At 42.7% G+C, this 140,726-nt stretch overlaps 2 protein-coding genes across 2 annotated transcripts; both read right to left on the reverse strand.

Annotated features, from left to right (window-relative positions):
* Window positions 1-2,095: 2,095 nt before the first annotated feature.
* ZNRF2 (zinc and ring finger 2) lies at window positions 2,096-57,396 on the reverse strand. The gene is made up of 5 exons (XM_058030556.1): window positions 56,922-57,396; window positions 25,895-25,990; window positions 6,013-6,118; window positions 5,221-5,298; window positions 2,096-4,103 (listed from the first exon to the last, which is right to left on the reverse strand). Exons 1-4 carry the CDS (start codon window positions 57,394-57,396, stop codon window positions 5,241-5,243), a joined length of 735 nt encoding a protein of 244 aa, XP_057886539.1. The 3' UTR covers window positions 2,096-4,103; window positions 5,221-5,240.
* Window positions 57,397-108,994: 51,598 nt separating this feature from the next.
* MTURN (maturin, neural progenitor differentiation regulator homolog) lies at window positions 108,995-130,096 on the reverse strand. Its single transcript, XM_058045189.1, has 3 exons — window positions 129,919-130,096; window positions 123,982-124,104; window positions 108,995-117,784 (listed from the first exon to the last, which is right to left on the reverse strand). The coding sequence occupies exons 1-3, from the start codon at window positions 130,078-130,080 to the stop codon at window positions 117,674-117,676; spliced, it is 396 nt and encodes a 131-aa protein (XP_057901172.1). The 5' UTR covers window positions 130,081-130,096; the 3' UTR covers window positions 108,995-117,673.
* Between the last annotated feature and the right edge of the window lie 10,630 nt (window positions 130,097-140,726).

Consider the following 140,726-nt stretch of genomic DNA (forward strand, 5'->3'; position numbering starts at 1 on the left):
TAGCACTTCTGCACTCCCAGGTGTGTGGTAGTCTCTCAGCAGGAAAATCCCAACAGCACAGCAGAATTAGTACCAAATTTGCACACAAATACTCCTTCAATACAGGAAAACGGCTAAAAGCCACAAGAAACTCAGAGAGATCACTGTCTGCATCAAAAGCAACATTTTGCCACCATTTGCAAAGAGAGATAGTAACATCCAAGTGCCAAGTCCCTTGCTTTTGGTGGAACACGGAAGAAATGGAGCAAGTTTCCAAAGCCCTCACATAGAAAAGGCAGAGCACTAAAAGCATTCTCCAGCACATCTCGCATATTAGACATATCCCTCCATAAACACCAAAGATCCACATTTTTCAATAAAAATTATCTTTCCCATATTTGCTGAGATTTCAGTTTCCTGGGAGTCTGTTGTACCAGCTCTCCAGCCTTTCAGCAAAGCTTAATTAAAAACCCAGTGCTCCTAAAATTAAGATGTAGGATAAATGGATAAATCTTGAGATTCAGTCATAAACCCCCTTTACATCATAAGAGGAGAAGCAGGGAAAAAAAACCAAGGTCACAAGTATCCACCCACATTTTTGTACATACACTACATGTTTTCCCTTCCAAAATACCCCAGTACACTTCCCCTTGATTATGACAGCTAACCTGACTACAAATAAGACCATCTGTTTTTGGCTTTATCCCTCCCAAAATTAAAATACCAATAATTTGTGGTGTGCTTCATATTTTTGCTTTTACATCCTGCTCAACTCATTGCTGAATGTACACACTGCAGGAAAATGAGCTACCTCCTTCCAAAGGGAAGCCTTATTATAGATATACTGACTTGTAAGTGCCAGGACAAAGAGTGCCCTGTGCTGACAGCAGTCTTGACTCCCTTGTTATTGTATGGGGTATGGTTAAATACAAACCAACTCACAGCCACCTCCACTATGAACTTCAAAACACGAGCTGCTACTGAAGAGACATGGGTATGTTACAAGTTCAGAAAAATCGCACATTTCAAGACAGTGTCAAATCTACTCTTCCCCTGCTGGCAAGCAGCATGTTTATGGCAGACCTGAGTATGGGAATTATTTCACACCTTTACATATTTAGGGAAGATATAGGCCAGATGACAGAAAATACTCTGAAAAGCACAGAATTGGCAATCTCAAGATATTTACAGGCAAAGAAGCATATCACACCGAAATTGAAGTTATTGCTTCTTGTGGACAAGTGTGGTGTTCCTTGTTTGAGACACAGGACTTGTTTGGTGTTTATTTTTCCCTTCTGAAGCACAATGAGTTGACACCCCTGTGAGGACATTTTCAAAATGAAGGTGTTGTCTGTGACTAGAGCTGTGCCTACAGCATGGTCATCACCAGCTGATGGTGACAGAAAGCATACCTAGGTGAGTTTCCACTGGTGTTTTCAAGCATCACTCTCATGCTTCCAGGGTCATTCCAGGCTTGGTCTATCTTACAGGTTTTGATACAAGAAAACCTCCCATTGTCTTTCAGAAGAGATTTATGGATACCAAGAACATCAAACTAAAGCTGACCTTGTATCAGTTCCTCAAATAATCTAGGGAACTGCTGCTCTACTGTGCTGATGGAAGCAGCCATGGACTCTTGCCTGCAAAAGCTTCACCAGTGCAATAGCTAGTGACCTGCTTTTCCAACACTGTTCCTAAACATGGGACAACAGTCCCAACTGCTGGGCCTTTAAATCAGCTACTTCCATCTGAATACAGAAGATGAAGGGTTTTGAGGAAACAGTAAGTGAACTAGAAGTATGAACTACCAAAACTGAGCTCAAGTTGTACACAGATTTATGTTTCTTGTATTTACGTACTTAACCCTCAAGCCAAAGACTATCTATGACCTCAGAGCACAGGACATCAAAACACCGACCTACCCCCTTTACATGGCTACAGGTGAGTTTCTGCAGGCATGAAGCCAACAGTAAACATTAAATCAATGCAAATGGAAAAGTTTTACTTTCAGAAGATATCAGGAGTTTAAAACATTGGGAAAATGGGCCTGCAGGCAACACCACTATTTGAGTATCACAGGTGCTGTAGTTCCACATCCCCTCCCTCCCTCCCCCAAGATAATACAAGGCAACACAAATATTCTCGTCAAAAAAGGACTCTGTACAGGGAATGACTGTACATTTGATGTGACTACAGAATCGAATGTGTGACAAAATGATTCTGCTCCCACTGAAAAAGAGAACTCAACAGGGCCTCATAGCTTACAGGTTCAGCTGAAACCAGTGATGCAAGCCCAAAAGTATAGAAACTGCACTGGCAATTATGACAATTATCTAGTTTGGACTCCTTTAGATTTGCAGCGTAACAAAGGCATTTTACAGAGCAACATTCAGGAGAAAATGTTATCCAGGGAAGAACTGCTATTCAAGCAAGATGGGAGAGTTTAAGAACATGAACTGCACTTCTTCTCCAGATAGCGGTAGTTGCTCCTGTTCTTTGCCCTTTTTGATATAAATCACAGCAGCAACAGAGAGAAATGTGTACTTAAACAAAACAAACAAACAAAACAAAAAAAACCAGAATCCAACCAGAATTATTTATGTACAAGAAAAAGTCTGAAGTGTTGTGCAACTTATTGTAGCCATTGAAACTCACTAAGAATACTGTTGCTAATAAATATTCATAAACTCTTCCCTGTGTTGTGAAATTCAGAAACTACTACAATTAATTCTCGATATAAAAAGTATGCTTCTAAACCCTGATATCTGTTCCAGTTCATTGTCTTTAAAAAAAAAAAATCCATTTTAACTGTGATACTTTGTGGGAACTAATACATATCCACAGTTTTACTTGGTGTATCCACCCAGAGACAACCTGTGTTTTGTGGAGCTCTGGTATACCAATACAATACAGTAAAATAATAATAAATTAAACAAATGCAGATGAATTAAAAAAAAAAAAAAAAGAAAGATAGAAAAAAACCCAAACTAAACGAAAATCCACACTGTCAAATGGTGGTCTCCACACGAAGACACCAAGGGTTTAGATGCAATGTACTACAGATCCTGCGACCAAAAAACACATTCAAACAAGGAAACATGAACTTGCGCATGTTCGAAAAATAAACACAAATCCCACCTCGATGTAATCTCGCCCATGCCTATAAAAACCTCTCCCCATGCCCACACTTGCAGTTATTCATTTACACCTCAGGAGGCAGCCTGGAGATGAGAGTAGTACAATAAAATAATTACCTGAAACATCTTTAAAAAAATACCCGTTAAACAAATTACCTTAACTGGCAGCACTTAAAATTGGTAATTCATTTCTTTTTCCTATTTTAAAAAAAGTTGCATAGCTGTAAGATTTTGCTTTGCTGCATTTCTTTCTGTCATTTTGACTCATGAGCAATAAAAGAGACGTTTTAGTTACTTAAATAGCAATACAATGTGCAGATTTCAACAATCTCTATAGCTTGATCAATATAAATTAGTTACCTGTCTTGGTTTTACTCTTTGGACTGCATTGTGACAAAGGTTTAGTTACAAAACTTTGAAATACAGTATTCCTACACAGAGCGGGTTATGTTTTCTGTTCTTGAAAAAAGTGAAGAACGTAAAACAGGGTGTGAATTCAGTAAATTAAGGTCACACTGTTAGATTTTATTTAGTTTGCCATGTACTGTTCTTCAGCCAACGAGAAGGTGAAAACGTTCCCACTTTGATCTGGGGCCGTTCCCCTGCGAGGGTCTCAGAGAGCACATATCAAACGTCTCCACTCCCACTGGAGGCAGTAGGAAACATGTCCAATAACTCGCTTCTTCACAGAACCAGAAGTTGGGCTGAAATTTGGAACTTTGGCCTTCGATACAAAACAGTGTCAGTAATGTCTCTGGGGAGTCGATTGTTACAGGATGTGCAGCATTTTCAAAATCCCTGTGTGTCCTTTGCATGAGTGTTTGGTATACTGAGCACTACTGTCAAGTAACGGTGTCTGCAATGCTTTCTCCGTGTCACTGTCCATCTTTGCCTTTTTCAGCCACAAAGAACTAAGTCTCAAGCCAGGCACGCTGTGTTCAGCAAGAGAACCTCACATCTCCTATGTTTTCTGATCAGTGGAAGCAGCTGTTGGAAAAGCAGAGGAGAAAATACTATTATTTCAGTACAGAAACCATTCAAACAGCATGAGCACAACAACTGAGTTTTCCTCCCCTTTTTTCCTAAGTCTCCAGTTATCACCATCCCTGCTGTGGAAAAAGCAAATAGAATTTAACATGAGGCTGGACAGCCATGAGCATGTACAGAGACACAGGTGTTCATGAACAGCATGCAGCCTTCTGCCACAACCAGAGACTGGGGGCAATATAGGAAATGTGTTTGGTTATTAATTTTGGCTGACACTGCCGTGAGATCAAAACAATTATCTCAGTAGCAGGATATCTTCCTTGCGGTTTTCTTTGCTAGCCCTACAACACAGACACATGAAGCAACATGAAAGAAATGCACAAATAAATGCTAGTCATGAATACTTCTGATTTTTCAAAAAATTTCCTTCAGAACAACAAAACCAAACTCTCAGCTAACAGATAGGATTTCAGATATCTCTATTTCTCTAAGAATTGTGATTGTTGGTGTGCTTTGCAATGCTTAGGGGCAATTATTTAATATAACTTAAAGTTTCTGGGTCAGTCAACTAAAGAATAAATCTTTAAACTTTTAACACAGATTGCAGATCTGCAACCATTAACACAAAACATAAGCTGGAAAAATGCAAACTTCTGTGAAATGGGATAGAAACATGTCAACATTTTTCATTTATTTATATGCTTTAAACATTCTGGAATGCATTAACATTAAGGTAGTTTTGAAAATACCTAGTTTCAACCTTTTCATATGATTCCAAAAGACTTCTGTCAGAAATACGTGCCAGTACTCACAGAACAATCCAAAATGACTTGTAATTGTATAATTTTAATTTTGTTTCATTTCTGTGGAAAAATCCTCTTAGAAAGTTAATGCTAAAGGTTTCTTGACACTGACTTGCCACTTTCCAGTACTAAAACTGCAAAGACCACGCCATGCAAGGATGAAGAAACCTTCTGCCTATATTGCAATATACATCAATTCTTATTGATTAATATTGTCATTCTGAGACACAGTAGTAAATTCACAATTAAAAAGAAATAGTACAGTGATTTCAGGTAGTCAAGATATTTATTGTTGGAACATAAATAAACATTACCTAAAAATATGAGTCTTGTCTTAATCTGATGGATGCTCAGGGCAAGATCTATTTACTTCAAACCATTCATCTATGCAGCTGTTGGATACATGACAAAAATGAGAACAATTGACATGAATACAAGTAATATTTAGCAGTAGGATATGAATATAAATTGGTTTCTCCATTTCAATGACTAGTAGAATTTTATATTATACAAAGAAGTATATGCATATACACACATCACTGGAAAAATTAATAACCCCAAACCACAGTAATACTTGGGTATTAAACAGTGTTGAAAACCTAAATTTCTTAAGTGTTAAAATTTTCTAAGGAAACATTTTACAAATTACAGACTTCATACACAGGTTAATTAGCTACTAACATCATCTTGCTTGTATCATTCACTGACATTTTACTTTCTGTAAAGTACAGACACTTATGAAAAAACAATATGAAAGAGGTTAAAAAACCAATTCCCCCCCTCTCTGCCCAAGTCTATTAGCATTTGACCAAACTTAAGCCCACATGACTTAACTCCTCAGCCATGATACACATTCCTTCCTCATCCAGGTGATTTTCCAAGAATGAGGAGTTTGTAGCAGGGAAAATGAACTTCAAATGCATTTGGTATAGATGCAGAAAGATGTAATTTAAAAAACAACTTTAAGACTGCTACTGCTGTTTCTTTGTTATTTTTAAATGCAAAAAAGCAACTAAGTTTAAGCACATCTTTAAGCACCCCTTAAGAAGAGTTACCATAAATGCAATCTTGTGAGTTTTACATCCATTCCAGTAAGGAATACTTGCCCTTTATGATATATGCAGAGGCAAGGCAGCCGTGCTATAGTATCTCCTTGCTGCAGCTCTTCCAGGCATATTGCACACTCCCCAGCGTCTTTACTCAGCACATCCTCTGGGGAAAGAGCACAAAGTGAAAGGGTTAAGAATTAGACTACTACAAGCAAAATGTTCTTTATTCAGAACATCATGGACAGCCATAGAAGAAGGTATTTTTTGTCCTGCAGAAAGGCAAGGATCAGTGACACACCAACTGACTGAAGATTCATTATGAGAACCCATGCTCAGTTTTCAACTTGGAAGTTGAGTTCAAGCCTGAATGTAACATTTCTCTGACAAGGCACTGTAGGTAAACAACTAGGTAAAGCTCTTCCTAGCTTCTAAACACTTAGCCTGTCATTTGATTTTTCTACTCTCCTACTCATCTCTCTTGTATACATCTGGCTTTCTTCCACCAGCCTTGCTGGTAACTCATATTTCACACCTTCAACTTCTTCTCACCACGCTAGCATGTTCTACATCCCATCCACCTTTTTCTCAGTGTAAAGTATGAAACTGCCAACTGTAGGAATGTGAGATTTCCATGAAGGAAAGGTCACTGCTGTATAGCTCCAATGAGTCCTGGAGACTGAATTTTTTGCAGCATTACCAAGTCTGAGAAAAAAGGAGGAAAAAGTAAATTACTAGGAATGCAGAAGAGTTGGCTTTCACTAAGAAGTTTCTGGGAAAACATATTATTTTTAATAAAAACCTTCTCTCTTGGACACTTCTCTTAGCCAGAATGTGGGATGCACAATTCAGTCATAGCACAAACAGAAGATCACAAGGCCCTGTTTGCCAGATGCAGATTAGAAATCCCTGTTAGACACAACCTCACACTCCACAGGGCACTCCCAACAAGAGACCACATAGCAACCAAACTGGCAGATCAGAAAGGTGCACACTTGGCAAAGTAAGTCCACATGTTCAAGTTTCCATGGTTTCAAGAGAAAAGCTTCCTCTTCATTGCTAAAAGGCACCTCTAGTGATTGCTTATGGATAGTACCTTTTGCAGCTATGACTGAGAAACCAGCAGATCTGTGCTGTTCTCTCCTGTGGCTCCATCACCACTGGCATTCCAAATACAGAGAATGACAGACTACTAGAAAGCTACCATGGCAGCAAGAAAGTAAAAGGAAATTAGGTCTACATTGTTTCCATTAAATGACAGTCAGTTGTCTTGCAGGTGCTTGAGGTTCTAAAGCAGTGCTTATTTCAGTCTCCACTACATTCATTGGTTATTCTAAAAATCCTGTATAATGCCACGTGCGTAGCACCATGATGGAGATGTGAAAAATATCTTGCATGAAGTGAACTATTATAAAGAAAACAATTCAAAACAAAAATATAAACAATATACATCCACCACAACAAAGAAAATTTTAAAATGTATTTTAGGCACAGTAAACGCCTGTTGTTCAATCAGAAACTATAAGCTTCTCAGAAGATTAGAAATACTAGGGAGACAATGTAATTTAAAACAATAGAAAATATTTTAGCAACTCTTACCTGTCAACTTGCCCAGAAGAGGGTGCTAAGGATAAATACTTCCTTGAGGTTGGATTTTGGTATTTGATTGCTTGGGGTTTTTTAATACAAAGGTATTCTAATGTCTGACCAGGAGGCAAAATACTCTCCAGACATTGTCTGGCTACAGAGATATCAATCTTTGTCTGATGCTGTCAGACTTCATCCTCCTAGACCACCTCTTTGCAAAACTTTACAAGAACTCCGCTGAGCAGTTCTCTTCTCACAGTTAGGTTGTAGGAAGCAGCACCATTAATAATTCAAGCATGTATCATACATACAGAGCATACCTAATAAAAGTAACTTTTTCCACAGAGTCCCTTTATCAGATCAGCAGCTGCTACCCAAACCAAAATGGGACTAAGATACCTCTAGTGAATTAAATCCCAGTCTCACTCCCTCAAGCACTCTCAAGAGGGAAGCATTTAGTCAAGTTTTGATAAGAGAAATTGAAAAGCTGTCTGATAAAAACACAGTTTATAAAAGAAAGCATTCCTGTGAACAGCTTTCCCATCGTTCTCCATTGTACATGTCTGGCTTATCCTGCACTCCCCAGACTGCACAATGCTTGGGTCTGAACTCCCACTGAGCAATTTAACAAGGTTCTGCACCTTTTGGCTAACATTAGGGCGTGATGCCAATTCAAACATTTGTACCTCCCACCAGCCCTGGCGTAAGTGTCTGACACTCCTTTTATTTTCCCTCCAGTACTCCTGTACTCTCCCTCTTGCCAGTACTGGCCCTCCTGCACAAGTCCCTGGCAAACAGCGTGCTGCCCTCCCTGGCTTCACCCCAGGCTTTCCAACTGGGACGAGGCACCAGGCACACACTGGGCTCTGCCCAGTCAGGCAGGGGGAGCTGCTGCTGGCACAGACCAGACTCAGAAACGCGGTGCAGCTCTGCCATCCCTGCAGGAGAGGCTGCGTTAACAGGTCTCCATGCTCCTCTTCCTCCGGAATAAGAATAATGAGGAATCAGCATTCCCTACTTGTGCAAACCTCATGAATCCTACCTAAGGCTCTTGTGCATAAAATACTGAGTGCAAAAAAACAACTGCTCTAAATGCCCATGTGTAACTTGCACATTAACATACTCCAAACCCATATAATTAAGCTTATAGTTAATTACACACATAGAGTGATGACAGCAAAACCAATCCTTCACAGACTTATGACACCTTAGATTTGACTACCTTTTGACCATTTTAGGTGATTTGGATCATCAATCTCATACAAAGAAAATGGAATGAATAATCCAGTTAGACCTGGATCTGGTCAGAATTTGTTCTACACTCTCCTACACCAACATACTGGCTTGTATCAGATGCAAGTCAGTTTAAGGGCCATTTAACAATGACTTAAACATACCTGTTACAGAAAAATCTGTATATCATTTTGCACAGAACTACTGCAGTCTGAAGAGGTTTTTTGTTTTCACCTTTTTCCTGCAGCAGAGTGATTCAGCAGATACATTTTATTTGAAAAATTTTCCCTTAAAAAACCCAAACCAACAACAAAACACACAAACCAAAAGAAGGAGTAGCTTAAAACTTCATCAATTTTATGATTAGAACATTTATATCAGTGTATTACCTAAATTAAAGTGGGAAGAGGAAATAAGCCACATTTTTCCATTTCACCCACATGTGGGGACATAGACAAATACCACACCCCCACACCCAAGTGCACTGCCCTCATAGGAGGTAAACACTCCTCCACCTTCCTAGCTACTTGAGCGAGTACTCACTAGCCAAAGACTGGTGTTAAGGATGAAATCTTGCAAAAGAGCATGGTATTTCCCTCCTGAGTCTGCTCAAATACTTCTTCCTCTTCTCCTCTATCCCTGGTTACTACTGTTTTAACTTTGGGTTGTCAGTAATTTTTCCTCCTAAGCTTCTGCTTTCATCTTGACTGAAAAATAAATTCTGTGGCATTTCTGCATTTATAGCAAAATAGGTAGTAGAGGGTTTAAAAACAGGCATTCTGGCAATTTTGCACATACTTTAGCATTTAAAAACTTTTCTTAGAACTTCTGAAAAGGCATCTAATAATTATGGAAGCCACTACCTCAGCCATGATTAGGATTATAGGCAATATCTGTGATTAAAGTGTCTTTAAACTGAGGACTGCAAAAGTGTATGCACTGCATACCTTCTGGATAAGGTAATTAAAATCTGTGTTGATGCTTTTTGTTTTGCCTTTTAAAACACAGGCAGATATAGCCCTAGGCTCAAGAAACTTGAAGTCACAAATCATGGAGATGTCAATATATTTTGGGAGCTATCACTTTACAGCTGCAGTATTTTACTTCACTCTGGGCATTCACTGGAAACAGAACACTAAGTTAGAAACACCTTGACCCAATTCAGATTGACAATTTTTGAAAATGTCTGTATTTTTTCTAAAATTTAAAACCTTAAACATCTATGGAAGCTGCCATCACAAGTAGCTTACTAGTGAAGGACACCACAAAGATCAACCCTTTCAGGAACACTGAAACTGAATTGAAACATACCTTTTGAACAGCATTGACACTAAAATTGGTTAAACATCAGCCATTAAAAATATTGATGAAACTTTATTAAATAGTACATATTACCATGTATCTGTTTTGAAGCTGATGACTAAAAACTGTCCTAGTAAGGTACTAGAGACTGTCTCTGCTTGCTTTTAAATGGAGTATGCAGAGCTCTAGACATCTAGAAACCAATATACTTGTTCACATGTAGACCTTGAATTCATCCATATTGCAAAATTTACAATTTTGCTGATATCACAAGGAGTCAAGGAGGACCTACACATTTCTACAGGTACCTTACTATTCAGCAGCCAGGAAGCATGTGTGTATGTGATTACACACTTATTAAATGTTGCTGACTTAATTTACTAAATCTTTATGGCTTCTGTCACATCTGTTTTACTCCCTCTCCATTTCTTTCTGGCTGTTTCTTACTATGCTTTCCTCCTCTTCACACTCATTTTCCTTAAAATGTGTTCTCTCTAGACCTGGATTATCTACCACTCCTCCTGCCCTCCATCATCTCATTCCATTTTCTGCTGAAAATCAGGCACTGGAGGAAGGAGGAAGAGAGAAATATTTTAAACTATCTGATACAAATAATATGGACAGCCTTCTTATAGGGGGTTAATGTCCTTGGGAGAAGTAGACACTGGAATGGAAGGAAAACTACTATGCATAGGAAGTGCTTTTCTCATGGAGCTCAGTGACTGAGCTTTGCAAACTGGTACTGACTGCAAGCAAAACCTGTCCTTCCCAGTGCACCCTAAGCGCTAGGAGAGCCAGCAGTTCTTTGACATTACAGCTGGTTTTTAGTATTCTGACTGCCACAAGAGGAATACTCTTGATTCTCTAGGGATCATTCTTGGATGATCAGGTCAGCCAAGGTTTTGCTGCTCAAAAGTTGAGGCAGAAAGGCACTCTGAAGGAAAGATGATTCTTAAGTGCTCAGAGCTCCCAACAGAAGGAGGAACATAATTCAGTTGTCACTGCTTATGCTTATTTTGCCACTCAGCTTTCACAGCTGCAGGGTCAGTCAGCAGATTGAGCAAGGCAGAGCTGAAGCCATTAGCTCAGTTCACCTATGAAGATTGTGCTTTCACAGCCAGAAGTAGAAATTCACTACCCTCAGCACGGTAGTGAAGAAGCAGTGGATTTCTAACTAGAAAGATTTCTCTTTGCTCTAGTATAAGCCACCTCCTCTGGATCGAACTTAAAATGGAAGATATTTAACATCCAATATTTTAACTTGTACCACAGCTAAGCAGTCTTCAGGATTCACAACACTACAAAGTTGAGCATGTCAATAACTTAAATCCAAATTCCCTTCTATGCTGCTGAAAAAAACCAAATACCCTTGTGCTAATAAAACAAGCACAGGTGGTAACTTTTTGTGCATACAATCACCCCAAACAGCACTGCATGACTCATATGGTAATACCTAGAACTTAAGCAAGCCACAAATACCTTCCCAGCCACAATATACAAGAACTAAACCTCTCCAAAGCAAGCTAACAAGCTGCAACAAACGTGACCCTTCATCACATACTGACAAAGTGCTTGATGAATTGCTGCGTTGGGCGGTGTGGTGATGTTTTTCAGCACCTCACTCTTCAGCCCTTGCAACACTGCAGCCCTTTACAATCTCCTACTCAAAGTCCAAGTGTTATCCTTGTTTTCCCCATCCCTCTCACGTTGCTCAGTGTTGGTCCAGGACTGAGATAGCTATGTACAAACAGATATCCATCATGAAAGACTTCCTGCACACACATTGTCTATAGTCTTTGGTGCTCCCTCTTCTTAAAACACAAAAGTAAAGAGGAGGGAACTTGCAAAACAAAGGGAAAGTCACACCACAAGAAAAATATTTGCAGAATTAGGCCTAAGTGGCAATACTTGTGTAGCAACACCAGGCTGAGATAGAAGGAGATGGCTACAGAAGTGTCATTGTTTCTTAGCTAACCCACATTTGAAGAACTGGATTTAAATTTTTGTGGGACATTGTGAGTTTAGTAAATTCTGAGAAATAGCTAGATGCTTCCTGTTCAGACAGATAACAATCAGGTCTATGGTAGAGAAAAACACTTCTGGTGAGATAAAGATAAAACTGAAACAGTAGTGACAGAAATACATTTAAGCGAGCACGAGTAAAAAAGTCGGTGTTGAGTAGTCATAGTTTACCTAAACAGAATTGTATCCAGGTAGCTAATTAATACAGAAGGCAGAAGGATTTGCATGCTGAAGAAAACTGAGTTCTTCAGTAGAGAGATTTAGCTTCAGTGACAAGGGAAACCCAGCTGGAGCTATATGATACAGGGTGCCAGTACAAGTTATGGTTCAATAAAACCCAAAATTTAAATCCCAAGTATAAATAACACAGGTTTGATACAATATCCAATTAAGGTATCTTGCTTGCAGACAAAGTCAAGTTTGCACCTCAGGGCTCCCACTGAAAAGTTACACTTTGCAAAAAAAGGCCAAGCAGTCAGAGAAATAAAGCTCCTCACTTCCAAGCATCCACATCACACAGAATCACAGAAATTCAAGGCTGGAAGAGACCTATAAGATCCACATCCATTCCTGTGCTGTTGTTATCAGTGTACCAGCTTTCACAGTCCAATTTTACACTGCTGACAGAGAGTGTTGGGGTGAAATAGGTATTCATACTAGATAAATTCTATTAGCCCAACTGGCCATGAAATGTCTTGTCCTCCCATCTTGAGACTTACTGCTAGTGACTATGCCTTTCCATAGTGATTCAAGATTTGCTCTCAATACAATTATCTGATTTACTCTAAAACTTCTGCTTCAGTCTTTCCAATGTCTGTTTAATCAGTCTGCCTGCAGTTTAAGATGCCTTTGGAAATTAAATAATCTCAAGATAGCTAAATAACTTTCTCCTGTTGCACTGACTACTAAAGATAAATTCTATTCATCACATTTGTAAGTACTAGGTCTTAAAATTGCCAAATTTTAGTTTAGGTATCAGCCAAAGAGCTGCACCTGTTCATAACTGAACCACAAATAAACAGTCTTGTCCTCCAGAACATGACGTAAAAAGACTTTTTGCCAGCCTTATCCGTCTTGTACTAAGTCACTTCAAGTGAGCTGACATATATTTGTTTTTTGGATGACCCAAGGGGTACATAATTCTTGAAGTATCTTCCTTGGCATGATGTATTTTGTCCTGAGGCTTACTCCTCTCCTATCAGAAGCAATCTCCTATTGCTTCTGGGGGACAATACTTTAAATCTTGTCTTCTCAGAAGGTGATTGAGTGAAAAATTCTTGAATGCAGCCATAGCAAACTTGTGCCCCATGTGAAATCTCACCATGAACGGTGCACCCTAGCACATGCTGCCTGAAACAAAGCAGCAGCACATGGAATAAGGAAGCTGCCTTCAGGCTGTTTTCTTGGGTTTTCACCAGTATTACATGACCTCTCAGGTTATCTGAGTGTTAATCTTGAATGTCAGGAGTTAAAAGCAGCATGTAAAGGGGCAAACCCACAAGAAACAAAACAGCAGCAAAACAAGATACCTTAGGAAACAGTGTAAAGAAAGGATCACTCGGGGAATACATCCTCCTTGGCTCCATCGGGGAAGAAGAATGATTTACACTTCTCAAGGCTGAGTTTACCATCAAAAAGGATCTTGCACCACAAGTATGCTACAAAAGGAGGAGTGGTTGATTAAATGGCCAGAGGCAACCAGATTGTATTGCTGACAGAGTCTGCTGCATTTAAAGAGGATCCTTTCTTCCAGGGAGCTGGAGATAGAATGGAGCTGGGATGAAAGTAACTTACAGAAGCAGGCAAGAAAGAATAGAAGTGCGGGATCCATACATGCAGATCTTTTATCATTTTTGTTTGTTCAGGAGTAAAACAAAGCAAAATATTTAAATGCTGCTTATGCATACCCAGCAATCTATATCAGTACCAAGAAACTGCTATGACAGATGAAAAATGAACTTAGGTCTATTGAAAACTTGGGACTGCAGGCCAGAAATTCAGTACAAAGGTGGGTGAACTATACAGTTTCTGTTTAAGCAACAGGCAGGGTTACCATGCAGGGTACACTCAAGAAAAATGAGAGACTTGAATTCCAGCTTGCCTTGCATAGCAGATAACTTCTTTACCAAAGGTAAAAAAACACCAAAACCGAAACCCAAAAAACCATAAACCCAAACACACCAAAACAAACCCCAATCACTCAACCAATTAACCAAAACAAAAAAACAACAAACAAAACAAACCAAAAAAACCCAAAAAAAACCCAAAAAAACCAAAACCCAACCCCACCAAGGCATTTAACCCCAAGAATATTTATCTATATAAGGTTCTTCTGGTAGTAAATCACTTGAGTATCTGAGTTAATGATTTCATGAAGAAAAGCTACCACTGTGGTCACGTGAAGGGTGAAGAATTCCTTCCAAATACGGCGCAGAAACAGGTCTATTCCCACAACTTTACAGTCAGAAGGAATATTTCACTCAGATGCTGTAAGTCTGTTAAAATGAGCAACTTTTGCAAATCAAGACTGGATGCTATCACAAACAATGTTCTTAAAAACTTAGCAGGTAAGGCAGAGCACGGATGTGGGAGAGGAAACAACAAAAGATGACGGTCTGATCAAGCTGAAGGAAAAATCTAAGTTGGATAAGATCTCGCAAGTGCAGGATGTTGATGTGGCAGTTCTAAAAGATCCCCACTGAGTTTGGGAAATCCCTTTTGCTTGGTCAGCTTCTTTTATCCCCAATGTAACAGAAGATCTAAAAGATTGGAGAGAAAAGTTTTCCAAATGGCGAATCTTCAGTCGTCACCATCACTGAAATTACAGCCAGAAGCCAGAGAAATTGCATTGCAAAGATTTTCAAATAAGATGTTTCATTCTTCATGGTCTGCAATGAACTAGGAGTGTGATGGGGACACACTGACCTAATGAAATGCATGAGAACTCTCACATGACAGATAAAACAAGCACATTAGAAAGTGTCACAGAAGGAAAGGGTAGGGCAGGAACAACAGAGGTAGAGAAAGGGAATGAAGAGAAGCAGCTCAGATGAAGTTATCTATCCTATTAGTCTGGGCAATATGGGTTACTTTAATAGTGACTTGTTTTGAAGTTGGATGAAGGATTTGATTCCATGTTTTGCTCACTTTGTCCTTCTTCAGGTTCCTATTCCAGGCTTCCTGCAGGTGCCCTAAGCACAATAGGTTTTGCCAAATCTTTTTTCCAGTCTTTTAACATTGGCCAAGTAACTGACTCATTGCAAGCAGAGGAGTTTGGTTTGATCTGATGCAAAATGAGTGCACAGGGAGATGGCATGAAAGATGAAACTATGAGCCTAAGGTAAAACAGGAGGGGGGGAGAAAAAGCAGGTGTGTGTGACTAAGACACTATACTTAGGGAAGATAGGATGCATTACCAAGCAACAGACAATGAAAACACTGGTGCCAACACCCAGTGTGCATGAAGTCTGGCTTATTAACCCCAGTGCCAGGTGCTAGGCCTAGAAGGTACTTTTCCCAGCAGGCTCCAGATCAGCCTTCTCCAGATTAACACAACTTTTGGTGTTAATACGCATACACGGGACAAGGATATAAATCACTGCATAATTTTTACTTGTCTGTCTTTTCTGTTTGCAGCAGACAGACTCCTTTTTACAAGCTATTCCTATTTTAAATGCAATTATCCTTGTGATATAGATGGAATGCAAAACATGTCTGAATGCAAAGGTTCTGATAACATCAGATATTGAGTCAGAGTTTTCAAAATTATCTCAGTTTTTCTACTCTACACGAACCCATTAGCCAGTATTCTAATTTATTGCAGCAAGAATAGAGATACAGTATTTCTGGTGCTAACAGGTACCTACAGGTTATTACTATCCCAGTGAGATACTGAGTATGTAGGTATTGAATTGCAAGAGGATGAAAAAAAAACCCAAACAAAAACCAAAATCAAAACAAAACCAAAAAAAAAACCCCAAAAAAGCCAAACCATCAATAGACCTTCCTTTAAATTTTAAAGTGACTAAGTGAAATTAAAAAAAAGCACAATTCCAACAGTACTCAGTAATCATGACAATTCACAAACAACAACACAAAAAGGTTAGTATGGAAGATGTGTTTAAAAAACCAAACGTCCCCAAAGACACTTCTCCAGTATTTGTTCCAAGTTACATGCCCATAATCTGGCTGTGTATTTCTACAGCCATTTAAAGTTTTATTCTTCTCCTTGTTTTTTTTTCAATTTAGATGTTTCCAAAACTATTGAACATCATTATGACAATTTCAGCTAATAAAGCCATAGATTAAAATAGACTTCCTTGGAACTGGGAGAAGAAAAAAAAAGGTAAGTGTTAACCAAACAATTCCTTCCACCACCTCTTCATTCCAAACAAATAAACATTATTTATGGGCTAAAAATTAATAGTAAATACTACATTCTTGCTTAGCTACACAGGGGCCATCAAATACCTAACAATACACATCAATAGTACCTAATTAAACTTCACACAAGGAAGGAGGGCATGAGGAATGTGGTCAAAATTATGAAAATCTGATAATAGTTTAAATTACAGATAAACTGGTAGTGCAGTGTTAAAATGGAAGTTGATGTTTTTATGAGGAAGTTTTAACAACGTTTCATGAGTGTTAATATAATTCAGCACTAAACACCAGTGAAGTTTCTCATGTTTCAGCTGTGTGTTAGAACTTGGGGTTATTTCTGAAACTGAGCAAATCTATAGCCACGTGAGACAAAGTCATGCAAACTTTGGGGAGCAAAGAGGCTCCCCCAGGGAGGACAGAATAGGCAAGTCTGGTATTTTGTACCTATGTCAGTAGGTGTTTTACATCTTGTTCTAGAATCACTGGATTTTGTTAAAAATACTAGAAACTAGAGTAGAAACTAGAAGCTGGTAATCTTTCCCCAGTGTAAGCAGTGATAAGAATCCCCAGTTTAGAAGTGAGAGTACTCTATCACACTAGCAGTGTTCTCACCCAGCTTGCTTCTGAAGAGTTTGCCTTGTTTTATCACTGGAATCCCCTACAAAAGCTGGATTGACTTCTTTTGTGCATTGAAAGGCTGAGTCTGCAGCTCAGAAGCACAGGACTATTTAAGTAATCAAAGGGCAGCAGGTTTTAAAGCAAGATTTTAATCTGAAGAAAAAAAATAAAATACAAATGACAGTTCAGGCAGTAGTTTCTAATTGATCTGCCCTTGGGGCAGTTTCTGAGCCAGAAGGAGTAGCTTATTCTTTCATACTTCTTTAGAGGGGGGGAGAAAGTCCTGATCTGCAAATAATCTGTATTAGTTCCTACAAAACTGAGAAATTTAGGGAAAGAAATATCATGAGATTCCTACATAGATCAGTGAGATGTACTCTGGTATTTATTTTTTAAGACCTAATGATTTCCAAGAGTATTATTTCAAAATCCAGCACATGAAATCCATTTTCTATGATTAAAAAAAGGATATTTTCAAGGTTTGTCTCCACAGGGCAACTAAAAAAAAGAAAAAAAAAAAAGAAAAAAAAAAGAAAAAAAGAAAAAGACTGCTGCTAGCAAATGAGTAAAATCTCAAGGTTTTAGAGGTATCAGCTTTAAAGACTGCAGATTTACCACAGAAAGCCAGCAAAGCTCGGAGCGTTATTTCCCCTGGAGCTGAGTTCGCAGCAGTCACAAGACTGCAGCAGTTGCAGACGCGATTTATGACATCCTCTGAATGACCTCTCCAGCTAAAGACTGATTAAGTGCGAGCCATGGGAGGGAGCTCCGTCTGCCCGCATCACATGGTGCGCACTCACGGCACAGCACGGCACGGCACAGCACATCGCGGCACGGCACGGCACGGCACAGCACATCGCGGCACGGCACGGCGGGCAGAGCTGTCCCCGGCCCGGCGCTGCCATTATGTAAGGGAGCGCAGCACACGGCAGCGCCTGGCCGTTCCCTCCCCGCGGCACCCGCACACGTTCCCCGGCTCACAGGTGTGGCTGTCATTTTCTAGGACAAGAATTGTCCTTTGACTTCAGCAGCGCTGTCAGTGCAACAGCGGTGTCTGGGGTTAAGGAGCGGCATATGAGCAAAATAAATAACTTGAGCTATTCAGCACATGAATGATCCCATTTTCTCTGTTTCTTCCAGAAACAAGTGGGCTTGTTCTATAGCTGTCAAAAGCTTTACTGTATTTATCCACAATATTCCCATGGTACAGGTATGCATTTAAAGGCAGGCAATTCCAGTGTATTGAGAAAAAAATGTTGTCCTGCTCTCAAGAACTGAATTAACTATGAGGTGACATTGAAGCTATTTTGCCATGGCTTTGCCACAGGAAGTTCAGTCTAGCAGATTTAGGCCTGGCTGAAGGAAAAGTGTGCGGAAAATATTTCTCCCCAAAGGTTTGTTAGAAGAGTAAGTCACATGCACAACAAATCAGAGAAAAGTGTAAGATATTAATAGGTGTGATCTCTGCAGTGTGTCCTTCTCAGCAGGATCAAAGCATATCCACTTTAGTTCATTACAGTAGAAAGAAAATCCAGCATGATCTACTGAGCATCTCCAACCTGAACCATGAAAGTGAGCTGTCATAGCTTCTTTACAAATCTATATCCCACATTTCTCTTGCATGCAAAGTAAAACAAGAAGCAATATTGATACTTCAGCCACCACCACTACATCTCCATGAGTGTATCTTGCAGAGATAAATGGGGCAGTCTGCAATTCTGGGAATTGCTGCTCCAGACATTCAAAGTACTTCCCTGTCAGTTACACTGTGTTCCCATTTGATGAGCTTTCTTCACAGCCACACCAATACAAACACACAGCTTACTTTTCTGGCTCCATAGCAAAGGGTTGACAGTTTGTGGGTGTGGAGGAAAGATAAGAGACTGCAGCTTCTAAAAGTGCTGCAACTCCACACTGTAAGAGACTGGCCCAGTTCATCCAGTGACTGAGGCTGGAATGGGGTCACTGAAGCAGGTCCCACCTCCTCCCTTTAGGCAGGCACAGGTTGCACAAGTTGAACTGCAGTGTGGTCTTATTTAGTGACATTCATCAGCATTACTCTTCGAGATGAACTACCTCCCTTCCCAACAAACTTGAAATGTAACAGGCTGCTTTTGCAGTGATGCTCTTCTGTGAGGCACCAAAAACTGCTGAAGGAGAGGTTTGGGATGGTGGGAAGGAAATACAGCTTTATTGAACAAAGGGAGGAAGAAATTAAGTTTGCCACTGTTCCTCTTGGCAGTCTGGTTTGAATAAGTAGCTATCTTTGGCTTAGACTGGTGAACATCAGTAAAAGCCTGCTCTTGTCCAAACATTATCAACAATTCTTAAAGGGAGAAAGTACAAACCAGTCAATATATTTTAATCAAACATTACTTTAAACATAATTGCTCTTCTCTCCTCAAATCTAACAATGATTTGCAAGACAAGTTATGAGAAGTCTGGGCCAGTATTATATTAATTCACAGAAGAACATCTGTGCAAATGTCTGAGATGAAAATTTTATTTACTATAATAATGTTCTACTGTCACCACTTTAAAAAAATCTCAAAGTTCAACAGTTTTTTATATTTTCAAGAACTACTGAAGAAAACAGTTTTAAAGCATTGGGGAAACTGAATGAACCTCCTACATAATCTGGAGGATGTTCACGAGAACACAAGATCAAAAGAAAGAGTAAATAGCACTATTTTAACTGCAAGCACGGGGGTAAGTGTCATTTTACATGTTCTGTTAAACTACCTTTTAAACTATGCTCTTCTGCCTCCCCAGCATCCCTGAGGACAGAGCACAGAACCACCTAGGGCAGAGTAAGAAACTAGAAACTTTTAGCCAGGAATCTTGTTAAACTTTAAAAATTACAGAATCAATAAATTCTATGAAGAATTTTACACCTTGGATAAAGTGGAATGAAATAACTGATCTGCCTTAGCATTATTTTGTACTGCTCCGCTAAAAGTCTAGTCCTATTAAAGGATGAGGACAAGGAGGAAGGCTTAAGCTTTTCCAGGCAGACTGGCAAGATGCCCTTTTGCAAGGTCTTTCAAGGTATGATCTCAGGAACTGTGGCAGAGAAATTAACTTGAAGTTAATAATCCTTTTCATTCCAGAAGTTTTGAGGGCAGCAGTCAAAACAGCTGAGAGCATCAGCCCTGCTGAATACTCTCCCTTGGTGCACAGAAGTGACCAAGCAAATCAAGTCACTGCAGTGGGCAGGACTACCAGAATCATGCATTTTGGTGCTTCAAACATTAGGTTAAGGTGCACTATTTTTCTTTCCTTCTATCCAGCAATATGAACTCAACAAGTTCTGGCATAATTATCTTGTCCCAAAGATGCTGAAACAGGCAGCAATCAACAAAGGTTGTAACTTTAATTTACCTAAAAATTAGGTCAGCCCCATTCACAAAGAATGTTTCCAAAATATTTTTATTTCATCCTTTAGGTGACTCATGCCAGTATCCAAGTCTCTGCTTTTGATCAAAATGCATGTTATGGCCATAATTTCAAAGCTGACAACTCCTCTAGAAGGATTATTGCTTACACAGATCCCAGCTCAAGATTCTGCTCACATGCAGGCCTCAGCATATGGCAGCCCCAGCAAGAAATGCTTTTCTCTCAAGACAAAACTTGACCCAACACCTCAAACCAATTTAGAACAAAAATCAGTGTGTTTAAATCACAACAAAACCCTGCTTTGCATGGTTGCTCATCTGAATCAATTGCACTGTTGTGGCCCAAGTCAGTTTGAGATCAGCTCAGCTGGTCAGAGCACGGTGCTAATAACACCAAGGTGTGGGCTCCATCCCTGTGTGGTTCATCCACTTAGGAGTTGGACTCAATGATCCAACTGTGTGTACCTTCCAACTCAGAATATCCTGTGATTTTGTGAATTTGGTTAGACAGCATGGGAACATTCCACTATTTGTGCCTGGTGATGTAAACACCCCAGAAAATAAAGTACATTGCCAGAGAGGAAGAGCACATTGAGTTCCACTCCTGTTTTTCCTTCTGGTACACATACTTTAATTTTTAATATTCTGTCTATAACAGTTTTCCACATAGTAATTCTCCATTTCAAAGAAATTGGATAAACTCTTAATATAAAATCATATCTGTAATCCCTGCTATCTGTGATGTCATATCTCCAGCTGTTTTTTAATGACAGGTCCAAAAAATTCACTTATTGTAACTTAAATAGAAAAATTACAAAGTCCCTCCTTCAAGTAAGGAAAAAACCTTCAGCAGTTCATGCACTGGATGTCTTAACATTGTTCCTCTCTGAATTACACTAGTGAAAGCTTTTCCCCTTAAAATGAACCTGAGTAAATATGCTGGCCAATAGTCAGACCCACTGCCACATGTGAATTAAATGCAGAGTAGTCTGAGCAAGAGCAGCACTGATGTCAAAGCAGAAGCACCCCTGAGCGAGCAGCTTTGAGGAGATCAGCTCAGAAAGTTTCCAGTAGAACACCATTCCAACAGAAAGTGCTGACTTGATGAAACCCAAAATATTCCACAGGAATGTGCTAATTCAATCAAAACTTTTGAAAGAGGACGGGCCAGCTCGCCAGGCCAGCCAAGCAGCCTAGTGAGCTGACTGGCTCTCCCCAGCCCTGCAGGGTCACTGGCTGCCCCATCTGGCCAGCTGCCACGCTGCTGTCCCTGCCCTCTGAGGGGCCCTCGAGTCATAATGAAACTAATGGAGTCTTACAAAGTGTGCTGAGAAACAACACAAGAATTTAAAAATGAAAACCAGAATTATTTCAGAATCAAGTGCAGGGTTTCAGCAGAAGGTACTGGGTATGTTTGTTGCAAAGCATCTCAAGTCATGAGTCTCTCTTGTGTCTCCTCAACTTTTTATAGAACATCTTCCAGTGAAAAAAGCTGTATTAATATTGCAACAACTCAATAATTATATTCAAAATCTAAACTTTACCAGGCACCTGTAATCATCAGCAGGGAGTTCAAGGTAAGTTGCTTCCAAAGCACTGAGGAAATTTACATAAATGCCGGTATCTGACCAAAACATGGGGCTACAATTTAAGCAAAACCTTTCACAGAGCAGTCCCTAAGAGGGCTCCCTGCTTGTCACCATGACAAATTTGAACAAGATGGTGCAAGGAGCCTCATTTAACACTCTGGAGAAGCTCAAAGGATTAGGTATGGCTACACAATATTTTAGCAGTCTTTAAAAAAAAAAAAAAAACCAAAAAAAAAAAAAAAAAAACCCCCACAAGCCCTGTCAACTAGCAAGTAACCCACTTTCTTCAAAAACTGATTTTTGGCAACCTGTGGTTAGCCAGTGCATGGGACCTACTCTGGCTTCTCAACAACTCAGCAAGCATTTGCTAACTGCTAGGAAAGGTTTTTGAAGACAACATCACCAAGCAGCATGATATTTTCTGCACAATACCATTAATTTAACCAGCTTTTGTATAAAGATGCCTGGATATTGGTTCATGTGTGAACACCACAAGTAGTTTAAGGAATGTGGAACAAAGTTCCACAGAAAAAAAGAAAGAGCTCTTTTAAAATGCCTAATTCAGTCAGCAATGGGATCTCTGTCACAGACAAGTCACATGATTTTGAAAGAATAAGGCTAATAAAATGTACTGATATATTTATATGAAAATCAGCACAACTTCCAGCATAGAACTGAGACAATTTTGTGACCACTCTTTCAGAAAACACATGTAAATCAGACAGCTGCCCAAGTTTGCAGTTCACTGACCCTTTCAACTGCCAAATGCAATGCACAAAGGTAGCTCAGAAAGCAATTAGAGATTGGCTGGGAGGACTCATTAATTTATTTAAACTTCAAATCACAGCTAAGCAGTCTTGTAACATTTTTCTGGGGGAGACGGTATGCCTCAGACTCATTTAAAAAGAAAGGTTTGGCTTCTCAGAATGACAAAATACATGCAATTTGCTCCCTGGTGTTTCTTAGAAATAACTAATACATTTACAGTACCATGAGGAAAGACATCTAGAACAGAACTAGACATAAGCACAGTTCAATCCAACTGCTCAATCTCTAAATACTTCTGCATCTGCAAAGTCTAAGTCTCTCTTCAACTCCTTGCAACACAAAACTAAGAGCTAAAAGAAGGTGAGGAGAAAAAAAAAAGGAAGAAAAAAAGATATTTTCCCTTCTAGTGATAATAGGACTGGGAAATATCAGTGACCAACAGAGGCAAATGATGCCTGCTTGGCTCTATTCTAGTATATATGGCATGAGGCCAAGATAACAATGAGAAAGTAAAGCATAAAGAGATGCCTTCTATTTTGGAAGAAGGTATCAAAAGTTGACAGCAGCATCTTTTCTTCTCTCAAACAAAACTTGAGATGCCTTTGGCCTATGGCAAAAAGGCCGATTCATCACTGATCTCATGATGACAAACAGCAAAACAGACAAGAAAAAAATGCATGCATATAGACATTCATATGCAGGTCTGGGCCTGAAATCATGGCAGCATTAAGTTACCAACCTGCTAGTTAATTTTTTTCATTAGCCCCATTAAAGGGACCACAACTATAACACAAAGGAACAACTGAGCACTGCACAACTGAGAAGCCATTTCCTCAATTTCTTCATGCTGCAGTAATTTAAATAGCCAGCTACAGGCTATAATTTCACCTTTAGTCCCTGACTCCAGGAACTAACCAACTGGAGCCACAAGGATCAATGCACACTTCTCTGAAGTGTGCATGAAAATGAGACCATACTTCTACATATCTCTTTCAAACCAGCTTACCTAATTTGATAGTTTCCTTATTTCACACTTACATAACCATTTCCTAGAATCAGTTTCTGAGGCTCACTGTACAGCAGACACTCCTAAGGCAAGAGATGACAAGCTGCTGTTAACTCCTATTGCATTGCCCACAACCACATTTGTCATGCTGCAGATTATCCAGTGTCTTCAGCTGCCATTCACAGGTTTTTCTTCTGCTCATCTGTTGAGTTAAAAAACTGTGCAAAGGTAACAAAATGGCCCAAAGGGGCACCAACCAGTAGTGTGTAAGCTGAAACAATGCAAGATGAAAAAAGGAGTCTGAATAAGAATATATCACCACTGTGATTCAAACAAACATCATAAATGATACTGAGAGGTTACATTATACAATTACCATATCTTCAAACAAAAGTTAGTCAGCTGAGTGCACTCATATGTACATGTAGGAAGCAGCAGGGGAAAAGGATTTCAGTCAAATTTGTGCACCCCCCATCAGGTGGATTAGTGCCAGAGCTTGTTCTCTGCCAGTCTGCCTCCTCCTGCTCCACCCTAACTGATCTCAAGTGCATTTTCCTGCCCTGACTGGGGTGACTAGTGTGCTTCTCTTCTCTCCAATGTCCAACATCTCTCAGTACACACCTTATCTTGGAAAATGCTCAGACCTGAATTTAAGAAGGAAAAATAAAGAGGAAAAAAAAGCACTCTTTGTTAGATGAAGTCAACCTTCTCAAATACATTTGTAGTAACACCGGGAGAAAAAAGAAATATTTACTTTTCCTAAGTACTGTGCTTTCAAATGGATTTCACTACTCTAAGCATATGATTTCAAATTATTTTTGCAGTTAAGAGCCAATAGTTTTGGATAGCATTATGGTATCCAAAAAATAAGATGGGCCCAACCATTCTTCAAGACTTGTTTCAATAAAATGGTCCAGTGTAGAATACCCTAACAGCAAGGTACCTGGAGGGTCAAAGAGCCCGTGACACTGCAGGTTATTTAGTTAGTAAATAACCTGTGTTGGAAGGGATGTCTGGTGGTCTTCTGGTCCAGCCCCTCACTCAAAGCATGGCCAAGTTAGACTAAATTGCTCAAGGATGGAGGTTGCACAACCTCTTCAAGTGCCTTGACCCCTCTCATTATGTGACATTTCTACTTAACACTGAATCAGATTTTTCCCTGATGTAACTTGTGAGCACCAACTTTCAGCTTCTTGCTGTTCACCTGCAAAAAAAGCCCAGCTCCCTCTCCTCTCCACAATTTCTTTCTAACGGCATCCTATTCTGACATCTGATGACTGGTGAACAGTAATCTCATTGAAGATGCACTGTAAGATTTTCTGCCAAAGCAGGCACTAAAATTTCACTAAGACTTTTTAATTCCTTGTTTCCTCAAGCCTTTTTTTGTGCTTGCCGTAGAACTGAGTGTCAGCCTAAGCCACAGTGATAGAAAAGTTTGATCTCAGCGGCAAAAATCCTGTTTGCCTTGCATTAAAGCTTGCCTAGGAGGAGAGCTTAGTAGTAGTAGTAGATTCATTTAATATTGGTCAGTTTGATTAAAATAACAAAAACATATAGCCAGTCTTCATGAAGTATCACATAGGGAATCAAGTGAAAAAGGAGAAGTTCTTTAGTTCCTCCCAGAAAATGTAATTTTCTTGAATAATGTGCAAATGCACAGCATGTCAAGTAACAGTCCTTAATAAAGTCCCCAGGAGACTCACTTGACCCACCTCACTACCTGATGTCATTAAATGAAAGGAGGTGTAAACTACACACATCTCCACTGGACAATAAACACACACTGACCAGTAGTCAAAAAATGGAATAAACACATTCAAATAATTTTATATTTGCAGGACACAGGACAAATTATATTGGCATGCAGTATACAAAGACCAAGTTCTTCGGAATTAATTAGAAAACAAACTACAAGCAAAAAAACCACCTAATTAATGAGTCCACCAAACCAGTTACCAGAATATCTTATTAAGTAAAGGACTATTATCACACCAATGTGTAAAATGAATAAATAATTAGTCAGCTTACTTCTTTCTTACCATTGTAGGTAATCCTTGGTTTTGTCAAACACATCACAAGATGTAAATCCATTTCGTCAGAAGATACAAATTTTGAACATACAGGGCACTTGAATCCTATGGAAAATAAAAATATGTAAGTGTGAGCATACTCAACCATGTAGCAAATATATAAAAATAAAGAAAAAAGAAATCTTGGGGGCTTTTCAGTTTTGCCCTGACATTTCTTACATAAATAAGATTCCCTTGATTTCAAAAGATCTCAAAATGGACCATTGTTTCTGGAAATCATTTTGTTGACAATTGCAAACATTGTTAGCACCTCTGGAACACTAATTTAACAACTTAACAGTTTAGGGCAGGAGCAAGAGAATCACATGACTTCACTAAAACAAATTACAAATGTGTAGAGGATAGAGCCATCAAAATTTGAACTTGGGCAGGAATCCTGAATCAACATGTTCATTTTTACTGGGAATTGTACTGAAACTTCAACCAAGGATCTTGGTTTTACATCTTGTCATACAAGCTGCAGCATCTTTTACCTGGAAAAATATTAAGTCAGGGGTGTTGCCTCACCTACTGAATCACTAAAACTTCCTGTAGCACTGAATTCGTTTGACTGTTCTCATCCTAGCCAAACATAACCTTGTTTAGCTTTTGAGGTCACCGCCTCAGGCAACATGGGGTAAAGAATAATTAAGACACTCTGGATTGTGATGCAACTGCATCACAGCCTATGACAAAAGTGCTTAATACCTAAATTTATGTCACTGCCAAAGACAGCCATCTTGCAGTTAAAGGACAAGATCAGGTGGACAACTTTTACAATCCACAGAAGAGCCTGATTGATTCTGATCTGCTGAATAATTAACACACAAGTGAGAGACAAAAAAACCACCAGCAGGGATCTCGATGCATAGTAGCTGTTCAGGAGTGTACCTACAGACAGATTGTCCAATAGGACAACATTCAGCAAAAATATCAAATCTACATCCACCCTCAGCACAAAGGCACAACTTTCTCTCTGATGCTGTGAAGAGTAATGGTGCAGGCCTGTATAAAAGGTCACTGCACCTTCCACCAGCATTCCCATCTGGGCCTGCTCCCACATGTTTTAGTTTGCTGCCTCTTGCTTCTGTACTTCTAACCTTGGGAGTCCACAATAAATCGAGTCAGTCAAGGATGACAAGCAACTTGATGCTGCACTTTCAAATAACTGATGCCTGAGAATTTTCATCTTTACTGTTAATTATTATCCAGATGTAGATCAAGCAACTAACCTGAAGCATTAGCACTTGATACAAGTACTGCACTTTCCTTATCAAGAAAATTATGTATCTCTTATGGGCAGCTCATAGGAAGCAAGTCAAAGGACAGCTAGTAACAACCATAAGGAACTCAGGGCAGCAGCTGAATTTGTGCTAGAAACCACTTCCTGAGATAAAGTACAGTTCTGCTTCTTCCAGTTTTCAATTTTAGTCATATCTATTTCTTTGTGTCAATCTTACACTTCAGTTTGATCACTGCTCTTCTCTTCTTGATTTTATTCCTCCTCCCTCAACCCACATTTTTACAAACAACAGATCAATAAGCATAGCACAGCCAAATATGTATTTTGGAAAAGAACAGCTGAAAGCATTCGTTTACTCGCTGAAAGCTTTATCAGTGACCTTTCAGCCACTGTGCAGCCTCCTTCACACAGGTGTCCTGGGTGACTTCATGATGCTGAATTGTATCCCCATCTGTCTGTTTAGTCCAGAAATAAGTTTTGCACCTTTAAGACTGGTTCAGACAGCAAAGAGGGGTAGAGAAGAAGCACAGAGTTTGTTTTCAGATACTGCACTCACTCCTCCACATTCCTGCTCCTGGACTGTGTTGTCTGCAGAACAGACAGTGAGAGAGAGCTCTCCTGTGCTTTTAGTTAGTTTTTGGCTAGCTGAGGCAGTGAAGTTCCCTGGACTGTGTCGTTTAGTTTTTTCTTCTTGGAACTGTTCAAACATACTCTGGACTGAAGAACCCAGAAAAACACCAGGAGCTCACTCACACCTGTGGCCCACCAGGCCCAGGACACTGCCGGAGAGACTGGTAACAGACTGGGTGAGCTGAGCTACAGCCCACAAAGAGGACTTTCTGAATTTATTATCTCTTCAGAGGAGCAAGAGGTTTTTTTGCTTTAGTATTGTTTGTTTTTTGTGCTGGTGAACACTTGGCTTGTTAAATAAATAGGGTGTTTTCCACTTTTCTCCAAGGAAATGTTTTCCCAAACCAGTTAGGGGAGAGGCTGCTTGAATTTGCTTTCTAGAAGAACCCCTTCAGAGGTTTTCTCTCAAGTTTGCCCTAAACCAGGACAGCAGGCTACACCTCAACATGATGAAAATAAAAATTACTAACTCAGTCTTCCAAACACCCAAGCCCACCACCCATTACTGTTCTGTTAAAAGTTTCTTCAAAAACTGACCCAGGGTAAATTTTCTCTCAATCTTTATCGCCCTACTGCTGCTGATTGCTAGGTTTTGACTAGATTTAAGACCCAAGCATTATTCTCATTTATAACCTTCTGTAAGGCATAATTGACAACACAGTTTGATGTGAAAAAGCCTCAAACTTCCTTATACACTTCAGACCAAGTCCTGCTGCGACAGAAGGGGGTGTTTGCATTACAGCAAGTTGACTTTTATTTTCATGGCTAGTTAAGCACTGAGACAGTCATTAACAAATTCTCTCTGCTTTCTGGACAGAACTCTTCTAGCTTATTCCCTAGAGTCATGAGCACATGTAATTGGGAGCAACAGGGAGCAGGGACAGCCACCAACAGGTCCTTAGAACTATTGTTAAAGTTAACAGTGTTAAGAAGGTACGTATCCCAGGAATTCTTGAAGGAAATATTTTAATCCAAATAAAGTACTGGGGAGAGCTTGAGTGAATAATAATGATAATTTAATAATAATACTGCTTTAATTTAAACCATGCTTCAAGATGGACAGCAGTGAAAAATATTTCAGGTTATCCTCCCCCAGAGTATTCAGATGAATATGCTTTTACCACCATGCACCTGCCCTTATACCTAGTAAATAATTTGTGTTCTAGCAATATAGTAAGTATTTTAACAATACATTTTGTTGTGGCTTGCCCTGTGTCAGAGGGGATGTGAAGGTAATGGGTAAACAACTACAAATATACTGACACAGCAAGTCAGGGATACCTGGCTGTTGTAGCTTTATTCAGTGTGCAGAAATGAAGAACCCGAAGAACAGAGCACATCACACTTAACTAAGATCCAAGGAACAACTCAGCTGACCGAAATAAAAGGTGTGTTTGTGAAAAATATGGTTTTCCAGTGACCACAGTCAGCTGTATGCCAGAGACTTGCATAATAGCAGAAAAAGAGCCTTGGGCTCACAGCACTTGCTGAAACATTCTTTAAACACAAGTGAAATCTGATTTCTCATGCCTTTACAATGTTGAGCTGCAATCCAGCTCCTGGATTTAGCCATCTTCCCCAAGAGATGCATAGCGTAAGTTTTGTGCGAAGGAAATTACCATCTCCAACTCCTTTTGGTAACCCCAAAGAACAATTACTTTGACTACAGACAAAATATTTACTTTAGTCTAACTGTATTTGAAAAATATGAATAAGCAAACAACATACACTGTCCACGAGCCAGTTGAAGGTCCTTTAAAAGCTCATCTTTTTCTTCCTTTCCTCAAATCAGAGGGCAATACCTTCAAATCAGCATGACCCAGTTTACAATTAAGTACTGGGAAAGAACAAAGACTCTATTGTACCCCTGCCCAGCAGGATAACAACATTTATAGCCCATGTTTGTTTTTACTGTCTTCTCAAGGAACAATTCCAATAACTTAAAGAATATTTCACATGACTTTAACAATCAGCAATGGGTCAGAAATAACTTGCTCTCTACATGACTTGTTTTACTGGGTTTTGTAGAGAATTCACAGACATTTGGACAAAAAAATGGAAGCAGTTATCAGATGAGGTAGCATCACATGAAGTGTCTTTCAAAAACCTATGAAACTCAATCAACTACTTTCTCACCCTCTTTACAAGGGCAGCACAACAGATAACATACAGTTCTAGGTAAAATCCAGCTCTTAGGAAGGTGTTGATTTCAGAGCATCCCTTATTTTTGTCCCAGATAACAACTATCACCTTTGCATCAGCGTTATCACTGTCAGCACATCACTGCAAAGTCCTTCCTTCTCCCTCAGTAGAGAGCTCGGGCCGTGACACACCCTAAATCCACTGACCATCTCTCACCCCATTCCCTACATACAGAAGTACAGCACTAAAGAACTGAGCACCAAAACCGAGCAAGCACACATACCTCTAGCTGACTTTTGCAACTGCATCCTTAGGAGGGCAAATTCTTACAAGCTCCCACCATCTAGTTTCACAACCCTAAGTACAACACTGAAAGTAACACATTACTTAAAACAAAACCAAAATCCTGGGAAAAAAATAACAATTACAAGAAACAGAGGCAGAACAGAAAGTTGCAGTACAGCTACTAAAAAAATCCCAAGGTGACAGAGAAAATCTGAAATAACTAAACCTACTTAAGTATCAGGACATAGCAGAGGTGAATTCTGTCTCATTCTCTCTTTAATTTATCACTTTCTTCAAGCTCTGCCATCTTTTGCATGTGAACCTCCAGTTAGCTAAGAAATCCCATATTCTCAGACATCAATCTACCAAACTCACACTTTTCCTCTCTGGCAGACTTGGGAATTACCCACAGGGACAGGTTGATGGGTGGCCACTCACTCCATCAGCACCAATTTCAAGCTCTTAGCGATGCCTTACTGTGTTTGCCTTGCTGTGCAAACATCAGGCTGCTTATGTTTCACATCAATGCACAGCAGAGCAAACATAAACACCCAACGAAAAACAAACTCTCGGACTGCTAAGACTTTTAGAAAATCATGCTGGCACTTATTCTGGAATATCTACTTTGTGGAACAGAAAAAAAAACCACAAAACTGCTAAGAGCTTCCAGAAAACACAGGGCAGAGTGTCACAGAATTGCACATAAAGAAACATATTAGACTTGCACAGAAGAGTGGATGATCCTTTCAGACAAATATTAAACAGTTGTAGAAAGAAGTAAGCACAAATAAAACCTGCACCAACACAAAAGACTGAATGAGCCTGATCAGAGTAACTTTTCAGCAGAAAACATCAACTGGAACACTGCCAAAGCCAAACTAAAAGCAGAATGGGAGCAGCTGCTCTTTTAAAGTATGCAGCCTATTACTATTTTAAGTCTTTGTATCCTTGTGTTTTCAAATAAGATGGATAAATCTACCTTGTTTTGCAGTTAAAGAAGTCGTAAGAGAAATCCTTGCATCCACACACTTTTTCTAAAGTGTATTTGAGAATAAGAAGCCTGACAAATGTTACTTACATATTCACACACGTTCTTTGGTACTTCAAAAAAGAAGTATAGACAATCTGGAAACATAACATCCAGTAAATTTGATGTGTGAGGGTGGTATGCAAAATCACTATCATACAAAGAAAGCCTGCATAATAATGCTAAAAAGGAAACAATACAACACAAAAAAGAGTTGATTACTTCTTATGTGTTCAGTAGACATGGAGAACAGTCAGTAACTCTGCTCAGTATAAAACACACATAGACACTGGGAAGTGTGCACCCTTTATCTTTTCCCCCTAGTCTGAAAACAAACAGGTTACTCTGATGTTTCCTCACAGGCCTTGATGCCAAAACCTTTTATTGCTCTTCTTGTCCTCTCTCCAATCTTACCATCGTGCACTGCCAAGAACTGGGCAGAGATTTCGGGCTAAGACTTCATAAGTTCTAAGCAGAAATTAATACTTCCCTATTACACTGTTCCATTACAGTAGGTGTTAGTATATATAGATCTATTTATACACAGTGATATCTCTTTTATGAGTGTATATATAGGTAGGTACATTTTAAACAAACCAACAGGTGATTGGCTCATTCCTCTCATGTCTCACAACAACCCCTAAATCTTCAGCAAAACCATTGCTAGCCAGGTCCATTTTTATATACAGTGCTATATTTCTGCTCACATTTATTAACTCTTATCTGTCTTTTTTTAATCCATTATTGGCACTTTTAAAACTTGTTAAAAAATTATGAATGCAATTTTTTCCCTCCATAATGCTTATAAGTTTAGCATTTTAGTTTTTTCAAGTGCCCAGCCTCCAAAAAAGAAATTGACTGAAAACAAACCCAAAGCAGACCACTATGACATTTCATTTGAATTATTTTCCTAAAGCAGATGTATGATCTTTTTTCCCCAACTATTTCAGCATTCATCTACTTTTTCACCTAGACCAAATTCTCTAAGTTGACTTATAAGAATATACATCAAAATAGCATAAATATTTTCAAGTCAAAGCATAACGCCTCTGCTTATTCCACTTCTTCCTTTTTCTGTTCAACTGTGTAGAAGACTGTGAAGTAAAATTTTAAGGACAGCAGAAAAATAAATGGAAATCATTCAGCTTCTCAGTGAAGTAACAGTCCTGGTCAAGATAAAATTCTATTACTCCCTTCTTCTGTAAACTAATTTGTAAAACTTGAAGTAGTTTAAAAAAAAAAAATCAAAAAAAGCTGTCCAGTAAAGGCCACATGGTTACAGAATTCTCTCTTCTCCTCAGACAGCTGAAATGGAAAAAGAGAATGAGTAATTCTGTAAACAGAAAACCACGAAGCTTTGTGCACTAAAGCATATTGCTTTAACACAGCTGAGATCTTGCCTGGCAAGTTTACCCTAGCCATCAAAGAATATGAAAATTATTTCACACTAAATTCAAGAACAAAGAACTAACATTTTTTAAAGTCTTTAAGTTAGAAAGCAAAAGAAAAAAGAGCATTAGCAATTGCCAGGGAACCTTCTACAAGAAAATTTCTAGGTGCTGTAGCTGGCAATAGAAATGGCTACTCAGAGAAAGTTTGACATTTTATGGACTTAAGTTTTTTGTTAAGAAAATGTCTCAGTGAAAAAATCACACCTAGTTCTCCACCTTTCATCCTTCCTTCTGTTGTCAATTGTCTAAGCCAGGAGAACACAGCACCACCTGGAAAGACTTCTGGAGGTGAAAAGAAATAAAGAAATACTCCCGTCACTTTGGGAGATAATATGAAATCAAACAGAAATAAGGAACACAGTACAAACATTCTAAGCTCTGTCTCTTCTAGAAAACAGTAAGAACAAATAAGCACTTAATGATTTCAGGTTCATAATCTAGTGGGGTTTTCTTCCCCACTTTTGTGCCATAACACTGAAGTAAACAAATGTGTGAATTCCTTGAGGGAAACAAGGGATTTTCTCTTGTGTTTTCTGATTTAAATGTCTCACAGCACTCAGTGGGAAAGGGGGATATATATAAAGTGGGGAATAAAAACAAATCTGAACTATTTTAATTTAGGAGTCCACAGAATAATAAGAAACTATATGTTTGGATAATACTTTATGTTCTAAGCAAAAAGTTATGAAAGACAAAATTTTATTACAAACTTCTTCAGCTCCCTTCATCTTGGTAAGTGGGAAAGTTAGATCTTCAGTAGCAATCACTGAAAAATAATGCAGTACAGAATGAAGAAGATCAATTGAATAAGACATTTTCTGACTCACAAACAAAGCCTTTATCAACTACACAATTCAGGTGTCTAATGCCAATGTAAAATTATCATGTAATGATGATTATAATTGACAGCTGCACAGTTTTAGAAACTGAATGAACACAACCATTAAGACAGGAAAAAAAAAGTGCCCAATTTTAATATATCTTGCAAACTAGAAGATGAAATTACAGGCAGACCTGTTGAAAGCTTGATATTAACTTTAAACAGAACAACAAGAACAGCTGTTATTAGAGGAACAGCCTTTTAAGAGTGACATTTCAGATCGATGCAAGCACCCAACAAAGGGAGAAAGACAAGACCTTTTTGGCTCCACCTGTTTTGTGGGGTCAGTGTTATCCCCCCAGTCCCATCATCCATAGGGATCTGTGGTCAAGCTAAAGGAGAGACTGCTCAAGTCTCTGCCATCCAAAGTCCTACAGTACCTGCACTTTCAAACTGACAAGCACATCAACAGGAACAGTTCTTCAAGTGACTTGTAAGCCATTTATTCACTCTTCAACTAACTACTTAATTACCTGCATTTGAAACACTCACATCCTGCCCATCACAGATCCACACCACAAGTCTCTCAATGGATCTGAAGTATTTGAAGACTGACAAGTGTGAATATAAACTCTGGTTGGGAGCAAGCTTTGGTTTTCATATAAAAAAGGCTCCACCCACACCCTAAACCCAGAAGATTTTAGCTTTTGGCTTACAACCCTCGAGAAGCACATTTTCAACTAGCAACCAAAAAACTCCCCTTAACAATGAGACTTTTCCCAGAGGAATATTTTTCACTTCCATTGTATGTTCCCAAGGGAGGGTGAAGGGGAGAGAACCCAAGGAAACACACTTCTCTTTTTCATGTAGGTGCGATGACTCCCTTCAAAATCCAACTCAAGGACAAGAAAGGAAATACACTTTTCTTCTCTCTCCATCATCAGATCTTTTGCAAGCAGAGACAGGAGCAAGGTCCCCCTCTAGCCTCACCAGCAGGGTAGCATAAGGAGTAAGGGAAGAAAATAAGCCTATCACCATTTCAGAGGCTTCTCTACACAAGTGGAGCTACTTGCCACTCCGGTGAAAACATTGTGGAGCTGAGATGTTGTCTGAATATGAAGTTCAGCCAGGGTGGACACGTTTTTGAGCCTATCTTCTTCAGAAAGCAACTAGCCAGAAAGCCCAATCAATGGTTCAGTGCACAAATATATTTTATTTACACTCAGCAGGCAAGATCATCCTGCCGACATTCGTCTAGCTCAATTGTGATGACAAACAACCCACTGCAGGCCAGCTTGGAAGTCTGAAAACTTTTAAGCAAATGAAATGCCTGAAAACTCTTACTTCAGAGATACTCCATATTCCCATTGCTTTTTGCTTCTTAACTCACCGACCTCAGTTCAAAGAGGAAAAATTCTCTTTCTCCTGAACCTATACACTTAGTTTTTTCTTTCTTCTTGAATTTTGCTACTCCCTCAATTTTCTCTTACTGCCTGGAGCAACATTTTTCTCAAACACCTGAAAAAGGTCTTTCCACTCATAATTTCACAACACAAGTGGAGGAAGACAGACAGGTCAACTGTGTTCTGTTGTCAGAACGCACTGCTTGGGCAACTGAGTAATTTGGCAAATCAACTACAAAATTTTAAGTGCAGGGAACCAGTTTGTCTACACTCCCCTGCCCTACTTCACACTGTCAATAAAGATACTACATTCAAAAACATACCAGGGTTAAAGAAAATTTTCCATTAGAAACCACATAATTGAAAAGGGAGTGTAGGAAGAGCTGCTCCAAGATCAGAAGAATCAAGCCCTAGTTTTTCAAAATGCACAGGTGTAAATATCTTCCAAACTTGTACTGTATAGCACAACAAATCTGATCAAAATTACATGAAGCACGACAACAAGAGAGGAGAGGGTGGCTATACCATGCTGAGAATATATTTAATGATAGCTAAAAGGGAAGAGGAATGATGTGAAAATGGCTGAATAATGGTTGACAAGGATGACTAAACCGAACACGTGAAACAGAGCATCTTGTTGGACGCAGAGAAGTCTTCTGAGCAAACTGGCCAAAATGCATACGAGGTCTCACGAAAAAAAGAAATGGGAGAGACAAAGTAAACACTGCACTTGAAACGCAGCAGACAGGAACAAAGGAGCAAGCCCCAGGAGAAGGCAGCATCTTGGAAGACAGCACAGATAATGATGCTGCTTGAAAGCATGCAGAAGACAAAGTCTCTCGGAGAATCTGAACTATTATTCTACTACACAAACAAGGCGATAATGGAGACCTGAGAAAGCACAGCATTTACAGACAATTAGTCTGTTGTCTACAAAGTTTTTACCAAAGTAAGTGAGGGTAAAAAAAAAAGAAAAAGAGGTCCTCACTAAGGCAAAACTTTGTAAAGTCTGATTTAGTCGAAATACTTACCAATAACCTACTTGTTCCTGCAGAAATAGAGGTAGCAGTGACAAAAACAAAAAAAAGGGGAAAACCAATCAATGACAAAAAAGTCAGAGTACAAAATAAAAAGATTACATCTGGGAAGAATATATGTAAGTAAAATGTTAAATTATTATGTGGAATGTTCCCAGGAATTTATATATTAATTCTAAACAGAATAATGATTCATTTTTTGACAGCAGCATTAAATTATATACCAAAAGTACTTATTATTACATTTATTACTCAGTATAACAGGAAAATTTTACCTATTACAGTTTCAAGAAAGCCAGGAACAAAGGTTTCAAAGCATATTGTTTTCTTGTGCTTTTCATCTATTCTTTCATCACACAACAATAATTTTTATTACTTAAGCACGACAGTAGATTTTCTTGTATCATTATACACTGTATTTTCCCCCTTTATCTCTCCACAATAGCAGTCCTCCATAGATGACATCATTTATCAATTCAGCAGGGAAATATCTAACCAATGCACTCATCTACTTTCATTCACTTAAACTGGTGAGAGTTGAGTAAGGAGGGCTAGTTGGTTGGTTATTTGAATTTGCTGGGGGGAGGTTGTTCAGGGTTTTGGGGATGGTTTTTTGTGGTTTTTGTTCATTTGGCTTGATTTTTTTCCAGAGTAGGAGTACGGCTCATGAATAAAAACAGAACTTATTAGAAAAGTCTGGCTTAAAAATACCATTCATTGTCAGAACAAAGGAATTTTCTTTAAGGATTAACTTTTTATCTAAAAGCATGGACATTCTCTGCTTATCATAAAGCAGCCTTTTGTTTTTAAATGGAAAATTCACGCTAAGAGAAGTTCACTCTACATTGACCCATTTATTCTTACAACTTGGAAAATATTTATCTTAATGTATGGACTATTGGCCAGACTAGGGTGTTGGATCATAATACACCAGACATTTAAGATAATTAAAGAGAATATTATAAAATATAGAGACGTCCAAGGGGTGGTAACAAAATGTTAAGTTCAAAAGTGTACACTGGAATGAGACCATTAAATTCCTCAGTATTAACATAATTTAAGCGTTTAACATAAGCAGCATACAAATTTTGGGAAAATGTATTTTGGGAAAATATGCTGCATTACATCTATGTAATGCAACCACTAGTTTTGCAAAAGTTCCTATGTCCAAGACAGAACCTTTTAAGAGCATTTGAGAATGTAGCATTGTGAAGAAAGCATCTAAAATGCCTAGTAAGAGGAACAGTAAAGAAGATGCATTATTAGTTCAGAAAAAGACAGAACTGAAGTCAAAAAGATATAACCCCCTCAAGTATTTATTGTCAGTAAAAAGTGAAGAAAAGCTATTGAGCTGCATGCTTTAAATAGCTCAATGAGAGATTTGTCCATATTTAGTCTTTTACCTCTATTATGACAGTACACAGCATGCATAACATATTCTACAAAATCTTTAAGAACATCCATAAATCCCAAACCAACCAAACTTTCAAATGATATGTTACACCACTGCTACCACAGTAACTAAGGCAGAAAATGTAATTCTTGCTTCTTCCCAGCTAAGACAACACCATTTGAACAAACTGTTCCTATTTTCTGTATCACTCTCATTTAAATATCTCTGGTAAGGAATGCTACTCAGCATTTCCTTTTTTTTTTTTTTTTTTTTGCTGTTTACAACTGCTGCATTGGTCTAACAGTCAAACTGTTGAGAAAGTTGGTTAGTTACCCATTTTAAATATCTGCATGCAGAAGAGAAACATCTTGTTTACATTAACCAGATCATGCTAATAAGATGCACATATGCATGCATACACACACACAGAGCATAGACTCTAGATTTTAACAGGGATCTGCAGTTGGAAATAATAGATTGAATGACACTTTGACCTTTCAGCAATTTGAAAAAATGACACAGTAACTCAAATGTTTTTACTGATCTAATTACACCTTTCACTTAGGGTGTTACATGTTTTCATTGCTTTACTCATCCATAAGGTTACTAAAGGTAAAAGAACCTACACCTGCTTAAGAGGTATGGGGTTTTTCTTCAGTGTTCAGAGAAAATCATGACCTGTCCTTTGATATACATAAGCAATACTCATTAAAAAAAAGCAGACACTGTCTTGAGTTTGAAAACTGAGATAGCATTAAACTGCAACATGCTAATGAATTCTACTTTAAAAAGAAAGGTTGTTGAGGTTTGTGTTTTTTGTTTTGTTGTGTTTGCTCTTTCTTATGAGTGACTAAGGAGCAATCACAGTTAGTATTTTTGTTTCAGGAGCGTCTGTATGAGATCAGAATCACAGCATGGCAAGTGTTAAAAATATGTTTGTTCACAAATATGTATTAGTCTCTCCTCCAGAGAGCTTACACTCCAAAATAGACAAGAACAAGCAATGGTTACAATGGGAGCAATGTCTCCATTTTATACTTGAGAAAGGCAGTAAGAAACTAGCCCTGCCTTACACAGAAAGTCAAACAAGTCTCCCAAGTCCCTAGCTGTCAGCTTTTATAAAAATGCCTATTTGGCCACAATGACATTGAGACAAAGATCACGGAAAAAGTAAATCAGTGACATAAATTTGCTCTGCCTTCTATGTAGCAATGCCATCTTAACCAGCATCTTACCTAATGAGCTAGCCAGGCCCTACCACAGGGTCCCTAAATCCAGCGACTGCATAGTTTAAATATAAATAATAAAATGCTCATTGAAAAAAAAAATTATGTTTTGAAAGAATTAAAAAGCTCTTTAGAACAGTTCTTGATTGCAGCATAAAAAAATGCCTGAATTTGAGCCTGCACTCCTAGCTTATTTTCACATTTATCCCTTCACCTTCCTTTTCTGCTGTATTAGCCAACTTGGAGATTAAGAAGATCAAAACAGAAGCCAGAGGGGAAAGGCCAATAAGGGGCATCTGAAGAAACCCTTCCACAACATAACTCCAAACAGTTAAAAAAAAACCCCATGGTACAAGAGACAAGTAAATGAAAGATGTGCCCAAAATGTGTACTGTACGCATACTTTACCAGCAAGGAACTTACTTTTAGAAAAAAAGCCTTCCATAATACACATCAAATAGCCCAACACCTGGGATTTAATTCTCTTCAGAGAGGCACTCAAATTATTTTTTAGTGTCTCTCACACATTAGGACAGCTAAAGCCCTGAGGTAGACTACTTAGGACAACTACTACCCAAATGTCAAACTAATTAGAGACACAGATTTGTATCTGTTTTCCCATAGAAGCCTTTCATTCTAGGTTGAAATTTTTAACTTTCCAAAATAGTCTGTGAAGGAAACAATAGTTCTCAAAAGGCACTTTAACTTAATCAAACTATTGCCCAAGTAAGAAAGATTTCACACTGTTAAGTGTTCAGGCACTGAATTATCACATTGTTAATTCTAACACTTAACATAATTTATAGGCACTTTTCTTTTTCAAATTAAATTTTCTCCTTTATCTAAGAGGAGCACTAGTACCTGTTTCAGTAGACAGGAGATGTACTTTCAATGTCTTATGAAATAAAATCTCCATGATAGTCTTGAAATATAATTCTCTCATACTTAAACTGTTTCCAGTTTTCTAAAAGGCTTTCTTATTCTGGATTTTAGGAGAGGTCAAAATAGCTGTTTCCCACATGGACACAACTTTAATTCCACTCCTTTCATTGTGGAAGAAGCCCTCAGAAGGCAAGAAGTCCACTTCACAGTGGTTAGTGTAAGAGCAGCTGTGATAAATTTCACAGTACAGCCACACACAGAATAGTGAGATTAAGCCAGGATGTAAGTCACGAGCTCTGGTGAAAAGACAGACTTGTTCCAGTTCTTCCACAGCAAATTCTATCTGTATTCAAGGCTTCTGAGAAGTCATAGGCATGTAAAGGACAGCCTCTACCTCCAGGCTTTGTGGGTTTATCAAGTAACTTTTTTTAAAACTTGCCTTTAACTACCACTTTTGGGAACACTTACTAAAAGCTCCTAAGGGAAGCTGGCATTCCTGCCAGTCACCACAAAACCTCTCTAGAGGAGCTCTTGCCATACCTGTCTTTTACAGCAGTTGTATGAAATCAGAGGTCAGTAAACCAAGAGATGTGCCACTAAGGGAAACCCATTTTTATTGAACTTTTCCCTTGAAACGTAGCAATACTCAATATGATTCCTGGCTTTGGGCAGTGCAAATGCCATTTAAACCATTAATCTCGTGTCTCTTCTTTCCAGAACTGTGCAGACATTGTACAATTTATTCTATTAATTCTGCAACCTACAATAGCAGTTTCTGGTCTGGAAGATATCTCTGCAGGGTATGCCACAGAAAACTAACATCTCTCTAATCCTCCAGGGAGTTTCTCCTGCTCCAGGTTGCAAAATGAGTGAATGCTGAATTTGTTCTGTGAACAGAAGACTGGTACACTCTCTGTCAGGTACTTTGCCGAGAACATAATGGGACAGACTGAAATTCTGCTCCTGGTGTAAAAGTGGTGCTTAGTTAAAACTGCATCAGAATTATCCAGAAGCTGGCCTAAGAGGAAAAAATAGATGCAGTTGGAAGGGTTATGTCATATATATGAAAATAGAATTCTTTTATACATGAGAATACATTTTTGGGTAGAAGTCAAAACCAAGAAAATTGCCCTACTTTGGTATTGTGTAAATAGGACAGTATTTATTGATATCAGAGATGTTCAAAAACAACGGTGCAAATTAAAATCTTAATTAAGGAAGGATGTTCACAGCACTGAACATCTACACAATAACTTCCAAAATAAAAATTCATTTACCAGGTGTCTACCTGCAATAAAATTCACATGGGTTGCATTAAATCTTGAGACAGACTGATCTTGCTACACTGTCACCTAGTTACTCTAGAGCCATACAGTGACAGCTTCAAGGGGAAGCAGGTGATCTAGCCTCAGAAAAACAAAACCGAATGTGAGTCAATTCCCCATATTACTAATCTACAACACAGGTGGGATTATAACTCCTGCAGTACCCCGTTGTTCTTGGCCTGGCCAGGTTTGTCATGAAGTTGGGGGCAGTGCTTTCCACAAAATAAAACAGCTTCTGGAATCAGTTCCAAATATTAAAAGAATTATACAGCATTCTAATCTATTAGTATTCTGGCAAGAACAAGCGAACACAAATCAGAGTCTTTAAAACCAATTTAGACAAAAATCCTGATCTCAAATGGATTAATATGGACAGCAACAAAGATGCCTTATTTTTCATAGGCTAATGGCTTGTACACAAGCAATTTACAAAAGATACAGGAACATCTTCTAAAGTGCCAGTTATGACAACTTGTATTATCAACTCCTATTCCCTCAGGGACAGTTTTACAGAAAGAAACTGAAAATTAATCAAGGAGAGGAAAACCCTTACAAAACTACTAGCTTGTCTTGCACAGGCTAATCTGTTAAAAAAGGTTTGAAATTTATTTAACCTAAATGTACATGGTGGGTTCCATCCCCAAGCAAGCAAACACAAACAGTATTTAATTCACTGTCCAATCTCTGTATGTTTCTGTAACTATTCAGGGGGAAAAACTGTTCCTATAGCAAACGTAAGAAATCAGAATACCAGGGAAAGAAATTCCAGAATGCAACTTCAGTAAAACATCAGGACTTATAAATAAAATCATGTTATATATCATGTCTCAAATGAAGCAGGATTAAGAGGGGAAAAAAATAACATTGAAAGGTAGAATGCAGCCCTGGAAATCACCCAACAACTTGTCACTGTTCCCAGATATATGGCAGGGGCCCAACCTAAACAACCTAACCCTAACCCAACCTAAACAAAGCAAAGCTACCCATAACTTGGGGACAACAAGTGATTTAGAAATACATATTTTCCAAGACACTAATAAAACTCTAGTATTAATTTTGTTTAGTGATGGATTTCTATTTTACATTTAGAAAATACACTCCAACAATTGAAATAGCAAAACAAGTTTATTTTCTTTTCTTCTTGAAATTCACCTTATTTCTTCCATTAGGGAGTACAAGAAATGCATGTGGGTTCCTTTTTTGTTTGTTTAGTAGCAAACCAAATAAAGCTGCCAATGTTCTTATAGAACCTGCTTGAATGATATAGCAGTATACCAAAAGGTCTTCAGCATAAAAAGAAATTCATATTTATTACAGATTTCCACCCCTAAGGCAAATCCTGCAAGACACTGCTAAAAAGATGACAGCAAGTAGGGAAAAAAAGCACATACTGCCTTAAATAAACTGCACTTAACAATATTTTAAAAAAGTATTCAAACCACACAGCTCTCTGCAGCAGGGTCATAAAAAGAAAGAAAAAAAGGTCACAAAAGTATTTACAAAACTTGTTTTCACACAGGAATCAAAGTATTACTGTGTTTTCCATCTGGGCTTTGAAAGCCATTAAGTGAAATTAATTATTCACATTTTGTTCTTTTTCTTCCAAACACAAGATAGATCTTGTCTTGTTACCTCAGCAATACTGAATACAAAGCTATCCCTTTTCAAAAGTAAATATTTCATAATACCACCTTGTAGATTTTATCTTCTTGTCAAGAAAAACTAATATTATTTCTAAAGGTTAATCTTTCAGTGAGCCTCCTACAGCTCAAGGCATCTTTCTAAAACTAACTCAAAACATATCAGAGGTTTCTCCAGGTTAAGTTCAAATACTTCATTTCTCTCTTTTTAAACACTGGTGTCACAGAGCATTAAACAGCATGAGAACAGCAAGGATCTGCATAATTTGCTTTTTCTTTTCCACTTCCACATACTGTGAGGAACCAAGCAGGGAAGTCCAGTTGAAACCACAAGCCTAACAAAACTTTCAGCATAAAATGAGAACTAGATCCAGAAAGTCCTTTAACCACGTGAAAAACAAACAACAGAGATGAAACTAAGAACAAGGAAGTTGCTGGTTTAGCAGTGTGTGACAAGAAACCTATTTTATAAGATAAAAGTGAACAAGTAGATAAAAAAAATAATAACTGCAGGCTGGTGAGTCAAACTTGGAAAGAACGACTAAGAGCCTTCCAGGGAGGTGTACCCGGTCTACCCTTGAGGCTGTCAAAGCTGCTTTCTGCACCACAGGGCACTGGGGCAAATGAGGGTCTGTCAGGAACTCTTGCTCTTTTCAGTGGGATTGCGTGGCCGAGCTACAACGCAGTGGGCCGAGGGGCAGGTACAGCTCCTGGGCTGTGCTTCCCCCACGGGCTCCAGGAGCCCCCATGCCCAGCTATAACGCTGTGGGCCCAGGGGCAGGTACAGCTCCTGGGCTGTGCTGTGGTTCCCCCGTGGGCTCCAGGAGGCCCCAGGCCCAGCCCGGAGCTGTGGGCCGAGGGGCAGGTACAGCTCCTGTGCTGTGGTTCCCCAGAGGGCTCCAGGAGCCCCCATGCCCAGCTATAACGCTGTGGGCCGAGGGGCAGGTACAGCTCCTGGGCTGTGCTGTGGTTCCCCAGCAGGCTCCAGGAGCCCCCATGCCCAGCTATAACGCTGTGGGCTGAGGGCAGGTACAGCTCCTGTGCTGTGCTGTGGTTCTCCAGCAGGCTCCAGGAGCCCCCATGCCCAGTGTGGAGCTGTGGGCCGAGGGCAGGTACAGCTCCTGTGCTGTGGTTCCCCAGAGGGCTCCAGGAGCCCCCATGCCCAGCCATAACGCTGTGGGCCGAGGGGCAGGTACAGCTCCTGTGCTGTGCTGTGGTTCCCCGGCGGGCTCCAGGAGCCCCCATGCCCAGCTATAACGCTGTGGGCCGAGGGCAGGTACAGCTCCTGTGCTGTGGTTCCCCGGCGGGCTCCAGGAGCCCCCATGCCCAGCCCGGAGCTGTGGGCCGAGGGCAGGTACAGCTCCTGTGCTGTGCTGTGGTTCCCCGGCGGGCTCCAGGAGCTCCCATGCCCAGCCATAACGCTGTGGGCCGAGGGCAGGTACAGCTCCTGTGCTGTGCTGTGGTTCCCCGGCGGGCTCCAGGAGGCCCCATGCCCAGCCCGGAGCTGTGGGCCCAGGGGCAGGTACAGCTCCTGTGCTGTGCTGTGGTTCCCCGGCGGGCTCCAGGAGCCCCCAGCCCCGCAGCACCCGAGGGGAGCGGCCGCGGCTCCGCCTGCGCTGTCCAGGGCGCGGGTGCTGAACGGGCCTGCCCGGGAGGGACCCGCCTGGGGCAATGCCTTCTGCTCTCCCTGGCCTCCACACAGCGCCTATTAACCCCAAACAATTTATATCCTGATTACCGGTCTTCTGGTAATCCTGTTATTAAGTGCAGTTAGCCAAATACCACAAGAATGACACGAACGTATTAATACATGAGGTCTGTCTTCTGCAGCCGGGCCAGGATCAAGCCCTTTAAGTTGTTACTCAGGCTGAGATTCACGGCTTAAAGGCAGAAAGATAAAAACTTTAGTTTGTGTACCAGGATGCTGAGGTATATGCAAGTGTAAGAAAAACCCTGAAATTCTCCTCTATTTATACACTACGAGCGCCAATTTGTATAAACAGTCACAATGGCACTTTCATCTGTGTTATGGAAACAGGTTTTTTACAGCCCAAACAGCTGCTTTCAGTGTTAAAGAGAAATTGCTGCTGGCTTTCTTGTTTATACAAGAAGCAGCAGCTTCAAGTTTACTAGCTAACACAAACAGTAACACCAGATAATTCTACACACAAGCCTGTTTTCAATGAATTCTCTTATCAATCCTCCTGAATCTCACCAGGCAGGCAGCCACTGACAGAAACAAACAATCTATGTTTTTAGAGACAGTTACTTTATTGTTAAATGTTGTCTTCTTCATTACCACCCTGGTCCTTATTTGTCAGACACACCTAGCAAATTAGAGCTTTCTACAAGCCTAATTCAAAGTAAGAGGCAATAAAAATCGAGAGGGACTAAGTGCAATAAATGTCCTTTCAGTTACATTTCAAGGCTATATGCATCATTGAAATTGTAGCTAATAGCCAGCAAGAGTCAAGTACAACTAGAAAGGAAAAAAAGAGCCTTTCATGATTGTAATGAGAAAAGAACTATCTGCTAAAAAAATGCATCAATTGCAAATTTCTGCATTCAAAATGGGAAATCAGTTGCAAAACATTAGGAGTAATTTGCTTATTAGGAATTTTTCCAACAAATTAGTAAAATTAGTTGTCAAAATAAAATACCAGAGAAATTAATTTCTTAGTGGAAAAACATCTAAGAAAGAATAAAATAATCTGCTTAGAATGGGTTAAACTCAGCTGATCCCATATTCCAGTGCTGGTAGGAACCCCAATGTCTCCTCATGTACTATGAACATCAGAGAGACTTCAGCCCACACATCACTCATTAGCATTAAATCTGTCCTTACAAGCTCTTTTGCATAAAGTTTAGCTTATTGCATGCATAACCTAAATATCATAATGAAAAATTCTAAATTAATAATTATTTTTCAAAACATACAGTGAGAAAGGAAAAAGCAATGTTTAAGTATTGCTTACAACAACAACTGAAATAGCTGGCAAAGTAACTTTCCTCTATACTTAGGTCTCTGTGTACAAGTATTTGCAGTGATATTTGTAATCCTCAGTCAGAGGGTTCAATTGCCATGGGATTCACTGACTTGCAGGGTCAGGAAAGCACCATTAAAATTTACCTGCAATTGATGAGTTCCTGCAGAGGGCTACAAATGTAACAATTTAAGAACATGAGTACTGAGACTGCAGAAAGAGCTCCTTCCCCTTCAGCAGAGGAAGAAATCCTTGTCAGTTAAAATGACAATTTCTGACAAATGGGATTATGCCCTTCAAGGTAGATTTGTGAGCAAACAAGAAGTTCTGCAGAAGCAAGACTCACTGACTGCAGTAAAGCTGTCCTCAAACTGTTTCAGCTGTACCAATAGCTTAAACACATTGTACCCAGTACATTTATCATCATTGCCTGAAGGAGTATGAAGCTTAGTATGTCAGAGAGACCAGGAGGGAAAATAAAAGAAAAATAAGGTCCTATCTTGAGGCTTTTCTTCCTTTCCTATTTCTATCTGAAATTTCACATGTCTGAAATCAAATTACAAGTGTGTAATTTTGTATATTTACAAATCCTTAAGGCATAAACAGAAAACCAATAGGATTAGAATTTAATATGCTGACATTTAAATTCCAGGCTATATTGCCTTGTGCTAGATGTACAGCCTATTTACATGGTTAGCTCTTTGAGGAAACAAGTTTAATCAGTTTTAACTCATATGTGCTTCAAAACACTGCCAACAAAAAGCAAAATCTACATCACAATTTTCAAGTTTGGGGAAACGCAAGTTAGAAAAATTTGAATTCAAGGAAAAACCTACGGTATCTATGAATAGATACCCTAAAATAAATAATTTAATCAAAATGGCCTCTTCTCTTTGATACAGAACTAATTATCTATTTCAGTAGGTTTCTCTTCAGTGTTATTCCTCCATTAACAGTACTGATATAAATTGCTAGATAAAATTAGGACATTAAAGTTAAAATCCAAATTATACATAATACCCTATATTATGTCTTTTAAGAAAAACAAAGAAACAAGCCCTAAACTTAAACACTGATATTCTTTTTAAATGTGAGTATTTTTAAGATCCCACTAAGTCAGTATTTCTGCATATTTATTTTTGTTTTCAGTGGCACTACAGTTGCTAATAAAGGTGTTGCAAGTAAGATGACTCATCCACACAGAAAACAGCAAAAGTGCCGGGAAAAGGAAGAAAAAAGGAGAGGTTCTCAGTAAGTGACACAGAGCTTTAGTGTCACAGGACCATAGTGTAAGAGACTGGAAGACAACAGTATCAGTATCCATATCCCTGCATCCCAATTCCCTCTAAGTAAGAATGCAACAAACACCACCATTCCATAGAGACCTTTCCTTCTCTCTTGCTTACAAGTTTGGCAGCCTTGCCAGATGATTTCTTTTGAGGCTAACATTTCCTGGGGTGCTTAAATTCTTCACTCATTTTAATTCTGCATCTTTGTGAATAGTGCTGGGACAGCAACACGTTGAATACAAACGTTTGTTTTTAAACATATTTCAAAGAATGCTTGCATGTAATAGCTAACAAACTTTTAGGCTGCCAGGGGACATAGCCATTTAACAGCCCAGAGATAGGGCAAATCCATGATGGAACAATGATGAAAAACAGGAGTCCCTAGAAGTGCATCTTAATAAAGTATTTTACAGCACTTTGAAAAATACAAGGGTATTGGCAAGCTGTAGTTCTGACCACTGGCTAAACAATTCTTATAAAAACTTGTTAAATATTTGCCCTTTTAACTTGTTTGTTTAAGCATCAGAGCAAAAGATTTCAAGGACCCTTGTTGTGGTTCTTGCTTTTAGAATAATAAACATTAATTTCTGCTATTTCTTTTAACTCCTGGCAAAAATTATACCCTGAATAGTTTTATCAATGCTAAGTATGCCTTGCCTTATATTTGTTGTAACATGGTAGCCTTTCCCTGCAACTTGCTTAATGGCTAGCCAATCCCTAAAAGAGAATCAACAATGACCAGAATTTAAGAATTAGAATGCTTTTGACAACCACTCCATGACCACATAAATCTGTGTGGATAGGAACAATCTCAACATTGCTGTCAATCCAAGCTCTCTTCAGAGAGTTTAATTCCAGCTCACTTTTCACAAATTAATGGATTTCCCCAACATATTAAATGGTTTAATGTCAAGAAATTACATGATCCAAGCTTACAATGCTTTCAAACATTTCTTGTAAACAAAGCTTTAAAGCAAAACACACAATCATTAACTATATGTAAAAGGTTGCACACCTCTAGAGAAGTCACATGCACCAGCCCAACCCACTAGGAGGAACTTTTGCCCTCCAGCTCCAAATGTGTTCATCATTTGAACTTCATCAAATGAATATACTCTGACTTCATCAGCTGAACACAATTGTGTGCTTTGTGACTGCAGAGGCCAAGTGGAGGCACAAAGGGAATAACCTGGACTGAACACATCATCCATTCCCGCCCCTGCACAATATAAAACACATTATTTGCATTAGCTTTCTTATCCCTTTGTTTGCAGCAAAACTAGCCCCACATTTCCAAGGAACATTTCCTCCACTCCCTAGTTCTATGCTGTCACTGGATCTCAGTCTTATCAAGTGCATGAAAACCAGTTTATTTTGGTACACGGTTTATTATTCTAGCAATGGCATTTGTATTTCCTCCAAACCAGAAGCTATTTCAGTACTGTATTTTATTTCAATAACATTTTTAGCACTTCATTTTTTTTACATCTATGGTTATGAAGAAGCTCAGTATCATGTGTCTTTGAAAATGTTATCACTTAAAAACACACAAACGCACAGATATGGCACATTGGGATATAAACCAATCCAACAGCCAAGCTATAGCAAATATGCATTACTCTTCAATTAATTTTAACTGTATTTCAGACCTCAAAAAGCAAGGCAATGCCTCTGAACTTGTCATCTGGTATTTTAATATTAGATATCTAGTATGCAAATGTTAGGACAGCTGAATTAGATATTCAAAGAGTGTTTCTTTGATAGCATGCAGCCCATTTCCATATGTGAATTTCATGGTGTTTTCATTCATGTGCTGTTTTAGTAGATCATTTCTCTTCAGCCAGCAACAGCTTTATGGCACTGCTGCATGGGCAAACCAGGTATTTTATTTCTTTTCACAGCACTTTAAAAATATATAAATAGTTTTACAATTATGCTTTATTATTTTGGAATTGTAATTTGTTAATAGATTGCTAGAGGTTTGATAAAAAAAAAAGTCATCTTTACTCTGCTTTGTACTTAGGCAACCCACCTACTTGCCATTCATTGAGTAATACTCCCAGTATAAAAATAAAACAAGTATCTATCCAAACTGATCTGACTGCCTCTAACAACTACACCCACATGGCTAAGAGAGTGAAAAAACCCTAAAACTCATAAACCAGCTCTAATCTACAACTGAGTTTGAAAAAATATCACAGCATTGAAAAATCAGAAGGAAAGTTGCGTAGCTAACCCTGTTTTTGGGCACCTCAAGCCTGAACTCAGCCACACACCTTTTAGAAAACTTCATCACAATCAGCTCTGAAGATGAACCATCATTATCCAATCTAAGATACTATAGGAGACCTGAGCCACTCATACACATGCAAAGTATGCCTTCCAATATTCAGAACACAGGGCTGTGATTTTAAACTCATTCTTCCCGAACGACAGACACAAGGAAATGGACAGCAAATTCTCAAGTCTGGCATCTAGGCTACTTCAGTCATCCTTGCTGATGTAGTCAAGACACTGGGAAGAAAGAGAACTGCCTCATAGTGAAAGCAAAGCAGTTAAATGACCACAGAAAACCACATTTTATTACTGTCATTGTTCTTTACGATCTGGAGATTGTCCACCATTGTTCCTCTGACATTTATTTAATTGACGATGCTCTGATCTATTTGGTAGTGGCCACAGCATTTTCTTAAGGGAAGTAAGATTCTTTTTTCCCAAACTGGAACTTTTATCCATGTTGACACTGAAGAATAAAGGAGTGATACTCTTCATTCTACAATATGTAAAACTTCTGATAGCTGCAGGAAATCAAGATTCAAAGTAACATAATTTTTCAGCGGACTATCTAAGATTCTTGATAGCATGACAATCTAGTTTGTAAGTTTTCTGAAAGACTATCACCAGATTGGTCTGGATTTCATTATAAAAAAAAAAAATAAGATTCTCAAAACACTGCTTATGTGTTCAGGCAATCTGCAGAAAGCACCTCTGAGCAGACTTTTGCTGTATATGGAAAACTTCACATCTGTTAGTGCATGCTATGAGAGTTTTTATTTTAGCAATACAGAACAACTACATTCAGGTTATTCTCAGTACAACTAAGGAAGAACCCATCCTTCAATTTTGTGTCAAATTCAACACTCAAAGTCAAATGCATCTGTATTTTAAGAGGACATGGGATCCTTCCCTTTCTGCATTGAGTCCTATAAGTGCCCTAACTATATTTTAACTCAAGAAATTGTACATATATCTATACTTCAGGGGAAAGAAATTCCAGGAGAGTCATAACTAAGTTTCATTTTTTTTACCAGAGAATAACCCTTATGGAATATGCTAGCATTGGTATAAAAAAGCCTGTAATTTACTAGTATTGACAGTATCCTCAAGTAACCTCCCATACCTAAAAAGTCCACCTTCAACTTTTAAAACCATAATGAAAACGCAGTATAAATCAGTCTGACGTAAGGACTAATTATGAGAACCCAACTAGGAAGTGTTTTGGAATACCACTAGTTTTAAAAGCCATTTACAGTTAAAATGTTACTAAATAATTGCTTTATATAAATGACACTTTGTATGGAAAGCCAAACAAATCCTAACAGCTCGCTTCTCCTTGCCATTATTCTTAGGTGAATTTATTATAAGTTACTAGAAGACACGCAAAGTGCATGCCAGATGAGAACTCTGTATTTATAGCACACTAAGTCAGTCAGCAAACAGAATCTACTAAAAATATCCCTGATGGTATGCAGCACACCCACCCTTTGGGGACTGTGCACAGGCTGTGGTGGTCTGATTTTGAGACAGAGCAGACTAGCAAGAAAACACCCAGCTAGGTCAGCTCCTCAAGACAACAGAGGGGTAACAGTCAAATCCCACACAGCACTCTTGTGTGTTCTGTCTGGCAGGCAGTCAGACACCTCGAGCCCTAGGAGATTTTCCTGCATGCTTCCTGATCTCTCCAGGTCAGTACTATTCAATTTCCATGCAGAAAATAGAAGCACGTCCAGAGTGAAAGGAAGAATCAGCCTCATTTGTTCTATGGCTTGCCCTCCCATTTTTGAAAGCACCAGGGATTTGAAGCCTACCAAACAACACAGGTCAAAAGCCTCTGGGTGCACACAGAGACATCCTCATGAAAGGCACCATGATCATTTACAAGGGAAAGGTGGTCTTGGGAACATAGGCACTTGTTTAGGAAATATCTATCCAGATATCAGACAGCAAAAAATACTCTCCTAGATGTTTAAGATAGGCATTTCTGGTTTTACTCAGGTAGTTGCAGTTTTACACAAATTGTTTTCTTTTGATTGGAAAGATGCATGTCTTTAAAGATGCTCCAAAATAGAAACTCAGAGCACTCAAGGATTTCTCACTTTCTTTTCATGGGTTAAACATCTGCAAGAACAACATGCTCCATTACCACAGTAAATGAACACAATCTGTTGAAATGACCATACACCTCTCCTGAAACTAATTAAGCCATTAATGGGCAGTAGACACTGCAGAAAAATCTTGAAAGTAATATAAAATTGGTTGCACGCAAATAGCAAGGCAAACCTACCCCAAAATTTTCACAACTTTATTCAAAACTTAAAAGTTTCCTGCAAGGCTAAGAGAGCAATTCAAGAACGTTTGCATGATGAAGTTTTCCATGAGCAGCTGGCAAGAACAGGGGAGGAGAACTTACCCAAACAGATGCATAGGCAACGTGTTTTAAAAATAGTTTTGAGCTTCTAGCAGTGACAAAAGGCTTTATGAGACAAAGAAATTACTTGGGAGGTTGTTGGAGACTAGCCTGCAATTATATGACAGAACATGAGGAGAGACACTGTCAGAATATCAGGCTTGCATAGGTATTCAGAAGACATTAAATAAGAGGAAGGCCTTTGTTTGAACTGGCACTGCAAAGGTTCAATCAGGTATTATCACTACCTTGATAGCCAAAAGAAATATTTATATATGCCATTACAATTAGACTGTTTCCCCTATTTACATTTCTCCCACAAATGCAGTGCTGCCATTTTTTATTATTTATCTTCTCCTAAAACCTTCTGTTGACCAAGCAGGAAGAGGGGAACAAAGGAAAAAATAAAAGCACTCCAAAAAAAAAGAGCCTTTCAAAGATCCCCTATCACTCATCTCAGCCTTTACTTCACTGCCCCAAGCTACTCATCATCACAGAGACCTGTTTCCAACTGAAGGAAATGAAAGATGACTCCCAGAGACTTCATGAGTGCCATCAGAAGACTCAAACAGTTCTTCTTTTAGCTCACTTTGTCCAAACACTTAACATTTGAGACTACAAGCACTTTCTTGACTGAGCTGGAGCAGGTGGCTGGTGGTGTTGGACTTTTTGCTACTTTTTTTTGTGCTTGACTAAGGAGGGTTTACACCTTTGCTGCCAAACCAGGAGCTGTGTATTGCCCACTGAATGCACACAGGAACAGAGCAGCCCAACTAAACACTGGAACAGTGAGACTGCAAAGGGACTGGATTCTTCAAACTCATCAGAACAGACCTTCTAAAGCTCATTATCAATAGACTTATCCTTGGACTGCTCTCCTAGCACAATGGATTTTTCAATCTGTGTTTTGGTAAAGGGGATGCTAATGCATTTACAAAATCCCCCATGTCTTCAGAGACTGCAAAAGTGTTCTTTGGAGTCAACTCAATGATATAGCTGAACATCTCTACTCCTTACCCCCACCAGCCCAACAGCCCTGCTCCAAGACACACTCCCCAACCTTTCTCCCAATTCAGGGGCAAAGACCTCAGAGTGCCCTTTAGCTTGCAAAATGGGAGCAGCATTAGGTCTGAAGTGTTTCAGAGTGTCATAATTTCTCAAAGCAATAGTACTTGTGCCATACGGGAAGAGAAGTGACCAAAAGACAGTTGAACCTCAAAAATACATCCAAATGTATCGTATAACTAAACAGATCTGATGGGAAACAAAACAAGATGTAGCCTTCTAGACAGTTTGACAGACATCTAAAAAACTCTTCTGAAAATTCACATCATTCTTCTACTGTTATCTGCTTCCCACAATGCAACTAGGAATTTAGGTTATAATCTGAGGGTTTCATAAACTTTCATTTATAGAATGAAGAATTCATTCATTACTTGTACTATTATCACAAATAGATGCTACTATAATAGATGCTACTTGTACTATTATCACAAATAGATGGTTCTATAATATACCTACAAGGTTCTACCCATGTTATGTACATTCAGTAGCTAGTGATAAATCCTGTACTGTAGAGCACTTAATAAAAGAAGTCTGATCATTATTTGGCTTAAGAAGAACATAACAAACTTTCTTCTCCTAATAGAGTTGAACAGATGCAACCTTATCTCCAAATCATTATTCCAAATCTTGACATAGGCATGAAGGCTGTTAACAGCTGTATCTGACAACACTATATATTTAAAAATCTATCTGTAAAAACATGATATAAAATTGTATATGACCATATAGAACACAAACTGAGATTCTGTATAATACTTGAACAGTCTTTGCTCAATCATCTTGAAAGAAGAACTGATGTGAAAATTTTAAAAACTCGATATGTTTGAGTTTCTGTTATCTTCAGCTGAATTTTAATATATTACCCCCTAAGAGACTCTTAATGACAGAACAAAAGAAAAAACAGTTCAAAGGCATTGTTGTCTTACAACAACATTCCCAAATTTGAACACCAGAAGGATACTTATACTAGGTGTTTTTGCCAAGAATTCTCCCAGTTATGACCACCCAGAAACAGGAACATAAACATGAAGAGCATTCTAAGGAGCTGTCAACACTTGAAGTGATGGAAGTAACACATCAGCAGTTATCCAAAGCAAAGGCCATCCCAAAAGTCCATTTTTAGCTGAACCAATTGCATCACTGACAAAAACAAGCTACATTGTAACTACAGTGGTAGCTTTGCTGCAGTACTGAGGAGTATGTAATCTCTAAAAACACAGTGGGAAAACTAATGTGAATCTGGCCCCATGGTCCTCCTCAGGGCCAACTCTTCTACACATAACAGAAGGTAAGAATATTTACTTTGGGGCTGGAGGAGAGGGGAAGTCCCATTCACTGAGGAACAGAGCAGGGAAACTACTGGTCAAAACTCCCGATAAGTGTTATCACCTTAAAGGAAGCTGGAACTTGGCGCTGTGTTGCAAGAAAGCTCTTGAATGTCACGCACAGGTTTGGCCTCTCTGGGAGTGCCCTAAGATCTTATGGAATTTGGGTCTCACTCTACTTAACGCCCTAAGCCTACTTCAGGCACGCTCAGAGCACAAAGTTAAACACACACACATATATATGTACTTTTGTGAGACCAAGGCACTGATTGTTGAGTGAACTGAACTCCCCCTGAGATGAGACCAGGCTACACAGCAGCATTTACTCCACTGTATGTTGTTCACAAAAGTGCCTTAGCCTGAGGTCAAATGGGAACAGGAGACCTTCACAGCCAGGAAAGGCTGTTACTGCCACAGCTCCCACTAAAGGAACACAGGCAGTCACTGAACATACTCGCCAGTACATTAACGTAACCTTTGTATTCTCATTTAAATGGTGTAGTAACAAGCTTAGTATAGATTTAAGCACGTTACATCAGGGGGTTAATATTTATACATTACTTCAGCATGCAAAACAGCTCAGTAAAAGTGACAATAGAGTGTAATTCACTAATGGCAAATTAATTACAGTAATTTAACAAATGCAACACCCACGTGGCACTGACTGACAAAGCCAAGCAGTATTCCTAAAAACAGATAGGTGGAGATTTGGTTCAACTTACAGAAGGTATTATTGTTCTTCTTGTTTTATTTTAATTTTCACAGAGTTGCTATGCTAATCCTCACAATTAATTTTGGCAGTTTTCAGGTTAAAAAGAAATAATTCAGCTAATTTGGAAGTTACAAAACAAGGGAGGGGACTTCAAGCATGCTCAAGATACACAAGATAAATGCCAGATACCACACCTAGACAAGCTTGAGCTAGTTACCATCAGGACAAAAACAATGCTTCAAGTTATTCTGCAGAATGCTGATGCTATTAATGTATGATCTCCAGTTGGGCTACTTTTTCTAACCATGTAGTTATTACAAAGAATCAAGAAAACACAAAAGCATGCAACTAGAAAAAGATGGCAGCACTGAGTGAGATGTGGAGTAATGTATCATCAACATCACAAAATATTTAAATTGAAAGAAAGAATAATGCCTAAAAGTGAGGCCTTCTTCACAGGTGTTGCAGTATTATGATTAAGCAGTTATTCATCCCATTAAGACACACTGTCTTTATGTAGTCACAAGACATTATGAATCTATTTGCTTCTTCACTAAAAATCTTACTGTATCTTGAAACTTGCCAGTTATACTCCTAACATATGGCAGTCCTTATTCATTAGTGAGTAGATGAAGACAGCGTACCCCTCCTGGCACTCCTCCTGCACTGGTAAAAGCAACAAGCTTTGCATCACTCCAAGGACAAAAATACAGTGTAGTACAGCAATTAAAGAATGAGTACATGCCATAGAAAAGTAAGATCACATTCAGAGTTATTCTGAAGAGACCTTCCTGCATCTGAATACAGATTCCAAGGTTAACCCTCATCACTTCGTTTACGCTTAATTCACTCCCTTCTGGCACCAAAGCAATTTGCAGGACAGTGTCTAAGCACTGAAGAGGAAAAAAAAGTTTCACCTTTGAACAACAACTGGCTACACATTCTAATGATTCCCTTGTGCTTAGCATGAGCTGTACAGTACTCCATGACAGCACATCCTTTCATCACTACGAAAAACACATGCACCTTCTTCCCCCTCAAGGTACTTTGGTGGTGTAATGAGCATCCTTGTAACCTTGTAAAGCAATCCTGTCTACCAGCTCGGTACTATGAGAAGTTATGTTTTCTTTCTTAGAAGAAAATATTATTTTACTGTAATAAGAGTTTGACAGCTTTTGTTAATGTTCAACTACTGGGACGAGGCAGTTTTAGATATAGGAAGTAACAGCTATGCTGACTTGAGGTCACCAAGCCAGAAGCAGCAGGCCATGTGACAGAAACCTCGTGTACCCTGCGAGGGTCAGGCTGCACACAGCTCTGCTTCGGCTAAAAGCTGGGTGAATCACAGAAAACGAGAAAGCCGACCTCCTACAAATGGTATTCACAAATGGATTAATAAGAATAAAGAAATGCAGAAATTTTACATTAGCCTCTTCTTTTATCCCCTAAAAAAACACCTTTGGGTATTAAGTTTGTATAGGTATATATATTTATATTTATAAATATATATATGTGTGTATTAAAAATGTCAGTTGAAGAATACATCCAATAAACAAATTTGATCGTTGTTTGACCTATATGAACAGCCTTAGCATGAGCAGTACTTAAGGGAGCCAGCAACTCTGAACGCAGCTGGCAACGAACAAGATGATTTCCAACTTCAAGGCAAAAAATACAGGCAGTAAAACCCCATCCTATACAGCCCAATTAATCTCGGTAGCGCAAGACAGACAAAAAAACCTGCAACGTGCTCCACGTTTACTGTGCTTCTCCAAGGGCCTCAGCTCCCTGGTTATTTTAGAGTGTAGCCGAGTGTTCCTCCTGCCTCAGGAGCACATGTGCCCATCCTCAAGGCTACAGGGTGCCAGTGCTGCAAGCCCGGACTCCAGCGGCACGGACAGCTAGCCGCCTCTGCTCACCTCTTAGGGGGTGCACCAACAAAGAAACTTACTTTAACTTCTCTTTTTCTGTACCGACTTTCTGAACAGAGAACTTAGAAAGAAGAACAAGCATCAGCCACACATTAATCAGTGCCTAAAGAGGGGTTTGGTCCGATTTTAGAATAAACGGCGGAGACACATGATCCAATTAAATTCTAATTATGTAAGTAGTAGGCAAGAGTATTTACACAGGCACTGATTACAGCTATTAGAGTCTAAAGTCGCCGGCCAGAGAGGCTCCGCTTCCTCCCCGCCGCCGGGCTCGTTTCATTTTTAACCTCCCCGTTCACAGCTCTCCTTACAAACAATAGGAGACACCGGCCGAGAGCCCCGTCTCCAAACCGGGACGCCACCTTGGAGTGATGATTCACTATCCGTCCCACCTCGGAGCCGGGGAAAGACCCTGCACACCCCATCCCACCGCCCGCAACCCCGGCCCCGCAGTGCCGGGCCAGGCAGCCAAACCCTCCCGCCCCGGCAGTGCCCCTTACCTCCGAACAGGTGCGGCGAGAGGTGCGCGGGCAGCGAGCCGATCACCAGCCGGGGCCCGCCGGAGGAGCCGCCGCCGCCGCCGCCCCCCGCGGGCCGCTCCCGGCCGCCCTCCTCCGGGGTGCTGCTGACCGAGTCCTGCGAGCCGTAGGGGCCGCTGCTGTGGGGGATGTTGAAGGCGGACTGCGCCGCCCGGGCCCCGGAGGCCGTGGCCCCCCCTAAGGACCTGCTCCGGGGTGCCGACCCCGCGGCACTCCCCGCCGCCGCCGCTCCTCCGGCCGCCGCGGCCGCCGCGCCGCCGGGAGCGGCGTGAGGCGCCGCCGCCAGGTGCGAGTAGCGCCCGCCGCCGCCTGCCGAGCGCCCGCCGGTCCCGTTAGCGCCGCCGCTGCTGCTGCTGCTCGAGGAAGGCAGATCCCCGCCCGAGTACGCCCGGGTGCGGCCATTGGCGGCGGTGGGGCTGCTCTGCTTCGCGCCCATGGTCCCGCCGCCGCCCGGCGCTGCCCGGTGCCCTTCGCCGCCGCCGCCTTCCCCGCGGCGCCCGGGAGTGGTGGCAGTCCGGCCCCGGCGGGGGCGATCCGAGGCGCGGGTCGCGCCGGGGAGGGGGGAGAGGGAGCGTCGGGGGAGGGGGACGGGTCGCTCGGTGGGTCGGTGTGGAGAGGGGAGAGCCGCCCGCCGGGATCCGGCTCAGCTGGCGGCCCCGGCGCGGCCGCTGCTGGCGGGTCTGGGGCGCCACCATGAGCTGCTCGGGACGGTGCTGGCTCCCGCCGCGCGGCCGCTCGGTCCCGCCGCCGCTGCTGCTGCTGCTGTGCCCGCCGCCGCCGCGACCGCCACCGCCATCCTCCTCCTCCTCCTCGTCCGCCGCCGCTGAGCCCTGTGCGGGGCACCGGCGGCAGCAGCGCCGCCGAGGCCGCTCGCTCACCCGCGGCGCGCCGTGCCCGTGCCGAGGAGGCGGGAGGGGGCGGTCGCCCCGGCGCAGCCGCTCCTCTACCGTGTCGCCATGCTGGGGGCGGCACCAGCGGGCGGGATGGGGAGCGGTTACGGCGGGCGGGGGCCGCCGCCTCGGCTCCCCCCCCGCGCCCAGCGGGAGACCGGCCCCCGGCGGCGGCGGCGGCGGCGCAACGGGCCGGGCCCGGCGGCTCGCCCCGCCTCCCGCGCCGCTCCTCCCGCAAGGTGCGGGACAGCGCCAGGTGAGGCCCGCGTGGCCTCGGGCCGCCCTCGCCTCGGCAGGAGGGACCGTGCCCGCGACGGGGCCGCCGGCGGGACGCAGCACGCACACACACGCGAGGAAAGCTCGCTGTGCGCTCGCCCGCAGCCGCGTCCCGCGGGCCGCCCGGGCAGCAGAGCAGAGCCGGACCGCCGCTGGCGGAAGGCGAGCGGCCCCGAGTCCGCGCTCCGCCCGAGCCCCGGCAGGTGAAGGAGGGGAGCGGCCCGGCGGGCGGGCAGGGCCCGGTGGCGGAGCGGCGGTGCCCTCCTGTGCCCTCCTGTGCCCTCCTGCCGCGCCGCCGCCGCTCGGTTCTCCGGCACTGCGGCTCCAGCAAACGCCCGGATGCCCGACCTCGGCGGCTGGGGCGGCTCCCGGCCGCCCGGCTGGGCCGCGGCTCGGCGGGACAGCGGGGAAAGAAAGGGCCGCGTCCCCGCCTTGGGAGCCCTCCCGGGTCGGCCACTTCCGACCCTGACCGCTGGCTGCGAGTCTGTGTCCTCCGAGAACCTGGATGTACCAGGAGACACATGGACATACCGGGAAGCAGGACTAGAAGGACGAAAATCTCTGACATCTTTGGTTCACAGGTGATACAGGAAAATCCTGTATACCTCAGTCACTCACTCAAAGTCACGTTTTTTTTACACAGGGATTAACTAAGCTCTAAATTTTATCCCAGTGAATAATACCTGTGTGGATAGCAGGCTCAGTTTGATCATAACAAAACATTCAGAGACATAAAACTGTTTTGTACCTTGTTTGATACTGAGTGTCACATACATTGAATTTATATAAACTTGATTCCTACAGTTGGTCATCTGAGGAAAACTGCTTGTTTCATGGATTTTTGTCTGCTCTAAAATAGACTGTGTCACCATGAAGCAGTGCATCAGGACTCTCCATCATAATGTCTCAGTAGGGATTCCATCTACATTCCTTCCTATGTCACAGTGGCACAGTATCCAAGCTATGTTATAATTAATACTATAAAACTGATCCAAACCTTAATTAAAATACAAAGTATTATGAAGCATTACATTTACACTTGTGGCATCTTTGGTGCTCCTTCTCAGATGTGAAAGGCCTCCTGTTCCACCTCCTTTTGCCATGACTCTTACAACTGCATGTGGCATCACATTCTGGCATCACTGCAGCTCACAGCTGGGTCTGCGAGAAGAGGTGCCATGGTTGGGGGTGGCACAGGAGGGTACTAGCCCTAACATCCTTGCAACACCACTTTTCTGGATGGCTGAGACACTCTGTGAATACTCTGAACCCCGTTTAGAGAATGCTGGTGTAAACTGTTTGCCCATTTCAGCGAGAGGCAGTGATTCCACAGCTGTCTCATGAAGAGTCTTTTGTGTGCTGGGTGCTGGGCAGACAGCTGGGGTCGATAATCTGCCGTCCCAAGCTATGTCATCCCCACTTGTGAATTATAAGCTGCAGTCTCTGCTGGCAGTGGTAGATACTCCAAAGTAGATCAATCATGAGCACTTTCTAGTTCAATTCCCTGCAGAAGGAAAACCGGTGTGGATATGCTGTCTGCTCTGCCACCACTGGTTACTTTTTAAATCCTTGTCCAGCTTTGGCCAAATCTCTCAGAGACATTAACAGTATAGAAAATAAGTGGTTATGTAGAAAACAGAGATTCTAATGTTCCCACAGAAAGGAAAGCTACTGTAGGAATTCCTATCCTGCTAGATTCCAGGAATCTGCTTGGGCAAAGGATGTTGCAAACATGACTCATAATTTCTGCTGCTCACAGAATGCCTGTGGCATGTTGAGCCCTATTGGAGCAGGGTTGCAGGGAGCATGCTCAGAGTTTTATGGAGTTTTTAAAATTTCCACTACTGAGTGTTAGTAGAGCTGCTCAGCTGCTAAAATAAACAGCACTTTGAAAAATAGCACATTGCTACACAGTATCACAGCACTTTCTGTAGTTTTTTTTACAGTGGATTTAAGAATTGAGCAGGTATTAAATACAGATCATATTTGACTGTGAATAATATTTTATTCAATTTAGGATTAAATTATGAGGCCTGTGGTGGAAAAAAAGCCCTACAAAAAAGACATCCAGTTACTCAGTCTTACAGTCAGAAAGTTACATTTAACAGCATAGGATATTTCACGGAAAAGAAATCACAACAACAGGACAGCCTGTGTTCCCTTCTCAGAGACCATGATTGCTCCCAGTGCAATGTGATTTCCTTTTTTTCTTTTTTCTTTTTTGGTAGGCTTCAGTTTTTGTTTTGCATCTAGGACATATTTGCAGCTCTCTCACTATCAAGTGTGAGACTAAACACAGCACATCTCTCAAATAACACATCTTCAGGAAAAAAAGCATGCCACGCCTTTGAGCCAGTTTTCTCCCCTCAATTCTTCCTGGTCTCTCTGAAAAAATGAATAGAAATTTTTCTAGATATGAAAATTTGCTTTATATAAGCAACAGTACAGTTAGGTTTCCAAGCTAACATTTCTTCTAACAAATGTCTATTAGCTGTCTAGTCTTGTAGAGGCAAGTATCTGGCGCTGTAACCTACTCCCATTTGTTCATTACTACACTCCAGAAGTAGCTTGCATAAAAACTTTGTAAATTACAAAAGAAAGTCACTAGTGATGAGAGGAAGCATTGCAGAGAGAAAGTAGAATATCCTGCTGCTGACCGTACTTCTATAGATTTCAAGAACTCAGTGGAAAAGCAGATAGTTATACAAAAATTAACTTCTGTAGGTCCATATGGGTGAATGCTGCTTTTGTTCCTGTAGAAACATACCTAGGAAATCATAGTCATACTTAAATAAGCACTATTTGTTCCTTGTCCAGGATAGTGGGAAAAAACTGGTTTAGACAGGCAAATATCCTCACTGTTCTTTGTTATAAGCTGCATACCTCCTGCTCAGTTCTGGTTGCACCACTTTGTCTATCAGCACGTGAAAGTAATGAACTTGATTCTTGACCAGTTTCCTTGAACATACCAGGTGACAGGTGTGCCCTAAGCATACAAAATTAGGTGCAAATTCATAATATTGCACATTTTGGAAAATGTGTACTGATAAATGGAACAGGGGCCTGCATTTTGCTTGACAGTGAGCTATGCAGACAGATAATTTCCCCTCTCCCCTCCTGCCCCCTTCTTTGATGGCTTTTAAAGGGACACTGAAACAAGGATTTAAGCAAGGTTTCATTACTGACAGAAGCATCTGACCCTGAACTAATAAAGCCAGACAGAGTTTCATTCTGCTCAGAGCCAATCAGACACTCTATTATAAAGGAGAAAGACTTGAAAAGTAATGGCATACCCTCATAACATACAGCTTAATTTTATAATAACTAGTATGGGCTGCTAAAACCTTCTAAAAAGGTTTAGCCAACTAGATTTTCTGAGCAGGTACCAGGCTAGAACTGCACATTGTGATTGGAAGAGGTCAGTGCAGTTTTTATATTACTGTGTGTTTCATCTGTTTGAAAGAAATAGCTCTGCAAACCACTTCTGCACAGATAACTGAAAATAGAGACTTCTGATGTGTTCAGTTGCTCATATGGAAAGCAAAATAGAGCTGTTTTGTATTCCTGAAATAAGACTTGTAAAATGTACATGCCTTACATCTGCAGCTAGAGTAGGCCATCCAGCAGATGAGATGTTTCATGTTCACATCTGTCTACTGAGGGAAATAGGTCCCATATAATCCCTCTCAGTGTGACTACACACAATACATAAAGCTGTTGTAGGAATCCCTTTAGGTAGATTTTGGTGTCAGTGATGCTCCAGCTGGTGTCTGGTGTTTTAATAGATGCAGGAGACCCCATTATCCAGATTTGGACTTTTATTTGCATTAAATAACTCTTTACACATATTGATGTTAATCATAGGAAGATTTGGGCTCATGCTTGCACTGACACATGAAAAACAGTTCTGCAACATGTTGAGATCAATCTTCATGGAATAAAAAGACCAAGCTGCTTGTCAAACTCAAGGTTCGATTTCTAAAATTGTTTTGTAAATGTGTGGTGATGCTCACAAGGGTAAGGAGGTTCACCCTTGCTTTATAAAAATTCTGTTTAAAGCCTTCTATCTTTTGTTTGAAGTTTATGCTTTTCTGAAGTTTCTATCACACTGCAAACAATTTTGTTTGTATTGTGCTGTATTTTGTACTCTAGAGTTGCCCATAGAGAAAACTGATGTGCACAAAGAAGATAACTTAATCTTGAAAATAAAGTGACATTTTGGCTGAGCTTATTGATTGACCATTTTGTACAGGAAGAAATACTTGGAAATAACATACTTGACAAAATGGCAATTTGTGCTGTGCACTTCATTACCACATGCTGTAAAGCAGTACTTTAGGAAATATACTTCAGTTCAAGATTTCTCATAGGAAATTCACCCTAATAATTACTATGCTGTCCTACACTCACAGTTGTATTATCATAGCCACTGAGTACATATGTAGGTAACCAGAGGCAATACCAAATGCTATTCATATGAATTTACCTTTTTGGTACGTGATCAGGCCAGTATTGTTACTGGTTGTGCCATAAACTGTGTTAGTTTTACTTGTTGGTGGGGTTTTTGTTGTTATCAGCTTGGCATTTATCACCTCTCTGTGTAGTTTCCTGATCTTTCATGCAGTTACAGCCCCACCCCCAACCCTCATTTTTTTACATGCTTAAGAAACAACAGAAGACAAATAGCTGCTTAGGCTATGGGCATTTCCACACCGGAGGAATCTGCACCATTTCCTCAATGAAGTGACATGGGTGCGTGTTTATGTGGGCAAGGCATGATGCACACATCTGTGGGCATGCCAGTCCGGGGTAGGAAGCTGACATCTAAAGGTGCCATCCAGCTCATTTCTCTGTTTCTGTGACTTCCGAGAGGGGGCGGAGGACAAACTAACCGATGGGAAGCGTGTTTACTCTCTCTTGTTTTCAGATCTCCTGTCAGTACCCATCAATGCCAGCTGAGCGTGCATTTGGGAGTTGGGGGAGGAGAATTGATCACCTTAAACTCCCTTTACTTGGGCAGGGGAAAATAATGTAGTGTTTCGAGGTATACGCCTGAATTACACTAGTTTGTTTTTCTATGCAGGGTGGGACCACAAAATCCTTCTGCACCTAAAGAAAGAGGCAGCTGGCTTAACAGAGAGCTTTATCTAGAGCAGTTCATGATGGTTAATAATAAGGAAGACACTTCAAGTCCTGACACAGCGAGAATTGCACAGGTAAATCAGTCTTCAGAAGCTGATTGCAGGCAAAGCTCCTTTACAGGATACATCTTTCATTATTGATACTAATTCTTTGAATGCCAGACATCTAGAGAAAGGGGTAAGTATATGGAAAACAGTATTACAGAAAAATAACAGCGAAAATGTAGGAATGAGAGCAGGTGGTAAAGCCACGTGATATTAGATTTGCCAAGTACAATCTGTATTCTCTCAGGTTCTCTATTATCTACCAAATATTACCTTAACTTCTCAGAGCCCAGAAGAAAAAATGCCTTTGTCCTTATTTTTTGCACAGTATTTGCTAATATTTTATATAAATTATTAATTGATATTCTACTTGCAGTCTACTACTGATAAGCCTAATAATGAGAAACAAAAACACATAGGAATGTTAAGCACAGCTGTCACATGTGGGCAGTCACATGTGTCACAGTGACTTTGTGCAGCAGGAGTCACAGGGACAGCAACAACCATCAAGTCCAATAAAAGCTAGGCATACCAATACATGTATCAGGATAATGCTTCATTAGCTGATGCTCAGTGAAGAACACAAAGGCATGCGAGTGGATTTTTCTGAAGGCTGGATCACAGCTACAGCAGTACTGGGTCAGGAGGATGTCAGAGAGCTCGGTGCTCTCTGCCAGAAACGTTTTCTGCCCCGGCTCCTGTGCATCACGCCTGCTGGAACCAAGCAGGAGGGTGGTGTAAAAGGCTCCATCTGCCGTGTTGGCTCACATCCACTCCACAGAAGCCAAAACCCATGAATGTAAGAGATGAGAAATCAGAATTGTGAACCCACTTCCTCCTCTCTCTGCTTTGCCTTTCCCCAGTTTGTACTTCCCCATGAGCAAGAGGAGCTGTGTCTTGTTCTAGATTGCTGCTTGCAAAATGAGGAGTCAGGGTTCATCCACCTTCCTCAGCCTTGCCATAACAACATAGGGAATGACGGACTTAAATTTCTTAAAGAAGCAAAATGTTTTCCAAAGAGTGGTAGAAACCAGTAATTTCATCACTTCAGAAAGCCAACATACACTTCCTGGCTGCTTGTTCTGCCCCAAGCTGGTTTCAGTTCAATATTCAGAAAATGCCAGGCAAATAGTAAATCAAGTGCAAGTTAGAACAGTCCTTGTAACTGCCTGGTGTAGCAAAACACTTCCAGATGATGCAGTATCTTTCTAGGCAGTAGGAAAGCAAAGACTCAGTAGGCTCTTGCTTGAGATGAGTACTCTTAGTTGCAGGATTAACCATCCCCATGGACCACCTGTGCAATGCTTTCTTAGCAGGGTCAAAATTATCAAGATAATTCAGAACCATTTATTTTTCTTTATTATTTTCCAAACAAAGCTATTCCTCTGGACTCATGGTAATGCCTCTTTAACTCAGTCATGATATGATCACAATTTAGATAGGATCCTTTTACAGCTATATTAATCCCAGTCAAGGACAGAAAGCAGTTCTACACTTTCCACATGGAGTTTAAACAGCAAAAAAAGACCTGTTTTGTAGAAAGCATATAATGAGACTGGAGAGGCTTGGATTCATTCTGGATAGCAATTATTCCTCTGTTGTTAAAGAAAACTTACAGAGCAGTCTGGTATTGCAAGTCCACACTGACATCTAGTGCTGAAAAAATTGCACTAGCCAGTGAGAAAACAAAGAAGGAAAAAGGGGTTGGGTTAGGAATGAAAAATCTAAAAATACAGCAAAGCATCCCTTTTTTGAAAATGCCTGGCTGTTGGTGGGTCTGTTCTGGGTGCAGGAGCTGCTCTGTCTCCATGAACTTGGGTGCTGAGGGGGAATCCCTTGGGGAAATGCATGGGATACTGACAGACAACATAGCAAGCCCTGGCTGTTCTGGAAAACTGTTCTTGTGGACAGGAGCAATCTTGAGTTGTGACATACTTTAAGTTTGTTTTGTAGCCACTGCTACTGTAGGACTTGGTGCAGATCAGCATAACTGATAGAGAACTGCTGCCAGTGGCCCAGTAATCTTGATGTTATAAACAAAGACTTCACAAGATTTAAATGTTCTCACCTTCCAACCTGAGAAGAGAATTTCCTGGTACTTTGGAAAGATTCCCTCTCTAAGCTGTTTCTAGGGAAGAGGGGCCTTTATTTTTATTTTTCAGTGGCTTTTAGTTCTTGATGTTCTCTTACCTCCCACTTCAATACGAAACGTTCTCATCATTTTTATGCACACACAAAAGTTTGCACTTTACAATATTTGACTGTGCCTTTAAGGGCAAATAAAGATTGTAAAACAAAATATTTGTGATTTTTTAATTGTAATTTCTACCTTCCAAGGGGAAGTAAAAAGTAATAATAATATACAGAATAATGAATGTTTTTCAGTGTCTTAGCTGCCAACACAGCTCCTTCCCTGTCACCAGGGAAATGGTGAGATTAAAACCATGTGCTCTGTGTGCTTTAGAAGTGAAATATGCATGTCAGTGTTGTATAAATCATCAAAGGAGACGAGCAAAAGGACAGATCCAAAGCCACCAAGATCAATGGACTTTTTTTCCCCCATTAAATCCCATGAGCTCTGGATCAGGTCCTGGCGGATGTCAGAGCTCTGCCAACCCCACAGAGAAACTGTAGTCCAAATGCTGGTGTGCTGTTTGGCAAGGCACAGCTGTGAGGTTGGCAGATGTATCCTTCATGGAGAGAATCCTGGTGTTGATGAGCAGGATTTCACAGTGGGACCCAGCACAGGGGAGTTCTTGTTTCTCTGCATGGAGGCAAAGCAGGGTCTGCCCTTCCAGCAGTTGCTGTGTGTGAGAGCATCCTGTTCCTTCAGGCACACACTGGGGCACACCAGCGAGCTGCATCTCCTGGTACTGCCTGGGGAGCAGCTCTTTCCTCCTCCTCCTGCACAGCACAGCAAGCAACAACTGGCAGGATTTAGCCCTCACTGCCTTGCCAGTATGAAAGCCTCAGAAGAAAATGTGGCTTTTATCCTGTACATAGCACCCTTCCTCCCATTATAATCAGAATCAGCCCAGGTGCTCAGACATAATTTCTTCTGTCAGTTTTTTGCAATTTTTTATTTTTTCTGGGAAATAATGATACAGAAGTAACCATGTTGTCACATCTAGGCTGCATTTTTTTTTTTTTTTTTTTGCCCCTGTATCTTGTAATCAACAACAGTATGCAGATTTTAGAAATGTTTTCAGACTTTTGTGTCTGGGCTGGACAGATTGGGATGTGCATGGAGGATTGGCAGACCCAATTAGACAGTAAATAGTGTAAGTAGCTGTCAGAAAATAAGGCTAAAGCAGGAGAAAGCATGTGGCATCTCTCACTAGATAAGCTAGAATGATTGACATATTCAGTCAGAAACAGTCATTTTCTGATTTAATGGGGGCTTAAGACAAATTGTCTTGCAGCTGAGACCATGCAAATCAATCATTAAAATGTCAGGTTGGAGTCCGATGTCAGTTAAAATTCCCTCAATATCAGTAGAATTGCACCAAATTTATCCATCCAAATTTATAGTGTGTGAAAATTGACCCATAATTATTATTAGGAGCAAAAGCATGCAAAACTGTATCACGTCTGGAATTTTCTTGAAATAAAAAGTAATAGAATAGTAAAGCAAAAAATGTATAATAGCCTAGAGTAGAAAAGAAAAACAAGGAAAAAGAACAGGAACAGGAAGAGGTAAAGGAAAAGGAGAGGAAGGGGACAATGGAAATAGGAAAGAAAAAAGGGAAAGAGAATGAAAGACTGAAAGAAATGCCAAGAAAGGAATGCAGCAAATGTCCCTGAGGAAATTGAAAAACATGGGAAAAAATTCCAAATGTATATTAATAACATTGAATTAAATCACTTCAGCATTACTGTCATCATGTCATGTTCATATTCATATTCATTCTTTCCCTTTTTGCTCCTGAGAAAAGCCAAAGGAAACCCATGAAATCTGGTGGCAGCAATTCATTCAAGAAGGTGCCACTATCATTTTAAAGGTGACTAGTTTGCAAAGCATATTTGGTGCAGTGATTGAGCATCCAGTACAAACACAGTCAGCTGACATGAGTTCCTAAGCCTTTAGGAACATTCAGAGTGTGTGGAAATCAATGTTTTTTCAGTGTGGTACTAGGCAATAACAGATCCATTCCCAGCTGAGAGCGCTGGCTTGCTTTGTGCAGAGCACGATCTGTTTGAATTTCAAATATCTGGGGGGAGACAGCGAGTTAGGTGGAATTGTAATAATTTAGTATTTGGTGCTTAACATTAAATTCTCTACTTGGTCCTTTGCCTTCTGTTTAGGAGTGGGGTTCAGTGAAGGGAGCACTCCTGTTCATACAAACAGGGTGACTTGGGTGGGGCTACACCCACAGCCCAGGTCACAGAGCCTCCATGGGGCCTCCAGTGACTCAGGACTTCCACAAGTCCCAGTCTGGGGTGAAATTACAACTTTTGTAAAGTAGTAGGTTGGTTCTACAAGCAGTAGCTGCCCAGCAGACAGGAATGACAGAGTTTTGGCAGTGTGCAGACCATGCAGCAGCGGATCAAGCTGGGGTGGCTGACACGAGTACCAACCTTGCCTCATCATGCTGCCCTTATCTCAGAGGCTGCCATCCTTGCCTGGAGCTGACAGAAGGATACAGACAGCTTGACGTGTTAGAGGAAAGCAAAAAATATGTCAGTCAGGAGCAGAGACAGCTCAGGAGCAGCTGTGTGACCCACCACCACCCTCCCTGCAAGGCTGGGAGAAGGGCTGGGACAGCCCTGCTTTAATCCATTGCCACACACAAGTTAATATCCCAATTCTTTGGAATTTGGCCATGAACAGCTTCTAATTCAAGCTGGCTGCCCTCAGCAACAAAGAAAAATGTAAATGCACAGTGACACTTAAGCAGTGTGGTGTATTAGACAGGGACTACAGAGGAAAAGAATGCTTTAGAAAATACAGTAAAACCCCTAGAACTGAGGAAGCTCAGGAGCATTTTTTAGCTCCTTCATTATAATTGGAGTAATTCTCCTTGCCTTTATCTGAAAATGGTTCTTTCCAGAATCCTTTCAGACTTCAGACTTCATTTAAAATCATATTTAATGATCTGATAGTTTGCTCTGTCTGACAGTATTACAGAGCAGGTTTCAACAGCTGTAACCCACCTGAACTGATGTGCCTCTACAAATAGTGCTCAAACCAGGGCTTTGGTTCAGGTCCCGATTTGCAGTGGAGGCTGAAGGAGAAATGTTAATGCAATTCCATTATTATGAAGGGCATTTTGCAAAGGGAAGAGAAAAAGTCAAACTGAATAAGGATGAGCTTAAGGATAAGGATGCTAAAAATTATTTAAAATACATTGTTTAATCAAAACTTATTTACATGAAGGATATCTTCCCAGTGGAAGAAAACTGGAAAGACAGTTTATTTTCCCAGAAGAAAAGGAACAAAGGGAAAGAGGGTACAATGCTTAAAGAGCAGCAGCATAGGTCAGAAGAAAACTTGCCCTTGTTTTTCAGCTATCTGGCTTAATTATTTGGGCAACTTATAAGTCAGTCTAGTCTCTAGCTGATTCTGTTCCTCCCTTTGTACTCCCTACCTCTTTATCATTTTGTCAGGATAAAGCACATTACAAATTGCAAGGAGCTCAAACAGTAAGTAAAAGCATGTTAATAAGCACGCAAGGTCAATATATTTTTTAGTATATCCTTGTGATAAGAAGAGCTTTGGAAAGACAGAACTTTTAGGGAACTCATGGGTATCCAGTTTATGCAAATCCCAGTCACAAAAAACCCATGTCATTAATGCTCACCTGCTAAGAAGAGCCATGGAGCACAGAACATGCAATAAATATTTCTGCAAAAATACCTTGTAAGTTCATATACAGCAGGATATCTCTGAAGAAATAAGTCAGAGAAATACATTGTCATGTAGAGATTGTAGCAGCCTAAGAAGCCACTTTTGAATTCACCTGGTGATTTATAGATATGTACTAGGGGAAAATATACCTCTACTAGGGGAAAATATATAATTTTTTTTTTCTGATCAGCAGCTGACATAAACCAAATGTATTTACTGTCAGTGCTGCACAATTAATCAAAAAATCCCAGAAATCAAATGGTACAGAACCTAATGGTTTTTGCTAATATTGCTGTATGGTACATATTAGGGCTTTCTCAGGTAAGAAATTAATTTTTATTCAAAAGTCTTGTGGGCATCAAAACAGAGGTAATGAGACCAGAATTAGCTGAGAGTCCAGAGGCAAATGGGTTGGGGAGGTCTATATAGAACAGTTACTTAATAAACAGTAGGTGAAAACTCATGAGAAAGGAGGAGGATGCCAAATGGAAACGGCTTTGCCTGTTGCCTGAATAGTCTTTTACCCCATTTTAGAGAGGCGGGGTGAAACATTGTCAAGGCTGATCTGTCCCACAGGCAGGCAGTAAAGAATTTGGTCAGTCTCATTATTAGTTCACCAACTGAGCTGACTGCCAATTCAGACCACTGGTGGAAGATTAATTATCATCCTTGTTTTCATTAAAAACTGCTGTTCCTTGGTGGTTTATCACTTCAGTTTTTAAGGCCTTTCTGTGTGTGGTTTGGTCACAGAGGCAGCAGAGCTAGATTGATTTAGAAACAGATCTAACCAGACTGGTGCTGAAATTGTGGTTAAACTAGCCTGACATACTTCTTCACCTCTTTCTGTAACACACATGCTAAAAAACCTGTCCTTGTATTTACCAGAATTAAACATAACTGGAATTACATCAATAGTCTTCACAGAAAAATCTCACTAAGATGCCTCTTTGACAGGCATATGATTAATCTGGAATCTCTAATGAGACTACAGCCATGGCTCACATCCAAGCTGCAGGTCAATTGATCAACATTTGCAAGAAATCCTGAATTAGATTCCAAATTTAGTTTTTCACAGAGCTCAGAAGATCTTTTCCCTATCCTCCTCTTCCAGACTGGGGATATGCCAGTCTCCCAGTTCTATTGGTTAATAAAGATCTGAAAGCATAGCTGTTACTGAGAGGCTTATATGTGTTTCACATACCAGCAAATATGCCTGAAAAGTGAGAACCTGAAAGGACATCAAGCAGATTTCTGTAGACAGTATTGCCTTATGCTGGTTTTCAAAGAAACATGGTGGATTTTAAGGGTTTTTTCCCCTCCATAAATCCCATAAATCAAAGAGGTTATAGAAAGGGTGATTTGTTCCTCTTCTTCTCCACAGCAGACTGTGCTTTTGAAGGCCTTTCAGAGTACTTGCTAAAAAAAGGGCTTATTACCTACCTGTTCAGGTCTTTAGAGGGCAAGAATATATTATTTTGGCAGGTGTAATTATATGGTTACAAATCCAGCATGCTGTGTGGCTGTTGGTGTAGGTAGGCACTATAAAATGCTTCCAGAAAAATCTTTTGATAGTGGCAAGAAAAGAGCTGGAATTGATGAACCAGTTTTTCCCAAGCCACATTGTGCAGCTCTAGCCCCTCAGGATCTGAATGCACTCTGGGTCTAATTCAAGTGAGCAGCAGACCCAGCCAGAGCCTGTGCAGCCTCACTGCAGGGCTGCATTTTCATGCCATCCCCCATCTCCATCCTAGTGCCTTCAGTGAGACAGGAGGGCAGGAAAACAGAGGTGGAAGAACTGCACAAGCACTTTGGTTATCATTTGTGTTTGGTGTCAGAGCTGCTGTGGGTGTATCCCACAGCTCTCAGCCTTATACTAACCAAGTATGTTAGTATTTGTTTCCAATGAGTCTCAGGCCATGACTGGAAAACCCTCATTTTAAAGGGTTTTCTTGCAAAATGGTGCTCCCTGTGTTGCCACTGTGACTGTTGACAGCAGAGGGATTTAGGGTTCTAACCCAGCCTAGTGTAGTGCAAAGGAAACACTTGGATGAGCTGGTGTGTATTTGTTGTCACATTTGGGCATGGCATCCAGCTAGGGCCCTGAGTGAATCCTCAGGGATCACAGAATCACAGAATATGCAGAGTTGGAAGGAACCCACAAGGATCACCAAATCCAACTCCTGTCCCCACACACGACACCCTAGCAGTCCCACCATGTCCCTGACAGTGTTGTCCAAGCACTCTTTGATCTCTGGCAGGCCTGGGGACATGACCACTGCCCTGGGGAGTCTGTCCCAGTGTCCAAGCACCCTCTGGAGTGGTTGTGCCCTCAGTACTGACACCATTTCTCCTGGCAGTACAAAGTTATCAACATCTGGCTGTGATGGTCCCTTAGCTGTATGAGGGGGTTGACCCCAAAGGCACACATGGCTCTTCCCACTCTGATCTGTTTTCTGCAAACCTGTAAGGGCAGTTGGAGGGTTACAGGCTTTGCCTCAATATCTTCTTCCTCCTGAAAGCCCTTGTCCAGAAATGCTGGATTTAAACAGCCCAGGCAAGGAGCTCCCCAGTTTCTGGACTATGGACAGCTCTTTAATTAATCCCATTTATGACCTGACCTCTCTTTGCTGTCAGATCTGTTTTCACTTTTTATTTCCTCCCAAACATGACCCTGATATTTACAATTTCAGAAGTGTAAGTTTAAGTAACTTCAGGAAATTTAGAGATTAGCAGTCTTGATGGAGAAGTGTGTAACTTCCAGCAGAGAGGGAACATATCCCAAATGGCCTGAGGAAATCAATCTCTTTCTTCCTTACAATTCCTTGTCTTGACCGTATGACCATATCTCATGTTCATCCAGGAGTGTGTTCTCACCAGGCAATAGCTTTTTTTCTATATGGTGTTACCATTCACACATCAATAAAGCTACAGAATTAATATATTCATATAAAAGAGACTTTTCACAGTGTTCCTTATATACTATTTTCACTAAGCACAAGGTCAGATTATGTTTCACCAACAGCAATTTAAAGCCAGGCTTGGTTTTTGGTTCTTGAACACACGAGTTACCCAGCATTTCCCTCTCCTACCTAAAGCAAATTTTGATGATTGAGTCTCTTCTTGCTTGACACAAACCTCCAAACACCATTTATGTGGGACGAGTGGCCTCTGAGCCAGACGCACACAGATGTCTCATACACGGATGTCTCATCTTTCAACATTTAGCCTGGACCAGGGCAGCAGACACACCGGGAATCATCTCCTCTCCTCATTTGTCTTCTTGTCACGGCTTGCTGAGAGGTTCCTACCCAGACAGGTCCCCCATGCCCCAGGCAGTGCCCCTATCTCAAGAGATATCTATGAGCCATTTGCAGATCCAGAGCGAATCTGTGTTATCCTATATGGATATGCCTTATCCAGCCTACCCAGGATGAATTTTAACCGGAGCATAAGCGCAGTGTAATCATTGTTTTGTGTGCTATTTACGCATGGTTTAGACAGATACCGCCCTCTGCATCGCTGGGGTGTTGCTTCATTTGTATGGTAATGAATCAGTGTGAAGGGAGCCTTTTCTGCTCCGCTCCTCGGCCGGCCCTGGTGCCTGTGATAGCTGAGGAGGCCCCCCAGGAGCAGCGGGGCCGCTAATGAAGGTGGGGACGTGAGGACAAAGAGCCCCGCCACACCTATTCAGGGAAAATCTGCATCTCAAAGTGCCTGCTGGAGATGGGCGCGCTGCCAAACACCACGGAGAAGGGGGACGCTCCGGAATATAAAGGAGGGCATACTATTATCTTTCTTTAAGTCGCTGGTTATTCGTTAAATAAAAATTAAAAAAAAAAAAAAAAAGAAAGAAAGAAAAGAAAAAAGGAAACAAACAGGTGGAACGGTTTGATTTGGCAGCTGTGCGTTTTATATCCATATCCCAGCAAATGCAACACCTTCTCTCCCACCAACCCGCCTGCTGCTGCTACTCCCCTATTAGCGTCTCCACAACCATTCTCCTCTGCCATCTCTCCGTAAGAGTCTCTACCAACAGCTGATGAATGTGCTGGATCTACATTTGCCCCAGGATGCAGCAGTCCCGGCTGTGCCTTCTGAGGAGCACACAGGTGACTTCAGCACTTATTTCTAGGGGTCACTTTTTTTCTGGGAGTGCAGCTCATGCAGCTGAGCACGATGCCCACAGCTCAGGTCACAGCAGCCACCGTTGCTCAGCAGCCTTTGCTATTCTAGTTGAATGGGTTTTGTTTTGCAGTTCTGCCTCAAATCATTCCTACTCCCCTCCCTTAGGGAAGATGCCACATCCTTTCCCACTATGGTCCCTCTGCATGCCCTGCTGCCTCCAAGAAAACTTCCTCCAAGAGACTTTGGGTCCTGATGTGCAATGGCATCCCCTGCTGAACACAGGTCAAAACACACAGCTCACATCACAAGAGAAAGGGGAAGCAGATCAGCAGCAGCAGCAGAAGGTTCATCAGTACTCACATTCACAGGGGACAAACTGCAGCAGGAGCCTGGATGACAGCTAGGAATGGCATAGCACCGGTGGATAGCACAATGCTGCAGCAAAAGCCTGTGCTGTCCCTCCCCTACTCCTGGATTTTGTGTTGCTGAAATGGCTCCTGAGGAATTAAAAAGTCTTTTTCCCAGCCCCGCGATCAAGGAAGAAGTCGAGATTCCTCAGTTCTGGTTCTCAAGGTTGTTCATTTTCTCTTATCTCATACAATCTTTTTCTTACCCACTAAGGTCTGTCTAGCAGGTCGGGTTGAGGCACAGTGACTGCCTTGGGGTGGTGTTATCTTTTTATACTAAAAACTACATGTACTTTATTTACAATAATTTTCCAATACCTATCACCTATGTTAGACAGTTTGTCTCTAAAACAACCCAAAAGTGTCACCATCACAGCAGAAGATGGAGGGCAAGAAGAAGAAGAAGAAGGACAGGACACGCCCAGATTCCTCCATCTTGCCTCTTGAACCCTCGTTCTAAAACCCCAAAATTCTACATTTTCACCCTGTGATAAATTCACTACCATTCTATTCAAACCCTTGTGGCTTGTAACTCTTCACACAAAGTTGGTGATTGTTTCCATGGGCGAAAATCAAAGGCACAGGTGTCTTTGACTCTGTGCCAAGGTCTCTGAGCCCCCTGCCACAGTCTCAAGTCCTCCAGGGCAGCCAGAGGAATGTCCTGGGTTCTGACACCCTACTCCCCTTTTGGTAGCTAGGCTGGTTAATAGTCAACAGCCTTCCCTCTGGAAAAAATAAAATAAAAGGGTTATATGTGGGCCTAGAGCGAAAGAGTTCAACTGGGAAGGACCATCTTCCTGCAGCAACCCATACATTTATATCCATAAATTTATGAGCTCTAAACTTGGTGTTCAGCATGGTGGGAGGGGACCTTCAGGCCTCTCAGTGCAAGTTTGACAGCAGTGTGTGAGCCACATGCCAGGGGACCTGGGCTGAGAACCTGCTCTCTGAATCTCAGCTTCCCCAGTGCCCCAGCTGAGGCTCACCCAGGATTCATCTGCAAAGACTGGGAAAGAGAAGGAGCAGTGATTGACATGGTAATACAGCATCTCCCATGCAAAACTGCCCTCAACCCCCTCTAACATTTTCATAACCAAGTACACACTTGTTTTGCACTGTAAAGAGCATGGGAATGAAATGTGATAATGAGACGTAACGAGATGCATGTGTGAGACAAGCTGTGGACAGGCAGTGAACATAAAAAGAGACATGTACATGTGCACATACGGGAGAAGTGGCAGATTTCTTATAATCTGGTGACAATAACCATGACAATAACTGAATTCTTTTTTATTTTCCATCCTCCATGCACTTTTGTGTCTCTCGAGAAAAGAAGCAAATGACCACATTGCAAATGGTCATTTACAATGAGCAAATGACCAGGAGCAAATGAGGCTTTCTATTCAGATTCTTATAACTAAGGTTCAGTGAGCCCTGTCAAAAATGTCCACTAATATCCACTTATAAGATCAGGCATATTTATTTCATCTGTCCTGCTGCCCCTGGTAGTCTGTATTTTTTTCTTTATTAAGAAGAAGAATGCTGCATGGAAAGAATGCATATTACAGAGAACATTGGAAAATACCTGTTCAGAATTCCCTTTTCATAATCTATGGCACACTCAGTGCTAAAATCTGCTTCGCTTTTATCAGGAATCAGAACCAATGCTAGATCTGCCTCTGTTTCTTACACTTGCAAAATTAATACCAGTAAGCTTCATCTCAGAAAGGACTTTGAGAGATTGTCTGGCAGATATTTTCAAATGATAAATAATACACGGAAACAATACTGTCTGGACAGTGTACAGCTGAAAAAGTGGCAATATCAGTTCACAAAACTCTTTTCTAATTATTGACATACTGCAACTACTCAGCATGAGAGGCAAAAAAAGTTACAATCTATCCATGTCCTCCTCTCTTTGGACTGTTCCCAGTACTAATACTGGGAGTGGAGCATTCTGGACTGAAATCCTCTGGCTTTTCTACTTAAAGGAACTCAAAGGCCGCACAAAATGTTGCAGGCTTTCTGGTTTTTTTGCAGTAATACTTCTGCCTTTTTGTGAGGCCAGGGATGCACAGCAACAGCCCTTTAGCTGAAAGCCTGTTGTAAACTGAACCAACAGTAGCAGATGCAGAAACAGATTTCCCTTGGGAAATAATGTCAAGTCAGTCTGACAGCTGTAGTGGCAAGTACTAGCAATGCTCATTGCCCTTGTAAATCTTGGGGATAAACACCCCTAACGTGCCTGATGGTGGAGGGTAGGTGTTGTAGTACACAGCGCGCAGTCCTGTGCTCTCATAGAGCAAAAATGGCACGGAGTGATCATTTCTGTTGGGCAGGGTGCAGTTGCCTGTGCTGTGCCACAGAGCTCGTGGGCAGGCAGGGCTGGGCTGGGTGCAGAGGTTCTATGTGAGCATGTCGTGATCCTCAACATTCATTGATGCTTTTACTCCCTTGTTTTTGTTGCTGTGCAGGTGAATGCTTCCTCTTATTGAAGCAGAAATTGTTTATGCATAACACGGTGCCAAGAGCCGTGCAAACATTAAAATGTGGATATGATTCATTCCTGATGATGGAAGAAAACCCATGGCATAAGAGAAGGAAATTATTCCACCATGGCATGGACGTCTTTATAAGAGACTTGAGGGATTTCTAGTCTGGCTTTGCTCCCATATGGAAAGAACATTCCCCTGTTGCAGCCTTGCAGGAGAAGTTGGGCTGGCTGCACACCCTCTTCTGGGCTGAGATGTGCCTGTCTCAGGACAATGAAGCCTCCCTCTAGGCAAATTTTTCCTCTCAGCCAATCTTCTGGATACCATCTTTTTGCTCTTTTTGCCTTAGAGGGCAAGGAAATTACTGATGGGACATCAGCAATGAAGAGAAATTCATTGGTGAAACCAGCAACCTGCTTTTCATTGTTACTTTTTACTCATGCCTGGATTGTCTTGCAGTGGTTTCTATGACAACAGAAAAATTATTTCCTAACATAAATCAAGTTTGTCAGACTTTTACTTGTGCATTGCACTTGCTGAAGGCTAGAAAAGCAATTCTGAGACCGAAAGCAGACAAACTGATCGGCTCTGAAAATGGAGCTACCAAGGTCTAAAACAGAAAAGATTCCTTGTTTTCCTAGGGAAATTTCCTCTTAGTATTGCACTGCTGCTGTTGTTTTAAATTTTGAGAAAGAAAAGCATGGGAATTATGAACATCAGAAGTAATACACTTATATTTTAAATGCAGACACTTTGGGACAAATCACCTGTCTTTCTAAGAGAAGAAGTGTGAATATTCAGTACAGAAACAACATAGGAAAAAGAAGAAAAGAGAAAGATCATAGAGCTCCTTTTTAGAAAATGTGAAGGGGTTTCTGAAAATCACATTCTGTGCCTGCTTGATGCGCAGCTAGTGATAATAGTTATTGGTAACTGGTTCCCAGAATGCAAAACCATAAGTTTACCTTTTACTTTCACCTTGTTTCTTATCTTGTCCTCTGGCATGTTTTTGTTAGCCCGTAAAAGTATAGTTAGCATTGGCAGATTGCAATGACTGTTTTGCAGGCAGCTCATCCCTATGCCATGTGTTTCTGCTGCACAGCAATTAGCCTTTTAAAATAGTTTGAATTTTTTTACAGACTGAGTGATGAATGGTAGCACTCCGTATCTGTTTAATCTAGAATGATCATTATTTTTATCCAGAAGCTTAGTGCAGTTTGTAGTATTGGTATAAGCTGTTGGTTCTAGGCAGTGGGTTACTCTTGCTAATCTAAAATTGGTGGTTAACAGGCTGTTTCACTTGAGCTGTCTCTCACCAAGGGGGGTACCCTGTTCATCCTGTGGAAGAGAGCAAACTCCACCCTGGATAAGGAGAATGGGCTGTGGTATGAGTATGGACAAGGAGACTGCCTTCTGTCCATTGCATAGCTCCTGTTTGTCTCAAAGAGAGCTTTGCAGAATGAACAAAGGCAAAGGCTCACCTTTTGCTGCAGGAAGTAATGGATTGTTTATTATCCCTTCCCTCTTTTAGCATTTGATTCAGCAAAACTCAGTAGGAGTGATTTCTCTTCCCTTCCTTCCCATCTTCCTTTTTCTCTTTCTGCTCTACTTCCTTCTTGGCATCTCTCCTTTCTTCATCCTTCTCCTTCCAGCAATTCCAAGCCCAGCCTCAACTGCATCTTGGCTTCATTTCTATTCCTCTCCATCTGCTAAAATGTATTCATGTATTATGTATCAAATGTTGACATTTATAATGTTGTCAATAAGGTTTTGAGTCAAAGCCCAAATAGAAACAAGCAAACTGGGCAGAGTTTATATCTCATCAGTACAATTTCAGACTATTTTTAGACTGAACAAAGGAAACACTGCACAGTTTGGACCTACTAGGAACATTTCCTGAACAGCCATGAGAGATAAGAACAATTTTTGTACTTTAATGGAAGTATAAATGCCAAAGAATATGGTGGTTCTCTATGGTTAACTCACGACTCAAGGTGACCCAGTGTTTCAAGAACCCCGTATCAAAGAAAACATATGCCACTGCAGTAAAGTGGATGTGCAGTCCTTTTGGAACATCCTCATCCACAAATATGCATGACTGGGAGTGGGGCTGTGTTCCTAAAGCTGCAATTCCACAGCACTTTAGTATATGACCTAAAGTGGGATTGCCCTCCTCCTTTTTTGCATCCTCTCCTCTCCTCTCCTCTCCTCTCCTCTCCTCTCCTCTCCTCTCCTCTCCTCTCCTCTCCTCTCCTCTCCTCTCCTCTCCTCTCCTCTCCTCTCCTCTCCTCTCCTCTCCTCTCCTCTCCTCTCCTTCTCCTTCTCCTTCTCCTTCTCTTTCTCCTTCTCATTCTCCTTCTCTTTCTCCTCTTCTCTTGTGTGATCATACAGAGAGCCAATTAAAGGGGAGAAACAAGCAAATCATTTCCTGAGGTGTTCAGAGGGGAAAAGAAGCACTTTCTTCCAGTCTACCTCTCCAACTCACTGCAGGATTAGTTTTTGCCAGTGCGAGGGAGAAGTGAAAAATCCAATCAGTGTCACAAGGCAGAGGGGCAGGTAGTCAAGAGGTAACAGCAACCTTGGTCAGCTTAGATCTGACAGAAATGCAGATTCAAGTGGGGATTTTGAAAATCTTGGCCATGACTTAGCTGTATCTCATGTAAAAGCATGAGAGGTGTGTCAAACTTGCTTCAGAAGCATTGTGGCATTAGGGATGCTTAAATTTACAGCCCTGTTTTCCATTTCTTGTCTGTCTCTGATGTATTGATTGCTACTCTTCCTCCAAGCTGCTTGCTATGCATGACACTTTGATTTTAGGAGAGATTTCAGACAGCTCTGGATATCTTGATAAGACAAATTTCTCCTGCTCTACAGATTTATTTGATTTATGTTTATGGGATGCCCATATCTGACTCTTTGGATATGAACTCCATGTACACCAGAATAATTTGATTGCAAGTTCCATAGGTCTTCCAATTACAAGATGCTACAATCAGATGGAGGCAAAATATGAAATAGTGTCAGGCACAGCCCCAGTCAATGCGTATTTTTCCCAATATGAGATTTTTTTTTCTATTTCACCCAATAAAATGTTCAGCACTTGGAAGAAATGGAACAAAATATGATGTTATAAGAAATGCTTAGGTGTGATTTCCTCTTGGTAAAAAACAAGTGAAACAAACTGAAATTCAGCTTCTCCATTAACATGATGAAACAAAGTAAGAACTAGGCAAGGTAGACTAACAAGTACTTGGCTTTATCTGGAAGGAACAGAGGTGAAAAGAGGTTATAAGTGAGAAGAGAAAAAACAAAGGTGCTCTGAATGCTTCAGTTAGTCAAAGCCCTGCACAGATGCCCAGCTAAATGGACTGTGTCCCCTTTACTCTCTGATCTTGGTCTGCAAATGATTCATGGCATTCACTGACCCACTACACCAGCTTGCCAGTCAGTTATTAGGGAATCACAGTTTCTTTTTTGCATTCCATCCTTGCTTTTACTTCATTCAGTGAATCTCTCAGTGGTGTATTTGCAAGTGTGAAAGAAGCAGCAATGAAATGCAGAAGAGCTCTGTGCATGGCCCTTCTGCCACCCTGCCTTTGTGTTTAAATGTTTTCTCTTGTGTTTGGTTCTTGCTGCTCCTGGTGTTTTTAAATATATCTCATTTTCTCTAATCATTTTACAAACACAGACTCAACCAAAGGACACCCTCCAGGGCAGAAAAAGTTCTGCTTTATTTGCTCTTAGAGGTGACCTCCCCTGAATATTATATTCACAATTTATGTTAAAATTGCTGTTTACCCATTCTAAGTGGTTCAGCCCATACATAATGTCCTAAAAAAAAAAAAAGACCTGGCTTTGAAACATTCTGAGGACCACCCAAGAATTGCTGAGTACTTCCCACTTCCGTGAGAGCTGAAGGCTCAGAGTAACCCCCTGTGCTGTGCCTTGACCCTTCTGTCAGAGCAGCACTGCGAGGCTTCACCCCAATGCTTCTGCTTCCCACCTTTCCTGTTTGCCAAGCATCAGCTGACAGGTACCCACCAGTACCTGTGGTTGCATTTCTTCAGGTGTGTCTCAAAGAGAGAAGAGCTCAGCAGCACTCTTTCATACTTAGAACAACCTCTTGCAGCTATCCAGTCAAAGGAAATTAAATGTGGGAATATTTGCAGGAAAATTCCAAATCTCACCCCTCAGTAGCTGAGCACAAGCCTTTTTGGGAGAACATGTTCTGTATCAATCACAGAGTTTACAGTTTAAATGTGTCCTTCTGGAGTATGTGACATCCATGACTTTTCATCCACGACTTTTCATCCACTACAGGATGATCCTGTGCCATCAGACAGGACAGTTGTCTGTCCTAAAATGGAGGCAAACCTTCTTCTCTCAGGAGGTGAATTCCAAAATGGAGCCAACCTACATGTGACTTACAAGAAGTAGTGTATTATTTAGTTTCCCTTTATTATTTATAGTCACCAGGACCCATTAAAGCTGTGAAGCTGCACAAATGTTTGCCAAACTGGAGCTGTATTCTTTTAACTCATAGTGCACCTGGCAACACAATCCAGCATCTCATAATAGACACCTGAGGGTATTGTTGGGGAAAAAAAGTGATTTTGTGAAGTGATTTCAAAAGGAACCAGAAGTGTTCAGTCATGAAGCTAATATTTGGTAAGAGAAAAGTGACAGTCTGTAGAGAACACAAAATATATTTTCAGAGGATAGTGAATGGAGAAGGATATAAGAAAGCCGTGCCAGATGGCAGAACCAACAAATGGGAAAATAAACTGTACCACTCACTGGAATGTTACATGGCAATACATCATCTAATGGGCTGTAATCTCAGCTAGGTAGGCTGGAATAACTCCATTAAAATCAATGAACTCAGCAAGTCCCTCTGGGGACATGAGAAAAGACATGTCTTTAGCAAGTCTTTTTGTTTCAGCCACACTTTGGTGCTTTCTATACTGTTTGTTTTCCTCTTGTAACACACTGAGGGCCAAACTCACTTTCCAAGGTTGTCCAGTGCCCGACCCCACCAGCATCATTGCTGCTCCTGTCAGAACCAGCACTGTGAGGCTTGCTCCAAACTGCTGGAGAAGTGCAGCAGATTGGAGCAAGATGCCTATGCTGGGCAATGGTAACAAATGACAGCCAGACAAGAACAGAGCAGAGCCCAAAGCAGCCCTTGGAGCTGGGCTGCCCTCGCCAGGATGGCAGGGCCAGGGGTGCTTGGGCTGCAGAGCTCCCAGGGAGATGTCACGCCTCATCTCCTCTGCAGAGCAGCTGCTTCTGCTCCTCCATTGTTTCCAGAGGAGGCAGGAACAGGCAATTCCAGCCCTGCACACACACTGGCCAATCTGTTGCCCTCTCTGTGTCTAATGGAGTTGTAAAGTCAGACACTGGGCACTCTGCATTCAAAGCATGTGAGCAATTTTAAAGGGAAAGCAAAGCTTTTGACAAGCAGCAGGAACTTTGAGGGAGCTAAAAATTTTGTTTTATGGCTTGTAAAATACATGCTTGTGATGAAATGACCTACTCATATGCAACAGACAACTTGCAGAAAAGCACCAATGCTAAGCATAGAGCAATTTGAAGGGAAACAGGTCTCCTGAGAGTTTTTGCAGGTTTTGCTTATCTTTCCCTTTGGCAGCATGAATGCAAGAGAGGAAAACCACCTGATCTGTTTTTCCTTCCAACTTATTTTCCTAGACCTCTGCAAGTCAGAGCCCAGCACAGACAAAATTCTGGAGCAAAGATGAGCTACATCAGACCTCCAGGTAAATGGATACCTTGGCTCAGAAAGCTCAGTGTTCTCAAAATGAGTCACTCTTGTTATTCCCTCCCTCAGATTGCAAATGACATTTATTGAGATTTCCTCTTTATCTTTTACCCATCAACAAATCACCTTAAGCTGTGTGGGCAACACCAAATAAATATGGCCCTGTTATATTATGGGTTAAGAGGAAAAGCCTAGGAAAAAAGCAAGGGTTGACGTAAGCACACTGCCAAGCAGCCCATGTATTCAACAATCTCTAATCTCAGGCAGGCCTCCTGAGATGTTTATCAAGTTAAATGTTCAGTTCTTTTCCCTCTCTTCCCATTTTTCCTGTTGCCTTTGGATTTGCTACCTATTCAGAATAGTTGTCTTGGTAAATAGGAGTACTTTGGAACCACATGCTGGCTCTTCTGGCTGAATTTTCCAGGATTGTTCCATTCCTGACCACTGCAGTACAGGAGCAAAGCATTATGAATCGAAGCTTAATGAGTCCATTATTCAACTCCTCTCTAGATACAAGATGTCCTAATTTGTGAACAATGTGGAACAGTTGCTGAGTTTTTTGGCATAGTGAGGGCCTCTCCCTGGTCCTCCTCACCCTGATTATAACCATAAGAACACAAATATTAAGGACCTGTTAGTTTTCCAACAGTTTTCTGCAACACCCTCAGAAGTCACCAGGAGCATCTATTTTCCAATGAAAAGTCACTTATTGCTGTCAGTAGGGAACCAATGAATTGTTTCTCTGACTTGGCAGTGAAAAGAGACACAGGAATAACTTCAAAAGCAATTTTAGGTATTTTTCCTGTACTTTTCAGGGCAGTATAGATGTATGTCCTAAATGTTCCCTTCAGGTTAGCTGTGCCCATTTGTGTTTGTGCTGGAATGGCTAAAGCAGTACAGCTTGTGGGCACAAACAGTTATTAACCTTGAAGAGGACACAGAAGAGCCTCTGATGGCAAATTCTAGCCTGAACCTCCTGCCACCTGCCTGCTGCACTAGAAGGAACCTCAAGAGAAGGATGAAGGCATCTGAGTTTCAGTAAGTCCCTTTTCTGTCACTGTAGGAGTGCTTTTTCAGAGTCTGTAGGGAAGAATAGTCTTGAACAGGCTGTTCCTTCCTCACTCCAGAGGTACCTGGGGATCTCATCAAAACTGGGAAGTTTGAGAAGAAACTGTGGTTCAAGTGGTTTTGAAAAGCTCTGGGCAAGGAAGCCTCTTTTGCAATGTACTCTCTTTTCTCTACATGTGCATTTATCTTGTGGTACAGGCTGGAATTATAAATCTTAGTCAGAAAGGTAGTTTTCTGAATGCAAATCTGTCCTGAGGCTAAGGAGGAAAAGGCTGGCATCCTCCACTTGGTCAATGGTTAACTTCCAAAAGCCTTTCAGCCCACCAAACTTACACTCCTTTTTTAGGATGTGATAATTGCCCCCGGTGGTGGACAGGGCTCTGCAGGCTATAGAAAGAAACTTTGGATCAAGGTTTGTGTAGATGCTTGGTATTTAGAAGACTAAATTTGGGTAAAATGAATGTTCTCCTACATGATAAGGTTTTATTAATACTTTGGACTGGATCACCACAGATTGAACCCTGCTTGGTCACTGTAACCCCTCATTTGTCATTGCAGCCTCTGTTTCTTGGGCATTGCCTTTCTCCAGTGATGTTGTAAGAAGCCTAAGAGGCTTCTTGTTGTAAGAGGCCATTTTGGATTACAGAAGTCAAAACCTCTCTTTCCTTTCTCTCCTTCAAATGATCAGGGCTGTCAAACCTTGTGTTGGAGATAGCATTTTAACCCCAGAATAGTTTTCTTATTTAAACATACATTTCTTTGCCTCTGCTCAAGCTGCCTGTATGTCAGATTTTGGCAACCTTGACAGGTAAAGAACTGTGTGGGACAGGGACTAGAAGAGGTTGCTGTGCCACAAGAGAAGTCATGAGTGTCTCAGGGACAAGTCAAGCTCCTTGGAGAATTCCACCAATTGTGCTGGAACATGGTAAGACAGGGATGGGTCTGAGCACTTGGAGCCAGATTTGCAATACACATTTAGTTGCATGACACCCAGGCTTCATTTGGCACTGAGAGGTACCCAATCCATGCCAATATTATTTGTGAGTTTAATCTTTATAGCCTAATTTTCAAAGATAGCTGTCTCCTCCAGCCCCAGTGACTAAAATTGTACTTTGGGGGATTTACTTCCTGTGAATTCTTAAATAATTGCTCTGTTGATTACACAACGGGGGAAATATTGCTGCTGTATGTAAGAGCTGTGGAATTGGACTCTTGGGGGTTAAGATTCTCCTGGCTATGATCATCTTCCCTGTTTGGTCAGCTCCAACAAATTGAAGACAAGCAGAACATCAGCACACAGTACACAATTACATTTCTGACACGTTGCATCTTGCTGCGCTATCTCTTCTTAAATCAGAACCTGTTTTCACTCTTATAATTTAATAGAGCATGATATGAAGCCTTGAATAGAATGCATTTCTTTAAAACTTGACTAAACATAGCTTTCCTTCCACAGTGAGCTCATGTCTTTTTGCTTTGTTTTATGGTCAGTGGACTTCCATTTCACACATGCACATATTTTATGAAGTGGATTCATACAAATGAGATGTCTGAATTATTAATTTACTTTGTGATTTATTTTAGTAGTTTCCCTATGTGAGTTCTCAGAAAAAGAGTTGGCTGTTATGTAAATGGACATTTTGCAGACACAGACTCTCTTCTTGTACATAAACATAGTCAAGTATATACTTTTATACATTTCATTTTGAAAGCAGTAGAGTTAGTGGATGCTGAGGAAGAGTTTAATTTAAATACTTTTGACACTTCTGGACTTTGTTAATCTCTGTGACTGTAGGTTTGCAAAATAAGATGTATAAATTTGTTTACCAGACATAACATAAGGCTCTGCACTAAGAAAAAACTGAGTTTTGTTCCTACTGAGTTAGGTACCTGGAGTGAAGCTGTGGGAAAAGCTCTATTTTTTTTCCAGACATCTCAGACAACAGGGCTCCAAGGCCTGACTACATTATCTTCTGCTTCCCAAGGTTTTCTCTTAAGTCTGGGAAATGGACATCTGCTGGGAACTCGCTGTATAATTCCTGGTCAGATGGTTGGCCCCTTCATGCTCCACTTATGTCTTAAATCCCTTTTCTGTGTACAGTGCAACTGGGTCTCTTGTCCCAGCATGGATTGTCCATTTTTATGACTACACTTTGCAGCACAAAACCTGGGCATTCTTGTAGGCAAATGCTCATGATAAAGTAAAAGTACTGCTTTAAAGAGAGCTGTATCTTGCCAGAGTTTCCCTGCCACATCTGTCAAAAACCAAATTGCTTAAGGAGGGCGAGAAGGGAATTTGCATTCCCAAAGCTCAGTCAAGGAAAAAAGCCCTGCTCATGCTGCCTCATTAGCCTGGCATTGGTTTGTGGACCAAGGGCCCATGTTTGTTCAGGGGAGCTGTGACTGATTATCAACAATGATGGGCCTGATTGCTCCTAAAACCTGAGGAGACCTGCAAGGAGATTAACACTGGGGGACAGAAAATGCTCTTGGCACAAATGATCTCATTAGAATATTTATTGGCGTAAAGAAGACAAATTTGAAGGTGTCATTTGTATTCTAAGGAAAATCCCTTTGTGACAGGATGCTTCAAGAGCACAAGGCCTTTTACATATTTAGTCTGTTAAGGATATTCAGGACATTCAATGCATTAAATGTAGGGGTGAAAACAAATAAGATTTGGAAAAAAAAAAGGAAAGGAGAAGTAGGAGCCAAGCTTAGGTATCATGTATGTTAGAAGCTGTGCCTAGTGGCTCAAAAAGCTGTAACATAGGTTAAAGGTATTCTGAGCTTCTTTTCAGAAGGATACACTTTCAACAGACTTGCAGAAATCTGAAATATTAGAGTGACATTAAGATCACTTGATTACCTCACCATATCAGTATGACTTTTCAAGAAGCATTTGTTAAAATGTCCAGAAATCTGCTGAACAATAGGGTTCAAATATTTCCTCTCACTATTAGGCCACTATGACTAAAAAAAGGGAAAATAATAAAAAAAGAGTAAGCAAATCAAATTATGGTGTTCCATGCAGTTTAGCAGGGTAGCCAAAGGACATCTAACAAGTGGCAGAAGTTCAGCCATGGATTCCTTTGTCTCTTAATCAAAGGGAAAACAATGGGAAGAGATGTTCTCTTACACTGCTGCACAGTAGCTCATTTTTTGTACTTTGCACTTGAAAGGCAATCTGATACTGATAAACTTCATCTCCAAAGAGACCTCCACAGAGGGTATAAGCACTGAGCACTTAAAAATTCTAAATCCTGCAAGACAATTAAGATGCTTGATTTCATCAGGCAGTCCGTCAGCACTACAATCAGCAGTATGGAAGTGCCAAAACAAGAGTCTCTGAGAAGCCATCCCTCATCATGGAGATAGTCAGAGATACCTCAGGAGGCAGGAACATTCCAGTTGACTCAACAGCTTGAAGCTTCCTTCCAGCAGGACAGAAGGTAAGTCCTGGGTATGTTGAACTTCTGCTAAGAGTGTGGTTCTACTTTAAAGGAAAACCCTACTGAAACAGAAGAGATGTGTTTCCTAGAAACATCCCACCTAACATTGAGAAAATGGTGTGGAGCACCATGACTGAGCACTGGAATTTTCAGTGTTACAACCTTAACTCCGTCCCTTGGTCCGTCCAAGTACCAGTCTGGCAGGCCATACTTTAGGCAGTCTGAAAGGATATTTCAAACAGCCTGTACGCTCCATTAATGTGTATTTTAGCCTATTTATCCCAGCATCTCTGAAGTCCCTCCCAAGACAGTGTGTGTCCCATCCCATCATTGTTCTCTCCTCCCTCCCAGCAGCCTAAAGCAATGCTCTTTCTTTCCTGACACCTCTTTCCTGTGGAGTCTGAGGGAGGGGAAATTCTGCTCCTTCTCTGTAAATTCCCCATTTACTCTGAGAAAGACATTACCAAATTTACTATCAGCTAAGCATTGCCTGGTTCAGGTGATTCCTGAAGACTATGGGAGGTGACAGTTTAGAGAACAGCCACAGCTCTACTACCATTCCTGGATTATATCTTTTTCCTGCTCCAACAGGCAGCAGGAATGTGACACAAATGTTCTCCTTTCACTGTCATTAAATTGTGGCCAAGAATGCTACAATTGCAAGTTCATCAGCTTAATCAATATTAACAGTAATCATAAGAAAATTTCTTCAGGTTAAATGGGAAATGTTTTCATTTCAGATGAAGACCTTTAACCAGCACTCCAAACATGAAGTAGATATCTGCTGGTTGTTCATCATTTTGTCATATTTTAATTCTTATTTATAACTGGGTTGTATTTTTTTGAAAAGAAAAAAACTTCAGAATATAATCTGAGGTATAATATAATATATATCACCACCTCTTGGTGGTGAATATTTTGCTGTATGGCTCATGATATTGAAATATATGTATGTCCTACCTGAACAGAAAAACTATTTCCAGTTCCTCGCCAACCATTAATAACATTGTTAACCAATACTCGAGTGCTGTATAACAAACTGTGCTGATTTTTACTCCTTGCAGACTGCAGATGCCCATTACTTGGGGGGAAAAGGGGGTTATGTAGGTGACTGTCTCCATTAATTAAGCTATTCAAATCCAATTAGCTTTTCCTAGAGGGTACTTTATCTCATTACAGTTCTCTTAACTTAAACAATAAAACAAACAAGCAGAAACTACAAACCCAATCTCGCTGTTCCCCATGTCACAATCAGTTAGTGTCCTGCTTGCCAGAAAGTGAGCAGTGATGCTAACATGTCTAGTCAGGCCTGCTCTTGCCTTCATCTGAGATGGGGAGCAACTGTGATGTTCACTAGAGACACTCATCACTGTCACAAGAGAATGGCAAGCCACACAGCAGCAGTGGCGCACTGTCACCATCATATTTTCTGGAAAAATCCCTTCACCAGGATTCTTCTCCTGGGAAGCTGAGAAGCCTCAGAGAAACAGGGAAAACAATGTTATCTCATTTGCTTCTCCTGTGTTTTGCTGCTTTGGAATGTGGTTTGGACATTGTTTACCAACAGGTGATTGTTCATTGGTTTCATGTGAATTGTTTTTACTTATTGGCCAGCTATGGCCCAGCTGTGTCGAGGCTCTGGAGAGAGTCACGAGTTTTTCATTAGTATCTTTTAGCCTTATGTCTGTATTCTTTCTCTATTCTTTAGTATAGTTTAGTACAGTATAAAATAAATACATTAAAATAATTAATTAGCCTTCTAAGAACATGGAGTCAGAATCATAATTTCCTTCCTTTGACGGGGGTCCCTAAAAATACCACAGCCCACCATGGTCCTCATATTCCAGCAGCAAGAAGCTCTTGGATGTAACTTGCCTTTGCAGGCAATCCCAAGCCTGGCTACCGCATTTAAAGGTGAGGCCAAAGTTCTGCTCTTGGTTCAAAAGGCGCTGCCTCTATGGTGAGAGCGTGGCACATGTGAGGATTTCCAGGGCTAAGGCTCAGGATGGTTGTTTTTCACACAGGATTTCACCCAGTCACAGGGAAGTGAAATGCTACCACACACCAAGTTGTTTTGCCATCTGGACACTGCAGGAAGAATTTTGCTTCTCGTAAACAGAGTGAGATCATCTTTCCTCATTAGCTAGGTCACTGAATGGCTAGCTATCATGCTGTGTCATAACATGCACACTCCAATGCCTAATCACTTCAGACCAACAGCCTCCAAAACACAAAAATAAGGACAGATACATAATTTTACAATTCTTTACTGAAAGATGCCCCAAACTCATGTTCAGTGCTGCTTGGCAGTGTGAATGAGCACCATTCAGGTAATTTACTCAGCAGTGACAGTGATTGGCAGCTCTAAGAGAAATACCCAGATGTTCCGGTTCATTTCTTGCCACCTTGCAGGACTCTGGCAGCTGATTGTAATCCAAGAGAGGACTCATAAAACCAGAAAGAGAGGGTAATAAAGGCCAGATATGCATGGGAAGCCCATGAGAACAGGGAACAAGCTGCTCTGTCAGTGACTCAGAAGCAACCTCCTCCCTTAGGAGTCATTTTATGGTTTTTTTGTTAGAGGGCAGAATTTGAATTAGTGAGAGACTTGATGGATATAAGTAATAATATTTCTATTTGGGAACTTGCATAGTTAAGAATAATAATCTAAACAGTCTGTGAGTGCTCATAAAAATGGATAGCCCCTGAACTAGAACAATGTACGACTTGGCAAGTTGGATCTCTAAACCCTTTTGCCCACAGTAGGTGCAATTGCTGGCATGCAGGTGGAACTCGGTAGTTGCCAGGGATGGAGCAAACTGTGAGTTGGATTCAAGACTGAACATCACCAACAAGCCTGAGAAAGAGAAAGAAATGTGCCAAAGTAGTTTTAAATTAGAGGATTTCAAAGCTTGTCATTGATATCAAAAAGGACAATTTGGCACACAACTCCTTTCCTCCTCTGGTCTCTGAGGCAAAGCCTTTGTGTCTGCAATGTTGTTTTGTACCATACCAGATTCTGCAGTGGTGCAAAACTGCATGTGTTGACCCTTCCTTTTAGCCTGCCCCTCCTCCACAAGTGGTGAAATTGCAAACTATATGCATAAACAGCAACTTAGAGATCAGCCCTCTGTAATCCTAGTTTCCTTCAGTGCATGGACTCAGAAAGGACGCCATCACAGACCTCGTTACTTTATCAGATGACCTGGGTGGAAGCTGGGAGTGTTGTTAAGGGCATATCTAGAAGCAAATGAGGGGAAAAAGGACAAAAATCTGTAAGAATTAAATATCTATTTGTTCTGCTTCTGACAGAGCAATGTGTTTGCACAAGACAACACTTGCAGCAAACTTCAGCATCAGGGTCTGCTTTGTAATGCTGGTGAGCCCTAACAGCAGAATTTCCCTGTGACGTTTGAAAAGTTAAAAAGATTTTGTTTCAGAAACTAGAGGAAGTATTACAAGTATTATTATGATTAATGGATCTTGTTATACTGCCCATTTCCTAGATGTATTGTAGCTAATTTTAGACAACATGCATCAACCCTTTGTGCAGTCAAAAAATCACTGGATGTGAAGACACACCAGTCTAAGGAATGTGCAGAGCTACAAGATGGACACGTGAATTTTAGATGCCTGAGACAGTCTCAGTGTCAATGACAGGTCCATTTAACACATACCCAGAACCCAGTATGGGCAGCAACTGGGGGAGCTGAGCTGGGCAACTGTACAGAGCCCAAAATAACCATCTGGGGAGGAGAGCAGAAATAACATGCATCAGACATGCAGTCATTTTGGCTGAGCCCTGAATCCTTCATCCATTCCAAAGACAACTTTGTAGATGACTAAATGACAGATCTGCTTTTGGAATGCAGCATGTACTGCTGATTTGAAGGGATGGTGCCACGATTGATAAAGTTGACAACCCCTATTTAGATGACCCCTCAGGGAGATTGTGACCCTGGCAGAAGATGGTCTTTGTCTATACTTAAGGTCAGGTTGAGCTCCTGGGTGACGCTACAGAGGTTGCCTCCTAAGCATGTGATGGCGTTACAGTCACCAACAGGAGTTTCTGGATGATCTCTTCAGTGACCCTTGCAGTTGGATCTCAGCTGCTGTGGATGAACCAGTGACCACTGTCACCATTTGTCACAGTCTGAGGAGGACAAGGCCTGGTGGCTGAAGACAGGGAGGCTGAAAAAGGAAAAAAACTACTTGGTCCTGTCTTAATTCTGAAAACCTGCTGCCGTGCTGACATTCGTGGTCCTACACCATGTACTCGTGTCTGCTGGCATGGTTCTCACAGATGCTCAGACTAAAATTAACCACTACAGCCACTGATTGTCATGCCTCTGAATGATTGCATAATCTGAGCCACAGGGTTTAACCCACAGCCTTACCTCTGCTAAACTGACCCAGTGATCATTCCTGTAAGGCAGAAGCATAGCAGGAGAGATCTGAGTGGATGATGACTTTCTTCTCTTGCTGGTGTACACTGATGTGAGACAGCAATCATGCACAAGATTTCTCATCAAGTCCCCAGTTAGGGTAACATACCATACAGGCGCTGAGCAGTCTGCCTCTTGTTCTTTATCTAACTCCATGTTTTGCATCAGTAATGTCCCAAATCAAGGTGGGAGTCATCCCATCTGCTACCAGGTGTCTCCATCTGAGCTGGCCTTTGTCATCGGTGAAGCAAGTACCTGTAGTCATGAGTCATCTGCCCTCTCTGAAATGTCTGCATTGGGCTGAGATGACTCAGGCTCTTCCCATTTACTACAAAGGAAGCTCAAACCCAAGCTCAGGTAACACCTCAAGATACTAAGACTAGCAGAGCACTGTTCTTCATATCTTGAGGTATGTCAGTGGCCCAGTCCTGGCCTGTCCTTTCCAAATAAAACAAAGCATTTGCCCTGACAATGATGTGTCGGATTCGCACCTACGCGAGTGGGTGCTCTCAAACTGGAAAGAGCCCAGTTTCAAGTAAAGTGTAAACATCATGGAAATACCTCCTGTCCCTGGCTTCTACACAGCCAGCTGATAGCCAGCTATATTTTGCTGATGTTTTACAGTCACATTTTCCTGTTATCTTTTAAATTATATTTTTCCAGCCACCTTCTACTCCCTATGAGCTACTACTTAGAGACCAAACAAAGCACACAAAGAGTGGACACAGCAAAGAGAGAAGCTAAGACATACAACTAATTCTGCAAGCTGTATGAAAAAGTGTTTCCCCAAAGGATTTTTTCACTCCTCTCTCTTTTCTTTTTCAAAAAATAATAAAAAAAAAAGAATAGCATTTACTTATGACAGCAATAGAGACTTCTCCAATAGAGTGATCTTAGTGGGCAGTGTCCATTTAAATTAAATTTTTCTAATCAAATAGCTAACTTCATCAAGCAGCCAAAATCAATGCTTTGTATTAGACACGGACCCAAACTCATTAAGGCTTTATTATTCAAGCATGCACCTCCCTTCAGCTTTTATCTCCCCTCAAGGGTTTTCACAGTAAAGCAGGCTTTTTTTTTTTTTTAATTAGCCCTTCTGCCCTGGAGTCTTCTATTTGATTTTCCAGTATCCAGGGAAGTATTATTTTTTTTTAACTACTCAATCCTTGAATAGAAATTTTTTCCTCTTAGTTCTATGTTATCAGTGATAATAAAGCTTCGTGGAAGACATTTTGATAATGCAGAGACAGAAGTGCACAAAGGCAAAGCGACACTTCAAAGGAGCATTATCTCTGATATTGCAATCTCATTTATCTGACTCGCTCCTAAAGGACAAGTTAGCAATTCGCGAGGGTGCAGTTTGCACACACACGTGAAGTGGCATGAAAGGCCTTTTGCTGCAGCACAGCTGCCTGATCCCAGTGCCCTTGAGCATGTGGAGCTTTATGAATGCTGTTGTTGTATTTTTATTTTTCCTCGACTTTCTTTATTGTCATATGGAGGACAAACTGCTTGCTTAGCTGTTTCTGTGTGTGTTGTGTGGGACTCAGAAATGGTTGTATAAAGATTATGGTTGTTGTATGAGGTGCAATCTGAAGGTTTGCTGCTTTCCCATGTATGCTGACTAGCCTGTGACTGCTCACCAGTCCACCACTATCCACCCAGGTACATGTCTCAGTGCCAAAGATGCCATGGTGTATCTCACTGACAGGATAACCAATGCACACATAGCAGGGCAATATTAGTCAATGTTTGTGTATTAATGGGGATGAGTATATGTCTTACCCACTGGAAATACCACATACACCTATTCAGGAACTATAATTTTATTAGTAAGGGCATTAGAGCATGTTGTCCAAGGCACTCCTCAAAGCTCAGTCCACATGCTGGAGCAGATTGCTGTCACTGACAGCTGAATCTGTAGGGTGGGTACCACCCTGTAGGAGCACCAGTGAACCTGGAGCTGCTCACGGGGCCTTATCACAGCATGCTGTCATCAAAACAAAAGGGCTCATCTGCTGTAGCAGCCAGGGCTCCCACAAGACAAAGAAGACTAAAACTGCTGTCACCTTTTCTATTCTTTCCATCCTTTACACAATAACTCACTGTGTGCCAGCCTTGAGTGCCAAGGCAGACACTGCACATCTGTGGCACAAAACAACCTGGTGCTGAGCTGGCTCAGACAGACACACCCCTGGTAAATTTCCATTCTGGCAGGTAGCTAAGGCATCTCTCTCCTTCCCTTTACCAAAGGCTTACACTTACCTTACTTCCATTCCTGACAACTGCCAAAATCTCCATACCCTGCTGAAAAACTGGGATGCCAAAACTGAGAACAAGAAGTGAAAACTTTCAGTGAGACAAGCTCAGGAGCTAGTGTGCCTGGGAACAAGGCATTTGGTGAAGTTTTACCTCAGTTATTTTCAAAGTAACCATCATCACATGAAGAAAGCTCAATGTGAACTTTGTTGGCAAATTCTTCTCCAAAGCATGAGACAGTAACTCCAAATGGAAACTGTTCTACTCCTTTTAGTAAAAGAAATGTCTGCAAGCAGCCATTTAAATGTCTGTGCAAATTAATTCATTCAGTGATCATTTTGCTCCTGCTAATGAGTTTATCCATATTCTCCCAAAATCCCCAAGGCCTGGGGAATTTAAGGTTGTGCACTGTTTTGGGGAAAACCACAATAATGGCAGATGAAAAATGGAATTTATTGAAATAGTGTCAAAGAACTGAAATTGGCCTGAAATGGCTGTCAGACTGAAAATGTTTGCCTCACTTTCTTGGTCCAATCAGCTCATTTTCAAAGCTAATTGCTTTTTAGTGTAAGCTTGTCAGAAGCAAGCCCCAGCCCAGCACAGAGGGCTCTGAATTGTGCATTAATTTTCATACGAGCTCTGTATGTTTTAATTTTTAAATCAGGTTGCCACAGAAGTCCTGATCCATCCTGCCAACAAAAGAAGACTTAAGGCAGAGCTTAGCACCATCCTACTCCCCACATGGGTTTGGAGATAGAGTTTTCTTCATTCTGCATCACCAGCATGGGAGATAATTTTCCCTACACTTGTGCATTTCTCTGTCTCACATTCCTGCAGGATCCACACACGAAGGGAGAGGACTGGCAGCACAAACAGGTGGTTGGCTTTGCAGTGCCTCATGTGTACTTATTTCCCTTTGTTCTTCCATCTTTTTGTTCTCAATTTTCCATGGGTGTCACCTTAGCAGTGGATTTTGGTATGTTGCCTCATCTGAACCTGTGTGATTTTGGTGAGCACAGTAAGCCAAGCCAGGCCAGCTCACGCTCTTCTGGAAAGTTCTGTACTGTACTGGACAGTAACTGGAAGTCTCCAGAGTGGAGTGTCCCTGGTGCTTGGTCCAGCCTGTGATGGGGATTCCCAGCCCCTGTGACTTGACACCTTACCTGCATGTGTAAGCACTTCTAACCCTGGTCAAAGCCAGGCAAGGCTGCTTGCTGTAAATCACAGATCTGTGGTAACTTAAAGAGCCCATGGGGACACGGGTTTCATAAATGTGTGACTCAAGGACTTCGTGTGCTCTGTGTTCAGGAGGTGGCTAGCTGGCAAACTAAAGAATATGCTGTTTTTAAAATATGTGCCATGCATAGCATTTTTAATACAGATAATTTGCTTGGAACATTGCTAGTTGATTGAAAGGGAAGCTTCTCTTTTTAGCCAGACCATGATTAAGACCACACCAAATATACCAGCTATGCTTGGTATTATAAACAAATACTTAGCTCTTAGGAACTCTTTAGATCATTAGCATATCTAAAAGTGCCTCAGGAAATAGGACTGCCTTTAGTATCCACCTAGTCTACCCTTCTCCTCCATGATAGAATCAATTAGATGTAAACTAGATTTTTGACAAGAGTTTTCTAGTCTGCTCTTAGAAACCTTTAGTGACAGAGACTCAATAAACAACCAGGCAATCTCCCTCAATGTCTCACAATGCCTAGAGTTAGGAAACTTAATTTCCTGGTCTAAGTCTTCCTTGCTGAAATTTAAGTTCACTTTTCCTTGTTCTGCCTGTGGTGGAAAGACTATTTGCTGCCCATCAGCAACAGCATGTTTGAGGGCTGCAGTCCTTATTCTAAATCTTCTGTTTTCATTTCTGGTCTTACTAAGCACTGCCCATTTGTACAGTCTTTTCTTATTGGTAGTGCTGTTTAGACACTCCTAGTCCCCTGGGTCATTGCTGTCCTTTGAATACTGAGATATATCAAGTGCTTTTGTTTTGGTGCCCTGGTGGATGCCAAATACAGGTCTCCAGCAGAGCTGTGGTGCTCCCAGTGTCCTGTGGATAACACTTACCCAAGTGAATTGAGTGTCTCCCACACATTTTCACCACAGTGTGTTACCATCCATGCATGTTACATTGGAAACTGTCACCCTTAGGTCTGTCTGCAGAGCTTCTGCTGCTAGGAACACCAGGAGCTAGAGAAGCAAAATGGCTCGAGCACTCCCCTCCAGATCAGAGGCAGGCATGGGAACAGGCAAGAGGAGTTGGTTTTAGAGAACTGTGATAAGGAGGGAAAGAACAGAACGTGGGAATGCAAGTGTCAAGGGTTCTCAGGAAAGCCCTCCTCACAGTTGCAGCCAGTTCCCAAACCACTCTCCTGCATTCCAGCCCATCCCAGAGCTTTCTCTGTTTGCTCCAGACAAACCAAAGCAGTTAATCTAGCCCTCACAGCCTTAAAGAGGTCCATGAGGGGGTGAAGGCCAAACAATATTCCAACTAATTCAGCACCAAATATTTCTGTAAAGTCTTTGTTTGGAAAGCCAGTGTGGGAAAGGCTGAGTGCATGCCTGCGTGGAACTACCTATGGACTGTGTAAGCACTGCATGAATTATTCAGACATTTGTGAACAATTACTTAGGAACCACTTCTGCCTTCCTGAGAGGGGAACAAGCACCAAGCACACAGAGCATTGTTTGTACCACACTGAGGGTCCTTGCAGACATCCTGTCCTGATGCCCTGTGTGATACTGAGTACGTGTCCCTTAGGGTTAGACCACACTGGGAGCCACAGGTGTGCACTGGGGAATTTTCTATTTGGTCACTGAGAAGTTTTTGGTGTTTTTTGGTTATCACATTCAGATACACACCCGGAGTGCTCCATGAGTGTTATTGTGCCGTGCCAGAGCGTGGTTCAGAAGTGAAACCAGCAGCCAGCAAAGCAAACACTCTGTCAGGTGCTGCAGGGTGTGTCAAGCTCGCTTGCAGTCTCTGCAGCACTGTGCCACGGCTGGGCTGAGCACAGCCCCCTCCTCCTCTCACTGACACAGCAACGGGTCAGGGGCTGCAGTGCTGTAGTCAGACAGATCACAGCACAGGAAGGATGACTGATGCAAGCAAGGGTGGCAGGGTGGGGAATGAGAAAACAGAACCTGGAAAGCTCTGAGCATATTATGCTCTCTTGATACCAATTTTCATTTGCATTGAGAAGGCAGCTTTTTTTCTAATCATCACCAGCACAGAGCATATTTTCTGACTATTTGGAGTGGTCTAGTCATGTAAGATGTTCTCATTGAAAGCTATATTGCTTGGAAATGAGAAAGTCTGTGATAGAAGAAAGCCACCTTTTTGTTTTTCCTTGATGCCCTATTGTTTGTCAGGCACTACCAATGCTCAATGCCATGTGCACAGCATCCATGCCTGCAAGGAAGGCGTGCTCTGGTGAAGAGTGGCACAAGGCTGTCATGCTGGCTGCAGAGAAACAAAAGCTCCAGGAGGCACTGCTGTCAGGAGCAGAGGGGACACGGAGCCTCGCAGCTGTCACCCTCCGAGTGAGGCTCCCTATTCATTCACCTCCTGCCATCCATGCTCGTGGGGGCTCCAGATGTTCCCCCCTCCCTCTGCTTGTCACTCATGAGCCCCCAGGGATGCTAATGCCATACCCTCTCCCCTGCAGCATGAACAAGAAGCTCTGTTCTGAACTCGGTTTGGTAGGAAGCCTCACAGCAATAATTAGAAAATATTCAGATTTGGTTGGGGTTTTGTTGTCTGTCTTGTTGTGGGTCTGCAGCAATGAGCCAGCTCCCGTGCCCCCAGCATAATTATTTATGAATGTTCCACAGAGACCAGCTCCTGTCAAGAAGTGATTAAGCCAAATGCTCGCTGGCTGCACCACTTGGCTGTTGTGGCAGTCATCCTCACTGATCACTGGCACAACAGGATACTGTCCTTATTAAAACAGACTTCCTAATTGCCTCCTCTGGGAAGGAAAGAGTTCCAAATCCTCATCTGCTTGGAAAGCAGTGGGCCCAAAATCCCTGTTTATATCTCTATAAAAAATACATGCATAGGTGTTCACATGACTGTAGTTAATGCATACACACTGGCATGTGCACACAGGCATCAGAGAAAGGTGATAATGACATCTTGAGATCTCCTGCATTGTGTGAGGCAGTGGGCAGCTGATATGGTGGTAGGTGGATCTCAGCAGGCATCAGAGAGAAGACAGCTCAGTACAGCTGTGTAGGGGGAGAGAGTCAAGTAGCTGGGTCCCTTCACACTGGCCCCTGATGGATCACCCATGCCTTGCTTGCCCCCTTTGCTACACCACAGTGTCTTAGACCTGCTCCCAGTTTGTGGTCCCACAGGCCAGCAGCAAGGAGAGAGGCTTATTGCTCTGTATTTACAATATTTTGCAGTACTTGCACTCTAAAAAAAGCAGAAGCACAGCTTACCCAGTGTCACGGAGCACTGCTATTAGTACCTGGCCCACTGATCCATATTTCCAGAGTGCTGAGACTGAGAGTGGTGTGGCCACCTCAAACCTACATCTCCTATCAGTCATATCCTAGACACCTGATGTGGTGTGATCAGTGCCCTGATGAGGATATGAGAAGATAAGGATGGATGAGGAGGAGGCACTGACCCAGTGACTTGTCTTCTGTTGTGCACTAAGTGCAAACACCGGGAGTTTCAGTAGGTGATGGAGATGTGTGTTTTCTCATATGAACTGTGAATTTTGTTTCCCTGTCTGACAAGTCTCACCTGTTCAGGACTCAATGCAGCTCCCATTCTGATGGCTACATGCCACTTCTCCCCTGCTACTAAAAAGAAATTAGGCTAAAAAGAAAAGGGGAGGAAGGTCACTACAGCCATTTCTGATCCCCTCAGATATCTGTTCTTCCACAAATACTAGTTGAGTGAAATTTTGGGTATCCACATCCTGTGTTAAGTAACATATTCCAGCACTTGAGTACATTTTGGTGAAGAACTTAATTGAACCTGCCTTTTGCTACTTTTATTTAGTGGCTCCTACTATTGGAGGAGAAAGTTAAAACCTTTTTCTTCTTCTCCGTGGTCACATCACTTATGACTTCACAGACCTTTAGGATCTCCCCTCTGCATTTTCTCTTTTACAAGAAAAAGGGTCCCAGAAACACTTATCAATATTCAGTTTTATCTGCCATTTTATTGCCTGTTCTCCTTGCAATTCTTTGCACTTGATTTTATTACACCTATTAATTCATTTTCCTACAGCTATTAACCTGAACTTTCACAGATGAAGAATGGGTATATCCTGGAGCCATGGCTCACGTACATCACAAGTGAGAGTCCTTTTGCTGGACTCTCACTTGTGTTGGAAGGGCTCTTCATGGCAGGCAGCCTTGCATCTGATTTATGATGTCTCCAAGGAGAGCTTAATTTGTAACTCCTGAACAGAAATTCCTAAAGATTTCAGAAGCAGTTATAGCCCCACTCTGCAGGCTGAGCCTCATGCCTTGAAACAGAGAGGACCCACTCCTGGTAGCCAGTGCCTTTGGCAGAGGTGCAGGGCATTGATTGATGTAACTGGATATATGCTCTGCTCTGCCACAGTGCAAGGATAGAGCTTGGTGAGACATGCAGGGTCTTGTTTTAACCCAGTTTTCAGAGGGAAGAGGCAGCTTGCTGCTCTGCCAGTAGTCTGTGGTTTTAAAAAGCCTTAAAACACTAGTAGCAAAGGGCAGCTGCCCATGGGTTAGATACAAAAAGAACTTCTTTTGACCTGGAATGAAGTTCCTCTCTTCCTAGTTTCACAGCATCATGTGCCACCAGAGCAAAAGGATTTGTGAAAGGCTATAAATAAAACGTTTACCAAAAAAAAAATGGGGCAGCTGCAGTTCCACGAGCGTCTGCTTCTCTCTGCCACAGACACATCCCTTACGTGCCCAAAAGAGGGGTGAGGTGAATGAGGTAAATGCTGAGCTGTGAATTCCTGAGCTACCCAGCCTGTTACTAATTACCATGATTAAATATTTACACAGTGACTGCACACAGAGCTCCCAGGCAGAGATCAGTACCCCTCCGTGGCAGCAGCAGAGAAATCCAGACAAAGAAATAGTTCCCCAAGCACTTACACTGCAAGACCCCATCCCACAATTATCATTCCCTGGGGTCTGGCAGCATGTGTGAGAGCTTGCAGAGCTCTAGCAGGAGGCAGGTGGGGGTCAGGAGGTTTCTGACCCCAAATCATTGCCTTTGGGACTCCCTTTGCTGCAGTCTCCAGCAGCTGGGTAGGGCGAGCAGAATGAGGCAGCACAGAGGGATCTGCTTTCCTGCAGCAAACACAGGCTGTTACTCAGAAGAATAATAGGGCCCTGCTGCTCTGGCTGCCAACCCCAGGGCATTCTCAGGGAAGCTCCCAGGCTGACCTCCCAGTCTCCCTTGGCTGCCTCCCTGTACGCCTGCCCAGGCTGGCCAGCCTGGTCATTGCATCCCCCCACACACTCCCACAAGAATCTTACACCCTGTCCTTTCATGGGTCCCAGCCAGAGATCAGGACAAAAGCTTGTGAACCTGCACTTGAGACTGCTCCCATTCAGGAAAGTGTCTAATCATATGTCTAAGAGTGTCCTGCACAGCGATGCACAAACACACCAAAACAGGAAGATTTTGCCCTAGAGACACTTGCTGCCAGAACCTGGAAGCCTCTGGAGGCCATAGCTCCTTCTTCTCTCTCCTCCTGTTCCCCAACACTTCTGGTTAACGTGCTGGGCTGTGTGCCAGGGGAGCAGATGTACTACAGCATGGTTTTTACTCCCATATCATAGCTGTCTCCAGCGCTGATTTTGACCATGGTCATTTTTAATACAGCAGCTGACTTGGCCACAAGTGAAAAATAAAATATGATCCCTTGCAATTGCAAACTGCCTAAAGCCATCTGAGCTCCTTCTCCTCTGGGAACAAGAAGCAGTATCTGTGAAGTTCCTCTGTATCCAGTGAGTCTACTAGCCCAACTCCATTCCTTCTTCATTAGATTTTCCCTCTTCATCTCTTCAAATCATATTGGGCAGCTGCAGAAGCCAGGATGAATTTGTGCCAGGTTAGTACTTGTAAAGCAGCAGAATATTAAATTTTTCAGCTTGACCCTGCTCCAGTGCTAAGGTTTTTAATGAATGCTGCCTGTTGCTTGTGTTAAGAAAAATCACTTCCAAGTCTGAAGCTCTAAGGAGCATTTGCTTTGTGGCTGAAGTTTCTTATCCTGAGATCAGACAGAAAAGTATATTTTATTTCAAAAGTGATGATGGAGAAGTAGCTTTTGAGATTATATTTGCAGGGAAGCAACTAAGACACAGCGTGTATATTGATACAAAATGTTGCAAGGCACCAATTTCTCCATTCCCCTGGTTTCACACTGCAGCATCCAGCAGCTTTGCCCCTGTGGGATGAAGGGCTGCAGCTGCTGCAGCTGCTGTGAGGCTGGATGGGACCACCCTGGCTCCAGCTTCCCTCCTTGCTCTCCCAGGAGCAGTGAGGATGGGGGGAAAGAGGGAGGAAGCTACGCTGCAGCTTCTTTCCCCATGGAGTGTCAGGGACTGCAAAGACAGATGGAGGCAAGGGGCCAGAGAGGGGACCAAGGTACTCACTTGTGGTGGTTGCTTATCCCCTTTCAATGTACCTTCTGCTGACGACAGCTCATGTTCACAGCCAATGGCAGCCCTGAAAAGCACTCACAGAACCTACTTATTTGGGATGGGGAGAGGAAGAAGAGAAGACAGGACACAATGTATTTATTATCCACCCCAGACATAAACAACAAGCTGTTAATTACCAGACTGTAGCACATACAGTTGTAGCATACGTGGTTTCTACTGGAAACTGTTGTTTAAAGAAAATATCAAGCATGGTATTCCTCTGGCTTCTGGCTTGCCTGTACTGAGCATGTTGCTTGGTACTTTAGTACAAGCCTGGTACATTTCCAGTTAACCAGAATTTAGCTGGGAAGAAGTCTGAGCCATCCCCCAGGTTTGCAGATGGGCTGGGAGAGGGGTCAGGGAAACTGGATTTTGTTCCACTCGACCTCACACTTTTCCCCTGTCTTCAGGGAAGATGCTGAGGGGGGCTGAGGGGGTCATTCTAACCCAGGTGTAGGTCTCACACATCTGACCTCATTGAATTGGTTTTTAGCAGCTGAGAGCTTCTCAGTGTCCAGCAGTAGAAGTGCTTATCCAGTGGGAATGAAGGGGAGTATCTGATTTCCCCAGATACTTTTGTAACTTTGAGACGAGTGAAAGAAGCTTCAGTTCTATTCTTCCACTTTTGATGATATTTTAATAGTCATTAATTAACACTATTGTGCATTCAAGTACTCGAACACTTGTGGTTTAGATGTAACTTCAACCAGCACTTGAGGATGGGGATGAACATCATGGTCCATAGCCAACCAGCTGCAAAGCACGCACACAAGAAGTGACACACCACCATCTCAGGCAGCCATTTGACTCACATTGCTTTTAGCTTCAGCTTCTTTTCTTGCTACTCCTCACCCCTTAAGAATCTCCACTTGTTACTTCATCATTTTCTGATTTGAGGACAAAAGGTGAACTAGCCTGGGTTAGCAATAACTTCATCTGTATGGAGGTTGTTTTCAACACAAATCAAGTCTTCAGTCTCTTCATTGTGTGTCTTGACAAACAGTCTCACTGACACAACCGAGAGAACAGGGCTGGAGAGAAATGAGTGGGCAAATGCAGAATGAAGTCTCACTTGAGCAAGACCTCCTCCAGAAGTGTGCATGCCATCCAGGTGCTATTTCCTGCTCATGCTGCTGCTGCTGCTATGCTTACTGGGGCTGCCTATTGCTCACACTCTCCAGAACCTGCGTGGGCAGCACAGTGGTAAATGCACTCTAAATATGAGTATCAGCAACGGCTTTACATCTGCTGAAGAACTGAATGTGTAATGGAGAAGGCAGTAGTTCAAGTGGTAATCTCAAGTTTTGCTGCAGTTGGTTCCTCAGTGACTCTTCCCTAATTCCCATTTTTTCTAGTTCTACTTCAATTTCATACATTAAAACACATAACAAAGAATTTCTATCCTTGTTTATGAAAATTTGTAGCCAGAACTTTAGTTATTGAAATAGCATGGACTTAAGTATAATTGGTATGAATTTTCTGATGAAATTAATACAGATTTTACTCCCTTCTTGAGAACAACGAAATACGTGGTAGTAACTTATACTTCTACAAATCAAGTATTTATTGTCCACCTACATTTTTCAGCCTTCTTTCAAATCACTTTATCTCCTGCTCTCCAGAAGAGAAAATTTCAAATGCTTAAGTTCAGCCTGTAAAAGTTGTTCATGGGTTGGCACAGAGTGTGAGCTGAGAGAAATGTTGTCCCAGGCTATCTGTCACTTCAAAAGCCATCAGTCCAAAAAAATGAGAAGCTGATTTTACATTAGGGCATCCATTATCAGATCCTATAAATACATTATAGTGGAGACTTCTATAGGTTGTTTAAGGACCAGGTTTGTATTTATGGAACCCAATGAATAAAAAGAGGGAAAATTAATTTCCTGTTTTGAAATGAGTCTCAATTTTATCATAGGGAAAACTACATCATGAAGCTGACTGCAATTTAATGTACACAGCATTCCTATTTAGCCATTAAGCAGATTATTCTCTGCTGGATGGATGTGTCTTTCTTTTAATGTTAATGATAGTCCCACATATGCCATGACAGAATAAATGTCAAACTATGTGAACCATTTAATCCCTAAAGGAAAATGGAGTAAATCCTTCAGGCAATGTAGGATCTGCCAGCAAAGTGATGGGAGCCTGTGAAGGGTAAAGAGCTTCTAGCAGAGCTGAAATGTAGGGATGTTGTTTTGCCAGCTTTGGCAGCAAAGACAACTGAAGATGTTCCCATCCATCCTGTTGCCATCCCTGTCCCCTTGTGCTGTCATCTCCTGCTCTGTGAGTTGAAGCAACTGTAAAAATGAGCTCCTCACAGGCCTGAGGTTTAAATCACCCCTTCAGAAGAAACCAGAAGCCAGGTTGCCCATGTTGGTGTTTAACCCAGCTCGTTTCACAGTTCTGCAGACAGTTGTACCAGAGGCACTGGGAGCAGCACACAGGGCCAGAGTCCAGGAACAAGCAATTAGGGAAGGGCTGGGGAGAAAACTTCCTACACTGGCATAGGAGGGAGCAGGCATGCTGAAGGATGTGGAGTTATGCCAGGGTGCCTGCCTTGGCACACAGCATGGCTCTGCCACCTCTGCACAGGAACACTGGCTCATGGAGCTGTGGCTCACCCAGCTGATGACTCCAGCAGGGCTTGGTCAGCACGTGGCTCCTCACCTGAGCCTTTGCCTAGGCTTTGAGGTGGACTGTCCAGTTCTCCTGGATCACAGCCAGATTATTCAAGGTCCATCCCTGTTGTCTGCCCTCTGAGGCACCTCTAGAAGTCATGGACACATGCCAGGGTAGCATGACAGGGGACTCCATGACCCAGAAAATCCTGAAGATGAATAGAAAAGGCAACACCAAAACATTCTTTGTAGTTCTCTATGTAGCCATAAAGCAATTGTTTAGATGGACAAAAAGAGCAGGAGCTGGATGAAAACCAGCTCTAAGATTCACTGATTAAGCTGAAGAGGAAACTGGGATTTTACTCTTTTAGTAAACCACTGAGCTATGTCAGTAAAATCAGCTTTAACTGTGTATTTTCACACACATTTCACAACCTAACAAGTTTATCAATAAACAAACACAGTGGAATCCTTAATATCTTGAGTGCTATCTTGCCAGGAGGTCAGAGCCACTGCAGAGGAACTAAGCTGGTCCGGCCCAGTCTACTCCCATAGACTGAAAATCCAGTGGGTGACCCCAGTAACAGCCTACCTGCAGACCTGGGATACTTTAATTCCCTGCTCTTTGTCACAAAACATGTATTTATTTAAGAAATAAAGAAGATTCTTGCCTTTGGAGTTGAGATACTTAGAGGTCTTTTCCAACTTTAGTGGCTCTATAATTCTATGATTCTGTGATTTCTGAGGTAGCCCTCATGGAGTTGAAGGAATGCAGTCAATCACAGCAGAGGGGAATTAAACCAGACCTTTGTCATCAAACAGAGAACAGGTCATTAGATCAAGTTGTTTCCTCGCCACACAGGGCCTTCTTCCATGGATGAGTCAATCCAGATTCACGTGGAGTCTCTCATATGGTACCAACAGGATATGAAAGAGAAAATAGCCAGGAGGGTCCACACTGCAGATCTGGCAGGTCCGCCTCTGCAAGCCCTGTTTGCCACCCCACCTTCTCTTGGCCTCCAACACTGATGAGGACTTTGCAAAGTCCTGATGTGTTGCTGTGGTCAAGACACCTCCACATGCCAGCAGCTGCTGGCAGTGGCTCCTGACCCTGGATCTGACCTGCTCTTCTGGCTGGCTGTGGTTTGGTGAGCCACATCCCTGCTCCCACATTCCCTGCACTGGATACCATTTGCTGCAGTAGTATCAGCAGCAGCAGACAGGAGCAGGGAAGAAGACAGAGGACAGTTCAATGGATACTTGAAAGAAATGCCCACCTTAGCTAGGAGGAGCTGTGCTGTCCATCAGAAAGGCTGTGAACTGTGACCTGTTTTGGAGGTGACAGTGGAGGTGTCAGTAAAGATGTGACTCTGAGCAAGGTTGTCCATTCAGAAGCACACGCCCCCCATCTCCATTGCCAGGATAGCTAATATGAACATTGGTTATTTCATCAGTCTTCTCCTTCTTGGAAGTTTTACTCCTCTGCCATCACAGCTAATGAATCATTTTTATGAGATACTGGGAATGCAGATTGAGACCATTTAAGTACCACTGCTGGAAAAGAGTGCATGCATTCTGAGAAATGGCAGCTAGGTGACAGGCACTGACTGGAAGTTTCACTCTGCCAGCAGTAGCTGCAAAGGCAAAGGAGAGCAGGGGTTCAGGGATGTGCAAGACTGCATGAGCTGCCCATCAGACATGCTGGTTTCAGTGGCAGTAGTCAGGAGCACACTATTCACATCTCCTGTGTGATTTGCTTGCGTGTCTAAATGTCTGATATACAACAGCAAGCGTCAGGCCACTGCAGATGACTGAATGGCTGAACTTCGTCACTTTGCTTTGACCGTACTCTCAGCATCATCATCCCACTAAGCAACCTGGGCAGGGTAGGCCTGGGCAGGTCCCTTCTCCATGGGTAAGGCTTACCATACCATGCACAAACAGCACTGTTGCAGGGCCAGTGGGAGGGAGGAGACTTTATCAGGAAGGAAAACATGACTTTTATTGTTCTGAACGTCAGTTGGTGGTGAAATGTGTGACAACATGTACAAGTTCATGCAAATGGACATGGTGACAAGCTGTGCCAAGGGTGCAGAGGACTTTAGCCTCAGCACTGCAGCAGTGCCTCCCTCACAGCAGCAAATAGCCCTGTCTGTTCAGTGTGGTACCTGGCTGGGTGTGGAGCACTCTGGCAGCAGGATAGCACATAAAGATAGTTGTAAGGATCTGGGGTCCTGCCAATGCTCTTTTTGCAAAGGTTGAAGAAGCTGAGTGACAGGGGAAGGGGCCAGAGGCTGGCTGCAGCTCCTGGAGCAGATCAGGTGCACAGCACCTCACTGGGGACTGGTGAGGGGGAAGAGGGGCAGTGGCTGCTGTTCATTGCTTGGGTTCCACACTGACAACTTTTCCTCTCTCCAGAAACACTCCAGTTTTGAGATGTTATCTCCTCCACTTCTTAAGTGTCTCTGAAGACTGTTTAGTGGTGGTTCTGGCAGTGTTAGGTAAAAGGCTGGACTCAATGATTAATTAGAAGCCTTTTTGAACCTTAATGATTCCAACCCAGAGATTCTAACGCAAGTCTATTCCCAGTTTCCCTCTTGAGCTCTTTAATGTGCTGATGGACAAAAGCATGTTTCTGGGGCCTTTGTTGATCTGCTGCTGCAATGCAGTCTATCTTTTAGCAGGGATGCTGCAGGGGGTCTGTTACCTACTTGGTTGCTCATCTCTGCCTGGGAGGATTTAGGGAGTGCTGATGAACCCTGATTAATGATTACTGGTTCTGCAGGTAGTGCCCTCCCTTTTTTTCGATGACATAACAAAAAAATTGTACATTGACAAAATCTAAAGGAATTTAGCAAGAGCCTTGCTCTGGTGATGCCCATAAAGGTGCTTCCTGCAATCCTGCAGAACTGGAAAAACACACACTCGTGCACTGGTCCTGATGCACAGTTGGAGAGGTCTCAGCAAACATTTCATCATCCCTTTTTATATCTGCAGCTCATGGACTGCTGCATCCATAAAACTGTCATGCCCTCAGGCTCAGATATTTTGCGATGGCAAGAAAGAGTCCATGGTCTGTGCTTTGTAATTTAGGTTTTGCATAAATAATTTTATTGCAGCCTGCTACACTGACTTCAGAAGGCTCAAAAAACAGAGCTGAATTCATCAAGGTCAAGGCATTCACTTTCCATAGCCAGAGGCACATGGAGGAAGAGATATGTGACCAGCAACTGGTTGACCACCCTATGCATGGCAGCCAAGAGGGTCATTGACAGCTGGATGACACATCAGCAGCCTTTGTCATGAGATTATGTGAGCTGGGCACAAACTCACATGCTCAGCTCCTAGAGCTGCCACTCCCCATCGCTGCTACATGACTCACAGGCAGCTCAAAACCTTCCCTGATAAGGGGTTTGCAGAAACAAAAAGCAATACAGTAAACAGGGAGTAATAGGATAATAAAAAAGAAAAACCTTCAAGAAGAGCCAAAATGAAAATTTCCAAACTTTTATTAACCCAACCAGACAGTGTGAAGGCATAAAAGCTGGCACTGGTTTTCTGTGTGAATTGCTGCATTTCTAGCACTATGTGTCCTCCTGAACCAAGACTGCCAGTCTCTGCTCTTCACTAGAGCTGAGCATATGATCCTTAAGGATGCAGAAGAAAATGGAGAATTGTGCTTGGAGGGTTTCCAGCTAAACAACAGGGAAAAGGGCAGCCATAGGCTTGAGTATGCTGACCAGGAGAAAAGCTGGGGAGAAAAAGGCATATTTTGCCAACTGCACGCCCAGTAAGCAGTGTGTAGGGTGAATGCAAGCTCACGTCCACTCAAGGTAACTCATTTTCTCATTACTGAGAAGTGTGATGCACATGTTGGCAGTGTCCTGCAGGCACTGGTTTCAGGTCTCCCCTGACAGGGCTGCTTGCTGCAAGGCAAAGACATGGAATGCATGGACAATGTCTGCTGACCGGATATGGAATGACTGTAACCTGCTAGTCAGCCTCAAGTCATTTCAATGTGGCAGAGATTGAATCCCTTACAATGCCATTCCAACCCCAGAAGCTGAAAAAGTCCAGGGAAAATTCAGCTCCACCTCCAGTCCTGGGCTGGGGTGGCAGGTAGAAGGAGTGCCTGCATGGAGTAGGCTGGGATTGCAAGGATCTGTGCAATCAGAGGTAACATCTGGTCAGCAGCTGCAGCGTGGCTGAGGCCAGCGTGGCACGGTGCACACAGGGGAACGCTGAGAGCAGAGCAGTGTGACCAGCAGCCACACCACTGCAGCACTGGAGTGCACACACACACACAGGTATGGCTGGGGCAGAGCTCTGCTGGGACATTGCTTCTGCTGCTGTACAGTCCAGCTGTGATTCCAGAAGAAATGGGTACCATTGGAGCCAAGAGGGGGAGGCACCACCTTCCACTGCCCCATGCAGCTTTGACAATGCTGGCACCCATCTTCCAGCTGCTTCTCCCCCTTGCTTCAGGTTCTCAACCTGTCTATCTGTCTGCAAAGGAAAAGCCTGTCTCCAAAGCAGGACTTCCTGTCCCACGAGCTGATTCTTTTCTTCCCCAGCCTGATCCCTTCTCCAGCAACAGTCGAAACTGTCAGAGAGAACAAGTAGGGTCTAACAGGGCAGCAGCAAACTTGCTTTCATCACTCCTGCAAAGCTACCATCAGCTAGAGCTGTTTCAAAATGTAGGCTCTGCTGACCTCTAGGGGACTGCTACAAACCCAAAACCATCAAGGCTTCCAAGCTCGTGGCACGTTACAGCCCTTCTTCCCAGGCTCCTCAGGAGCCCTGCGGTGGGGATAACACAGCTGACACAACCCACTCCTGGGCTCTTTAGCACTACTAGGAGCTGTAAATAAAATCCTGGCTACCACACTGCCTCTTCCATCTCACCCTTATGGCAGCAATACTTCAAGAAATGTGTACAAGAAAGGTTAGGTTGTTGGGGAGATATTGCCTGCTATCAGACTGCCTCATGTAAGTGCTGCTTTTCAGCATGGAGAAGCACTCTGGCAGTTTGGGGGGTTTCAGTATCACTTTGTCTAATAAAAGGTATAAAAGCCTTGCCTTGGTGTCGTAAGTACAGCACTACTTGGTGAAAACCATGGATGCATATATGTAGGCATTGGAAATAAAGTTAAATGTGCTTTTTTATGGCATTTCATCACTCAGTAAACAAGTGCAGAAGCAAGAACCTTGTCACAGAATAGAAGGAATGTGAAGAAAACGTAAAATCTGATGTGCTCCTTAAAACAGCCCATGGTGCTGCCAAGGGCAGTATCAGCATTTCCCAGCTGGCTGACTGAGGACAGCTGTGCTGGGGAAAAGAGCATTAGGCAGGAGCCAACAGTGGCAGCACATACTGCCTACCTCCAATGGACCTGCTCTTGATACAAAGCCAAAGCCTATCACAGCCCTAGAGTATCCTAATTCCTTGATCCAGGGAAGGTGTGACGTGACATGACATAACTTTGGAGAGCTGGAGTGTGGACAGACTTGAGCTGGGGAAAAAACTGTGCTCATGGCAGTGCCCCCAGCTGCAGCCACCACCTTGCAGGGCAGCTCCCACCACCGCAGGGCAGATGGCTGTCCCTGGGCTGAGGTCCATGTTACAGACAGCTGATGTCTAAACCATTTAAATTCACTTGACCTTCTGACACAGGCAGAAGCCCATCCAGCAGAGCTGAGGGCAGCAGGTTCCAAGCAGCTGAAGAGGTGCCTGGGAACAGCACTGCTTCTGCAAGAGCAGCTGTATCTGTAGCCAGAGTCTGAGTGTCCCAGTGGCTTCCACCATATGCAAAAGTGTCTCAAGAGGCTGTGGGGCCTGTGATGTTGGGATCGTGCTCCAACACGAGGGAGGCAGTCCTGGCAGGCACTCCACCAGCCACAGGAATGACTTTATAGGCAGTGCTTGGGGTTCTGGGCACACCAGGACATGTAATTAGTGTGCTCCCATGCAGTGCTCATGCCCTGGGAAGTGCCAAAAATACAAGGCAAGTGCTAAGTTAAAGCAATTCCTCTTCCATGGGCTGGAAGATGTCAACCCACAGAGGCTCATGACAAAAGGTAACAACTGACTTGACTCTTTCAACTAAATCAGGGTGAGAAGATGTCAAAGTGGCAATTAAGAGTGAAGTGTTTAAAGAAAAGAGACAAATTATTTGAACAGAATCACCATTTTCATTTCAGCATCGTTACATGTCTCTTAATTAGAACAGATGTCTCCCTATTCTGTGCAAAACAGAAAAGGACCTGCGAGGTCTGAAATACTGGCTCATACACAAATACTACCACCAATTCCTGGCTTCTGACAGCAAATCCACTGCCTCAGACTGTGCCAAACCAAACCACCTGATGATTCTGGGTCCATCAGGGCTGGCTTTGCAGTGCCCAAAGCTCAGATGACATAATTTTCTCCTCCTTACACCTATAAACACCGTGTGTTATCCTACCATGCAGCAGCAGTGCCCACTAAAGTCAGGCCTGTATCACATGCATTGTAGCTGTGTTTTAGTCCCTCTCAGATTCACAACTGAGTTGATTTTGCTCACAGAGAAAAGACACCATCAGTCATCAGTTTGGTAAGCTCTTTAATGGGAAGCTCATGGTGTTATGACACTGCTGGATTTGACACCTTGGTGGTGGACGAGGAAGGAGGATCAGAAGGCAGGCAGTGCTCCACTGTAGGCTCACATCTCTGAAAGTGCTGAACAAAAGGGCAACTTCTTTTGCTGACTCCTTTCACAGCTTAATAGTCCCGAAGATAGAGAGGTCTTCCAGCCAGAAAAATTATGGAAACCACACCAAAGACAGCCTTGGCACGGCATGGCACAACATGATTTCTGCTTGGTGTGTTGAGGGCTGACTAGTCCCTGCATTAGTAAAGGAAAACTTGACAAAAGAATTGCACTGACTGAAATCCAGAGCTGACACTTCTACCACCCCTGAAGATGAAAGCTTCCTTTACATGCAGTGTTACCACAGATCTTTGCCTACAGGAGCATGCTGGTACAGAAAGGGAATTTCAAAGTTCAATGTATTTTACATGAAACCAGTAAGGTTTATCATAGTCAGCAATAACTAGTTCAAAGAAGTTTGGGGTTTTTTCTTGTAGACAAATGAAGGCCCTTTTTGTTAATCTATTTTTTTTTATGTCCAAGCTCGAACTGACAGTGTAGCGTTACACAGCTCTGTAAAAACTGGGGTTTGCAATAATGCAGATGTGCCTTTAGGGGCTGTCTTTCTTCAAAAAAAATCAGCAATGAGAAAAAAGTCAAACAGATCATGTAAAAGACAATGTGGCTCACTGAACTGGTAAATGTGGTTAAGTGAAGAGGCTTCCTCTGCCCACCTGCCACAGACATCAGACACCAACAGTGCAACTAAATCTTGAAGTCCAATAAAACCCCAAAGTGACAGGATCTGCCCTCTAAGGACCAAATTTAAGGACTCTATTTAAATATCTGCATTGGAAGTGATGTCTCCTGAGCCTTCAGCTCCATGGTTACCCTGCAAGCACAACATCAAGTCCAGCTTGTTACAGGGTCTAGGAATTGCTGCCCTGAGTCACTCCTGCCTGGCTCTCACACAAAGCTTTCCCAGCTGCAGCTCTCTGCAGAGACAGGCTGCTGGGGAGGAGGGGAGATCCTGCCAGAATTAAACACATAAAACAAAGCATTTGCCTCTGCTCAGCAATTTACAGAAAGGGGCATCCAGCTATTGCCCCTGAAGGGATCTTTCCCAATTTCCCATGTCCTCTGGCCAGACCAAAAACAGCCAGCAGAGAAAGAAACCTCCCAGTGACCAAGGCAACCAGACAAGTCTCATTTTCTGATGTCCAACCTGGAGAGTCTCAATGGGTTATGATTTTCAGAGACTGGATTATCTAGCTAGACATAACTGCCTGTGAAAAGATACTGGGTTTGGCACATGAATGACTGCTGTCTTCTGCACAACCCCTGTCTGGCATGGACCACTCACTCAAGGGACAACACATCTCCCATGCCACCTCATCCCCCTGTACAGAAAGGACAGTGTGACTCACACTGTGCTCAACTGCAGCTCCACTGATGCACCTGGCTTCAAGCTGTGGGATGTAAGAGGTGCTTCTCTCCTCCTTCCTATGCTTCCCTTCTTCTGGGAGTGAGAACTTCTGAGAAGAACAGAATGGTAAGGATGGACAGGAGGGAAATATGGACACAGGATAAGGATGCAACTTCACCTCCTGCCACTGCTAAAGCTAACACTGAGTAAAACAGCCATAGACATCAGCCCTGGATCCCAGACAAAGATCAGGAAAGATGCTGAAAGAGGCTGGGAATATGTCCTGAATGGCAGCTTTCCAAAACAATGTCAACAATATTATTGTAATCATTTTTACTGTCCCAGTCTCATGTCCCACCTTGCAGAGGGGTAAAGGGCAGGGACCTACTCAGCAACGTTGCAGCAGAAACTCCTCCCCACTGCCCTCAGCCACCCTATGACACAGCACATCTTCCGTGGGTCACAGTGGCAAGATGCAGCGGCTGACATGCGTGTCACTGATGCAGGCAAGCTAACTATGGCTATTCCCAGAAAAAGTGGCATTCTTACATGCATGAGACTTTCAAAGGCACAGCACTATGCATGGAGGGAAACTGCCTGGAAAAGAGCTGAGAGCAGGGCAGGAGGTGGAGCTGAAGTCTGGTAATGGTTCAGGTCATCATGCTCAGGGTTGAGCTATTCCCCTGTTTCTGTGAGATAACACTCATAAATTTTTTTCTCTCATGAACAAGTCCTTTTAAAGAGATGATACTATACACCTAAAAAAGGAGCTTCCTGCACCCTGCTGCTCCTACCAACTCACACAATATCATAATGCTGGAGAAGAGGAATAGGCTTTTCAGTTTGCCTTCTCTATCCCTTCCTTCCTCTACCATCTCAATGCATAATCAGGCAGGACACTAACAGGAAAATACCACTGAGCTCAAGGCCTCAGGAGCGTCCAGAGGAGCTTTTTCATAAACTGCGTGATCATAAATGATCATCAATATGCAGATATTTGGCAGGATGGCTTTGGCTGTCTCACAAATATCAGCATCTCTCTCTCTGAAGGGGCTTTGCTCACTCTTGCCCCTGCACTTGTCACAGTTCTGAAATCTGCCTTTCCATCTGGCAGATGGAAATCCCATGTATTTCTCATCACCCAAGCAGCACTCTGCTTACTGCATTCATGCAACTCATATTCAGAAGCACCAGTTCTGCAAGAGGCTCTGCTCTGCTGTATTTATATTTACTTAGAGCATGAAATGCCTATGAGAAAGGCCGAGGGAAAAGGGAAACCCTTCTGTGTCCTTTCATTACCAGTTTGTTCTGAGGATAGGCAATGATTACGTCTATCTCCCTTCACCCACAGACCTAAAGTGCTGTATACACTGCTGGACAAATAATACTAACAGTCCCCTTTAGAAAAGGCTTAAGGTGGGACTTTCAAAGGAGTTATCCTGCACCTCTTAAATTTTCCAGAGGCCTGCATGCATAACTGGAGCCCTGCCCTGAATTCTCAGTCTGAGACCCACCTATAGCTCAGGGCAAGGCAATGGCAGAGCTACAAACCCACATCTCACTGAGTACCCAGGCCTGCAAGCAGTTATGCATGTGTTAGCAAATTTTGTGTCTCAGTCTGGCAGCCTAGTCACAAGGTCATGCTACCCCTGATTAATTACTGAATGGCTACTAATGGCAAGATGTGGTAGAAGGGAGGGAAAAATAAAATACAAATGAAATACAAAAACATTTTGTAGTACAACCAAACCAGCTCCACACCTCTTGCATCATTTGGCAAGTATGGAAAAGTAACACAGTAATACAGAAATGTATTTGGTCAAAGTAAGGAATCAATATTTTTTGATATAATACATTCTATATTAATGCTCATTCACATTTATTACATGTAAATCAAATCTTCTATGTATAAAATTCCAGTTTATTCTCAGTGCTGCCTGGTCATGCTTCAGTTCAGCAGCAGGGCTCAACACATTCGGCTCCTAGCGAAGTGAGAGGAAACGAGAGTGCTCAGCTTTCTGCAGGGCCAAGCCTCCTCACACATCCCCTGGTCCTGCAGGTCCTGCCTGAACAAAATCTCCCTGCCTTCAGTGGGAGTTTTGCAGGGGACAGCGCTGCAGAAGGGCTGGCTGTCCAGCACTTGCAGTCTGTGTGGAAATCACTCAAATGGCACATGACATTCCAAAGAAAAAGTGAGTTAGTGAATACAGAAAATCATAATAACATATCTACATAATTTACAGCATTGTTTGCTTGCAACTGTACTGATGCTCAACTGCTCATTAACAATTCAATCAATATGCAGGAAAAGGTGGCAGAGTGCAGTACATATTACAACCTGCATGCAATTACAACACTGGATCTTAGTCTTTCCTCATTTCATGAATTCCTGCCTATCCTGCTGCCACCAGCACCCAGTTCCCACTGAGCCTTGTGGAGTCAACCCCTCACAGCATTTAGGCCAATCCCCATCTCCGCCACAGGCCCCTGACACCACGCAAGGCGCATTTAGCAGCAGGCCCCCAGCTACCACCCATGTCCACCCTGCACCATCCCCTCTGCTGTGCCAGCACTCTGTGCAGCCACATGCTGAGCCAGGCTGTGGGACCAATCCAGCTGGAGGCTGCCTGTCTGTAAAAGGCACAGGGCTGTGTCCCAGTCAGGCCAGGCTCTCAGCCCAGCTCACTGTGCAGGTGTGAGTAGGGTGCCTGCACCTGCACATCGGTGCCAGCCACCTGCCCCTCAAATAAACGGGTGAAGTGCCCAGCAAACCTGAACAGCAGGACTTTGCCTCCAGCCTGCACAACTGTAAATTGCTCGCTTGCACTACAGTAGAGCAGAGGAAAGTCAGCCCTGTAAGGTCTACTTGTGTGAGCCACAACCCAAGGGTTGGATGCTATGAAGAGAGTGGTTCTTCCAATGGAAGGCTCTGTTTAAGGTTGTAGCATCTGTCCTAGCTGGAGAAGAAAGAAAAATTTAGTGGCTTAAAGCAGGGGTGGAAACCACTGGTCTTATACTTTATTTCAGTAAGCAAAAAGCCTATTGCTGCTCTACAGTGTTATACAGTGAACTGCCACAGTTCTCATATCACTAGTCCATAGAAAAGGTGCTGCAACTACCATGTCTATGCCTGCATGCTGAAAGAATGTACAAAGTTGCATTAAGCTCTGATTTTCTTCCATTTTTTTTTTTTTTATATTCTTAGACTCTGACTTTTACAGTGTTGCAGACACTTCGGTGCAGACTCCGGTAACACACATCATCCCAGTTATGGAAGATCTTTGCCTCTGACAGAAAAATCATGTGCTATGCATCTCTCAAACCATCATAAATGTAAACCATCAAGAAAACTTGCTCTCTTTAGTAACCCTGGAAAAAGAGTCTTTAAAAAATCTATTGCAAAGGAAACATCATTAACAACAGGGTTTTCAAAATGATGCGAGTTATTTATAGGAATTGTCCAAGCATTTTCTCTTCTCTCACTCTTTGTTTTTACAAAGCTAATTCTGTATAAAAGGGCTTTTGAAGCGTGTGACCTTCATTTTACAATTTTTAAAAAACTGGAAAAAAAGGAGTAAATTTAGAAACATCGTTCTTGATTGTGGAAAACAGCTGTATTACAACAGAATTACCTTTGCTTCTTATATTTTCGGTACAAAAGGCAAGTAAATAAAGACACCCTGCATCTTCAGAGTCTGGCACTCATCCAAGTTACTTGGAACTACATAAAACAGGTAAAAAGTATGAGGGGTCATCTTCTCCTTCATACTAAGAGCCTCACCAAACCCCTTGGGGAGCAAGTCCCCTGATAAGTAAAACCTCATTAGATTTTATATCAGCTGAAGCAGTATTTTAGCTCCCCTCAAATAAGGTGTACATGCCCAGACTTGCTCAAAGGCCCAGGAAGAGGTCTGGCAGAATTTTAAGAGCCAGGTGCTGGTTGATACCCTTATGGCTTCAGTGTTAAGTTGCATTCAAGTTGCGTTCAAGGAAGATTCTGGAAACTACAGGCCTATCAGTCTCACTTCAGTGCCCAGTAAAATAATGGAAAACATTATTCTGGAAGGTATATAAAAACACCTGGAGTACTGGTCACAGCCAGCATGGCCTCATGAAGGCAAAGTCCTGTTTGTCAAACCTGACGTCTTTTTATGACAAGGTAATCCATCTGGCTGATCAAGGGAGGCAAGTTGATGCCATGTATTTGGAGTTCAGTAAAACTTTTGATACTGTATCAAAAGCATCCTTCTGACCAAAATGTCCAGCAAACAGCTGGATAAACATGTCATGGGATGGGTCAGTAAAGGTTCATAGGCTGGGCACAAAGGGTTACAGTGAACAGGGTGACATCAGACTGGTGAATTGTCGCCAGTGGGGTTCCATCCTTGGCCCTGTGCTCTTCAACATCTCATTAACAACCAGGATACAGGACTTGAAGGAATACTAAGTAAGTTTGCTGATTACACTAAATTGGGAGGAGTTGTCAACTCTCTAGAGGGCAGAGAGAGATGGGCAATCACCAATTGTGAGAAGTTTACAGGGGCAAGTGCTGGATTCTGCACCTGGGACAGGACAACCCTGGCTGTGTGTAAAGACCAGGGAATGAGAGGCTGGAGAGCAGTGCTATGGAACGGGACCTGGGGTCCTGGTTGATGACAAGTTGAATGTGAGTCAGCAGTGCCCTGGCAGCCAGGAGGGCCAAGTGTGTCCTGGAGGACATCAGGGACAGCATCTCCAGCTGGCCAAGGGATAGGACTGTCCTGCTCTGCTCTGTTCTGTTCTGCACTAGGGCAGCCTCACCTTAAGTGCTGGAGGCAGTTCTGGGAGCCACAATGTAAAGAAGACATTTAACTATTAGAGAGTGTCCAGAGGAGGGCAAAAAGGATGGTGAAGGGTCTGGAAGGGAACCCTGGTGAGGACTGGATGAGGTCACTTGGTTTGTTCAGCCTGGAGGAGACTGAGGGGAGACCTCTTTGTGCTCTTCAGCATCCTTAGGAGGGGAAGAGGAGGGGAAGCTACACGTCTCTTCACTCTCATGACCAGTGACAGGACCCAAGAGAATGACCTGAAGCTGTCAGGGGAGGTTTAGGTGGGTTATCAGCAAAGGTTCCTCACCCAGAGGGTGGCTGGGCACCTGAACAGGCTCCCCAAAGAAGTGGTCACACCACAAACCTGACAGAGTTCAAGAAGCATTTGGACAACATTCTCAGGCACATGGTTTGACTCTTAGGCTGCCCTGCGCAGGGCCAAGAGTTGGACTCGAGGATTCTGATGGGTCTCTTCCATTTCAGCATATTCTATGATTCCATGACTCTAATGCACAATGCCACGAGGTTTGAGTAATAATTTGGCAGTGTATCAAAACCAGCAAAGCTTAAAGTTAGTTGTCATGCAGAAGTGGGACAGGCGACAGCTATTTTTTACTTGATTTGTAGAAAGCAGCACTTGCCTTTGGATCACGTGGCGTCGAAGTACCAGGGCTGGTTACAATGTGTGCTGCTGGTGCCAGTTATTCCCAGGTATTAATTCAGCACTTGGAAACTCAGGTGTCAGTGAAATGACATCAATATGTCTGACACCCCCTGGATTTCCTATGTCCTATTATTTTTGTTAAGCCTTCATATGCACTTCTGCAGCACCAACCATTACTAAACTACTGTTTTTCAGGAGAAGTCTCTCCATGTTTGGTACTTTGTCAAAAACCTATAGCTGTTGAACTAAAAAGAAAAGCGCAGGCGGTGTTTGCTCTCTGCGTGGTTTCCTTGGAAAGGTCACGGGTGAGGACTCTCCCCACACGCCTCCTACATTCTCAGTACTCTACATTCATGTCAGCAAACACTACTCCCGAACACAAATCGAAGAGACAAGTCAGTGACAAAACTACTTCTAGACTGATAACGGCAGAATGCTACCAAGACAATTCCATTGAAAACCCACTGAAGCAGGAGCAAAATTCAGGTCACTTCTTAGCAAAGCTCATCACGGATTATTATTATTTTTTTTTTAAACCATTTTTTGTAAAACTTTTATCTTGGCAGCCAGATATCCCCTTGTGATGTGCTAATTCAAACAGGCTAACGTGGGACCACCTGACTCCACCTGGTACCAAAGGCTTCCGAATTTTTTATAGCTTCTCAGAAAATCACTGCTGACTGACACCCATCTGTTGGTGATCGGCTTCTGGCTCCTCTTCTTCCACATCTGCGTTATATTCTTCAAATGCATCATCATCAACATCTGGAAGCCCAAGTAACTACAAAGAAGAGAAAATACTGTGTAACAGTGAATTACCCACTTGTGCAGCTTTGCTGCAAATCTTCACACAAATCCTACGTGCACTTCTTAAAAATCTCAAACCCTGGAATAACAGTACTGCTTAATGATTTTGACTCTCATTTTTTCCCTCCTGGGATAAAGAAAGATTTGAAAATGCATCCTTACACCAAATTAAGCGCTCAGAGACCGGAAGATAAATAAAACCAAAACAAAGCACTTGCAAAAAGCTTCACATTCTTCCCTGAGGTCACATTATGAATTGTTGAGTGTTTAGACTTGGCAGTGGTTTAACTTCAGAAAGAATCATGATAATACTGTAGCAGTAGTTGTCTTGGTTTAAGTTTGGTTTTCATCAGCCCTATAAAAGTAAAGAAGAAAACATCCTCATGAAGGACTGCCTAGTGTGGAATAGGCAAGGAGTCCCTAAAAGCCCAAAGAACCCATCATGTCAAACGCTGTTCTTGAAGCCTTCACTCCATCACACCAGATAAAGTCTTGCCTGCTGTGTGAAGCCCTTGCAGTAAGAATTACTGTGTATTCCACTGAAATGCTGTCCCTTTAAACTTCTGCAAATTAGATTTAGGCTTGCAAGCAATTGCCAGTCCATTATCCAGCAATCTTGCTTGGATAATGTTTGGATGCCTCCACCTGATGGCTCCAACCACTGCAATGTCACCTCTTTGGTAGAGGAAGATGAGCAAACAGCCATGTTTGAACTTCTCCCCTCTCCCCCCAAAGGTTGCCACGCCAACAGAAGTCAGGAAGACAAATAAACCAAATTACAATCAAAATAATGCATCTGTTGTGGAAATCTCAGATTCCTCCCCTAACAGCTATTAATAGCCACAAAGCAAAATCATAGGCCTGGCATTACTGAGAATACCATGTATTTAGCTTGCAGGGCTGGAAGAGCAGCACAGATGCATGTAACACCCTCTTTAGTGATGCAGCTGTTAGCTCTTGAAAGAGGCAAAGCTCAGAAAAATCGTGAGGAGGGTGACACTCTTTAGGTGAGAGCATGGAAATGAGAAGGCTGCAATGAGGCAGATTTTCAGGGACTTAAACTAATTCAGTCTGTGATCGACATTCAAAATTATTCAGTGGACATAAATAAAAGGCATAGAATTAGCTTCTGGGTGCAATGAAGCTTGTATTCCTCACTGTCACTGGGAGAAAATCAGATTTTTGTTACAGGCTTTCTTTGGCAGGGAAATGGAAGGAGAAATTTGCTGACTAAATCCCCTCCTTCCCCTCCTTCGCATTTTAAAAATACTTACAGAGAGACCCCAAATGGAAAACGTTTTTGTTTTCTGAGCAGAACAAAGTAATTTTTCCTTCTGCATACATATTTTTCAAATCAAATGTTTAACTGAACATGAACTGCTGAGTTCATTTTCAGGATATGGGGGTTTTATTTTGCGTAGAAGCTAAAATTAAAATACTCAATTTTCAAAAGGCAAAATTAAGGACTCTTTCTAGACCTTGTTATACACCAGTATTATTTTTGATAAACTAATTTGGTATATTCAAATTAGATGTGAATGTTGTACTCCTGTTTGTATCACCTGGCAGAAAGAGTTTTGATTGCATTTTTTTTCCCCACCTCTGGTCATAATTCCTCTTAGATTTGCAAGGAAATGAGTCACATGAATCTTAATTTTATGGGATACTATACTGCAAAATTAGCATGGAAAACACAACGTGCACCACAAGAAGTCCAAACACACGCACAATCCCAAAGGATGGGGAGTATATCCTGCTTTTCACACATCCCCTCTCTCTTTGCCATCAGGAAATCCAGCTCCTCTTTCCCTGGAGGTGTAAATCAGAGGGAGCAGTGTAAATCAGAGTGATGCTGTAGGCTTTAGTGGTTTTACAGAGGAAGAATGGGGGCGAGGTGGGATGGGATTCTTCTCCAAGGGAGATGCAGTTTCATTCTCTCGCAGACATTTTATGACCCTCCAAGCCACCAAGGACCTCAGCCATGCAGGTCTTGCTTTTAGGTGTCATATCCTGTTGCTTCCCACAGGATTATCATGGTCCCTCACTGCTATAAACCCCTTACTGCTCTCTGGGCTGCAGTGACAAATCAGCCCACACCTTCAACACCTGAAGGGAGAATCAGGGTCCAAAGCGCAGGGAGCTCTACAAACATTGGGACAAAACAGAAGGAGGGCATACAAAAGGTAAAGACAAAGTAAGATGATGAAGATGGCCTGGGCTGATCCTAGATTGACTCCCTTATCTTCTTTCCCACACACTAGTTTCTGCTTCTAGTCAATAACTGCTACGTATTTTGAAGTATCAGCTATGCAGTAGACTTGAAAGGACTTAACTGCAGAGGAAAACATGGAGAAAAGACATAAAAAAGTGCTGTAAAAAGAGAGAGCTGATTCACCAGCAGAAAAGCCAAGGGGAACCAAAACTGCCAGGCAGGGATGCATAGCTTAGGAGGAGGTCAGGGGCATGGTGAGGAGGGAAGGAGGGAGGGTAACAACCAGCAGCATTGACTGAACGACAGCTATTTATTTCTGCTGGCCAAACCACTCATCTGGAGGTAAAGGAGAGTCATGGGACATGCATGAATACAGTGCACATGGAATAAATGGCTTTTACACTGCAGACTCCCCTTTTCAGATGTAGGCTTTCCAGGCTGAAGAGGAGCTCAGTGTAGGACCCCTGGAATCTGCTGCTGAGTTGTATGACTCATGCCTTGGTTTCCTGCGAACTTTGCCAGTTGGTGCTATGTCCTTCAGGCATTTCTTGTATTTGTCTTCCTTAACCCTTTCAAAGTGCCCTGATTTTACAAATAACCTCTCAGTTACTAACTCACAAAAGCAGAGTGACACAGTCTCCTACCAAAAGCTGGCACACAAGCACACTGAAAAATAAACCATGTACAAGACTGAACTTTAGCAGTCCATGTGATGCTACACTAGAGATAACCAGTTCTGTTGAATCCCTGTGGGAAGGACTACATCTCCAGACAGATATGCTTCAAAGCACCAGCACGGGCACCTCCTGGCACCAGAGCATGGCACCTCTGACACCAGAGAGACCAAAACACAGAAGGAGATGGGATGCTCTGAGGCAAATAACAGTATTTGAGCCCAGTGCTATTGGTTGATATCATGTACATTTGTGGTGTCTGGCACATCTGGATGCTCCCTGAAGAAGTGGATAATAAGACAAATCACAAAGTTTTGTAGAAACTGACCCAGGAAGGCAGTTTCCTGCCTTGGGTAGAGAGAGCATGCCCCTCATCATCTTCAGTAAAGAAACACTTTGAGAGGTGTGGATAGTTGTTGCAGGCAAACCAGCACTTTTTAAAAGCCTTATCTAAATAAATATCCTGCTTGGCACTGTGTTTAGGCACATAAAACATTAGGGAGAGATGCTGAGAGCAGTGAGGGACAGTGAGCAGACCTACACCACCCTCATTGCCTTCTGAGCCCAGGGAAGACTGATGAGCAGAGGGAATTTTCTGTCTCTCACTGAGAGAGATGCCAACTGCTGGGCATTCATATTCTCACTGTCTCCAAAACACAGGGCCCAGCAGCATGAGAAGCCAGTCCCTTCCCACTCCACAGCCCCAGGGCAAGCTCATGGAGACACGGCTGGGCTGTTATCATGAACGTGCAGAGCAGGGCTGAGCTGAGTTACTGGAAAAAGTTGTTTTTGGAGCCCTCAGTTATGGGAAGGCAGATGCTCATGCTGTGCAAAACGGCATGAAAAGCTGCAGATGCACTGCCACTGTTTTCTTCTAAATATTCCCCTTCAAAAGACCCCAGCAAAGAATTTCGGAACTGTCTAATAATCACAGATGTCTACTGGGAATACCAAAATGAAGAAGACTTTCAGAAGGTGCTTTACAGTGCTTAGCAAGAACCTGCTAAAAACCTGGTCCCCAGTGTCCCAGACTGAGAGCCAGAGCCATCAGATACTTCAGAAAAGTCCAGTCTGACCTTCAGTTGCAGTTTCTTCCTGAACTGCCATTTTTCACACTGGAGTTTGCCAGAATGGTCTCTGTCAGCTGATTTGCTGGGATAAAGAAGAAATGCCCTGCAAATGCACTGGTGCCTTGAAGTTGACAGCAAGGTGGTCTCATTAGTAAAATGGGTCCAGTTCAGAAAGGACAGAAGACACTATGAAGTGATGCTAAGGAAATAATTTCTCAATCTCACAGAAAAGAGGTTTTGTTCTGGGAAAGGCCTGAGAGTGCAAAGTAGATGTTTCCATACATCTACTGTAATACCATTCAATTTTTAAAATCTTTCCTCCCATGTATGTGCTATTTTTAATAGTTACTATTAGGAAAAAATGTCAATACACTCCTTAATTAGACTTGTCTACACACAGCCATACCTCAAATGATAAACCCTTACGCTGATGCAAATTCCTCAATACTGGGTGAAAGGAGAATCTGAGAAACTTAATGTCTGTGGTACAACCACAAGAAAATGAAGAGGTACTTGATTACAGTCTGAAAGAGGTTTCTGGCAACTGAGGACACCATTTTTGTGCAAACAAAAACAAAATGAAATTCAACAGCTAGGAAGCAAAACTAGAAAAATGCAGATTGTAAACAAAAGAGTTATTCAGAGCACCATAACCAGCCATGAGAAGAAAAAGTGCCCAGCAGCGTTGTATCCTTTAAGTCACCTGAAGACTGCATCAAGAGTCAGTGTCTTTTGGAAAAGAAACATTCTAGTTTAGCCTCATTTTATATGGTCAGCTGTGGGAATCATGAGGTGAAATGTGATCTATTAATGAAGGGCTCAGGATACATGAGCATAATGGTTCCCCTTGCTTTCAACCTTTTTATTCTGAAGAATAGCTCAACTTGCTTTGACTGAAGTAAATTTCTCAGTAACTTAAATGATGCTGGAATGAATGTGGTTTAAGTGAAATAAGTAATCTGTACCAATTTAATTAAGTCTTTTTTAAGTCCTCCTTAGTTAAACCAATGGAAGTTCCTCATCAAAGGCACAGCTTCCCTGAGCAGGAGAAGAGAGCTATGAAGATCTCAGAGCCCAATATTGTTCCAGAAAGCATAATTATATTTTTTGCATGTTTTCACAATTACAAGCAGCTGTAGTGACAGATCAGATTTCCAGTCCTTTCTAAGAAAAGTGTGCATCTGTTCTATTTATTTCTAGCCTCTCAAAGGATTCTTTAAAACGATGCTCTTTTATGTCGACCAGCTGTGGTGATCTGTGCAAGGGTGTAACACAGGGAGGGCCAGTGTTTTCATATCGGTGCTCCAGGCCCTCCCTTTCACATTAAATACTTGAGATACATCTCCAGTCTTCTCAACTAGTCAGCCAGAAAAAGACAGGAGGGGAAAGTTGAGTATAAAAACATCCATTGGTGAACTTTCTTATGAACACAACAGGAGAATGGCTCTGGCTACAAACCTTCCCCTGCTTTGCACCACGCCCTTAGCCAGCCTTAAACATGCAAAAGGAGTATTTGGCAGAAATGAAGGACAACGGCCAGCCTAAGACACCTCACCCTGATGAAATCCTGGCTTTGGCACAAATCTTAGTGTTAAACAAGGACAGAGAAAGCTGAGTAGCAGCAAAACAGGAAAATACAGGCCCCCTCCCCACAAAACCCAGCTTGTCTTCCAGTTTCTTCTCAAGCAGTGATCAAACCAGTGCGTGCAAATACCAAGTGGCAACCATCCTAACAGCAAAATCTGCATCACTTGGGGGAAAAATCCTCAATCATAAAATAAACCACCCTGAGGAGAGACCGTACTTCCAGTTTCCCAGAGGTTTACTCTTGCTGTTCATATCCTTGCAAAACTCTCCAGTTCCAGTGCCAGGAAACAACTCTGCCACAAAGTCCCGTGGCGCTGACTCGTATCCCGTTCCTTGGAGTCAGAGCTGTATCAGCAGGATGCGAGTCCCTGCCCGCTGCCACCAGCTGACACATCAGTTGGCCTGCCATCCCACACAGGAATCTCATCCTCTCAAGCACACAGATGGAAATAAAAAGGCAGCTGACTTCCAAGAAACAATTTCCAATTGCCTGATGCTAGCTTATGCGCTAGCACTCCTGTACCCAGGCAGCTAACTGGAGAAGAAAAACCAGCTTGCTCTATCCAGCGTTGTCCTATTAAAAGTCACAGCTAACTGTCAATGTTTAGAAGGGAAAAAAAGCACTTACAGGTCTGAAGGATTTGAAGACTTTTTCCAATATTTCATGGAGCGTCTTTTTCCCACAGGAGGAGATGTAGTCCTGTGCAAGCTGCAGGAAAGGTAAGCAGTCCTCACTTTCGCTCCACACATGCTGAAAGCCAACAGCAACACAAGAAAGGAAAGGCATTAACAGGAATTCACGCCAACCTTTCCATGTGATTTTATAAGGTGACATGTTGTAAACATCTGCCAAAGTACACCGAGCCTCCTGCAGCTCAGACCCGCCCTGGGGACAGGCATTGCAGGCTCTTGCAGAAGCCATGTTTCTGAGGGGGAACCTGGATTTTATTAACATGATGCATCAGAAAACAGGGAAATCGATCCAGAAGCAGAAATGGCTCATGGTTGCACCAGCCGTGAAGTGCACACGCACTTGGCGCACACACATTTTACCTATAAAGGTGCTTTTGCTCAACATCAGCCCTGCTCAGACCTGGGAGTCATGTTGGGTTTTCTCTTTTTCTGCATCATCTGCTGCAGTGAAGCCCTCAGGAAGAGCTAAAGCATCTCTTTGTCTTCTGGCATTAGTGCAAATATGATGCGACCCTGGAGGTGGAATTTGATGTGTAATTCTCTCGACGATGCAGAAGAAAAGATGCAAAATCTGCCTGCAGGCTAGACACAGAGCCAAGGAGAGATGTTTGGGCACTCACAGTATCCTGACACTTTGAGCCTCCCACCCTGTTTTGAGATTTACTCCTCCTGGAACACAATCTTCTCTTCCCAGGCAGGCACATTTAAACACACTTGAGACCTTCCTGCTCTGGAGATGCTGGTTCCCCAGCCTTACACTCAAAGCCTCTCTCAAAACTGATGTTTATTCTGCTGCTGGGAGGTTGTTTGAAACAGAGCTGGCAAGCAATGGAGGGAGCACCCAGCACACTTCCTGTGCCCAAGGGCACACGCTAATGCATCATCTTAAACACCTTCTGTTTGAAAACTTGGTGCATGGGACTGTCTTAGGCAGCCTGCCACACAGAGAAGTGCAATACTGCCAAATTGGTTTGAGACTCTTGTACCTCTCTTTTTGCACAGCAGCTCTTTTCCCCAGAGTGCCTTTTACTTGCTATAAACAGCAGGTTATGCTTAAACAAGGAAGAGGAGGATCTCTCCAAAGCTTAACTAACATTCAGGAAAAGACTCAAAACGACAGATGTTTCAATCCCTAGCATAAGACTTGCATACTGCCTTCCTCTTCAGTGTGAGTACCTGCCAGGGACACACTGTTGCACTTAACGAAAGAAAACAGTACTTAACATCACCTAAACTGCACCTTTAAGATAAAACCTCTAACTGCTTTGCTATGAACCTCACTTGACCTACATTTTCTTTGCTGCTTGTTGCACTTTACAAGCATAAACATAGTGAAATGTTTTGTTATGAAAAAAACCCTGCATTACCAAGTAGGTTCTGCTCTTTCCATATAACCAGAGTCATGTCTTAACCATTCTGGCAATAAAAATAAGTTCTTTACAGTCTTGCCAACTCTCAAACACACATACCACAAGTCTCATGATGCTTCATGCCATCTTAAGAGTCATGGGCCTTGTAATCCTATAAATATACAACTAAATCTCAGTTTCTGTTTACAACAAAAAAAAAAAAAGGCAGAAAAAAAATCTGCGCTTTGTGATTCCTATGGCCTAAAAAGGCAGAACGTACATGAAGTGAACTGAAATGAGCCTTCTTCAAAATACCAAATGAACACTTCCAAATCACATTTTAAAAACAGCCTCTGGAGAAGGTTTTGGAGGTCTGGCCCATGATTTCTTCATACTTGGGGTTAGCAATAACTGTTTAGTTACTCCTAAACGTCAGAGCTGAATGTTGCTGCTTGGCAATTCCTAGCTCATGCCAAACCTGTTGCAATTGCTTATATATATAAAACAATTATGACTGCTGAGATCCTCATTCTTGTTTAAATTGTGGCTTCTTTTGACTACCAGAGCTATACACAGGAGCTTCCACACAAATGAAAATCAGGCCCTGCCCTTTAATAAATCATTGCTGGTTCACTCCCCAGGGCAAGTTAACCCCGTGTTGTCCAATTGTGTTTTTACAATCTCTTTTCAGGCTGCACCACATTTGAGACACCAGTGTGAATTCATCAGCAGTAGGCAGAGGAAGATGACCTAACACAAGAGGAAAACCTAAGAGAATAACCTGATCACTGAGTTTTTGAGGAGATTTTTTTGCATAGCATCATAGGACAATTAGCAAGTAACAATTCCAAAAATCTCTCCATCTGCAGAGGATTTAAAATGTTGACTGTAGCAACAAATGCATTATGAAAAGTTTCATGTGCCATTTGTGCACCCATCTCATTTGGAAATGGGCTGATTTAATCTTCTCCCCCAAAAACCTCAGCCATAATAAAGAGCAGGGCTGTGATGTCTGTAGGTTCAGCTGCATCTACAGCTCTCTGTGGTGGCTCAGTGCTGCACCCAGGCAGCACAGGAACCCTCTCAGCACTGACTCACCCATCTCCAGAGGAACCTGCAAAAGGAATTTCAGCCTTTCAAAATAAAAACAAATGCAATTTCAGGATTCAGCTCCTGCTTAGAAAGCTCAGTAAGGCTGCATAAATGGACATGCTTTTCCTGGAAAACCCGATGCCTGAGGATCTCTCTGCAGCGGGAGAAGGTGGGTGCTGGCAAACTGGTGGAGCACAGTGCTTGGTTGTGGCTGTGCAATTAAAAAATATTAATTCCATCATCAGACTATTTGTTTTCCAAGCTTGCCCAGTTTTGCTCACTGTTGCTTTGTGTCACTACAAAAGCACACAGCCACTAATTTCCACCCAAGATCATGGTTGAATCATTTAGTTCAGCATCCACACACAGCACATAGCTGAGGAAATCAATAGGGGTGGATCTGGAGGGGTTTGCTTTCCCTCAAACCTTTACATGACTCAGTGTAGTCGGATGACAGAATCACTTGCTGGCCCACCTTTCTCTAAGCAGCCCACTTGTTGTGCAAGACAGCAAAACTTTTTATTTATGGGGATAATTTGACTTGCATAAAATATTCAGACCTGCTGACTCTGTTCTGAAATATTTTCAGGAAATCTTGCAGCAATATGGCATCCTATTTTTATTTATTTCCTGAAATATTTTCAGGAAACCTTGCAGCAAGATGGCATCATATTTTTATTTATTTTATTTAATTACTTTGAATACCAGTAATAACATGGTGACAAAACAAATGACAGACTGCAAAGAATAGCATCACAACATCTTTCTCCTTGATTATGGCTACACAAGTCAAATTAATTTCTCAAGAACCTCAGGATCATCAGGAGCTGAATAGTACATTGTTCAGCTATCTAAAATGCTGATTTGGAGTGTCAGTGTCCAGGTGGTACTGAAAATGCCAACAAGCATCTACATGGGTCTCCTGCATTTCTAGCACGTTAAAAGCCTAGCCTAAAGATATCTTTTCAGGAAATGAAAACTATCAGATTGATATGATGTGGGATCTCTGATGTTAGACAAAATTTAGTATTTTTCTCCCCCAGACTGCATCTTGGCAATCTTTCCAAGTTTTTCTCCTCTCCTCTTTCCTTTTAAGTTCATCATGCTCATCATTTCCTCCTTACAAGTGGGTTATCATGGAATTCTCTAGCACCTCCTACATAGCTTTTTAAGTCGCATCATTATGAAATGACGATGTAAAGAAAGAACAAGAATACCAGGCATCAGATGCTTATTAAATGTGAGGCTCCTTTATAAGAAGCACAGGGTACAAGAAGGCTGTGAAGTGTGTCACTGTGAATTCTGTTTATATTTACTCACTTTCACACTCCACACTGTGTTAAAGGAGCCATGCAACAAGGCTTTAAAGCACAAATGATAATCAGTCCCTTGGCTTGTATTAAGTCTCCTTAAAATAAACTTTAGCCTGTGATTGCACACAGAAGGCAAAGTTATAATCTGGAACATTAAAAAAAAAAAAGGAAAGTGACTGGAAAAAACCAAGATGATCAAGCTGGGAGAAGAAATTAAGTCCCACAGTGCACTAGGAGAAGGAAACAGGATGCTGGAGAATCTAATCATTAGTGGGTCTTAATCATATTAAAGAAACACCATCTCTTTAAAGAAAAAGAATTAAGAATGACACCTATCTGCTTGTCTTAAAAGTATTAGCATTACAGAAAGTGCCTCAACTAATAAGGCTAGAAAAGACAGAAGGAAACATCACTTTTAGTTTTCCACTGCTTATGTTCCAGATTTGACAGGAGTTGGCCCTTTGCTCCTTTTTACTAGTGGTGACTCTGGGCAGGGAGTTCTTCCCACACCAACCGTGGAATGAAAATATTAAAAAAAAAAAGGGAAAATGATGTGATTTCAAACACACACAAAAAAAAAAAAAAAAAACAAAGGCCAGCATTGGAATAGGGTCTGAAGCTGCCTAAGATTTTTTTTGAAGTTGACTAGACTTTATATGAAAGAGTTCAGTCAATTATTGAACAGCATATAAAGAAACAATACATGTCTAAGAAAAATAAATGGACTTTCTTTGCCTTTTCCAATATAATTAATGTTCCATCTCAGTTTTAGCCTAGTGCTGCACTGGATTCATATGTATTCCTGTTTAGGAGTGCAGCCTGGCCCTTCTGGGTACAGGCATCTCCAGAGAGCAATGAGCACTGGGGTCTGACAGGCTCAGAGGTGCTGGGAAGACAGATGCGCAGAGCTGTTCCCACAGAGGACTCAGAGAATCCACACGCTGAGATACCCCACTGCTACATCTGAACGTCTCAGGAATCCCTGGACAGATGCATAACTAAACTCCAGACATCTTCTTTCATAATTCAGCAAGACCATCTACTCGGCACAATAAATAAATAAATGTCATGCTCGCTGGGATTTGTGCTCCTGGAGAAGTCACTCCACTGCTCTTTGTTTCCACGGACCCATCTGTCAAATGGGCTCACTCTCCACTTACCTGTTGGAAAGGGAATTAGCGAACATTTGTCAAGCAAGCGGAGGGATGAAACTTGCTTCTTGAATGGAAGAACCTACAACATTCCTACAATAACGGTGCTAGGAGCTGTTTTGTTAAAATAAGCAAACCAAAATCCTTTCATTGAAGTTAACTGGCACCTGGCAGCTTACAAACCCCGTGGCGAGGCGCCGCTTTTCCGTGACTCTTCCTGCACTTCTGCTCACCACCGGGAGGGTCTGGCCGAGGGTAAAAGCGCCCCCCGACCCTTCCCAAAGACAGGGCTTGCGGTGCCGGAGCCTTCTCCGCACAAACTCGGCGCGGAACTCCGCGAGGGCCGGCGGGGCGGGGGCCCCGGGCCGGCACCTGCACGGACCCCGCGGCGAGCCCGGGGAGCGGCCGGCGGGTAGGGGGGAGCGCGGCCCTCCTGTCATCCTGACTCCATTTTATTCCTGCCCATTCTCCATTTGCCGTGACAGCCCTGCCAGTCCTCCCGTCCCCGCGCCGTGCCCCAGCCCCGGCACCCCGGGAGGATGGAGGGGCCGCAGGGGAAAGCGGCAGCTGCAGCCCCCGCGGGGCGCGGGGCGGGCTGGGGGCACCGCACCGCTCCTCCCGCCCGCCCGGAGCCCGCAGCCACCCCGGGCCGGGCGACGGGGAACGGGGGGGTGGGGGGGTGTCCCTGCCCGCGGGGCCGCCCCCCACCGGCAGCGGACTCCATTTTGCAGATGGTGGGAGGATCCCCCCGGCCCCGCCGCCCTCCATCACCGCATCCCTCCCTCCCGGGCACGGCCCCGTCCTCCGCCCCCCCCCGGCGCTCCCCCTCGGGTGCTCCCGCCGGGCTCCGGGGATCCGCACGGACGGAGCGTCCCGGAGCGGCGCGAGCGCTCCCCGCGCGGCCCCGCAGACGCGCGGGGGGAGCCCCGCACGCCCGTGACCCCCGATCCCTTCACGGGGCACTCACGAAATTGTCGCCGCAGGCGGCCTCCGGGCACAGCACGTAGAAGGAGACGCCGGGCTCGGCGTAGAAGTCCATGCGCCGCTCCGTCTCCTCGGCGGCGATGAGCTGGAAGGGCGTGCGGGCGCACCACCGCTCCGCCGCCTCCGCCAGCGCCTCGAAAGCCATCGCCGACCCCGCCGCCGCCGCCGCCGCCGCCGCCTCCCGCCCGCGTCCCCCGCGCCGCCCGCGCCTCGCGCCGCCCCGCGCCCGCCCCGCGCGCCGCCCCTCACGCCCCCCGCGCCGCGCCTCGCGACCCGCGCGCGCTCCGGCCCCGGCCCCGCCGGGATCGCCACAGACAATTGGCTCCCTCTGGCAACGGGGGAGAGCGGAGAGCAAAGATAAATAATAAAGGAAAGCCCCACGCGTGAAGGCGCTGACGGTCAGACCGTGCCTCGCCTCGCCGCTTCCCATCCCTCTTCCCTGGAGCTGGGCCGGGATCTCGGCAGCGCCCATTGTGCTGGGCACACGGGTACCCCTTGCTCTGGGTTCCCTGGGAGCCGCCCACGTGTGGGCTGTTGGGCTGCCCAAATACAGGCAGAATCACCCCGTGACATTGGAAAGCTTTCCAGAGGTTCCTCCCGGCCCGCTGTCCTGTTAACGTGGATCTGCGGGTTTGCAATGAGGTTTGCATTACTCTTCCAAGCTTATCCCAAGGGATTACCTATATGTCCAGCCAAAGCATAGGAGATACCAAAGCTGATCTGCATTTATAAAGGGCCTTAGCTTTGCATTGGCGTGCACTGCGCTGCAAAGGAAAACAAATCCTCACAGGCCTGTGTGGGTTTTCAGCGGGAAGCCCAGGAATTCATAGAGGTGAACGGGAATTCATAGAGGTGAACGGGTATTCACAGAGGTGAACGGGAAGCACAGAGCCCGTACGTGGCAGTGGGCAGAAAAGTTTGCACGGACAAAGAGAACAGAGGCCTCTGAAACAGCCCAGTGACTGTTTCTGGTCTCCTGAGTGCTGTTCCACTGCATTCCCACGGCAGGTAGCAGAAGCCCAGCTGACTGTGCCAGTGTCACACATCGAGCGCTCCCATCTATGTATCAGTCGGTGCATAAATCACTCGATGTAATGGTGAGGTCACCAGAGGTATTTTCCAGCCTTAATGACCCTGAGGTTGGCTCGGCTGCAGCGTGGTGGCAATAACGATTCTGTGATCCTAAGCTGCAGAGGGAACGTGGCTGAGCATGGCAGCACCAGCAAGGCTGCTACAAGGACACATTCCCACTGCCTCTGGCTGACCTGGGGCACACCCACAGTGCTGTGCTCAGCCCCACGGTCACTGTGTCCTGCCACTGGCTTGTCACAGGTCTGGGCATGGGTGCAGCAGACCTCGGTGCTAGTGATACCAGGGAGAAAATCCTCTACTGGCATTGCAGCCCAGCACTGAAGCGTCAGGAAATGCCAGCAACATGACTGCTTGTGCAACTGTAACTCAGCTCCTTTATGCAGGGTGGGATGGCAGTGCTTGCTGTTTTTTCCACCAAGAGATTTTCCATTTATTCTGCACAGATATTTTGGATAATGCCCTCATTCGTGGGGTGCTCTTAGAGTGGTAAGTGCCGAACACTCCTCATTACACTTAGAACTGTGTTCTGAATGTGCAAAACATGGTAAAAATTATCAGTGTTCCAAAACTCGTCTAGGTGCCTTAAATCTCAGAATCTGGGTGTGCTGTTGTAGGTACTTATCCTGGTCCTGGCAAATGAGGCAACATCAGTCTCCTACCTCCTGCATAAGTCTGGGGAGGTGACTGCAGTAATACCTGCAAAGCACTCGCTCTGTGCGGTGCCTGTGGAAGACCTGTGGCTCTGCAGGCAGCCTGGGGCTGGAGCAGTGAGTCCTGAATAGCTGGAAAGGAAATCCTAAACCTCTTGCCGCTTCCTGAAGGAGCCAGGAGTCCTGCAGAAAACCAAATGTTGCCGCAGGCTGTCTGGGTTCCAGGTGTTGCCACAGCTGTGAATCCTGTGCAAGACTTCTCTGCTTTAACATTCTTTCATCATTGGGTATTTGGTGTTTTCCTTTCCAAACACATTTAAATAGTTAGCACAAAAACAGGACATGGAAAAATCTTTTCTCCTAATATGTGACATTTACAGCTTGCCTGCAACCAGTGAGCAGGGAGCCACCACTGGGGCAGATATCTCCCCTGCCACAGGGCTCAGCCACCAAGGTCAATCCCAATCCCACTGTTTCTTTGTGCTTCCCAGGGATCTGGCTTTGTTTTCTATTCTCCCCAAAGACTGTGCTGGCATTGGGTGGGGATGTGGTGGTGGGAGTGGAGCCTTGCCTTTCCTGCCACTGTTGGGGCCATTGGGTTTGGGGCCTCCCAAGGTGGGCAGCCAGGCACCTGTGTCCTCCTGTCTGGCAGTGCCCTGGCCCATAGCAGCAAGGGGAGGTCATGGCTGTGTTGCAAACAGGCACAGTTTCAAATAAATGGGGTCTCAGTGTTAACTCTTATGATTTATGTGCCTTTTCAAAGCCCCACATGAGCATCTTTTTAGTCCTTAAAACATGACTTTGAAGTATGTGGTATTCATTAGCTCCCTTCGGTGGAGTAGAGAAGCTGACAGGTTTCAAATGAGATTTTAAATATCTTATTGCAGCATGCACTGCAAAATCCTTTGTCACGTTTGAGGGTGCAGCCATTCAAATCAGACAGATGTGATTATTTGTTTATTTACATGTGATGAGTCTCTCTGCTCTAACACCTGTACCACAAAAGCAGATTATAAAAACAGTCTGGTAAAGGGGAGTGCTTTTGGCAATGCAGAAGCGCTGCTTGCAGAGCAAGCTAGGCTCAGTGGCCCTGACCATTGTGCTGATGCCAGGGGCTGAGGGATGGACACGTGGATGTCAGGCAGGTGCAATGCTCACAATACCCTTAAGCCTCTCTGCAAGTCAAAATCAGAAGCACCTGCTGCTTCTTTTGCGAGATGAGGAGATGGCCAACAGTGCTGTACAATGCCTCAGCTTCTCTGGAATAGTGTCTACTGAAATCACACACATGGTTTTTCTTCCTACTTGTTTCAAATACCCATGAGCATCCATGCCCCAAAGCATGGCCACATAAGGGGAGCAAGTACTTTCTTGGGAAAGAAGGGGGGAGGATCAAGGAGCTATCTGCTGTAGCAAAGATGGTTTACAGAAGAGAAACCAGAGGAAAAGTAGTTTCCCCTATCCTGAGGGGATGCACTTCTGTTTCCACCTCCTTCTGAAACGTAGCAGCTCTGATGCTTGCCATTGCCCTGATCCAGGCCATAGAGAGGGCAGGGAAATGTTGCTGGATCATTTCAGAGGGATGCCAGTAGCCAGTAAGTATGGCCAGCCAGAAAAGGCATTTCACTTTGAAGAGCATATGGAGAGCATTAGGAAGGGAGAGCACGTGCACTGCCACAGCCATGCTAGTTGGAACAAAAAATATAAATACCAGCATTCTACTGGTGACTTCTGGTTTTTGCAGGTTCTACACCTCCACAGAAATTAAAGAGTCAGGTGAGAGGGGAGTGTCAACATGAGGGCTGAGTGGATAAACCAATTTTCTGCCTTTTGCATGGATTGGAGGAGGTGTGGAGGGGAAGGTTTTCCAAGTACCTCGCTCACAGGAGTTACCCTTACTAAAGCCCTTGCCTCTGCAATGACTGCTGATGAGTGTGGTCTAGAAGGGTAAGGAGGGGCAGAGTACCTTGCTAGGTGTTTTCCGTTTCTCTGCTCCCCCTGGATACAATGACACTGGGAAAAAAAATGTAGGGAAAGCGAAGCGAGAAGCTGTGGAAGGTGGAGGAGCAGAAGGGTTTCTGAAATGTGCCAGACAAACACAACTCGCCCGCAGCTGTGGTGTCTCTGAAACACCAAGCCACTGCTCTCCTCTACAGTGGGTTAGAAATCTGACAAATTCCACTCATGGATTGGCCACCTTCAAGATGTTTTTTTTCCTTTTTTTCCTGATGAAGTGCCCTCATTGGTCTACTTCTGGTGAACTGCCAAGCAATTCGCATTAATTCGCCTGACCAGCTGTAAGAACCCAATTGCCCTCCTGCAGCCCTCATTAAGCACCCTCCCTGCTGATCCAAATACAGAAAGGTCAGGAGGGTGAGCTCCAGTAAATTACAAGAGATACACCCTTAGCTGCTGTGCTGTGTCAGCTTGTTCTCTGGCATCTCTACGCTGTATCCTCAGCTTGGTCTCCTAAGGAAAGATTGGTTCCCTTCTTCCAGAAAACAAAAGCATCAAGAAATCCTAGGGGAAATAAAATACGTGAGGAGGGTTGATTCCTTCATGGACAACCCCTCATAGACCTTCACACCATGGACCTTTAAAAAGAAAATATTTCTTATTGTTATCATTACTGGTTCATTCACAAACATGCTTTTCACACATCCAGAGCATCCTTCACACTTGCACTTGCTTGAGAGAGGTGCTGGGAGAGCTGTCCCTGCAAAAGCCTACACAGGGCTTCCAGTGGTGTTTGCACCCTCACAGCATTTCCACTGAGCCTGTAACACCATTACATGTCCTGCTGCAGCACAGCAGCAGGGTGTTGTTCCAGGACTCAAGCTGAGTGACTGTTGGCCAACACATCAGTTCTAGGCTGGAATCCAAGAGCCAACATGTCGGTATCTTGCAAATTGTTCCCACACCTTACTTCCCTGCTCCTGGAGATACTCAGCTTTCCAGACAGCAGTTTGTGTTTATCTTGTCTCTAATGAGGAGCACAGCTGTGGCTGTCCTCATTGCTTTAGGTTCCCTTTCTTATCTTTTTTTGTTTTTAACCCATTGGTAAAGGGAGTTGAGGATAGAGCAAGAAAATTTTGACGAATAATCCAAGCCAAGAACATGTTGTAAAGGGAAAATGAGTTAGAAATGCACAATTTCTCAATTAAATTAAAATGTTAGTTAGAAATCTATATAAAATGAAGATCCTGCTGCTCCCACAAATCCTCCTTTTGAAGTCAATGGTTCAACATCCTATGTATTTGGCAGTAAGAAATTAAACACATAAACAGTGATAAGATCTGGGCTATGAAAAATCCACTTACTTAATTAGCAGCTTTTCCTGATGGCATTGCCAGCTCCAAAATATGAACTTAAATTTTAAAAAGGCATCAAACAAACCCTGCATCCGTTCTCCTCCCAGTTCCCGCTTTTTAGAAATAGGAAGTTCATGTGTTAAATGTGAGGGAGAATATACTGATGTGCTGTCACCTTCCTGGTCTTTAGGCAGACAATTTTGAGGTCTGTGTTGCTGTTGACATCCAGGCAATGGATGGTGGTGTATCACACCACATTGCTGGGTGCTGTGCAGGAACAGCACAGTGTTCCCCCACTGGTTTGATAGTGCCATGCACTTATTGGCAATGGCATGTTACATTTGTGAACAGTGCACTGAAATGTGATGGAATATTTGATGACTCTGCAAGCTGAGAGTGATACAAGGCTGGATTAACTGTGTATCTCTCCACCTGAAACTTTTCATCCATCTTCCCTTTATTCTGACCCTCAAAGCCTGGTACAAAGCCCTCATCCTGCCACATGCTGGTAAAACCAGCACCAGCTGATGTTGAAAGAAGTTGGTTTTTCGTGAAACTTTCTGAAGCTCAGGCTGCTTACACATTTCACATTCTGTGTCCTTTTGGAAACTGTATGAATGAGGTAGGAATGAGGAGTTGTGAACTTTGTTTAGGATCAGCTGAGGCTCAGCCAGCAGCCAGCCAACATGGCCAGACATGAGGCTTAGTGAGCCCAGACTGGATACAGGGGTGAGAGAAACTGGGAGCAGAGCACTGGATACCTTCTACCCTTGCATCTTTTTTGGACACAGAAGCTGGTACATCACAGTTTCTGCCTTTTTCACCAGGAAGGATCTGTCAACACTCTTGTTTATTGCTGGGTCTGTGTATCCATGAGCAGACCATGTAGCCAGGAAAGCCAGGTGGGAGAGACATTATGAATTGGCTTACTAAGAGCTGAAAGGTGACTTTGCAAAGACTTGAATGTCATAATGCACCATAATCTCTTCAGGCAAACAAACAGGATTTTTTTTGTCAAATTGTGATCCTTTATGATATTGAGAGGGCACAGAGCTGCAGACTGTCCCTGATTTCCAAATGAATTGCTCCACTAATATAAAAGATATTCTCATAATAGTCGCAAATTAGTTGATTGCTTGAAGTGCCAGAATCCTTAATGCTCTGCTATTTTAACATATGAAAATTGATTCAACACTTACCATCTATTTAGAGATGTAAATTTATTGAAAAAGATGCCACTTCTTCTTAAGCTTTAGGCAAGCTCTGATACTTAGCTTTCTGGGCACAAGCAGGTTTTTAAGAGGACTTACGATTTTAACTGCAGCAATTTACTTTCCTTCTAAAGGAGGGGAGAAGCAGAGGAAAATTGACTGTATTGTGTACGAGGGAAAAAAAGGATACTGGTACAAGCACTGGTGTGAACTGACACAGATAGCACAGTATCTGGCACATCATACCCTGAGGGTCTTTTCCCAAGCACAGCACTGGCCCAGACCTTGCCCTAACTTCTGCTGCAATTGCTCTGTAAGTCCACACTGATGTTGGAAGCATCCCTTATTTCTGACACAGCCACTTGCTTTAGGGGAAGAGTAGTGAAAAACCGAGCACAGGCAGTGACAGCAATGACATTGGCTGGGCCAACACCCCGTGGAAAAGAAAGCTGCCCTCCTTTCCAAGGTTAGCCTAAGCTCCTAAAATCAAACAGCCTCAGTCTCTTGGGATGCCTTCCTGCAAGGGCAAGCCCTGTGCTGATGTCATGGCATGAGGCTGCTGATAGGATTAGATGGGAAAGTCGAGCCTGGTCCTAGCTGTGCTGCTGACAGCCTTCCTTTTGATTTGGCACAGTCACTTAGCACCTTATGAGATGGAGATTTGTGTGTATTAATTAGGAATACTGTTCATGCCTTAGAGCTTGTGAAAATATGAGTTTCTCATGTAGAAAAAGATTTTTTAAAAAAAAATGGTTGTCTTAGGTATTTGATCCTCTGTTATTATTATTCAGTATGATTCATATATTAATGCAATACCAAGAATGTCTCCATAAGGCCTAATATGCTTCTGGGATTAAGCAGCATTTCTTAATGTGTTTCTTATCCCAGTATTTTTGCAGAGAAGCTGGAATGGGGCCAGTTCATGCAATGTGCCTACACATTAATAGTTAGCCCAGGTCAGGAGAGCACTTACAAAGTGAATGCCCCAATCATCCCTACTTACCCTGCTGTGGTTTGCATCATGAAGAGGGCACAAGAGGTGGCTTCCTCTCAGATGAAAGGCAGACAGTGTGCACATTGCAATCTCAGCACTCTCCTGCATTATAGATCTGCTCCCGGGCTGTACTGCTTGCTAGCACAGACACAGCTGCAATATATTTATTGCACTTTAAAATCTCTTCATGGCATTTGGGAGGTGAGTTCACTGGCTGGATTAATTAACCACCAAGCTTGGTATTTTGACTGGCTAATGGTTAATCAGGGGCTTTATTTTCTAGTTTACACCATCTTGTTTATGATGTTGAGTCCAGCCTCAGCAGTATGGAAGAAAAATCTGGCTCTGTTTCTGAGGTAAGACATCTTAGTGTCTTGCATAAACCTGAAAAATTAATTTGGAGTAAGACAGGGTTAGAACAGAGCTGGCTTTGGAAGTCACTTCTTGGAGTCTAGCTCAATCAGGATCTTTACTCCCAATAGGAACTTGTGATATCCCTTGTCTTCAGACTCACTAGCTCCTCTTGGAAAAGAATGGGAAACCACCACAGCCTGCAGCTGCTGAGTGACCCCCATCCCTACCTTTCCCTTCTGCCATCGCTCTCCAGAACCCAGACCCAAATAACCCTCTCTCTTCCCTAATTACACAATAGCTGCATACCTAAATATACAATACTGCATAGCTAAACACTTCTTACATTGTGAAGGAGAGGGTGACAGCTACCAGTAACGTTCAGGACATTCAAAACTTCTCCACCATAGAGATGGCTGACAGAACACTGCCATCACTGGGTGGTCTCTCACCTTTGTGTCCTCTCCACTTCAGTCCCATCAATGGCCCTGCTGTCACCTCCTCTGTGCAAACCACTCCCAGACATCTCCTCCCACTCAGCTTCCCAATGCACATGTGGCACAGCCTGTGGCTCTGGTGTAATTGACCATTTTGGTACATGTCCCATACACTCACACAATGTTTTGTCATCTTTGTTATGTGTGATGAGCATGCAGGGCTCATAGCACAGTCTCTGTGTTCCTTGCAGACTATCATAATCTTTATACTTATTTGAAGCACTGGAGCAAAATCCATGATGCTCACTGAAGTATTTGGTAGCTGTTTTCCTGAGCAGGTGTTTGTTCAGTTTTGATAGTGTTAGTCTGGCAGTAAGAAAATGTTAAGGAGGTGCCAGAGCTATGGAGGAAAAAGCCAATTGCCAAGTTATGGAGGGGTGATGGCAGAATTTATGGGCTGACTGGGGTGGCAAAGGAGCAGACAATTATATCTTACTGTGAGTATGCAGGGCATGCTTTCCCTCAGAGCTGACCCTGTACAAGTGTGCATCAAAGATTTTCCACACAATATCCTACAACAAAGCTAGCTGGTCTGGGAAGAAACACAGGTCAAAATTTTCATGTAAAACCTTCAACATGATATTTAGTGCATTTTTACACTCTACACTTCACAAAGCCCTATTTTTACAAAAGCTTATGAGAATGAAAATTGCAGTCAGAGGTACCAGAACCTACAGGTTCTGTGGGATTTCAAGTCAGATTCATATAATTCCTTCTGAGATATCCCATCAGTTGTCTCATTTAGTTGTCAGTGCCATTTAAAAAACATGCAGTTGAACTAAATCCAACAGCACACAGAAGAACAAAACATGTCAGCTTCACCCAGTCCCCACTTCCACGAGCATCTGCCTAAAAAGTTAGGGAAGTGGGGGGAACTCCCATACGCAGGACACACAAAAACTCACTGACAGAGCTAAACAAAACTTAGCAAGGCAAATCATTCCCTCAAAACTCTTGCACAAATTCCTTTAGCAAGGTATTTTCAACCTAATTTTTCTCCAACCTCCAGTCCTCCCAGCCACAGGGCAATGGTAGCGATGAATTTTGTGTCCAATTTACAACAATGCTGTGAGATCAAGTCAGGCTAGCTCAGGCCATGGCTCCATGACAGCATCCTCAACATATGCAGCATCAGCTTGAGATCTTTCACCCTCTGTCATCTTGCATTTTCTTCCTCTTGTCCAAAGGAACAATGCTTAGTCCTAAAAAGCAAAGACAAGGAGGGGGAGGAAGATGGGTCCGTTCACAAGGTCTTTGTCATTTACAGTATTTACAGTAAGCTTAGAGCAAGGATAAATACAGCCAGTGCATTTGTAATGTTTCAACACCTACCCGCTTTCCTGTAAATTCCTGCAGGACTTTTTGGCAGCAGAAAGCATAACTATGCTAGAAGTAATGGAATTACAAAAGAAAGAAAGGAAGGGAGTGTAAGCAGTGGGAATAGGAAGCAATAGCTAAACAGAGACTTTCCCATTTTATATACACACCCTTCTCACATAAACCAGAGGCAGCTATTGCCTAACTGACTGTTAGTTCTGTTGATCATTTATCTTCTGAGAACAGGGTTTGGGTGTAGGATCAACAGCTTTTAGTCCACATGTCTGTCCTCCACATGGCAGCTTCTGTTTGTGAGGCAAGCATCAGCAATACTCTTTTCCTTTTGATGGCACTCATATTTGTGTGAGTATAACAAACTGTAAATAACCAGACAGACCCAAAATGTTGTCATTCACCATCAGCAGCTGAATCCACAGTTAACATCAGAAGCCTTCATCCCATCAAGATGCCCATTCCTGGGCAGCTGTGTTTTCCACAGGATCTCTCTGACTCAGCAGCTAGCACACTGAATAATGAAGCATAGACAATTACTGAAAATAAGTGTTCTCCAACACATGCATTTCCAGGCTATGTTTCTCTCAGTTTTCAAATGAAAAAAAAAAAAGTAGACGTGCACAGATTGTTGAACTTTTTAGGGTTTTTTGACAACTCAAGTAAATGGACTTTGAAGGAGAAAAAAACACTCTAAAGCTTGGCACATCAAACTCTTTCTATACATAAACAGGCCTATATCTAGTCTATAATACAGGAAACTGCACATCAACTAAGGCAGAGCATCTTCAAAATAGATGCACTACCCACAGTCAAACGCAGAGCTATTCCCAGACGTGCTGAGGAAAAACCTTTCTCCATCAGGCTGCCTTCCCCACAAAATCAGTTCAGCCAAGACGTGTGAGAGGAGGGGATGCTTTGGGGGAACAAGAAAGGGCAGTGCCACCCACTGTTCCACATGTGACTCTCATCAGGGGCCTGGGACACCTTTTTCCCGGAGGTGGCTGTTCCTCTGGTTTGGCTGGAATGATTCAAACTGTGCCTGCTGGCTGGGCTGCTCAGCCCTTGGGGCTGGAACAAGGGCAGAGATGGGTGGATGTTTTTCTGCACATGACTAAAATCTGGGACACAAGCTTGGGCATTGCTGCAATTATATTTTAAGACATCTCACCCAGACAAGCAGATGACTGAATTTGTCCCTTTGGAAACCAAGCGTTTTTATGAAAAAAAAAAAATTTGTATAAATTTTTGAAATTGTGACAATCTGCTTAAATCATGATTGTTTATTACTCCTACAGCAATTCTAGTTATGGGAAGTCATAAGCAGGCCATGTTTGCTGGTGAAGTTTAAGGAAA

The sequence above is a fragment of the Melospiza georgiana genome, chromosome 1, assembly GCF_028018845.1.
Source record: "Melospiza georgiana isolate bMelGeo1 chromosome 1, bMelGeo1.pri, whole genome shotgun sequence".
NCBI lineage: Eukaryota > Metazoa > Chordata > Aves > Passeriformes > Passerellidae > Melospiza > Melospiza georgiana.

Bases quoted from the DNA above. Each gene is read 5' to 3' on its own strand.
- ZNRF2 (XM_058030556.1), bottom strand. From the start codon at position 57,396: ATGGGCGCGAAGCAGAGCAGCCCCACCGCCGCCAATGGCCGCACCCGG. The intron at 6,119-25,894 runs GTAAGAAAGAAG...CTCTTTCCCCAG, and splicing joins ACCAAGGATTACCTACAATG to AGGATGTGCTGAGTAAAGAC. The intron at 5,299-6,012 runs GCAAGTATTCCT...TGTATCCAACAG, and splicing joins CTCTGCATATATCATAAAGG to CTGCATAGATGAATGGTTTG.
- MTURN (XM_058045189.1), bottom strand. From the start codon at position 130,080: ATGGCTTTCGAGGCGCTGGCGGAGGCGGCGGAGCGGTGGTGCGCCCGC. The intron at 124,105-129,918 runs GTGAGTGCCCCG...GTTGGCTTTCAG, and splicing joins CCGCCTGCGGCGACAATTTC to CATGTGTGGAGCGAAAGTGA. The intron at 117,785-123,981 runs GTAAGTGCTTTT...TCTTCTTTGTAG, and splicing joins TCTTCAAATCCTTCAGACCT to TTACTTGGGCTTCCAGATGT.